The following is a 138,496-nucleotide window of genomic DNA, read 5'->3' as shown; positions in this document are numbered from 1 at the left end:
TTGTTTTATAGATTATAAATATACCTATATAGTGTATGTATAAAGCAAAATGCCTGTCCTTACTGATTATTTTTTGTACCATACTGTAAATTATATTATTTATTCTTTACCAATTTTGGAAAAAGGTGTTTTGGTTATTTAATATAATATACAAAAGCTGTTAAACTTCTTCTGTTTAAATTTCCAATTCAACTTGTAAAGCTGTTTTTATTCTTGTGCATAAATACATACTAATACTTGGTCTAACTTGTGTCCAGTGTGTTCCTTGCTGTTCATGTCCTCTCAAGAGTTTTTTCATTTAAGCTTTATTTACATGATCATGGCCTTGTGGGGGTGGGAGTTAAGATTTTTCCATAAGGCCAAGTCTTTCAGGGTGATTTAATTGCAGTGAAATCAGTTGCCTAACTCCCACTGGCATCTCACATCCCAGAATTTTGATGATTCTCACCATGATCAGAGAAAATTTTGGTAGGGTTGTTTTTTCTTTATAGCTTCCATTCTCAGTAGTGTCTGCTCAGAAATGTGGCAAACCAGAGGGCTGGTTATCATGAATGGCCTGTCTTGGGCCATGGGCACCAGAAACAAGGAGGAGAAAGAGAGAATAACAAAAAGTGTATAATTGATCAGAAATGAAGAATGTTCTAAAAAGCTCAACATAAGTTTTAATAGTATTATTTTGATATTTCCTTCCCATCTAAAAAGTGCATAGTTATCTCTCCTGCTTGTTTACTGAGAAAATTGGGCTATGACCAAGTTTGAGCTCTTTCTGTGCAGCTTCACCCCTCCACTGGTTGTGAGCTTTTGTCAGTATATATAAAAGACCTTTACATCTTTTCCACCTTCTGTCAAAGCTGCAACTGAATCTTTCTCACAATTTAGCTAATTTTGCCCTTAATGACCAAAATTTAAGACTGTAAAAACAAAAGGAATGAGTCTGAAAAATTACTAGCAAAACAAGATACTGCAGTGATAGTACGTATGTTTCATGCTTTTTTGTTAGCTTTATTTGATTTGGTTTTTTCAGTCCTTCAAAACAAAAGCAGCACTGTGCTGCTAAATGTGTGCCTCTAAGTTTAATTCTTGACATATCACAGCTGTAGAGGTGTGAAATAAAACCTTCACCTGAAAATGTTAGCTTGTAACATCATCACAGTCAATGAAAAATGGTTAGAAAGGCCATGTAAATGCTGACTCTGCAGGTGCAGCTACACCATCTCTTTCCAGTGCAGGTTGTCCAGACAGCCAATGGCTTTCATATGGCAGCCATGCCATGCTTCAGCCACAGAGCTGCGAGCAAACCATGGACACGTGCAGGGAGCAGGGTGCAGCACAGCAGCCAGACTCTGCTCAGCACTGTGCTGATAAACCCCTGTGCACACTGACAAGGCCAGACGAGGGCCCAACACACAACAGTCACAGAACTGATCATGTTGGAAGGGCCCCCAGTGGCTCATCTGATCCCATTTCCCTGCTCAAGCAGGGTCATCCCAGAGCACATGGCATAGGTCTGTGTCCAGATGGTTCTGGAAAATCTCCAATGAGGGAGACTCCACACCCTCTCTGGGCACCCTGTTCAGTGCTCAGTCACTGCACAGTGAAGAAGTTCTTCCTCATGTTTGCGTGGAACTTCCTGGGCATCAGTTGGTGCCTTTGCCCCTTGATTGACTAGCTGACACCAAAGAGAAGAGCCTGGTCCATCCTCTCACTACCCACCTTTTAGATGGGTACACATTTCGTACACATTAATATGGTCCCCTCTCAGCCATCTCTTCTCAAGGTCAACAGGTCCAGCTCCCTCAGCCTTTTCTCATTAGAGAGATTCTCCAGACCCTTGACCAACTCAATAGCACTCTGATAGTGCTCAAGGCACTCCATGTCTCACTTGTACTGCGGGGCCCAGATGTGGACACAATGCTCCAAATGTGGCTTCACTAGGAGTTGAGGGGCAGGATCATCTCCCTCAACCTGCTGGCAATACTCTTTCTAAGCCCTGGACAATATTGCCCTTTTTGGCCCCAAGGCACACAGCTGGTCAGGGACAGATAGCTGTGCACCAGGACACCCAGATCCTACTCTGCAGCACTGCTGTCCAGTGGGTTGGCTCCCAGCCTGTACTGGTGACCAGGGCTGTTCCTCCACAGGTGCAAGACCTGCATCCCCGTGCGACCACCACAGCAAACAAGGCGTGCCCAGAAGGGCGTGGATCTGATTACCATGGGAGGCGAGAACAGGCGGGGCCACGGGTTGAATATGTATTGCAAAGTTGTGCAATGTATTGCATATGGAACACCTTTGTGAATAAAGATGTGGGACAGCCCGAGGCTCGGGGCACAAGTTTTCACGACAGCTGTCTCGCTTGTGCCAGGCGCTGACATACATACCCACTTCATAAATACATCGGGTTGTGGAGTTTATTTATTCCGCGTATCGCTTCAATGCAGCCGCCCATCACTGATACAATTCACTGACAGGCTCAGCCATTGGCTACAGCCTGAAGCCTGGTTGGCTATATGGGTTTTTTGCATGTTTTTTTGGGACTTCAGTCTGAGACTGCATCTTTTTTGGTGAGTTTAGGGGACTCAGTTCCCTGCTGAGCAAGCACCATATATTTGAGTTCTCTCAGCAACCGTGACGACCAGAAAACTGAGCAAACAGCCTGCGCTGCAGCGCCCTTCCCGATCCATGTCCTGTTCGCTTGCCCGGGTCGCCCGCGCTCGCTGGAGCGGCTTCGATCTCCCGCACTGAAACGCTCCCTCTGCGCCTGAGGGGCTGCCGGCTGCGGGCGGGGCTCAGGGCGTGCCGCTCGGGTATCCTCGAACTCGGAAACGCTGGGTAGGGCAGCAGGTTACGAAGTCCTCCTTGAGATTATTCCATACGATGATCTTCCTTCTGTTTTCTGCGTTGCACCCCTATTTCGAGTGAAACCCTCACAAAAAGCCTCAACTGGAAGGCCGAAGCACGAACCAGACCTCCCTCCGCCACCACAGCCCACACCCCTAGCCCACCCCGTCGCATTAAATACACTCCCGCCGCTCACCCCGCCCTTCCTTCAGCCAATGGCTATGCAGTTTCCTCTGACGGACGGGCAGAGCAACCAATGGAAGGCATCGGGGATAAGCGCCGACGCGGGTCCCTTTAAGCTTCCCTCCCTCTGCGAGGCTGGCCGAACAGGCAGGATCTCGAGCGAGTTAGCTGCCTTCGATAGGCTGCTCGTCATGATGGGCAGCTAAATCGGCCAATAGCCGGGCAAGGCGGGGAGGCCGGCCTCCCCACGGCGCAGTTGGAGCGGGGCTGCGGAGCGAAGCTGCTGAGTACCACCATGTTCCAGGGCGCTGAGGCCGAGCCGGCCAAGCCTAGCTCCAGGTGGGGCGGTGGAGGACGCTCAGCAGGGCGGGCGGAGGGAAGAGTCGTACGGCGTCGCGGAGCCCTTGGCGGGGCTTTGTTCGAGCGCGGGAGGTGCAGGCTCCAGCTGAGGGCCATAAGGGGCAGAGGGGGTTGGGTCGGGGATGTAGTGTGCTGACCGAGGAGATCGGGCTCCCCCGAGGAACCTCTTGGCCGTGGCGGGAGGAAGTGGAGCCCCCTTCCTGCCGTACCGCCGGATAGAAGCTAGTGCGCGGCTGGCGCCTTCGCCGTCCCTCAGTTTGCTTGTCCCGCGCCCCGGGGGCTAGGCGGGGAGTGGCCGCATTGCGCTCCCGTTGGTGCTGCCCCGGGCGCGCCGGGAGAGCCGCAGGGCCGGGCGGGCTACCCGCGGTGGCCGCTCCCGGCCCGACCCCGGAGCTCCTGCAGGGACTCTGGCGCGGAGGGAAGGGCCTAGCGCTGTGGAGCACCTTCTCCCCCCGTGTTTCTGCTCACGGGGAGCGAGGGGCCCCAGCTACTCTCCGTGCACAAACGCCTACGGATGTCGGCTTGTTTCGCCCTACGAAGTTGAAACATATTGCTTTGTTTGGAGGAGGACAGTTACCCTGAATACTGCAGTGCGTGAGCGCAGTGATTAATCCATGTGCGAGGCTGTCGCGTGGGGAAGGAGGAAGGGTTTCGAAATTGTCCAAGAACGCTGTAAGTTTTCTAGTATTCCAGTAGGTCCAAGCTGTAACATGGTTTTAGAAGACTTTTGAGGATGCTCTGTCCTTAGTGTAGTCTCTGAGGTCTGTTTTCATAATAATTTTGAAACTACGTTTAACGCATAAAGTGGGTTTCCAGGCAGACCACTGCAACGTGTTAGTTAACAGCGAGCAGAGGTGGCCATACAGCTTCCTCCTGTTGCCGTGTCGGGGTGTGTTTGTGGTGCCTGAGAGCAGGCTGGAGCCTGTACCAGAGACTGTGGCAGCGCCGCCGGAGCTTCCTTAGCGGGTTTGCAGCGTGGTCTCTGGGGCATTTACTATATCGACTGTGCCATCAAGGGTAAAGGTATCTGGTTTGAAGACACGGCTGACTCATTCCCTGAACAAAACTTTGTTCAGCGAGAATGCAAATCCTTTTGCAGTTCTTGGTACGTAGAAGTTGCTCTATTTAAATCTGAGCCTTATTCAAGATGCCAGCAGCAACCACCAGCAGCTGTGAAAGTGGGGAAAAAACGTCTTCCTAGTGTGAAAATCATGCCTAGAAAATTATAAACCCGTGTTTGCGTTTTGAGAACTTCGTAGTACAGGGATATTACTGTTAGAAATAAATTATACTAAGAAGATTTTAAGTGAAAGCTTTCACTTAATTGTCCAGTGAAATGTATTTCTAGTGATCCTTTAAATATGTACAGTGAAAGAGCAAGCAACTAGTTTGCTGAATTAACTGCCTAGTTTTATTTTTTCGAACTTCAACAATGACGCTCTGTATTTTTAAGCAAGTTTTGCTGTTTCAAAATAAAACATGGTACTACATGTCGAAGAGCTTCTAAAAGCAAAACAGGACAGAGTTGTCTCATTTTGCTATTGTGCTATGAAGATGCAGCGTATTAATGCACACTCGATTTGTCCTGTGTATGAGCAGTTTCACAACCACTGCAAAGAGCTGACAATGGTAAATTCAGCAGTACTCTTGGGGCTTTCAGCTCAAGATCATGGTTGCATAAAGCAGCTTGCTGTTTGTATGTGTGAGCTGGTTAACGAGCCGTGAGTCTCCATTGATCCCACAGCAGAAGCACCCCAGGACCTCTGGTCTTGTTTTAGGGCCTGCAGTTCCAAACCTCAGCACCTGCTTTCTGCCACTCTCTTATATATAATGCAGCACTTATCTGCTGTATTAAAACAGTCTAAAAACTGGTAAAACTTCAGTGTTTAACTTTCAGGCAGGATTGAAAACAATTATGTAGCGGGTGTCTTGAAGTAATAAATAAACCTTCTATAGGTTGGCTGAAAGGCTTAATGAGGAAAGGGCATTCAAATACAAGTGTTTTAGAACGTAGGGGATATAAAAAATAAAATACCAGAAAAACTAATTAAAATTCTTCAAATCTGCCAGAAGAGAACAAAGCAATTAGTGGGGGCTTTTAAACTTGTAGAATAGGGCTCTTGATTTAGCTGTTTTAGAGAAGTTCACAAACTTCTGGTCTGCTAGAGGGGAGGGAGAGAGAGGCAGATTTAGATTTTGTAGAAGACAAAGGGTTGTTTTTTCATGGTTTGAAAGAATAAAGCAATACCTTCTCAAAGGAATAAAGACCCAACATACCTGGCTACAAGAAACAAAAATGTCTCTGTATAAACTGGCATAATACTGATGTAAACTAAAATGACTATAAAGTATAAACTAAAGTTTTTAAACATTTTAACTGAAGATTTTTAACATAGAATTTAACATATGTTACTGTTCATATGTTAAATTACATGTTAAATTTCTGTGTACTCTGTTGGAGCAGCTCATCTTGGCTGAGTTTAGCATGCTGTTTTCCTTTGGTAGGATTTACAGGTGAAGTCTGATTTTCTCACTGCCTGTCTCACTGCTCTAGAACTGAGTACATGGTAGTGCAGGGAGGCCAGCAGTGCTCTAGAGGCTACACAGAAAGAAAATTGTAGTCTCCCACATATTTGGTTGGAGGAAGCAAGTGCAAAGCCCTCTCCTCTTGTTGGCATCAGCTGACAGACTTTGTTGCTGTACTTCAAGGTTACTTCTGGTAACTCCTGTCAATGATGTAGTTATCTGACTTTGTATTAGTTCAAATTTTATTAACCTGGTGACACTGAAAGTTTATGTAATGCTTGGAAGGAAGGTTCCCAGCATTACGAAGTTCTTGAAATTGAGATGGTAAATCCACTTTGTGTGTAGAGTCAGGCCATAATTTTGTGTGGTGCTGGCAGAAAAGGTACTTGTGCTGATTTCAACCTTGCAAGTACCACCAGGGATGCCTCTGGTCAATTATTCAACAGTAGGGTTTTCATAGTGTGGCTACTAAGCTGAAAATGAAAGGACAGTATAAGATTAATTGGTGGATTTATTTTGATGAAGTTTCTTTACTGAGTTATCAAGACTTTTAATCTTAAAATGGATTTTCTCTAGAATTTCTTTCTGCAATAGCTCTTAAAACCCATTATAAGGATGAGAAGTAATTTGATTCTTATGATTGGCTATTTTTGTTGTAAAGAATCTGAATGTAGTTATTTTATTATTCCCTCCTATGCTTGTAGGCATGTGTTAAGCAAACAGTGTGGTAAATTGAATGAATCTGGGCTGTAAGAGACTCCAGCTGTATAAACAGCTTTTTACTTCCTTTCAGTCTCTTTGCTGGTATACTTAGTGTAGTTGGAATGCAAGAAGGACGAAATGCAGTTTAAAAATAGCTGGAAAGAGTAGGTAAAGTAAAAAATAATTTAAATTATGTGAGAGGAGTCCACTTTAACAGAGACTCCTTCCCAAACTACTTATTTGTAGAGTTCCCTTTCCTATGTCTCCCTGCTTTAAGTACTTAAACTGCCTCATGGTGAGGCATTGTGAATGTTTGAAATACATGATTTACCTATACAATGTCTGCTTTAATTGTGGGTTTAAGTCTTCTAAAATATGTGGAGAGCACAGAGGCTAGTTGGGTCTGTAGTCTATTGGACACTAAATTGTAAATAAATAAGCTTTGTGTAATCTAACCTGTGCTTTGGACAAGGAGTTGTCCTGTCTGCTGCAATTCTAGTTACTCCTTAAGCTAAAAGTGTGTATTAAATCCATAGTTGTACTAAGAATTAAAGTATTGAAATTGGCCAGCAGAGACAGCCCCTCCGAGGCTAGTGCTGCGCATATAAACTGTTTCCAGACTAAAAGAAGAACTTTTTTCTCCTCCCTAAAAGGCCTAAAACTGCATTCTGCATCTTGAGATCTGAAATGCACACTAACCTCATTTTCTGACAGAGCAGCCAAATATCTCTACTTTTCTGAAATTAAATCTTAAACTGGAGTAGATCTTGGCACCAAGAGGTTCCTCATTTTATACTTGATGTAGCTCGCCTGTGATGACATTTTGCTGTCACAGGGCTAGGGAGAAGAGGGGTTGTAATAATTTACTTATATGTGAATTGTTCAAGTAGAGTGGGATCAAGATCTTGCAATTTATAACTGTTCTCTTGGTTTAAAAGCAAAGGTTACTTTAGGTTCTAGAGCAAGGGTTAAGATTACAAGTAGTATAATTGAGCTGCTACCTTTGTTCAGCTGCTAACACTGTGGGTAATTGGTAGATGTAACTGTAAAAATTATTTTTAATACAGAATCCCAGAATCATTAAGGTTGGATAAGGCCTCTGAGATCATGGAGTTCAACCTTTGATTACTTGTCAACTAGACCAGAGCATTAAGTGCCATATTGAGTCATTTTGTGAGCACCTTCAGGGATGGTGACTGTCACTGCCCAGGGCAGCCCATTCCAATGTTCAACATCCCTTCCTGTGAAGAAATTCCTCCTGATGTCCGGTATGCCCTCTCCTGGCACAACCTGGGCCTGTTCCTTACTCCCTGGCGTCAGTGCCCAAACCCCACTGGCTGCAGTCTCCCATCAGTTGTGGGAGTTGAGCACAGCCAGTACGTTCTCCTCAGCTGCTCCTCATCCAGAGCTGCCCCCAGCTCCATTCTCTTTTATGGATATGCTCCAGCCACTTCAAGTCTTTATTGTCACAGTGGCCCCAAAACTGCCCCCACGGTTTGAGGTGCCTCCCCAGTGCCCAGCAGAGGTTGCTGTCCTGGTCCTGGTACAGGCCAAGATGTCATTGGCCTTCCTGCCCACCTGGGCACACTCAGCTCATGTTCAGCCATTGTCCACCAGCACTCCTAGGCCTTTTTGTTTTGCTGAACTTCTTTCAGCCATATTTAGGTATTAATCTCTTTCCTGTGCTCTTTCTGTTAATTTTCCAATTGATTTCCACTGATTCTACTCCCAATAGTAATTTGGTTCCTTTTTGGGGAGGGACCTGTAATCTGTTGAACAAGACTTAGGCATTAACTATGGAATTACTACTGAAGGACAAGCAAATGTTGAACAAGACTTAGGCATTAACTATGGAATTACTACTGAAGGACAAGCAAATTACTTTTGGTAAGTTTTCAAGAAGTCAGATGATTTCTGCTGTAAGCTCAATTTTTTCTGCAGATCCATTTGATATCCTCTGGTGCAAAGCTTTAGTTTTAACTGCTAAATAATTGACTTTTTGGTATTCTGTCTCTCCATTCTAAACTACAGCAGCTATTATGATAACTGATGGTTGAGACTAGCAATTTTTTTAGTAGTTATGAAATGTCTGCCTTTATTTAAAAGTCAGTGGGTATGAATTGTATCACAGATTCAAAGTTGGTATATGCAGTTTAACACAAAGTCTGATTCTCTAATGGTTATTTTTAAAATCCTAGCCATCATAATCTCTGTTACTTCTGGAACACCACAGATAGTGTAGCCATTTGTGTAGGTGGCAGTGTTAGGATCATTCCACCTAATCATAGATACCTTAATGATCAAGTTGATTGACCAGGAGGTTGGCATTATTTGTGCTGAACTTAAGAATATTAAAACAGTTCTTGAAAAGTAGATACTTCATGGATATAGTAGAATTACCTAAAGTAAATTAAAATCAGGATAGTTACATACAAGGAGAGAATGGGAAGGGGATATCAAATATTTTGAATGCTATAAATTTTAAATGAACTTTCATATCTTGTTTCTTATTTGGTGATAAAGGGTACTGAAACCCCCAGGGGGAGATTCTAGTAATCTCTTTGGGAGTACAGAAGAAGTGTCTTCTTCAAGCAGGCCACACCGGATGGCATCCGATATCTTTGGAGCATCAGAAAAACCTCAGAACATTCCAAAAAGAACAAACCCTCCAGGTAAAAGCTGCCCCCTCTTTCTCTGTGACTGGCCTCTGAATTGCAGCATAGAATGGTTTTGTGCTCCTAAACTGGAGCGCTGGGATCTGTCTTTTTATGTTACATACTCAGTAGGTTTGAACAACAAATCTCTTCAAACTTCTGGATATGTTAATATTTCAGTGATTTGCATGTTCACAGACTTTTTAGCACTTTATTCAAGTCTTAATTCTTTCCAAATTGAGATTCTAAGAAATGATGAAAGGAAATCGTTTCATATTGTAGAGTTGTCAGCAGTTAGCCCAATTTGAGACCTGCCAGTGAATTGTAACAAAGGATTTCAACCAGGCAAATAGGACTAAGTCCCTAGGCAGCAGGGTTGTACAAGTCCTTCAATTTTTATTTATTTTTTTTAATATAATGTGATAAAATTAATCTAGAAAAAAAGTCTTAACAACTGCCTTGCAGGAGGAAAAGAAAGTGGCATTTTTGAGGACTCTAGTTCTGCTCAGCCTCGTCCACGCTTGAATCCACCTGGTGGGAAGACAAGCGACATCTTTGGGTCTCCTGTCTCTCCTGGCATTGTGCGAGCACACCCGAACAAACCCAAGGTATTTCTACTTCTGTTGCTGTCAGATCAAGCAGCTCCAGGGTCCTGTTGTGCTCTGTCATATGCCTGTGCTCTCCCTAAGAACAGAACTGAATGTGCATGGAGTGACTTTGAGTTAGACCGTTATTCCCAAAGTCTTTTTGATAACTTGTTATTTTGGGTGTATCAGATCTCTGCAGTTTGTTGTGAAAGTATTAATTAGACTATGGATGTGCATTCAAAAAAAAAAAAAAAGAAAAGGAAAAAGCCTTTGATCTTTCTTGTAAGTGAGGTACAACTGGAGCTCTTGACAGAGCCAAGAGGCATTTAAACTGGATAGGGAGAAAATATTTCTCCTTATTTTTTTTTTATTTTATTATTTTAGCAGATGTGATCTTGATGCAGACTTGGGAAGTTGGTGAGCTACAGTCATAAACCTTTGTGAGGCCTGGCTATGCACTTCAGCTCTCTTAAATACATGTATCTGCTGTCACTTTAAAAGCACTTCAGCAGAGTAGGCTTGCCGTGATCAACAGTAAAAAACTGAACTTCAAGATCAGTGGTGTTAGGCCCAGCAGGTACTTGATTTGTACAAGATAGACAAAAGTGTCTCTTATTATAGTGTTAGAGTTGTTATACATAGATTATACAGTTGAGTTTTGATCTTAAAGCTTGGATGTGTAATAGTTACTTGTAGTTATGACCACATCTGTGTTTGGAAAAAGCAGGATATGTTACCAGTTACTGTATTTAAGTGCCCTATATGCAGATTTACAACCTGCTGCCCCTACTCTAAGTACCAATAAGTGAGTAGGTATTGGGGTGATAATGTTTCTGGCACATCAAATAACATGGAAATTTAACATTCTATGAAACTGCTGTGGTTTAGGAATGGTATTCCCCAGTTTAGTGTTCCCACTGAAAACACTCTGAAACGTGCACCACTCATGCTCCCCTCCTCCTTCCCCCACCCCCCAGGGGGGAAATGGGAGGTAGAAGGTGAAATCATGGGTTGCTATATGAACAATTTACTGGAAATAGCAATGAGATAAGAAAAGAACAGTAACAGCAACAAAATTACTAATGGAGTGTACAGGAAGGATGAACAGTTCACACGCGGGGGCTTGCCACATGGAACACGGCTCTACCCCAGCTGCTCAGCCACCACTGCCCACCCCACAGCCTGCACATGATGTGGTCTAGAATAAGCTTCAGGTGCCTGCCATGCCCTCAGTGGCTGCTGCAAAAATTAACCCTGTACTGACTGGAACCAGGACAGAAATTGTCATTGTGCTGAAAACACAATGTGTCTAGTTTTTCCTGAAGCTTAGGAAAAGGGGATCAGTCCAATTTACCTTTCTTGCCTTTGTTTTTTTCCCCTTAAATTTAAGCTGTTGGTAGAGTGCTTTCTTTTTTTGCATGTTTAGAGTAATATCTGGGGCCATATGAAAAGATGAGGAGGAAATTTGGGATCTAGGTTTTGACAGGAGTAGTGCTGTTGGTGTAGGAGAGGGCTTTGCTTTGCTTCTCTGTACCCCTTTATTGGGATGGTTGCACTTTCTTTTTAGCTACATTTTTTAGAAATGTAACTTTAATTCCCATTAATTCCTGACTAAATGGAAGACACCATTGTGGAATTTATGTTATTAATTAGAGCATTGGAATTGTGGGAGGTAGTGAGCTGGAAAGAAGACGTTGAGTTTCATGTGTGGGAAAACAGTTTTCTGAAGTGTGGCTGTGTATTTCCAACAGTCAGTTCAGATTGTTGGGGAAATGGTCTTAAAAAGTTTTGAGTATTACCTGACTGTTGGGATACTTGGTGAAGACAGGAATTGCTGCATACAAATAGGGTCTTCCAGGGCTGTTTGTATTATAGTTGTGTGTATCAACTTGTCCTGTGTGATAGCAGGTACTTGACAAAAAGGGTAATTCCTGATCTTGAAATCAGTGAATCCTTAAGGTTGGGGAAGGCCTCTAAAATTGTCTGGCAGTTAACCCACCACTGCTGTGCTTACATTTTGATGATTTAATGTAGCCTCTTCACCTATGTTTCAATGAATTGTCTGAGATGTGCATCTTGCCATAACATAGAATCCCCTGCTTTTGGGGTTCTGTAGAAGTGGAAGGGATGAAGGGCTGCACACAGCTTGCTTTTATTTGATCAGTGATCTATAAACTTAAAAATGAAGCAAAATTTCCAGAAGGATTTGGTGGCAGACTTGCTGTTTGATAACAATAATACACTAAGATAGTTTTTGATTTCTTTGCAGGATCACATTGTCTTAAAAGAAGAGGAAATACCAAAGAAGCTAGAAGGTCAGCAAGAGAAATTCTTTTCTTTGTTCTCCTTGGGAAGATAAGCTATGAGGAAGGTTCTTGTCCTTCTGCTTAAACATTAGCCTAGTCTCATGTTTTTAGGACAATATGACTGAAAAGTTTAGTCAGAAATCTAATTGTTTGTCTCAGAGAAATGGTTCTCTTCCTCTTATTGAGGAGAGGACAGGCGTGAGTTGTGATACTCTGTGTCTCTGTGTTTAGATTTGCTTGATACCATGTGTGTGTATATACAAATACGTATGGAATCTGTATATGGCAAAACATCAGATTACCACTTCCTCTCTTGCTATCTCCTTCAAATGACTAATTTTGGCTTTCTGTAGTTGTAAATAATAAACAGCTGATTGACAAAATTTATTATTGCTCAACTAACTGTTAAAGAATTATGGGATCCCTGCTTTCAAGCTCAGTATGAAAAGATTGTTTGGTACGTTGTATCTCTTAGTTGCCTGCAACTGCCAAAATAATTCTGAAGGTGTATTGCTCAGTCTTTATATCCTTAAAAGGATATGAAATACTAGAAAGATTGCTGAAAGAAAAGAGGAATAATTGTGAAAAGTGAAATTCTTTTCTTACTACATGTTTCCTTCAGGAAAAATGACCAGGTAATGAGAAACCTTGGTGTGCTGTGGATGGGAGATGTGGGGAAAAATGCAATGACAGAGGATGAGGCACTTTGTGCACTACAGAATAGTGAGTGATCTGATGATCTATTATGTTTTCTTTAATGTAGCTACAGAAAATACCAAACCACACCTGGAAGACGGAGGCGAGAATAAAGCTCTGGGCAAAGAGGAGCAATGCAAGGAGCCAGAACCCAAGATGGACAATCACGAGCCCCGACTAGGACCAAGGCCACGCTCACACAACAAAGTCCTCAATCCACCAGGGGGGAAATCCAGCATTGCATTCTATTAGGGTCATCATGTCACTGTCACTAACGGAGAAGCTCTTGTCTGTGGCGGTGAGGTCAGTTAATACACTATTGCTTGTGAATAGATTCTTAGGCAGATGAATGAGGGTTATGTTAGAGCACGTAGGAAGGATAATCTGGAGATTTGGGAGGAAAGGCTGGGGAGGGAATGGGTGCTTTGTGGGAGATGTGAGTACTGGCCTGCCTGGGTGGGTGGCAGAGCCAGACATTAGTGTAGCTTTGTGAAAAATTAGTGCTACTAAGTGGTGAGTTCCTCAGATTGTTAGGTAAGAACATAACTAGCTAGCTTGTGCCTCAGGACGCTCTTGTAGAATCAGGCTTCCATACAGTCAACACATCAAACACTGTGAATGGGAAGGGGCCTGAAGGTCACATTTGAAGATTCTAGAGTACTGCAGGTAGGCTGGGCTTTCCCCTGGGCAGTGGGATGCAGCTTCCAGTGTGAGCTGACTTGCAGTCGTGTGACTGTAAATGTGCTCCGCTGGAACAAGTAGTGCTGACATGGTTAAGAGTGTCTTCAGTTATTGCTTCTTTTTCTCCTTTCTTGCTTGCAGCACATGATTGCTGATACAAGGACAAAATATGTTGAAAGTTTCTTTTATACTCCTAAACAATCATATATTTGTAAAGATTGTGGTCTTCCCCTGCCTAGGTATTCAGGTCTTTTGGATGCTTTTAGTAATTTGCTGATTACTGTAACTAGTTCTTCACATGTGGCGGTCCAACTTGCTGTTTTGTGTAGGTGCTTCCAGTTGAGTGCTTGTATGTTTTCTGGTAAAAATGTGGATGCAAACAATAGCTTTATGGTACTCTTTGAACAGAGGCAACTTGGAAGTTTACCATGGAGCATATGCTGAGGTGTCAGCCAGGTCTCTCTGACCCAGCCTTTGTAGAAAGGGCTTTCACAGGTTTTCACTTGGCTCCTTGTGGAAACCAGGACAGTTCTCCTGTCTCCACCACAGTGAATTTCCTGTTGGTTTTGCCTGTGCTGAGTCTGTTAGTGAATTCTTCTGTCTTGCATCAGCCTTATCTTTGCCTTTGACTGTCTCAGATTTTTGTTGGGAAAACTATGTGAGTTCTCCCCAACTATGTGAGTTGCATTTGATTTTGATGTAGATTACCTTAGTTGGAAAATCAAAGCCAGCACAAACAGAAGGTTTGTATTACTAAAATCTGTCATAAATCATGTTTGGAAGATGTGCATGTTTTGCACAGATGTTTCTGGGGGAGGATTTGTTCTCTGAATGGATTTTATTATCATATCCAGAGCTTTGATATATGAATGTTATCTCTAGGTGCTTTCTGTTAAATATATTGAATACTGATCTTTTAAATCTGACATATCAAAACAGGCGTTGTTCAGGTACACCAAAGAACAAGTGGCCTTATTGTGTATATCCACTGCTGTTCTAGCCCACATTCCCTGAGAACTGCTGCCATTGAGATGGGATGCTGGGCCAGGTGCTAAACCTTTCTGTGATTGTAATGCTTCCTAAGCTGCTCAGCTCCCTTGTGCCAGCAGCTGTGGGTGACTGCTTTAAGATTTAGCTGCCTTTTCAAATAGTGAAACGTTCTGTCCCAGCAGTGCTGGGATAGAAACAGCCATGGCAAGTAGGGATTCAAATGCCTTTGTACCTTTCAGATTGGTTTGGAGCTGCCTGTTAATTTTCCCCCAGGAAAACAAGGCAGTAGTTCAAACTGCAGCCCTGGAATGAACTTATGTTACTTCCCAATATGTATTTCTTAGCCCCTCTTCCTGAGTCTGTGCTCTCCAGCCTCTGTCTGAGTCTCAGACACATTAGCCATTTCAGTTCCTTGTTCCAGTACTTGACAGGAAGCTGTCACATAGAAAAGCAACCAGAGGCTGCTTCCTACACCAGAGCAAACTGGTGTAGGAAATATTTAGTACCTAATGTGCATTGGCTTCAGTGCCTGTCCTTTAAAGAGCAAATTTTAACTAGGCCTTAAAATAGTTAAACTATGTTAAATTTCTTGTATTTCTTTCTTTGAAATGGAAACAATGTTTTCAGTTCTTCATGTAAGATTGATTTTAGCATTTCTCTGGGACAGAATGGGATTGGAAATCAAATGACAGAACGTGCAGTTACCAATAAACAAGTATTTTGTTACTTTATTGTGTGCTACAGATGCCTGCTTTTATAAATTGGTCAGTACTGTATTTCACCATAGATGCACTGGTGAATTTTATGGTCTGAAATGGGAAAAATTGCACGTATGTTTTCAGGCCTTCTGTACATGGACTGTGCTCAGGAGCTGTGACATCCAGCCCAAGGCTGCCCATGAGACAGACACCTCTTATCCCTGGGGAGGGGGTAGTACAGTAGCAAGAGTTTAGCTTAATGCCTTTTTGTGGGCATCATTCCATGATGTTCTGTTCCATGCTGGGCTTCTGTTATGTTCTTCAGCAATATTGTAAATAGAATAAATACTCAAATATTTTAAATAGTAAAGGCTATTTGTAGAAAAACATAGTAATTCCCCTTGAGCCAGGGATATTCTTTATGTGGAGAAGTCATACCCTCACTTGTGTGTTTCTAGTGAGTGCATAAAACACCCTTCATGTGCCAGACTGCCTTGGCTGACAGAGGAGGGAACTCCAGCTACTGATATTGTAATTCTGGGTGAGCTGGACCCAGTGGCCTCTCAGCTGGGATGTTGTGTCTGTGGCATTCATCCCTGAGCTTCCAGGCTGTGATGCTCTCACAGCCTCTGGGCCAGCCCTCACTCCTGCAGTGACTTCTGTGTTTGGCCATTTACAGTTCAGAACTCTCCTCCGAAGCTTGTACAGTTTGGGTGGGTATTGGTATTTTTACCAATATTGCTGAATGGGCCATTCCTTAGCTTGTCTGCCATTGCTGCTGAACCAAATAGCGGCACCTGTGGTGTTTCAGCCCAGAGACACTTTTGGCTAGCTGGGTGTTACGCCTGGGCGCGTGGAGACATGTCCAGGCATGCCAGGGCTCTGGTGGCTGCGGGTTGAGCTTCCTCCCATAAGAGATCTGCTCTTTAGTGTTACCTCTGATGGAGAAGCTTTAAGGTGATGGTGAAGGAAAAGAGTCGGTTCTGATGGAGGTTTTCAATCCCGAGTGTTTTTTCTGGCCCACAGGCCTCTGAATGCAGCAACAGCTCCAACAGAACTCCCAGAGTGCATGGTTGCCTGCCCTTTTACCCGGGGGGAGGGAAGGGGTAGGAAGCCACCAACCAGGTATGTGTGAGGAGGTCTTAAGGGACAAAGGACCCCTGGATGGCCCAATGCCCCCCCAGGGGTACAGGGCATGCTTTGAATCTGCCAATCACTCGAGGCCCCTGTGGAATTGCAGGATTGAGAGACAGTCCTTGGCAGGGGTCAGGGTGGGGAAAGGAAGGATGATTGACACACCTGGCAGGGAATCTTCAGGGGACGGACCCGGGTTTCTGAGGTAAACCCTGAAATCACACTGCAACAGGTGGGATCTGCATAGCATGGGAATGTGGCAATGTCCTCACTAGATAGCACATTAGCAATTAAGTACTTTTTCCTTTGAGCTGCAGCCAACAGTAGACTGCAGTATAGCTCCAGTTTGCAGCTGTGTGTGTTACCTCATGGCTTTGCCCAAAACTACTGGTTTGTAACTTGGGACAGAATGTTATCAGAGTTGCTGCTTCAGTCTGGGAAGGAAAAGTATGGTGTCCATAGTGAGCTTAGCCCTAGGAAGTGGTTAAAGGATGGCTTGCATGCTTTCATGAGTAGTGTGTGGTTCTAGGCATATGTGTTGCTTAGTCCCTAAATATGTCACCATGTCCGTCCTGTACAAGACCTCAGGCTCTAGTGAACTGCCCAGCTGCAGTGTGTCATCACTCCTGATCCCCATGTGTGCCAGTTAACCCAGATCATGCATGTTTTTCCCTGTGAAGACTTCTGACTACGGTACAAAACCTTTTAAGCAAGCATGGTCTGATACTGTCCCTCTGTTGCATCACATCCTGCATTGCACTCTCAGTGAGGAAGATTAATGTCCTCTCTGTTGGTGTTTTAAGCAGCATTACTGTGAGTTTTTTGAATTATTTATACTGGCTAATCAGACTTGGAATATCCAAAGTTCGTTCTTGGGGCTTGTCTAGTGAGAGAAGATAGATAAAGTAGTGATGTGTGGAGATAGTTATTTGAGCACTAAATGAGTAACTGCTGTAGTATGTTCCCTGGAAGGCTGTCAGAGTTGCTTATGTACAATATGATCACAGTGGTGTATGGATGTCCAAGTGTCTTGGCTATCTGGGTGACTTTGTGGTGGTGATGGATTAAATGTTATTGAGGCTGGAATTTTCCATTGTTTCTTAAGGAGCAAAGACAGTCACAGCATCCTGACCGGGAGGAGATTTGGTCATAATGTTTCTGTCATTACTGCTTATCAGCTGTTCAAGAAGTGGACTGGGTAACAATTCATTGCTGGCCAAAAACTGATGCTAGAAGCCTCCCAGCAGGCTAAGCTGGCTTCCTAGGCTATGCCCAGTCACCACTTCTCCCTTTGAAAGTAGTTGGTGAGCAGGAATAGGCAGATTTAAATTATTGGGCTAAATTAGTAATCCTGATCACTTTTGTAGTTTCATCTTGCTTCTGGGAATTAAGACAGTCTCATCTTGAATTGATTTTCCCTTTCTTTCAAGTTCTTTGTATTGCTAACAGGACAACCTCTTCTTCCTCAAGCAGATCAAAATACTCTCCATAGCCAGCAAGAATGCAGGAATTTGCTTTACTTATCAGCCTCTCCAGCTGCCTTCTGATTCTTACCCAATGCTTTCCTCCTCCCCCTTACATATATGGATATTTGAAATAGTATCTGTGCTGCCTTTGGCTTCTCTGTGACCCCTCCTCTGCTGCTGCTTGGGTGTGTGCTGTGTGCCACTTAAGCCAAAACCACAGCTCACTCTGTGTCCAGGTGTATCCAAAGCACAGGGGCCTGTGGAGGTAATGGGAACTTATCATTATGCCAGGTTCTTCATGAATATCATAAAAATGATGGCTTTTTCTCCACTGTCTTGTCCCACAGACTTACATAAATGTGTGCTCTACTGTATTAATGTTTAACCTCCTGGCTGCTGGGAGCATGCCCTTGGGCATGAAGGGCAGCACACGTCCAAGTGTGAACTACCTGAACTAATGTCCACTTTCAGGCTTCAGTCTATATTTTATGAGTCTCAATCCACTGTGTCTTTGGCAAGAAGAATGTTCTGCCAGAGAATATGTGCAGCTTAAATGTTAAGGCCCAGCTTGTCTAAGGTTTGGGACAGTGTAAGGGGGTTTCAGTTACCCATAATTATGATCAGTGTGACACTACAAATGTTAAACAAAAAAAACCCCTGATTGTTTCCTTCCATTTCTTGCAGCATGTTGACCTCTATGCATGCCACCCTTTCATTTCCATGACAAGCTCAATCAAAGTATGAGAGCCTTGCAATTGCCTTTTTGAAAGCTTAGAGCTGAGCTCTGGTATCCCAGCTGCAGGTGTCCAGCAAAAATGGGGAAGACCAGCAAAGTGAAGGTGGCTTCCTGGTCATCAGCTTAGTAAGATTAAGCAGTCAGTGTGCCCAGTAGAGGTGAGCAGGTGCTGTTCCAGGAAGGGTCATCATCTCCCTCCCTACTCTTATGTCAGCTTTGAGCTTTATCCATCTGAGCTGAAAGACAGGAACAGTCTGTCCAGAAGAACTCTGCCTGTGAGAGGCTCCAGTAGAGTTGTCCCACCTTGAAGATGGTCTTTGTGCAAGAGATCCAAAGGTCACCAAGATGTCCCTACATCTTCAGATTCTGTGACTGGGCTTTTGTAAGCAAGTGCAAGGATCTTTGCTCGATGGTTTCTATAAAACCCTCTCTAGCCAACAGAAGTTCTCTATATAGGCAGTGAACACAGGAGAGGGACGGGAATGCTTCCCAGCAGAGCAGGCACTGAGGTTTTGGTGCCACACCAATGAGAATCTTGTTAACCATTGGCAGACTTTAAGGAAAGTATGTCAACTCTTCTTCAAAACAGAAGACTGGAGTTTCTTTTCTAGTAATTTGGAGGTAGATGTGGGATATCAAACAGGAGTGGCTGGCTTTTGAGTGAGCTTCTCCCATGAAAGAGTAAGTACAGGACTTTGAGTGGTTATCCCAGCACTTGTCACAGCATGAACCCCCTTTGCATTTAGCTGCTGCATCACATGGCATAAACTAAGAAATTTGATGACTTCAGCAGACCAGGTTGAAGTCACTGCTTTTAAGCCAAGATATTAACATGCAAATCAGTTCTAAACACACATTTTCTTCTGTTTGCAAGTCCCCAATGTTTGTTTACAGCCCTGCTGCATGTGGTTTTTCATAGTTACAGCTGGAAATTCATCATGAGATTTTTCCTCTGAAAAAATGCAAGTGCAGGATTTCAGCACTGAAGAGTAGTGCAGGCCAAGTGGAGGCCTAAGGATATTTTGAAGCCACCATCTAGCAGGAGTCTGACTTGCCAGCTGTGTTAAAATACTGATGAGGCCCTACATGGAGCACTGTGTGCACCTTTGGCCTCCCTAGTACAAGACAGATGTGATTTAGGGAGTGCAGTGATGGGCCACAAAGGTGATAAAGGGACTGAAGCATCTGTCACAGAAGGAGGAGCCGAGAGGGCTGGGCTGCTCAAGAAGATTCTGGGAGATCTGACCAGTGTGCTCAAGTACCTGCTGGGAGGAAGAAAGGATGAGGGGGCCAGACTCTGCTCTGGACAGGAGGCAATGGGCACAAGGGAAACCACACAGAATTCCATCTGAACACAAGGACATACATTTTTCCTGCAAGGGGTCAGACACTGGGACAGGTGGCCCAGAGAGGCTACAGTCTCCATCCATTGAGATGTTCAAACTCTGTTTGCTCTGTGCTCTGCCTTCTGCTCCATGTTGGTTCTTTAGGGTTATTTGTTTATTAAGCAAAGATGTCTTAGCAAGGCTTGCGGAGTCAGTAACTTCAAACTGTGGCTGTGAAACCTGCTCAGCAGGAAACCAGGGCAGCAGTAATATGCCATCCAGGTGTAGGAGTGTTGACCTAGCTACAGCTGGGAACTCCCAGTAGCAAAGGACTAAGTGATCCCCAGCCAGATAGTAGAGACCAGTAGGGGCACAGATGTGAATGCCAGGAGAGCAAAGACTGGCAGAGTCAGCATGGCAGGGACAACAGCAAGGACACCTCTCAGTCCAGCATAGTCCTGGTGAAGGGAATGAACAGAGAGCCCCTTCCAGGGGACCCTGTTTCCCATAGGTCCCAGTGGCAGAGGGGCTGTGCAGAGTGGGCTGGCAGGAATGGCAGTGACATGGCATTTCCTGGCTGTTGGCAGTGTAGCAGAGCAGCTGTTCTACCTCTTGCACACCTCTGAACTGAGACTGAAGTGTCACTAGGTGTCTGGTCTCAAGCGAAACCCCAGGTTTTAACAAAGGGGAAGGGAAAACATACCATGATAATTATGGAAATTAGGAATGGAAGCTATGACAAATCAGGGCCTGATTGCATGCAAATTGTCCTTTCCCATCTACTTGCAGAGCTTATCCCAGTCCTTTCTGTTTCCATCTCAGACTTCCCAAAACATACAGCCCAATACCATGGGTTGATGCTACCATAGCACAATTACAGGACAGAGGTAAAAATTTCCAAATGTTACTTCTTGTAATTTAAGTCAGGTTAAGGTGCGTCTTGCAGTTTGCAAGGATATAAAGGACTCCTTGTCTAGCCCCAACAGGTGAAATTCTGTTTGAGGGGGCTGTAGTGGACATTTCAAAAAATCAGGAACAAGTTATCAGTGAGTGCTTCATGTTTTGGGTACTCACAATTAATACGGCAACTGCTGGAGAGAGAATGAGGGAGCTTTCATATACTGCCCCAAAAATATAAGCAGCTGCCTGCTGATTTTAACCAGAATATTTATCCTGGATAAACTTGCTAAAAATAAAATGAAGCCAAGAAAATAAAATAATTAGTAGTCTTGATCTGGTTATTTTCTGATGGAAAGTAAGTTTGAGCACAAGCATATGGGCAGGAAGGGTTTGAATGAGAGGACTTGTAAACAAGCTTGATTCTGTCTGGTTTGTAGTGCCAAGCCTTTGATGGTTTACTTTCTTTTTAATTAATACACACCACAGAGGAGCTGGTATTTTCAGACACTTTCAAGACACTTCTGCAAGTGCAGAGTGAAACCGCTGGTGAAAGTGGAGCATGTGTTTCCTATTTCAGCACAGCTCACAGCAGCAGTGTGCCATTGCTTGTCCATGATACATGAAGTTTTGACATCCTCTTTTAAGAGGCTAAAAGCCTTATCAGTTCAAGGGGGTGAATGCTGAGGGGCAGGACCATGGTTTAAAAATAATCTAGCAGCAAGAAAAAATATTGAACATCTGCATTCAAGAAATACTAGGAATTGCACAGGAAATTCCTTTAAGAAGACCTGGTTACAGAAAAAAAAAAAAACAACAAAAAACTGCCAAAAGCAGCCTTTCAGTTTTGTTAGAGACATGCAGAAATTTCATTAAACTTCCTCAAATTCTTTATAGAATTTACAGTCACTCACAGAGGTTTATTTAAACATCTTGTATCTACTTTAATTTGATTTGGCTATCTATATGGCTGCTTCCCATCAGTTGTCATGCTGATGACATTTCTTCCCTCCTGATTTCACAGTGACATTTTTCAAATCACTAATGAAATACTACCAAAATAATTATACTTTTTTACTTCAGGCCTTACCTAATACAAAAGTTCATCCTCACAATGTGACAGAAGCTGCTACATCATCCACAAAGGGCAACAAAGCAGCAAAACAAGTCTGTGGCAGAGCCCCAGGACAGAAGCAGGAGTCTTAATTTAGGTATCCAGGTTGCTGCTTTCTTTTAAGCAAAGGCAGGCGTTAAAAAGGAAGTGTGAAGCTTTCACCAGATACAGAGGCTTCCTCTTGTACAAACCCAGGCTGAGCAAGCCCAGTTATATTCCAGACATAGCAGAGTGCAGCAGCTGCAGGGCAGAGCTGCCCCAGGCCTGTGATGTTGACACCCCACCCAGCTCAAGAGAACCCACTTTGCTGGTCTATCACAAAGGTGAAATGTCTATGGGCTGATTTTTAAATTGAGTATTTCCTTCCCCTTCTCCCAAATCCTTCTGATCCTCCTTTGGCAGTGTTAGAAGCTTTAAATATTGGGTGAATCATTTTTCTTTAAGGTATTTTTGCAGTCTTTCAGAAGCTTGTCTCATCTATGAAGGGAAAGAAAGGTCAAAGAACCCTCAAACCTTTAGGTGTCAAAGGCATGTTTCTCCACATTTCATGAGTGGAAGGAACAAGCCTATTACCCCTATATTTCCTAGTCCCTCCAAAACTGAGGTTTGCAAAGCTCTGTTGGCTCATGTCAGTCAGTGGGCCACAGCCATGGAACAGTACCTGGTGTCTGCCACAAAGGGGAAGATGCAGTTTTAGAAGAACACAATGGTGAGGGCCAGGAGCTGGTAGGGAAGGGGAAGGTGCTGTATGTCCTGAATCTGCTGCAAAGACAATATGTGCCCTCACTCCCCAAGAAAATAGCCCAGCTTCACACCCTTGCCACTTTCTGCAAGCCACTGAAGGGCACAAGAGATTAAGTAACAACAGGTTAAAGGGAAATAAAAGGCAGCTCGTATACCTCTAAGTGAAATTTGTGATGTACTGGCTCTAAAACATTCCTTATGTAACACTGTCCAGTAAAGAAAACAAAAAGGCTTTCTTATTTTTATGAAGGTTCTGGCAGCAAGAGACTGTTTTGAGCAGGATCTGTTAAGAGTCCACTGTACACCCTTAAGAGAAACACAGCAGAAAGGTACAGTATGAACAGGAGTCACAACACAACTACAGAAACCAGTTGAGAGTACTGTCATGAGAGGGAAGCCATCTAATAGATCAAAGTGCATAAAAATTGCAGACCGAAGTTGCTTGTAATGCTTGTTCCTAGACAGAATGCAAGGAGGAATTGAAGATAAGGGCTGGCAAGGGACCAGTACTGCCCAGATTAGCTATTTGCTGTCCTGGATCCTGTGAGCCAGAAAGCAGTTCAGAGAGAGGCCAGCAGAACGCTCCTCTGAGCCACCTGCAATCGGAATGTAAGTGGGTCAGAAAGCTGCTGCCATTCTGAGCACTCCCTGAGCTCTGGAAGGCTCTAGGCAGGGAGCTCTGGGCTGGTGGCTCACAGATGCGCTCTCAGCACTGCTCAGCAGGGTTGAACCGAGGGGTACGAATGCCCTCTCCTGGTCAGGACTGGCTCCTGTTGCTGCAGCCTTCCCTACACTCCGGTGGCAGTGCTCCTATACCTGGGATTTCCAGGATAGAGATGGAAAAAAACCACCTACCACTTTTTTGGGTTCTTGCTGGATAACACCATCCAAGCCCAGCTACCCACTTTATCAAGTACACTGACTGTGAGGGCTGAAACAAGCCCCAGCACACAGAGGAGGCTCCCTGGGAAAACAAGAGGTGTTGGAAATTCCTGGGAGTGGAGAACACTGAATGACAAAACCCACTGCATGTAAAATGCGGAATTCTCCATAACTGCTAAGCCTGGATTCTCTTAAAACAGAGTAGGACCCTTCACCTTGTACCACCCTGTGACAATCCCTGAGCTCTGGCCACTGAGCTCCCATGGCTGCAGGACTGCCTGAGGCCAGTGAGGCTAAAGCCACCAGTCTCTCAGACAGAGCTCAGCTGGCCTATGGCTAGAATGCTCCTGACCTGCAGCAGAACTATGCAATAAAGCCAAGATAAAAGCATTGGGAAACTTCTCTGGTCCCCAGAGCAGGGGAGGCATATCATGGCTGTACAGGAAGCCAGGCTGTACCTCTTGGTTTGACCTGCAGTTGCCCCAGCAGTCTGGTCTGTGAGCACAGGCAGCTCCAGAGTAGTGAGTCTGGTTATGCTGCCTACACCAAAGCAAGTTTTACAATGGTCATCTGCTGCAGATGTCCTTCTCAGAAGGAGTTCTGTACACATTTTGTTTTCTGAAACAGCTTCTGAGATGAATGCACACTTTATCTGATGTATTGACCCCTTTACTGACAGAAATATTGACACAGAAGTATTGACAGAAGTACTGTGCTGTGCTTGCAAATGCTGCCTGAGCACAAAACTAAATGTCAGACAAGATGTGACATCCCGTGACCACCACAGCTTTCTCAGAGAGCTGGAATCAGAGGACACTAATCAGTTTCAACTTCTGCAAGAGATTCATCTCTTTTCTGTGGATGGTGGCTTATACTGCCTTGTTTTGTAAATAACACTTTTCAATTATCACACTTCTCTATAATCACTGAAGCAAGTCTCCCTAACATCACCATTACAGTAGACTACTCATGTGCTGTTTAACCCTTCCACTTGAGACAGATCTCATCTCACTGCACCAAAAGAAGGAGAGAAGCTCAATCTTTTAAAGATACAAGCCCTAGAACAGATTCACACGAAGAAATATGCAATTCAGGGTCTTCTCACAGTAATTTAAACATGTGGTTTCAATCAGCCATGTGCAAGACATCTTTTGCTGGGACCAGTACAGACACTGCTGCAGAATCAGCAGGTTCTGCTGGGCACAGTACAGAAGAACAAACACATTTCATTCCTGTCTCTTTCACTCTGAAGTTTCTATTCCATGGGAGTACTCCTATATTAAGTACTGACTATCTGTGACTGCAGATGTTAAAATATGTCAAGAAAATAAAACTGTCAGGCTGACACTAGAGAGTTAGAGCGGGTTTTCTGGCATCAGTGCAGAAAACACCACTCATTGCACATAGGAAGCAACAGGAAAAACTGGAAAATCATGTGCCACTTCCGGTTTACATCACTACTTCTTTCAGGTTCTTTTAATCATTGGACAAAGCAAGCTGGCCTGGGTCTAGAAAACACTAAAGGAGTGTCCACTGCATTCCAAATTTTGTCTCAAAATTCTGGGTGAAGAAATTGAAGACACTCCCAAGACTGGAGAGAGATTCAATCCAAATGCCAGTGCCAGCTCCTTCCCCTTGAACCAGAAAGTTGTGGTAACAATTCTGTGCAACTTACATAAGAGAAAAATCCTCTCTTGAACAGACAGGCTTGACCAACAGCATGGCACAGAAGCAAGAGCTCTCTCAAGCTGGAGAGCTCATGCTGAAAGCTGGTCTGCACATGCCAAGAGGAGGCATGTGCCAGAGAAGGTATGTGCTTGCCTCACAGTCCATTTGTACTAAATCATGCAGGGGCATGGGAGGTGAACTTATCCATCCTATAAAGGCAAGCAAAACTAATTTCAAAGGCAGAGAAATCACATGTCAGTGCCCACCCTTGAGAGAAGGACAAACTTGTTAGATGGGAAGAATTAAACATTTCAGCACTCATTAAATCAAGGAGCAGTGGTCTGCCAACAACAAAAGTCACTGGGGAAGAGGAAGTGAAGCCGACTGGTAGGACAAGGGTCTAGAAGGCAAAAATGTATCATGACCCTTTCATAAGATGTATTATAAATGATCAGCCAGAAATCCAAATTAATAAATGTGAAAGATTTTTATCTTCGCAACCAAAATACGGTCCTCAAAAACCACAGCCAAAGAGAGGGTGTTGAGCCTCAAAAACCACAGCCAAAGAGAGAGCGTTGAGCCCGGGATCGGTGCTGGGTGTACCTGGATCTGACCTCCATCCCATCAGATATCCCTCTGTTCATGAATGCTGTTTCCAGCGGGGCTGTTTTATACAGTTTTTTATGCCTGAGGCAGATGTGGCCTGATTTCTTTTGTAACCCCACATATGTATGAAGGTTTCTTGCACTGTGCAGGGCCAGACAATTGCTGTTTCCTCAGTAGTGGCAGGCGCTGATCATGTCAGGGAAAGTTGTGTATTCAGAGGTATGTTCCTTGGCGACTTTGGTTATCTTGATTGATGATATCTACCAAGCAATGCTCACCCTTGGGTGTTCCCTGATGGCTCCAGAGAAAGTCCATCTCCATGCTGGCCAGTTCTTTCATTAGTAGACAAAGCATTGTTCTCCTGCTGCCTCCAGGAGTTTCATAATTCCAATGTAGTTATCTGTCTCCAGGCTGCTCGTGGTCAGAGGCTCGTCAGAGTATTTTACAATTTTTATTATATATACATTCTCCCCTTAAGCATGAATTCTTTTATAACATATATTACAAAATGTAAATATGAAAATATGTATATGTGAATTCCTTACTACTAAGCGACCCATTCCCGAACCAAAGAGCCATGAACATCATTGGGAGGATGTATGGCAAGCCCTTGAAGTGCAAGCCTAAAGCAAACATGAGGGATCCCAGCACAGTGAGAAAAGAGAAAGTAACATCTAGGAAGAAAGTAAAATCTAGGAAGAAACAGAAAAAATGCACAAACCTCAACAGAAATGTGTAAGTCAGGACAAAGGCATTCTGTGTCAAAAAGCTAAAGAACCTCAAAACACAGCAATAAACCTGATAAGTTTACTCTCCACTTTCAATTTTGTAAAGACTGGTCTCTTTATTAAATGAGTTGGCAATCATCAAAATAATGATATTTTCAGTGGTGGGACCTTAGGCAGGGGACTCTTAAGAGAACTCTGAACTCTGTAGGCTCTGACTCTGCCCTGAGCTCCATTGCAAGCTATGACCTAGAGAACACGATCTCCTCTGTGCCTCTCTCCCCTAAGACATTTACCTCTGTGATACCGAGTGAGAGGGACTAATGTGGTTTTTATTTATGCCTCAACAAATGTTGCACACATGGAAGATTCCTGTGAGGGCTGTAGGTGTGCAGGCTTTGCCCGGCCAATCGGGGCAGGGGAGGCTTCCACGACCGGGCTGGGAGCGACATCGCCCTCCCCGGTGGGAGAAATGCCCGGATGCCTGGGAAGAATGCCCAGGAAATCGGGCTATGGGGAGGAGCTTTAGCGAATAAAAGCAGTTAACGGCGACACAACGAGAGCCATCATTCTGTGGGTTTCTTGGAGGAAGTGGGGGCTCGCCTGTACTGTTGGTTTGGCCATTCCCCCCTCAGTTTTTCATCCTGCTTCCCTGCCCACACCTGCTTTGCCTTGCTTCACCATTTCCGCGCACCAGCTCATCCCCACGCTGACCTCTCCGCCGCTCCCGCTGTGTTTCCTGGGCGTTGCCGCGGCCTGCGCCCAGCTGCGGCCACGTCCACCGCAACACCGACCCGCAGCGAGCTGCAGGAGCCGGTTTGCGCCCGGCCTCTCACAGGAGCCAGGCGAGGCTCGCTGTGCTTGCACCCGATGCCGGAGGCACGCTGCCGCTTTGGAAGCTGTGCCAAGCCGCCACTAGAGCCACGCAGCTCGCTATGGCTTGCGACACGCAGCGCCATTTGCCATGCTGGTGCTGACAGAGCGCTGAGGTTCCTACGGTAACACTGTCCCTGTCTTCTGGTTCTCTCTCCGTCTCTCTTTTTCCCTCTCTGCTCGCGTTTCTATCCCCTTCAGTAGGAACACTCCTTTACCAATAAACGGTTCTCAGATAAAATATTGTCCCATTTGCTCTTTATTTTCGTCTCAGAAATCTATCCAAAAAAATCATCCCCGACTCCCTCTTTAACAGCATGTCTTGGTTTGAAAAGACAGGTGTCTGCTAAGGAAGGCAGGAGCCTCTCTTGAAATGGAAAATGTCAACCACCTCCCTCTGAATTGTTATAATTTTGAAACTAAGGGGCTCTCAGTCAAAGATATGGGAGTAGGAATAACAGTTCTGTATTAGGGAAAATAAAAATAAAAATGCAGTAATACAGAACAACACTGACAAGAGTCAGAACAGGACCTGGCACCCTGTGGTGTTGACACCACCCCGGGTGGTGGCACAGTCCCATTCAGTGGTGGCTGCAGCCCTCCTGCAGTGCCAGCTGTGGTTCTGTTGGAGCAGGGATCCTGCACAAGGGGGGAGTTTTCCTCTGAAGGTCCAGGGATGCTGTAGACGACCCTGGTCTTCCTCTGGGAATCCAGTGGGAAAAGGCTGCTGTGGTTTTCCAAATGTCAGATTCTATCCAGGTGTGAATGCTTGGCTCCTCCCCCTGGGAGGAGCGTCTCCCAATGGGATGATGGAATCATTTTATCAGCCATGCAGTGAGACTCAGTGGCCCATTAACAGAAGATATCTCCTGGAGGCAGGGTGGGTCTGGAAGAGGTAAAGAAAACTGCCCCACCTGTTAAAACCAGGTGGCCCAATTAACAGAAGATAACTGCCCCACCTCTGACAGATGGCAATAAAATACACACCCCCAGCCAAATCTTGCATTTGCAACTTAAGACACAGCAGAATGAGACATAAAAAGTGTGACTGCATCTGCTGGAAGTGCTTGGTCTTACCTTTCATCAAACACCAGAGCAAATGCCAGAGCTGGGAGCAGAATCCTGCTTTATCAGTTTGTCCCATCCAAAACATGTAATACTAGTCTCTGTCACATCTGTGTCAGCAAAAAGTGTGGTTACTGCCATGCTGTGTCAGTTCAGCTTAAGTCAGTGGTCAAAGGATGAATGTCTCAGTTGCTTAGCTGACCATCTCACCTACACACAAAGCTATCCTTACCCTTCACACCTCTGTGGTGTTAGTACAGTGGAAACTTTAATCATCCCTTTGAATTATTTGAACGCATTGAAAGGGCAGCATGACATTCCACTTCAGTACAAGAATAAATTAATTGAATCCCAGAATTGACAGCAATTTCCCACTTTATCAATCAGGTATCCAGCCAGAATAACCATCACTGCATTTCTAGGAGAAAACCATAACAGAAATGTACGTCTCACTGCCTGGAAGCAACTATCAAAACACCCACTCCCAAAGCTAGAGCAAAGTGACTCACATCCAAGCATAGATTGCCCATGGCAGGTTTTACTGAGCTGGAGTCATTCACAAGCCTTCCACACAGCCCACTGTGCAATTACACCTGATGCTGTCATGGTAAGTTCCACTGAGGTCAGGTTCTGCGCAAATCACAAAGCATTTGTGAGGTGCAGATACAGACAAAAACTCATGTTTGTTTTTAAAAATGAAGTTCTTCCCTGCTAGATTTCTATTTCGTCTGCTCAGTTCCCGCTTCCATGACCAATCAGCCATTAGGGGGCTTGTGTCTTCTCCCTGAAAGCCAGCCCTTGTCAAATGGGAAGTGACTGGCCAATGGCACCGCGCAGCTTCCCTTTCCCTTCTTGTGGCAGTGGCAGCAGTAGCTCAGCACTTTTATGCACATTTCAGTCCGGAAGCAAAGCCAGAAAACTCCACCATCGGCTTTATCTGATCCCTTAGTTTCTTGGCTATAGTTCGCCTTGATCTGACTCCTTGTTACATAGTATAAAGTTTTAAGCAACATGTAAATATGAAACACAGTGTTGGTCTGCATTAATTCATGGTTCTAAAGCATTTGCTGAAGAGTAGGAAACTGGTAGACTTGGCATGATTTAATAGCGTTAACTACTGTTGTTGTTTGACGCTGGCCAAATGCCAGGCACCCACCAAAGTCGCTCACTCACCCTCCCCTGCCCCAGCTGGGCAGAGGAGAGAAAAATGTAATGAAGGCTTCATGAGTTAAGGACTGGGGAAAAAAACACTCCAAAGGCAAAACAGGCTCAGCTTAGAGGTACAAATTGAATTTATTACTAACAAAATCAGATGAGGAGAATAAGAAGTAAATTAAGCCCTTAAAAACACCTTTTCCCCCCTAACCCTTCCCTCCTTCCCACCAACAGTGCAACAAGACAGGGCCTGGAGGGTTTGGTCAGTTCATCACCCCAGGTTTTCTTCCACTGCTCAGGGAGAGGGGTCCTTCCCCTGCAATGCTGTGGGGTCCCTCCCACATGGGTCAGTTCTCCACAAACTTCTGCAGTGTGGTTCCAATCTCTGTGGTTCCAAGCAGCAGCTCCCTGTGACCTGCTGCAACATCAGCCCTCCCACAGACACACAGTGCTCCCCAAACTGCTGCAGCGTGGGTCACTCTTCCACGGGGTGCACTCCTCCAAGGACAGGCTGCTCCAGCCTGGAAGGAAGGGCCCCCTCTCTCCACCAGGTCTGCAAGGGGCTCACAGCCTGCACCAGTACCCACCTGCTCTGGCCTGGGCACCTCCCACACAGGCTGTGGGTGGATCTGTATCCCCACGGACCCCACAGGCTGCGGGTGGATCTGCATCCCCACAGATCCCCACAGGCTGCGGGTGGATCTGCATCCCCACGGACCCCCACAGGCTGTGGGTGGATCTGCATCCCCACAGACCCCCACAGGCTGTGGGTGAATCTGCATCCCCATGGACCCCACAGGCTGTGGGTGGATCTCTGCATCCCCATGGACCCCACAGGCGTGGGTGGATCTGCATCCCCATGGACCCCCACAGGCTGTGGATGGATCTGCATCCCCACCGACCCCCACAGGCTGTGGGTGGATCTGCATCCCCATGGACCTCACGGGCTGTGGGTGGATCTGCATCCCCATGGACCCCCATGGGCTGTGGGTGGATCTCTGCATCCCCATGGACCCCCATGGGCTGTGGGTGGATCTGCATCCCCATGGACCCCACAGGCTGTGGGTGGATCTCTGCATCCCCATGGACCCCCACAGGCTGTGGGTGGATCTCTGCATCCCCACCGACCCCCACAGGCTGTGGGTGGATCTGCATCCCCATGGACCCCCACAGGCTGTGGGTGGATCTGCATCCCCATGGACCCCACGGCTGTGGGTGGATCTCTGCATCCCCATGGACCCCACAGGCTGTGGGTGGATCTGCATCCCCATGGATCCCCACAGGCTGCGGGTGGATCTGCATCCCCATGGACCCCACGGCTGTGGGTGGATCTCTGCATCCCCATGGACCCCACAGGCTGTGGGTGGATCTCTGCATCCCCACGGACCCCACAGGCTGTGGGTGGATCTCTGCATCCCCATGGACCCCACGGGCTGTGGGTGGATCTGCATCCCCATGGACCCCCACAGGCTGTGGGTGGATCTGCATCCCCATGGACCCCCACAGGCTGCAGGGGGAACAATCTGCTTCACCACGGCCTGCAGAGGAATCTCAGCTCCAGCACCTGGAGCGCCTCCTTCCCCCTCCTTCTCAACTGACCTTGGTGTTGCCCTCACATGTTCTCACCTCCTCCTCTTCTCTGGCTAGAAAACTGTGCCCCACTTTGTTTTGATTTTTTTTCCTAAATATTTGTTATCACAGAGCCATTATCATCATCTCGCATTGGCCCAGCCTTGGCCAGCAGCATGTCCATCTTCAGAGCCATCAGGGCTTGGCTCTGCCAGGCATGGTGGAAACTTCCAGCAGAAGCCACCTCTGTGCCCCCCTCCCGCCCCCCCCCAAAAAAACTACCAAAAAATCTTTCTGTTCCAAACCAATACAACTAATGAAAAGCAACATCTCCTCAACACCATATGATCAGGAAAACCCCCGCTATGATCTTCCAGCTACTGAAAATCCATCTGCATTAAAAGATGAGCTCTGAGTCTTCATACCAGCAGGCACAAGCTAAACATCTCAAGCACAAGAGAAATATGATTTTAATTAGGTGTTTTTTTATATGGCCATTGTATTCATAACCCTTCAGATCTGCTGCTGCGGAAATATCTGAGGATGCAAGGAAGCAGCTCTCTAGAATGAAGTATTTCACTGCAAGTCTTCATCTCATCTGCTCCAGCTACTGTGGTACCACTGGTGTGTGACAGGGAGAGGCTAAACTCACTAGAGTAAAAATATGTCAAAAGCATCAACAGATAAAAATTCTGTTTGCACAGTACAAGTAACAGAAAAATATGGCTTTGTTTTACTACCCCATAAACTTACCTAGGTTACAAAATGTGACATAATACTGACCTATTTTTCAGGGGTCAAGCTCATGTTTGCAATAACAAACTGCACCTAATTTAGCCTGGAGTTCACTGTCTGAATATTAAGGATTGACTGCATTTAAATTAAAAAGAAAAAACAACCAACTTGCAAGCTGTAGTTATTTTGCCCTGGCTACTGAGACACACAGAGAATAGGATGGTGACTCTCCATCTACAGACACTGACCTGCCAGAAGACAGCACATGTGAGGCAAATCCTCTCAGCAGACATGGAACTAAATGCAGACATGACAGGAAAATGAGTCAAATAAGAATTTGTCAGGCGTTCAGAAACTAAGCTTTGGCACTCTGGCATCTCTGCAGAAATCCCAACAATCTGCTAGAATGTGGGTTTGAACCTTGAACAATAGCATTTTCCATCATCTGAGGCTGTAACTAGTTTTTACAAGATAGAGTCATCCTCCAACCCCCCTGCACATCTCTGTCTCTGGGTCAGCAAATGTGAAGTGATGCCTTGCAGTACCAGGAGGTTTGTATCTGGAGACTGAGGAAAGCTTTTCTTGTGCCCTACCTCCAGTGCCTCTTCTTGACCACTGTCTCCCAGCCCAGGGCAGGTAATTTTGGTCAATGCTATGGGTCTCCCACATGCAGTGGCATGATTGGCATTTTTTAGTGTGGAGATGGGGAGCTGACAAGCAAGGGCAGGTGTTACATTCCCAGTTATCCTGGCAGCAGAGAAAGCTCAAACCCCTCCCAGCTTGCCGCGGCTCATGCATCTCCACAGTGGATATGCCTGTAACAACCACTCACCCCCAGAATCTGGGAGGTAAAACCCTGGAACGTGACTCTGGTAGCGACACCACAGGAAAAGGTTTGGAAACTTTGCTGCCAATGCCTCTGTTTTGCTGGTTCAGCCCTTTTCACATGGCCTGGACAGAGGCCAAACACGTTCCCCCAAAACCAACCCTTGGCATTCATGCCCTGGAACTGCTGCTGTAGGACACTGGGGATGTCAAAGCAGGAGCCGAAGGTGAGAAGGTGGTTGAAGAGCAGTATGGCAAACCTGTAAGAGGCTGAGGCAGAGGGGATCCTCCTCACCCTCCCATCACGTCCCTCCTGTGGGTCTCACCGAGCCCCAGTCGGGCCCTGGGTGCAGGGGGCCCAGCTTGACCAGCAGCCTCCCACCACCTTATTTAAGACACAGAGAAGAGCTCTCTGAAGGAATAGCACGAATTAATTGATAGAAACCAGCCAAGTGTTAATTAGAGGTTCTTCATTATCACAGGAGCATGCCAATGACAAGGGGAAACAACGTATTCCACACTCCAAGCCCATATATGATTGAAAGGGCAAGTATATTTCTCTTTCCATTTGAAGAGGATTTCCTAGCCAAATGAGGCATAAAGAGCCATCAATAAGAAAAACCCTCAATGACATCTTTGCAGACCAGTGCATTACCTGGTCTTAAACAGACCTTGGGAAATACATGAGCAAGATTATGACATGGCAGTCTGTCCCTCATGGCTGGCAGCAGGTTTGTGAACTCAGGAGTTTCTTCCCACTCACTTGTGTCAGTGGATCAAAGATTCACACACAGAAGGAAATGTTATGTTAAACAAAAGTTTTTCAATAATATCTACTGAAAATAGTTCAAGAATAATATTAGGAGTAACTGACTTGTGAAGAGTCAATCTACAAGGAATCCTAAAAGTCTATTTTTATAAATGCTGTTGCTTCAGACATCAGTTCTGCAGTCATGTAGTTTTTATTTTGCCTTACCCTATGATTTGTCCCCCTTCCTTGATCTGCAGTTGTGGAGGATGCAGAAACAGCCTTCTTGTCTTATGTGAGGAGGATGCTTCATGCTGCCAACCCATGTCCTTACCCAGCTGTGCTGGGCAGACAGAGTCCCTGACATGCAGTCACCCGCTCATGCATCCCAGTGGGATGGAGATGAGAACTGGAAGGGTGTCTTAAGTTGCAAATGCAAGATTTGGCTGGGGGTGTGTATTTTATTGCCATCTGTCAGAGGTGGGGCAGTTATCTTCTGTTAATTGGGCCACCTGGTTTTAACAGGTGGGGCAGTTTTCTTTACCTCTTCCAGACCCACCCTGCCTCCAGGAGATATCTTCTGTTAATGGGCCACTGAGTCTCACTGCATGGCTGATAAAATGATTCCATCATCCCATTGGGAGACGCTCCTCCCAGGGGGAGGAGCCAAGCATTCACACCTGGATAGAATCTGACATTTGGAAAACCACAGCAGCCTTTTCCCACTGGATTCCCAGAGGAAGACCAGGGTCGTCTACAGCATCCCTGGACCTTCAGAGGAAAACTCCCCCCTTGTGCAGGATCCCTGCTCCAACAGAACCACAGCTGGCACTGCAGGAGGGCTGCAGCCACCACTGAATGGGACTGTGCCACCACCCTGGGTGGTGTCAACACCACAGGGTGCCAGGTCCTGTTCTGACTCTTGTCAGTGTTGTTCTGTATTACTGCATTTTTATTTTTATTTTCCCTAATACAGAACTGTTATTCCTACTCCCATATCTTTGACTGAGAGTCCTTAATTTCAAAATTATAACAATTCAGAGGGAGGTGGTTGACATTTTCCATTTCAAGAGAGGCTCCTGCCTTCCTTAGCAGACACCTGTCTTTTCAAACCAAGACAAAGGGCAAGAGGGCAAAAGTGAGGAAAAAAACCTACAAAACTTGTAGGTTGCGATGCAGAATATAAATAAGTGAAAGGGAACAAAAATGAAGGGAAAACCCACACCAAGTGGTGCACAAGCAATCACTGACCATCAACAGACTTATGTCCACCTGGTCCCAGGCAATGATCACCATGGATACCTTGGAAAAACCTCCTCCCCAGCTTACTTGCTGAACATGATGCGAGATGATCACATCTCACAGCAGGCACCAGGAAGCATATATTTTCATGGGGAAACTGGCATTGTACCAGCGTCCAACCACGACATTTTTGGTTCCCCTGACCAGGAATTGAATTTTGGGGAAGTGATAAGATACAACTGTGAGATGGGATCAAAGAGGAATAAGAGCAAAGCATGTATTAGTTTAAGGTGGATTGATAGTAAAAATCTAGCGATATTGTTTTATTAAGTAGAAGTGTGTTTCATGTAATTTTGATAATAATTTTGGAATTGTGTGTTCTCAGAGGAGAAGGGTGGGGTGTCCTGGTTTGAAAAGGAAGTGAGTTTTTGGGATGCTGTGGTCAAAGCAATAGGTGCTCAGATTTGAATATTGGCACCTGGTGTGGCCACTGAGGACATGGATACGCCTCTGAGAGCACAGGGAGTTAAAGCAGAGAATGCCCAGGAGAAGCTCTCTTGGTTCAGGTGGTGAAAGGTTCAGAGCTGCCCTGCCCGGCTGCGGGCTGGGTGGGGCAGGGGAAGCCATGCGGCCGGGTGAGGGGAGCCGGGCCTTGGACAGAGAGGGGAGGTGAAGGGATGGAAGGGTGGAGGAGCACTGAGAGGCATTGGGCAGCCCCCCCAGAGAGAGAGAGAGAGAGCCTGTGCCTGTGCTTGTGCCACCTTAAAATTTGATATCTTGTGCAGGCAGCAGGGCTGAGAAAGAGAAGGGGGGGTGCGGTGAGAAGGTGCCCGGCAGGGCAGCGTGGGAGCTCTGGACAGGCAGAGACTGAGATTTTAACCCTTTTCTTGTGTTGCAGTGTGTTGCAATTTCCTGCTTTAACTTCCCAGTCCCTTCCCAGGTATGGCAATACTTCTCTCCCTTCCCCCTCGCCCCCTTGCTGAGTGAGTTCTGTCAATCAGTTTTAACATTCCAGCAAGGCCATCGTGTGATTGGTAAAGTTCAAAGGATGCAATTCAGGCCTGGGGTCATTGGCCTGTCTATGTGTCCCTTGTCCCCTGAGACCCTCATCCTCCCACCTGGTTGGTGGCTCACCTGTCCCTTCCCTCCCCCTGTCCCTGAGCTTAAAAAGTCACTCAGGCCATGTGCTCGCGATTCTGTTGGAGCTGTTACCTAAGGATTCGGATGTCTGTGACCATGGAATAAAACTCTGGATGTAAACCCTCCAACAGAATCCCCTCTCTTTTCCTCTTCACCATCGCCTCAAGCCTTCCACCTGAGGTAAACTGAGTTTCTACAAGCCTGGACTTGTTTCAGCTCCCAGCTGCAACCTCCAGCCAGCCAAAGGTGTCTCTGAGGTGAAACACCACAGTTGCCACCTTTGGCCCAGCAGCAAGGGTCAGACAAGCTCAGGCACAATGTACCTGGTAATATTGGGATCATATTCCCATATTCTTGGATGATGGAAACCTTACAAAACGCTGATCCTCTTAGAGCTGAATGAGAAGATAAAGATGAAATAGGAGGAAATGGGCTAGTGTGATGCCTGTTTGTGGAAGTGAAAGATGTCTGAGAGAAGTTGAGAAGAATCCTAGGTGGAAGGAGGTGATGGAGTGGCCTTTGACTGGACGTTTCTTGTATAGCCATGGACAGAAACATTTTTTCCTGTGACACAGAGACTGCAGTTAGGCAGAGGGAATGGCTTGGAGCCAAGAGAGTGCAGTGATGTGATGTGAAGGAGTGTGTGAACAGAGACAATGGGTGAGCAGGGTGGTGGTGCCTTCCATCTTCAGGGAAAAAGATCTCTGTTCTTGAGACTCCTCGGCCCCAGGGGGTGACATTTGGGGGAGACAGGTGTCCCAAAAATGAGAGACTCTGCTTTTTTTGGAACTGGGCAAATCATCCTTCAAAAGGGAAACCCTAGAAGCAGCCCTGGTCCATGTGCAATGGTGAGAGCATTGGGCATGGAAGGAAGATGTCACGATGGCAAATGATCTCCAGGTGGTGCCATGTGTGACATGGAAGCACAAGAGGTCAACTGTGTTTCCTGAGGAAGCCTATGGCACAAGAGGGACTCCTCTCTTCTTGATGAACTGAGAATTGATTATCTGAAGGGTGGAGATGGACTGAGTTGGTGATCTGAGGAGTGGTAACTGAATTGAGAATCCAAGGTTTTGTCCTATTGTGATGTACTGGAAATTTGGTTGGGGAGGAGGAATGTTTTTAGAAGGTTTTCATTCTGAGTTCTGTGTGTGTTTCTTTTTACATGTAGTTGTAGGTTAATAAAGTTTTTTTTTTTCTTTATTCCTAAGTTGGAGCCTGTTTTGCTCTATTTCTGGTCACATCTCACAGCAGACACCAGGCAGCATATATTTTCATGGGGGCAGTGGCATTGTGCCAGCTTCAAACCATGACAATCATCTATAGATATAGCTATATCTATCAATGTCATCTGTATCTATATCTACATTTTAGAAATATTTTCTGTATATATTGTATGTGTATATGGGAGTATCTATCATTATATATATTGCATAATGTTCCATGTTATATCTATGTAAATATTATATTTTTTTTCACATTTATGACATATTGCCCCCTCCCTCCTTTCAATCCTTGGATAACAGGCTGCGTGAATTTCTTGTGTAGAATTAACTCAATTTTTTAATTTTACTATTTTTCCTCCTTTTTAGCACCAGCTCCTAAGTGACCTGGAATATAGATTGGTAGTGGGTTTGCTTTCTAAGCCCTTAGTGAGGATGAGGATATAGGATATATATAGGAATAGTGATGGAGAGGTCAGATACTCATGAGAGATTTGTAATGGTTGCATCAATGTTTGTACAGATTCAGGCTACCCTGTGTCTAGAAGAATCCCTAGGCTGTTTTTAGTGAGGAAAGGGACACGCATAAAAATATTTCAGGTGCTTAATCCATTAATTTTCTCAACATGGCCAGGTTTAATACTTCTTCCTGAATCCGCACGTCAGCAACTCTGGTGTCTGTGCTGTTGTGAGAACTTCCCAAGAGATAATCAGATCTATTAGACATGACTGATTAAAAACCTATGATCCAGACACCATTTGGGATGTCACTCTGAACCTTGAACAATAGTATTTTCCATCAGTGTTGCTATTTCCATCCTCTATCTAGTAACAAGCCCTTATGGAGGGGATGAGGTGTGGGCTTTTACAAGGGAAATAGAGGAAGGAGAGCAAAAAAATTAAAACCTAAGAACCAACAGCACATCAGAAACCTCATCTACTCACAGCAATTAAGGCACAAGAACCAGACCAAACCAGATAGAGACTAGCATTCTTCTTCCATTATTGCTTCAAGGAAGAAGACTAATATTTGTTAAGAAAAATAAATTAGCTGACAAGTAAGACGGAGATTTTGAACATAATCTATGGAAATCATCCTTGAAGAAACCCTTTGAGGAGGAGGATCCATATGGCTTGTAAATCCAGGAGCATGTTTGTCAGAAGCTGGTTTACTCAAGATTTACCTTAGGTTCTACCTTGTAAGGGTATATACGAGTTTAGTATTGTCTCCTGGTTATTGGGCCTCTTATGCTCTGTCAAATCCCAATCATCTTAATAATTCACTTGAATTTATAGATGTTCAGTCCTTCTGATTTTCATTTGAACTATTACCTTGTTCCTTCACTTGTGCATTTATTAATATATCATAATAACATTTTGCCTTGGCTGCAAATTTATTGCAAAACGGTAGCACTTTTTTTATTTTCTAGAGCTCTTGGAAGTCCTGGTTTTAGTCCTCTCATAACAACCTATGCAGAGAATTGTAATTTTAATGTAAGTTTTACAGAAAAGTCCCTGGAAGTAGTATCAAGTCATCCTCCTGCCCCTGATCCTCTTGTGCCAGTTTTTTTCTGATTTAATATATTTAATTTTCTATCTGAAAACAGGCAATCTCTCCTGGTATATGCTTCCTCTTGTTTATCTGGATTTTCTATCAACAAACTCTCAGTCTCAGGGATTCCTCAAGTGTTATAAACTGTCCTTTAACATTTAACTTATTGAAGCATATGTCATTATTTGCATTCTGTTTCCAAGTGATTACTTTACATGAGAGAAAACAGCAAGATTTGGTTTGTGACATGTATTAAACCTTTTTGAAAAGAAAAATTCTCTTCGGTCATGAATAGTCAGGTTAAAGTACAGTTGTAGTATAGATAACATTTTCAGATAGAAGAGGAATTTTATTTTTTCAGGTGTTATACTTAATTTTGCAATAAAATGTGTGTTTCCTCTGAAAACAGAGGCAGCAGGAGGGTTATTATGTAGTAGTTCAACATATTTTGCCGTGTCCTTCTAATGGCTGTGTGTTGTTCTCACTGACCAGCCCATGTCTCCTCTCAGGCTCGCAGGGTCCCCAGGGGATATTCTGCTGCCAGATCTCCCTTCACTGCTGCTGCTGTCAGAGGCTTGTCAGTGATATGTGCTGCTGACGTAAGGGCTGAAAGGGAGGAGAATCGCAAAGCATGGAACAAATAGCAGGAAGGAGAAGTGTTCACAGTGGCAGGAAACCCCATGTTGGTGTGTGCTTGTGCACTTCAGGGTCTGAGTGTTGGTGTGTGTTTGTGAGCTTCGGTGCATTTTTTCCTGTGATATCCTGCTGCTGAAAGAGCTCTCTTTCATGTAATTAATAAATCCCCTTCCCTGGCATTGCTGCTCCACTTGCTGTAGTTCATCCCAACTAGCTGAGAGACCATCCCTTCCACAGGTTCAGCACAGACACAAACTTACTATGGATTTACTATGGCACCGAGTTAAGCAGACCTGTTAGTTAATTATATTCTTTGTTCTTGTCACATTTCCCTTTTTGCTGAGTGTCTAATAAAGGCAACTTGACTCTTTGGTACTTGTCCTACACCCTTTATTGCCATATGTGGATGCCAGCTGGTCAGGGAGAGAGAAATGACAATCGTTTCTCACAGTGGCTTGTGAGAATTTTTAGGAAGCTGCAAGAATGTGATAACTTGTTAGTATAAACAATCTGCAGATGGTGTTTTTCCACCTTGTTTTCCTGTTCTTCTCAAGAACGGTGTGTGAGAAAAATTTTTTTTATTAATTGGCCAATCAAGTGGAATATATCATATCAGCTCTTTTTGTTGCTTAGTAGCTTGGTCAGCTTGTTTTTTTTTTTTTTTTTTTTGTTAGCCTAGGCAGAAAAGTTTTTCCCTTGCCCTGGCCTTGGAGACTGTGGCAACAATCCCTTGGCGGCCTTTATTTTTCTCCTGACCTGTTCGGTTTGGTTTGGTCAGAGAGGACTACCAACGAGAGAAGCGGGCGAGCCGAGTGGCCAGTCCGTCCCGGCCCAGACCTCAGGAAAGCCGACCCAGCGGACGAAAGGACCCGAAATCTGCCAGCTTCACGTGCTGGAAAGAGGAGACCAGAGATGCACCAGGTTCCCAAATGTTTTTTCCCGAACTGCTGTGTGAACTCGGTTTTTTTCTTCCCTGAGACAAAAACCATTTTTCGCCATTTTTCTCCCTCTTCCCCACCATGTGATCAGCCATGGCTTATTTCTTGGGTTTTTTTTTTGTTTGTTTGTTTTTGTGGCTTTTTTTTTTTAAGTGTTGGGCTTTTTTTTCCTTTTTTCCCCCTGGTGTGGGTGTGGTATGGTTCTGACAATTCAATATCTAGTATTTATTCACTTTTTTCCCTGTGCCATGTGGACACTTGGTTTGTCAGTAAATGGCTGTCTTTTCCCGCTTTCATCCATTAACATTAATTTCTTATTTGTGGGAAGAAATTGCTGAAACCATTTTCTTCAGAGGAAACACTGAAGAAAGCACTTCAACCTTCATCAATTCCAGAGCGTTTTCTCTTAAACTTGTCTCTAATCTGAGATATATTGCTTTGTACAAAGCAATAAAATACATGGGGATGTTGCTGTAAATTTTTGAGCCACTGGTGTGTGAAGGTGTGTGCCAGCTGCACCTTCCTGCTTGAAGAAATTGTCCTCAGCCAGGCCTGTCTGCCCCTGCAGCTTGTCAGCTGAGAGTACAGCAGGAAAAGTGGGGCAGGGGTTGGAGTCCAGGACAGGGGAAAGAAAGCAGCGTGTGGGTACTGAATATATACACAACAGTAATACTGGCAAATTATCAAAAATGCGAAAAGATTTATTTATCTTTTCTGCGACCAAAATACGGTCCTCAAATCCACCACAGCCAAAGAGACGGCGTCGAGCCTGGGTTCAGCGCTGGGTGAACCTGGATCCCCCCTCTATTGCATGGGACCCTTCCCCGTTCACAAGAGCCGCTTTCTAGCGGGGATGTTTTGTACAGTTTATTGTGCCCGAGGCGGAGGAGTCCCAGTTTCTTTTGTAACTCTGCAGTTGGTTCTTTCACTGTGCAGAGCTGGACAATCGCCATTTCCTGGTTGATAGCCAGCGTTGATCGAATCCCGGGAAGTCACGTATTCACATGTATCTTTCTGAGGACTTTGGCTATCCTGATCGATTAGCAACAGGGCGATGATCGCTCTTAGGCATCTTCCGATGGCTCTCGGGATAACAGTGATCATCGGCTGGGTGCATCTATTAATAAATTAACTGCCGATTGTTCTCCTGTCCTTCAGGAATTTTGGAATTTGAATAGACGTCTGCCTCTTGGGCTGCTTGTGGTCAGAGACTTGTTTGGATTTCACAATCTTTATAAAATACTTTCTTTTATAGCATGAATTATTTCCCAGCATACATTACAGCCTCATTCAGGAAATCTTGTTTACCTTCAGTTCAAGGTCTACTCATTGTTTTAATATGCATGAAAAAACTAATAAAGCTTGCATGCAAGTTAATAGAAAGAAACCAACTCTGAACTTACACTTTTGTATGCACTTGTGATGTTTATATCCACTGTGAATGTTATTATCACCTTCCCTGCAAAGCACACTTTGATATCAATAACACAGCAATGAGAATTAGTGGAATACAGGGCTGGAACACAGGACCTCTCTGTCCTACACTTCCTCGGAGTAGATCCCACTTCACTTAAGGTTTGGCAATTAGCACAATGCTGTACCACTCAACCATCATTTCCTGATAGATGACAGAGCTCTCAGGGGACCTTCAGCTGTGAGTGTTGGGGACAAGGTAGGTAGTGCACAAGTCCAGCAGTTTATTGTTACAGATCAAAAGGTAACTGGATATGTGCTAATTTGGGGGACTGTGGCAAAAGGCATTTGTTTTAGGCAAAGATGCCATTTTTAACATTGTCCAGAAGGCAGGGGAGAAAAAAACTTTTCTGTTGCCAAACCACCTCCGCACAGAAATGAGCAGGGTACTTCAACCTTCATCAAATCAGATGCTTAAAAACAGCAAAGTTTATAAATCTGTGTTTTGATCAAAATATTGTAAAAAATATAGCCATCTGAAGCATTTCAAATACAGAATCACACTGCTTATAGTGAATTCACCTCTGCTTTCTTATGTTCTTTAATGAAGTTAAATAAAATAGAGTATGAAGAAAGAGTTGGAGTTGCTTTCAGGGATGCAGAAATCCATGTTTGTGGATCTTGGGGCCTTCACCCAGAATGAAAGTTGCTTTCATTAATGTTTTGTGAACACTAAACAAAACCTCTCCTGAGCCTTCCCTACAAGGCCTGACTTCCCCTTCTGCTTCCCTTCCCCTTCCCCTTTCCCTTCCCCTTTCCCTTCCCCATCCTCTGCACACTGAAGCATTGGGTACAGTGCTATCAGAAACTTCCAAACACCTCCTTGATGTAACATTAGTGTTGAACAGGGAGCAGCAGCCTGAGATCCTGCTTGGTATTTTCACAGTCTTGCCTGGTTGAATATGTTTTTATTTTGTTTTTTGTGCACACTTATTCCAGTGCCACTTGCTACACTGAAGCAATATAAGGGATTAGAGGGAACACACCAGCATATTCACCTGTTTCTCTGTTGGTTACAGAAAGCAAAATGCTACACTTTAGCCAATAATTACATTTTGATTAACAAGAGTATTGTTTGCCAAGTGATGATAGAGTGCTTAGATGGACACAGCTAGTCTATACAAAAATTTCCTGGTTGTGAATGTTTCCAACCCATAGTTTTATCTTTTTTTTTTCAGCCCATTTAATTAATAGAACTCTATAAAAATGTAGACAACTACACGGAGTCTGCAGTCAGACAAGAACAGAACAAACAGTAATAGTAGAGTCTGTGGTCTCTAAGTACCTAACACGGATGATGTCTGATTTGAGATAGCTCCTGATTCACTCCAATGCTGAGCTAAGAGTCACCTCAGAGACTGACTCAGTGAGGTGAGTATGTGGGGGATCGCTCCTCCTAACATGCTAACCCAGCACTTTTACACAGCATAATATATGGTTAAATGTCATGCATATTCATTACATTCCTTGCAATAGGAGTGGTTATACAAATCTATTGGAATATGAATCCCAATATTACCAGGTAGATTGTGCCTGGGCCAGTCTGACCCTTGCTGCTGGGCCAAAGGCGGCAGCTGTGGTGTATCACCCCAGAGACACCTTTAGCTTGCTGGTGGTTGCAGCTGGGCAGCTGAACAAGTCCAGGCTTGGTAGGAACTCTGTTTACCTCAGGAGGAAAGCTTCAGACGAATGGTGAAGACAAAGGAGATGGATTCTGCTGGAGGGTTAATATCCAGAGCTTTATTCCATGGTCACACAGGTCTGAATCTTGGCAACAGCTCCAACAGAATAACGACCGCATGGTCTGACTACCTTTTTAAGCTCCAGGAGCGGAGGGGGAGGGAAGGGGCAGGTGAGCCACCAACCAGGTGGAAGAGGCGGGGTCTCAGGGGAGGATGACACCCAGACAGGCCAATGACCTCTGGGCCCGAGGGGCATCCTTTGAAAGTGATGAACCACACGACTCCTTGCTGGAATGTTAAAACTGATTGACAGCCCAGCAGGGGGCGAGGGGGGAAGGGGAAGAGGGGTATTGGCACACCTGGGGAAGGGACCCAGAAGTTTAAAACAGGCTATTACAGCACACTGCAAAATCAATTCTCAGAAGTTATTAGTGTCATTTGCATATGTGACACAGAAGCACAGTGTACTCTGGTGGTTGCAGTGAAGAAGGCTCTGGGTCTTCCTCAGGGGTTGTTCTGCCAAAGACTGGCAGTCTTCCTCACGTTGTGCTCTTCACCTTTCTGAAGCACCCCCCGTCCTTTGCTGGCTGGTTACACGTTTTCTATGCCAGTTTCAACAGGTTTTGTTCCTTTTATCTTGAAAAGGTACATTTTGTTTCTCTTATCTTAACAAAGCTAAGGTGCATCCTGCTTCTTAGGCTTGTGATTAATATTTGCTGACTCACTAGTTTACTCATGGTTACATGAGTTAACTGTTGGTCAACTGCTTACACCCTGTGGCTGTAAACTAAAAATTAAAACTTTAAAGGTGGACATACTGGTAAAGGTTTCCAAGATACATGGCAGGTTGTCTATTTAAAAATAAAGGCTGACAATCTGTATAACACACATTCCCTGGCCAAAGCACCAGTCACCACCAGTCACAGTTCAGAAATTACTTGACAAATGAGGTTTTGTAAAACTACCACAATGGGTATTCCTGACCTTAACAAATATGGAATAAGCTTCTGAACTTCATTAAACTATTTCAAAGGAATGAGGGACTTGTCTTTACAAACAAAATGTAGATCTGCTGGTAAATAAAGCTAGATACTGAGAGATAAAAGAAACAATGGGAAGAATTCCACTGATTCATAAATGAAATGAGAGATTTGTCTTTACAAACAAACTGCAGGTCTGCTGATAAATCAAATTGAATACTGAGAGATGAAAGAAACAATGCGAAGAACCATAAATTCTGTAAAGAATTCCACTGAGTGACACAAGAAAAAGACAAAGGGGGGAGGTTGTACATTAGAAGAGGATCTTATGTATTAAGTGTTCCAGGTATTGGGCGTTTCAGAAAGTCTGTACCTGTGAAGTACTTCAGCCAATGGGGAAAGAAAGAGTGACACACGGCCAGGAAATTAGGATAAAAAGGAGGCTGTGTCCTCCAAACTGAGAAACCCCAGGGGAAATGCCCCATAAGCTCTCCCTTTACTCAAATAAAGTTACAGGACTCCTCTGTCTCCTTTTTGGACATAAACCTCTGGTGTTTGTGCATGAATTTTCCTGACAATTTGAAGCCAAATCACAAACTCCTTTTAAAATTTTAAATAGGAATGCCACTACCCAGTTCTTATTCTAGACAGAAATAAACCTTTTAAAAAAGGTTTTATACACTCCTATCCTAGGAGCTAAAGCTTGTCAGTCACCCCTCCAGATACTACTGCCTTATTGAAAGAAAGCACAAGTAGTTCCTGCTGTCCATGTATTTTTAAACAAGAATAATTACTTGTAAATATTATAGATGATAATATAATATTAGTTTTCCCATTCATAGATTAGCTTTTTGTATCACAAGTATTTTGATACAGTACAACTTATACTTACTTTTAACTACTTTAAATAGTAGTAGTTAAATAGTACAATCTGTCAGTTTATGCATGTGTCAAAAATAGGTTAAAAACTGTTGTAAAATAGTTTATAATTGTTAAGTATGTACTGTTAGTTTGGTTGTGGTAAAAGGGGTTAAAAGGGTAGTTATAAGAAATATGCTACTCAATGTACCATAATACACCTAAGTAAAGTGCATCACCTCCCAAGTGAAACAAGGCAGCCTGGACAGAACTGTAATGGGCCAATCAAGTGCCTTCAAACTTCATGCAAATGAAGGATCCAAAAAGAAACCAATCCAAAGGGACAAAAACCAGGATAAGAAGGGGCTTCTGACCCACTGAATCTGTGCCGCTTCACCTGGAACATGGGGGACATCACTGCTCAAGGAGCCCCAGCGCCGGCGCTGCAGCATCCTCGATGGGAACACTCCTGCTCGGCCTGCAGGCCCCTTGCTTTAAGCCTTTTTATTATAATAAATGCTGAAATCACTTTTAGTACTGGGAACATGGTCCTGTTTCTAACATATACACTGTATAGTTCATATGAATAGTGGTGTGATAAATATATTGTAGGCTTTAGCAAAATGTTAAAATAAAGACTAAAATAGTTTTATGTAACTAAGTCAGAGAAAGGTATAAATCAATTCTTACATCTGTTTCTTACATCTGCGGACTGGCCTCTTCAAATGATAACAGTTACAAAAAACAGAGCATAAGCATCCAGGAAAGATTTATTGACTCTGTGCTATCAGGGAGTGTGAAACAACAGGAAAGAACTACAGGAAGAAATAAAATATACAGACCTCATCTACAGAATATCCTGCAGACAAGTCAGAGGTTAAAACAAAACAAGAGTTCCTGGAACATAAAAAACTCAAAGGAATGTTTAATAATGTATAAACTAATTGTGAGAAACAACTGCTCACTTTAAAATTTTTAAAATGTTTATTCAACCTTAGGAAAAATGCAACAAAAGGACTAAATAAAGAAAACCAGCATATCCTAGGTTACAATATTAAGATGTATTCTATTCCCATCCTCAAGAGCTGTTGAAACCAGGAGGGGCATTGTTTTTTTCCTTATCTGTTGTTAATGGGCCTATCAATGCCTTTCTCCATGACTCAGAGATAACTCTCTCCAGGAGCCATTCCTGTTTAATGGACCCACCACGACTCAGAGAATTATAACAGCCCATTGTGAGATGCTCCATCCAGGGATAAGCATCCCCACCTGGATATAATCTGGGATTTGGGACAGAACAGTCAGTCTCTCCACTGGATTCCCAGAGGAACAGCCATCTTTCCTACTGGATCTTCAGAGGAAGACTACACCCTTTCTACAGGATCAGTGCTCCAACATAACCGCATCTGCCATTCCAGGAGGACTGCAGCCACCAATCCGACTGGACTGCTGCCAACACCCTGACCAACAGGATTGTATTCTGTGAGACCGTGGCTCAGATGGGCTGTGTGGGTCCACTCTGACTAGCTATTGACTGTAGCCCACACGATCTTACACAGATGAAAGCAAAAGACGGGAAGGGCTCTTCTCCCCGCGGGGACGGACATCCTCTGTTTAGTGACTTGCTAGGAGACACCTCAGGCTCTGGTGAGTCCCCAGATGAGAAAGAGGGCGTGGCCTGACGACTGGAGACTTTTATACCTGGGGGAATGGGGTTTAGAGGAGGAGGTCCATGGCCAATGGGATGCCAGTGAGGAGTGGCGAGGGGAAGGTAACTCAGGAAGAGACCTCCGGGGGGATACTGGGGTGGGTGAGGGAAAGACCATGGATGAACAAACCATGTGATATAATATCAACTATTCAGTGCAATATAAGGACCACTCAGTGCAAAAACTCTAATCACCCAGTACAAAACAACAACTAAATAAACTGGTTAGTACAATACAACAGTATTCTGACTTTGTCAGTGGTTTTTCTTTTGTATTATTGCATGCATTTTGGTTTTCTTTTTCTCTTTTACTAATAAATTATATTTCTGATTTGGAGTCTCTCACTGGTTTTGCTTTCAAACCAGAACACAGCATTGGAAGCCTCCCATGGCTGCCTACCACGTGGCCGGCTCGACTTCAAGATGGATAATTTGTCTTTATTTTTGCTAGCCTCTCCTAGATCCTTGTCAGTCAACTCCTACCTTGCTGTCCAGTGGTAGAGGTTGCTTTCTTACATTCTGATTGGAGGTCAGGTGCTGCCATAGTAACAAGCCAAGCCTCCCAAACCCCTAGATTACCAAGACCATCCCATGATAACACATAGTGGGGGGAGGGAGCACATTGCAGTAACATAACTATACATTTATAAAACTTCTTTTAACATACATATAATGTTTGCTGAAATAAACAGGGCCAGGAGACTTCTTCTCCTTTTTAATGCCTTTATTAAAAGTGATCAGCTCAGGATTGGGCAGCTCGGCAGGGCTGCAGTCCCCGTCACATCTCCCAGGACGACTCAGAGGAGGAGGATATGCGCAGCTCCGTCCGCTAGGGGCAGAGCCGGGGATGCAGTCCTCATGGGAGCCTTAGGGCGTGATGTCCCCGTCAGGTGTTGATCCTGTGAGCTTCCCAGATGGCTAGTCCCGGCGTTGGGACCACTCCCTGCTCAGGGCGAGAGGGACTCCGCATCTCTGCAGGCTCAGCCATCGGCTCCTCATGTCCAGACATCATTTTAGTCTCTCAATTCTTATTTGGCTCGTTGTTTTGGGGGTTTTCTCGTTGCATTTCGAGTCGGGGTCCCACAAAGCATTCTGGACTTTGGAGTCACTTTGCATAACCCCCCCCACCCTCTCAGATGTCTTCCCTATGCTGGAACATTCACCCCTTAATTGTGAGAGTCAACTGTTATGAACAAAAATTCGGTTAATATTTTTTTTGTGAGAAAGAGTTATAGGGAGGCAGCTGGGTCTCTGTTTCTGCCAGGGTTCTTCATGCTTTGTTATTGTAATCACGGGTCGTTGTAGTTTATCTCCTCTTTTGTATTAGTAAAAGCCCTGGCTGGGTGGAGTGATGACCCTTCCCGGAGGCTGTGCTCTCTTACAGTGAAGAGAAGAGACCTGGAGGGCGGGGATTATGCAAAGTGACTCCAAAGACCAGAATGCTTTGTGGGACCTCGACTCCAAACCCACAGAGAAAACCCCAAAAACAACGAGCCAAATAAGAATTGAGAGACTAAAGTGATGTCTGGACATGAGGAGCCGATTGCTGAGCCTGCAGAGATGTAGAGCCCCTCTCGCCCTGAGCAAGAGTCGTCCTGACGCCAGGACCAAGCTGGACAGACTCAGAGAAACTAAGATCTGACGGGGACATCACGCCCTAAAGGGTCCCACGAGGACTGCATCCCCCGGCTCTGCTCCTAGTGGACAGAGCTGCGCATATCCTCCTCCTCTGAGTTGCCCTGGGAGACGTGACGGGGACTGCAGCCCTGCCGAGCCGCCCAATCCTGAGCTGATCACTTTTAATAAAGGCATTAAAAAGGAGAAGAAGTCTCCTGGCCCTTGTTTATTTCATCAACCATTCACTCATCTATAACATAATGAATATACATGTAACCCCAGCAATGTAACTGTATATAGAGAACATGATTTTAAGCTACAAGTGTGGTCTTTGGCCAAAAGCACCCCAGCACTGAATTCTTCTTTTATCTTGTATTAAACTTAAAAAAATTTTAGAAAGTGAACTCTGTTTCTCACATAAAACCCAGTTTACATAAATTTTTCCTCTACCACAACTGTCCTATGGTACTGTGGTCCATCTTTTGCTGTTGAAACAACACCTTGAATTTCAGCTCAGTACTAATTGATGGTGAATTCTAGGTACTAAAAACAAGATCATAGTTTCCTTGGTTGTGTGCCATCAAAGTAGCAACCTAATGTTAGGATTTTTTTCCCCCCTCAGGGAATTTTCTCCCATCTGTTGCCTAAGAGATAATAATGACCAGCACTTAAGAGAGACAAAAGAAGTGCCCAAGGTGGGGGGAAGGGTTGCAGCTGGCTGCAGACTTAGCCGAGGGCTTTTGTCTTGGGAAGGGCAAAGATAGCTGGAGACATTTTACTTGGGGGGTCAGGGGGCTGGGCTTGGCTTTTTTTTCTGCTCTAGGGATCAGAGAGGAACAGTTGAGCTGCTGCTACCACAGGGTAATTTGCTGCCACTGTGGAGTCCATCCCATTACTGCTTTCTTCCTTACTGAGGTGAGCCTCTGCTCCAAAGAGCAGCCATTGAACTGGGACCTTAGTAATACCTGATCTGACTGGAAAGGACCATTACCATCTACTTGGGTGCTGCCAGGGAAAACCCAGAACCCCAAACCCTTCCCTCTTCCCCAAGGGTGTGTCTCCTGGGTGTGTGCGGCCGCTGCTACAGAGAAGCCCAGCTGCTGCTGCCCAGCCCACTGCTGTCTGCCGCTGCCTTGGGCTTTCTTGCTGCACCCTAACCCAACAAGCCGCGTCCATCCAATGCATGCAGCTCCTGCTTAAGCTAAGGTTTTCTGCTACATTTTGTTGGTCAGCCTGGGCGCCCACCTCTGCTGCTGCAGCCAGTGCTCCGAGATTCCCGCTGCAGCCCATTTCTCCACCTGGAGGGGCACTGGGACTGGCTGCCCCTGTGGGTTTGTAAACAAAGCCCCCTTTCTCTCTGCCCCACCAGCTGAGTTGCCATCACCGCGTGGAGAAGCCGCTGAGCTCACGCCACAGCCCCCCCTGCAGCCGCGGGGGAATTACCGCACTCGCCCTGCCAGGCCAGGAGCCACCAGTGCCCCTGCTGGCTGTGACCAGAACTGCACCAAAGGGGGAAGGCGCCTGCAGCTGAGACAAGGCTGTGGGTGGGTTTCTGGTTTGTTGTTGCTGCCATTGTAGATATTTGTTTGCCTTGTTATACATACATATGTATATCTACTAGTAAATTCCTTTTATCATACCTTTTCCTGAAAGCCCCTTTCAGGGAGCTTTTCAGAGTTATAATAATTTGGAGGGAAGGGAGTCACATTTTCTATTCCAAGGGAGGTTCCCACCTTCCTTGGCAGACACCTGTCTTTCAAACCAAGATGAGGCTGTTGAGTCAGGGATGGAAAGAAAACTCCAGTCTTCAGGTGGATCAGAAGGCAAAAGCGATTAATGAAAGTAGCGTGTCTTTTTTATAATGTGACTCACTAACGTGGTACTTGATTGGTCTAAAGTAGGAACACCTCACACTACTGGTGAACTATGAATAGCACACTATGGAGAATATCTATAAACAATGGCTACAGAAAGAGAAATAATAATTGTTTAAATTTTTTCCACTAAGATTAACAGGCTCAGTCTGGGAGAAGTTCTCTCTGTTCTTTCTATCAGGGTAACAGGGTAGCTATAGATCCAATGGTGTCAGGAACCCACGTCTTAAGAGAGGAACCCACTTGCCGCAGCAAAAAGTCCAAATATGGACAACACTGGACAAATCCAGACCAGCCTTTTTTTATTGTGAGCACATCAGTCTCAGAACATTGTTACAATGGAATTAGATGTTAACAGCTCGCTGGCCTACCAGGAAATGACACAGGAGGTGGGGTAATACGGAATGACATAAAATCATCTCAGTTTAGATTTCAGCCAATCACACAAAAACAAGACATATTGACAAGCTTTCCATCCAACCTTATAAAACATACATAATGGTAGTTAAAGCAAAGACTATTTCATAAGAAACAAAGAACAGAGTTCTATTCATGCTAACCTTCTAAAGATATACATTAAATAAACTTGTTGCCATCTTAAAGCCAAATCTACAAAGTCCTATTGTTATTTGTCATGTCTACTGCTTGGGAAACTTTTCTGCTTGCTTGGGAAACTTTCCTGCTGTAACAGAACTTCGGGCCACAGGCTGAGGCCTACATACTCTTTTTTAACCATTTCCTAAAAACCCTCTGACTTCATGGATTCCAACATTTCCCCCTCTCTGTTTGACCCAGAATCTTTCATTTTCTTGTCGCTTACTACTTGCGTTTCATAGTTCTATTGCAAAATTTCTGCTTATTATCTGTTGGAGACCTATTTGCACTAAAGCATTGCTATATTACGGCACAGCAACTTAATGCTGTGATGGCCCTATCCTTGAAAGAGATACGAATCACGTTTGGTAATAGTTACAAGTCATTGTTCAAAAAACTCTGGTCGATTCCAAGGTCTTAATTCAAAACCTTCGTTCACGTCTATACCTTCATCTACTGCTTTCATGAGATTTCGAACACTCTCTGTGCTTCTACTTCCTAACTCTCCTGCTTGTATGACAAAAACTTCTCAGACTGTTTTGTTCATCATTCACCGAACACAACAAAGTACACAAGGTACCACTACAACTATCAGCATTAGAACACCTAGTACATAAAGACCTATCTTGCAAAGAGTCCTTAGCCAAGGTGCAAAACTCCATTTTTGAAACAAATCATTCAACCAGGAACCTCCATCTTCTTTAATTTGGGCTCTCAGATCCTTCAATTTTTGAATGCTTTTGTGAATGGATTCAGAATGGTCAGACAAATTCATACAACACAATCCTTCAAATTCCTCACAACCATGCCCTTGTGCCAGTAAAAGAAAATCAATGGCTGCTCTGTTTTGAAGAGTAGCATGTCTAATACTATCAACATCAGTCAACATATCACTGATTGCAGAGGATGTGGCATTAGCTTGTTTGCTCAGCCAGCATCCAACTCTATCTAATTGTCTCAATGCCACTGCTGAAGCCAATTGGGGTAAAAATATACCTGCTGAAACCCTTCTGGCGGCATTCCAAGGCATAAAATCACTCTGACAGTTCTCATCATAATGAGGAACAGCTCTCGTTCTCCTTTGTTTCTTTTTCATCACTGCTTTGGCAGTGGGGGCAATTATAGTGAGCATACCAATGCTACAAGGGCCACCTTCAAGGTGAGCTGGAATGCCTTGCCAAGCCCTGTCTCCACAAATGAACCAATACCCTTTCGGCAATTGCCGTGAATATCGATCCGTCTCCGGAAACACATCCCAACTGTTTGAAACATTATACCAAAAACTCAAATTTTTATATGCAAAATAATGAGGAGTAACACTAAACTTTGGGGGGTCATCTTTTCTCCAGGCACGAGTCATAAAAGTAAAACAAAAATCCATGGTCAAAGAACCAAGGATTTTCAATTCTCGAGGCTCAGATGCTGCCGTGAGAAGTTTTTTGGACCAAATGTTCCAATTGAAGGAGGGATTGTTTCCATTGTCAATTCCATCTGGCCTACCATTGGATTGTTTTTTGACCAAAGGCAACTCTTTCACTGGCACACCAACCAAACAGGTTGAAAAAGGCTTTTCTGGTTCCGAATTAGACAGACATATAATATCCGATCTGGCAGCCTTGGCTAAGGTCACCCAAACATTCGTTTTCGGTTGATCCACAGGCAAATCTGCACGACAAAAAACAATTAAAATCAAGCAAAACTAGTATACTATTTGAATTTGCCCCATCTCTTTCATGAACCAAGTTTTGGCAGAATTCTCTCTATACAAAAACAATGACCTAAATTTTTGCCAAAAATTAGCTCTGTTAAACATTCAGCACTCACTTAGCATACTCATAAATAACATTGACACAAAATCAGAGTTCATGGGTTCCACCGATGCACAAAGAACGTCAGGCACAAGAGGCGTCAGGCAAGACCCGGGATCCTTCGATTCGGTTCACGTCTGCGTACTTGCTTCCTTGGTTCTGGGCTCGACTGCAGGTTCTGAAGTGCGATATGGTTTGACGTTTTTGGCAGGAACCCATTTAATTCCAGCACTTGTGGAGACAAAAGCATACCCTTTCCCCAAATTATTAATCAAAACGGACCTTCACTTGAACTGTTTAGAACATTAAAAACATACAGAGACTTGTTCAGTCTCATCGGTGGGGTGATCTCCATTCCCCCTCTCTGTTGATCTAATATGCGTTTTAGGGTTTGATGTGTTCTTTCAATAATTGCTTGGCTTGTGGGAGAATGGGGAATGCCAAAAATGTGCCGAACACCCCATTCATTTAAAAACGTGGCCAATTTTTGAGATATGTATGCAGGACCATTGTCAGTCTTCACTTTTTGGGGTACACCCAATGAAGCAAAAGCTTGCAGGAAATGATGACAGGCATGATTGCCAGTTTCACCTGTGTGAAGGAAAGCACCAGAGAATGTGTCCACGGAAACATGAATACCCTAATGTGAGAAACAAAACATGGATTAGTTCTATATTGCAAAGTTGTAAAAAGACATGAAAGCCAATGATGTAAAGTTTCATTGGGAACATCCTTTAAAATTGAATCTTCTATTCATTAAATTAAATTGAAAGATTGAGGGAAAAGCTGAAAACCTCGAACCACAGTCAGAGTCCAGTGATGAGGTTGTCTTCTTTGAAGAATTGATGTTCTTCTTTGAAGAGTTGATGTCTCAGCCTTGGGTCTTTGTTGCATCCTTGGAGTTTGGTTGTAGAAATGTCAAGTCCAGCCTTTTGGATTTCAGTCCCAACACCAGCACAGGTTTGCTGCATCTCTGTCTGCGTTGAGGCTGTGATGAGCAGATCATCCATATAGTAGTAGAATCTTGAATCCTGGAAAATTCTGTGAACTGAGGACAAAACTTGTACAACAAGACATTATCAGATCATATATATCATAACAATCACATTTTATGACGGGTAAAAAGTCACTTTGATTAGAACCTTTACATATGACAATCCTTTTGTGACTTGACCAGCCCAGTGGGAATATTCACCCGTTGCCAGTGGGTACCACAATTTGTGTCTGAGCACGGTGGAACACGCTGTTTTTGAAGTTTAAAGACAGTGGGTTGCAATTGATGTCAAATAGTGAATGACAGTATTTAGCAAGATACCTTCCTTTTCGGCATTGAGGGCAAATAGAAATTTGATTTGCTGTCCCACGACAATCCTTTTTGAAGTGCCTTAGTTTACCACAAGCAAAGCATACAGGCTTTTTATTAGGATCTACTTGTACAGCATTAACAGAGTTTTCCCAACGTTTTTCTTGTTTTTCTAAAAGCTTTTCAATTTTATCCATTCGTTGTGTCAAATTGTGTTCCAGTGTTTTTAAATTCCTAAAAACCCTCTGACTTTATGGATTCCAACACTTTCTTTGACTGAACTGAGAATTTCCACACCAAGACACCTAAAAACACTTACTCTTTCACAAAGCAAAGTTCCACCTGTCTAAGGGAAAAAACCCCCAGTAGTTAATTGGAGATCATATGGTTATTACAAAAGAATCCTGATTTTCCTTGCATAGTCTCTGTTTCTATCCATTTCTCACTCCTTGTGCCTTTACTTTGCCTACTTGGAAATGTAAGCTCTTCAGCAAAGCACCCTTACAGCCATAACACAATTGCATATGTATAGCACAGTCAGTTTTTAGTTTGCTTTTAGTGCTAAGCAACTAACAACTTGAATCTTAGATAAACTCCTATGCTAGATGCAATAAAACCCCAAAAGGGTAGAATAAGCAAATATTTTGCTTGCCAACTTTAAACTGGAAGTGGTATTTTAATTTTTTCTCATGCATGGCAGCACCTAGCAGTCCTGCCATTTCTTGACTGATCTATAAACTTGTTATTTATGAATTTATAAATATAGGAATGTATATTTTAATGTACAATTTAAGTTAAGGCTCCTGTTTTTCAGCAGGAGCTTTAACAATGTCATTGGACCTGGACCAGGATTCTGTTGTAGAAAGGAGGATGCACCTCAGCTGATATCCCCTCCCCTCAGGGATGCCTGCTAGATCTGTTGGGATTACAGTCAGAAGAGTAGGGCTCATCAGTCTCTGTGGTTCAACAGACTTTAGTTTGTGTCACATCCATTGTTTCAGTTTCTTATGTATGTGGACAAAATGCAAGAAAACTTTATAAATGTTTTTTCATGCTGTCTAGATTACAGGAGATTAGAAATTCAGTGTCATATGGAATTAGTGAACAAATCTTACCTTTCTCTTTGCCTGCCTTGCTTCTCTGCCTGTTCACCTGTACATTTTTATTCATAATATGTTAAATGCAATCTTGCATTTAATAAAGCACACTCTTATGTTTGTTGTGAATAACAGTACAACTCTTGGTCTGAAAAGTTTCCCATACAAGACAGAGTGAATCAAGGCCCAACATGGGTGACCTACTGCGTTTTAAATTTTTGAGCAGGAGTTTTTTCACATTTGTTTCTTGTATCTATGTAACCAGTGCCTTTGATGCACTTGGCTGGGTCTGCTCTGTGTGGAAACATTTGAAAATTTGGTTGTTACATTCAGCTGTCTCATAATCTACTGGTGATCCATCCCATAACTAATTACACCTCAGCCTCAATTATTGTAGGACCCGTCCAAGTGAGCTACACTTATTTAATTCAGTATTATTCTATTCCTTTCCATTCTGTTCCCTTCCATTCCTTCAATTCTCCTTTTTTAAGAGACAAATAGGTTTTTGCTATAAAAGTAGCTGTCTAAAAGCTGCTATGCTCTGAATCTATCGGTATGTAATCAGCTATGATAACGTAACATAGAACAAAACAGTTATAAAACTTAAAATTCTTAATAACCACTGAGGTGTGATATTCCCATTGCAATTAGGCTTTCTGGGTAGGGTTAAAGTTCTTTCCTTTTGTGCAACAGCATCTACCGATATGAAGCTTTCAGGGTGATTGCTAGTCACGACCTTGGATTTACACTCTTCTTCAAAGCTCTAAGGCAAATGAAGGTGTGGGGAGCCTTTTCTGAAATCGACCCCTTATTTCTCTCTGCTGCCAGGCTGTTCTCAGTACAGAGCAGAATGATTCCTGCTGTCTTCCAGCTTACAGCCCAAACTCAGCTTAGGCCAGGATGTGGCAGACTGACTTCTGTGACACCTGCTGAGGGTGCTAGAGGCTGCCGCCCGTAATTTGCTGGAGCTTCTGCCCGTAATGTGGCGTGTGCTGCTGTTGCTTTGGGAAATCTACTGATTAAATTCGGGATTATGCTGAATTTTCTTTGAAGACTTGAGATGGCCAATTTGGCCCTCTGGCTTTCAGTTCATCCCTGACTGAACAGGTCCTTGTCTGCTGCCTCTGTAGTAACTACGGCTGCCTGATCTTGGAAGCACAACTACCGCGGCTGTGACGGGTCTGTAACGCGCCTCCCGGAGCCAGTGCGTGTCCGAGATGCGGCGCGACCCGGGCATGCGCCGCCTTTGTCTGCCGCGGGGCCCGGCACCGGCCGCGGGCGGTCTCGCTCCCGGCGCGGTTTGCTGCGCGGGCGGCTCGCCGTCACCGCTGCCGCTCCTGTCTCCGGTGCCAGATGCACTGCGGCGCTGGGCCTGCTCTCAGCACGGGTAACCCGCACCCCCGATCGAGCAGCTCTGGGCGGTGCCGCCGAGCTCCGCCCCGACCGGTGCCCGCGGACCGTGACGCCGCGTGCGGGGCGGGGCGGGGCAGCGCCCGGTGGCGGCGGCGTCGTCAGCGGGGCCTGAAGCAGAGGCGAGCGGAGCGGGGTGGAGAGCTGTCGGCCGGCAGGATGCTGGAGATCCAGCTAGACGATGGCGGCGTGGGGGGGTACCCGGGCGATGATTATTGCTCGGGGTCGGTGATGTCGGAGCGGGTCTCGGGCCTTGCCAACAGCATCTACCGCGAGTTCGAGCGACTGATCCACTGCTACGACGAGGAGGTGGTGAAGGAGCTGATGCCGCTGGTGGTGACGGTGCTGGAGAACCTGGACTCGGTGCTCACCGACAACCAGGAGCACGAGGTGGAGCTGGAGCTGCTGCGGGAGGACAACGAGCAGCTGCTCACGCAGTACGAGCGGGAGAAGGCGCTGCGCAAGCAGGCCGAGGAGGTGAGTGCCGCCGCCCCGCGACTATTTTGGCCACGGCCGGGCGGGGGCCCCAGTGCAGGGGAGCGGGAGGGCCGAGTGGGTGGCGGGGGCGGCTCACGGATGCGGCCTCGGCCACCTCTCACAGACCTTCGCTCCGTCGCCCCGATCGCCGCCACTGGCGGGTGCCTGCTGCCCGCGCCCCCGCGGTGGGCCCGGTTCGAGGGGAGGCGGTGTGGGGGGCGGCCGCCCCGGGGCAGCGACCGCCGGTACCTTCTAGAACGGAGTGCGGGGGCGGGCCCGGGTGAGGCGAGGCGCATCCCCTCCCGCGAGGACCCGGGACTCCCCCGACCCCGACAGGCCTGGCCCGGCCCGGCTCCTCTGCCGCACCGCGGGGCCTCGGCCACTGCGGCTGAGCTGCACCGTGATAGCGGGAGGGAAAAAAACCGAACCACAATAGCTGCAATCCTGTGGAATTCCTGAGGAATTAGAAATCGGTTTGCAATGCTAACAGCATCCGGAGGGGTCAGCATAATTTGTGGTGTAAAAAATAGTTTTTAAAATGGGTAATTTGTGCAGTCATCCAGCATTCGCAATGTCAGCTGTAAGCTGTTTCATTGGAGCAAGGAATTGCCTTTAGAGTATAACGTCTTATTTTTGAAACTTACTGTATCAAAACTATGCATTGAGTTTTAATAAAATTGTTCCCAAATCAGCACCTGCCGTTTCCTGGAGCGTGGATGCGCTTTCGGGAGAGCGGGGACACGGTTGCCCAGCTGATGGGGTTGTTTGGAAGTGGCTCAGGAGAAATCTGACCCCTCTGATGGAGAGGAAGAAGAATGCTCCGATTACAGGGGCTCGGATGTAGACAAGACAGAGGGGAGGTGATCTGCACTCTGTCATCTTGCTGCATCTGCGCCTGTCCCTGCTGAAATAAAGAGCATCCTTTCAGCCTTGAAGGCTGGGAGCCATAGGGATTGCTGTTCAGCCTCTTGGAGTGACAATCTGTGAGCTGGAATAGAGCTTTGGTGCTGAAAACAGTCCATCCTCACCACATCATCCCCACCACATCATCTCTCCTTTAAACTTCTTAAAAAGTGGGGTTTTTCTGTCTTTAGACTAAGGAAGAGCAGATTTAAGATTCAGTTGCTTTCCTCGGAGTCAAGTTCTGATTTGATATGGGGTAATCAATAAAATAAAAGAAATGGTAGTAATGAAATAGTTGTTGAACTGGAGAATGGTGTAAAGCAGATGCTTGATTTTCATAGACATGTTTGTGTTGCTTAATAATCATGGGCAAGAAGCTTGGTAACTCAGTGGGGAGGACACTTGTGGTCCATTACTGATACTGAAAGCAAGAGCCAGTCAGTTAAAAGTTTTAGTCCCAAGTTCTAATTATGTATTAATGGACTAATAAATGATCCTGAAGTTCTTTTGAATGCTTATAGAGATCAAAAATTATTCTGAGTACATGATGTTTATTTAGGTTGTGTAGAGACAGCATTTTGCAGCTTCAGAGAAATAATTTTTAAAGTGCACTATTTTTGGGAAAAAAATGATACTGCCAATGGGGGTTGGACCGGTCCATTTGGAATCATCTTGCATCTTTGGACTGGGGTGGATTTCTCTTCTGGGCTTACTAGATACAGGATGTGTTTTCTGGAAGCAGATGTACTGATGGCAGTTACATTCCCTGCAAGGAAATTTCAGAACTGTGGCAGAATACCATTTGCCAATGATATTTTTAGAAAGTGAGATTTAAAAAGTGCCAGTGATGATGATGATGAAGGAGATATTCTTGTCATCCTTACACACAGTAAGTGGGGGAAGTGTCTGCAAGAAGACTTGTTATCAAAAAGGAATAGATAATGTGTTTCTTATGACAATAAGTGAGCATTGTGCCTCTACAAGCCCCTTATACAAGGCCATGCATGGAATACACAGCTGCTTGTTTTTTTCCCTCAGTATGTAACAAAGTACATTATTTATCTGTGCCTGTTTCCCATGCACTGCTTACTCTGCAGTAAATTGTATGGTATGGGGGTGAAAGTCCGTATATGACAAGGACTTCTGCTGGCTACCAGGTAATTGTACACAATCAAAAACCAGAAAACTATTTTCTTCCCAGAACGTGCATTGCTGCTCTGAAACAGTGCCAAAGAGACAGGGACTGTCCATCCCACCTCTCCCAACAGCATCAGTTTCCTGGGCTGTGCCTCAAGTCTTGGGTGGGATCTTCTCTTCTAACTGGGAAGATCCTCCCCTGGAAACAGGATTTGACCTCAGTCTTGATTCCTCTCTGTGTATGGGTTCCAATTACTATAATCAAATCAACACTGAGAGGTTGGAGATGAAAAACGTATCTGTTCTTTTGCAATATCCTGTCAAAGGACCCTGAGTTACAGTTACTTTATATTAATTTATGAAATTCAAAGAAACAGAAACCACAGGTGAGCATTGTTCTGGCATTAAAATGTGCATTGTATTGGCTGATTATCACTGTGCAGAGCCATCACACCTTGGTGTTCATCTTTATGCAGCAGTTGTGCACGAACAGACTGTATAGGTATGGTTTGTTAAATTAGGGTTAATTGTAGCATCATAGAAACATGAAATAGTTTGCGTTGGAAGGGACCTTAAAGGTCATCTAGTTCCCACACCTGTGCCGCAGGCAGAGAAACAACTTCCTTTTCATTAAGGCCATAAGGAATATTTCCTTGTCAAAATTATGTCTTAAGACAATTCTCTATATTGTCTTTTAAATCAATCTTTGCCAAAAGCAAATTAATGCTTTACTTTCTAAATGCTTAGGTTGTAGAGACTCCATGTTTTTGTCCTAAAATAGGGCAGCAGAAACATCCGGGCAAGTGGATTTAGAATAGAAGTTTCTTGGTATGAGGCAGTGCTGTCAGTTGCTGTCATTACAGAGCTTAGTACAGAATTTTGCAATTTTCCATGACCTCCCAGCTACTGAAGATACAGGATTCTACCAGATTTTTGGTGGTTTTGTTTTCTTCCATCTGTTTCATACGAACATAGAATACATATGTGTGAACATAGGGTCATTATTGCTTGTGCGGTGTGGTCGTCTGTGGAATCACAGACTCCTCTAGTGTGTCTTTGATCACCTGAGATTGAGTCCCACACCCATGCTCAGTCAGGGGCAGCTGGAGCAGGTTGTCCAGGACCTGCTTAGAGTTTAAACATCTCCATGGATGGAGACTCTCTGTCTGTAGCCTCTCTGGGCCACCTGTCCCAGTGTCTGACCCCTTGCAGGAAAAATGTATGTCCTTGTGTTCAGATGGAATTCTGTGTGGTTTCCCTTGTGCCCATTGCCTCCTGTCCAGAGCAGAGTCTGGCCCCCTCATCCTTTCTTCCTCCCAGCAGGTACTTGAGCACACTGGTCAGATCTCCCAGAATCTTCTTGAGCAGCCCAGCCCTCTCGGCTCCTCCTCCTGTGCAAGATACTCCAGTTCCTTAACCACCTTTGTGGCCCTGGTATTTGCACTGGTGCATAGGACATTACTTATTTTTACTGGCTAAAGTATTTGGTTTAGCTTGATGTCTTAAGGAAATAAAGCTGTTGGTGATTGCTGTCTTAGGAGCTGCCCCAAATAACTTAGGAAACTAGTGGCTGCTTTCAGATGTATTTGTTAAATAAAAAGGTTACTTAAAATTTTTGGGGTGTCTTTTTGGTGAATAGTGAAAGAGAAAGGTTAATTGAAGGTCTTGCATGTTGAGGGGGTAGACAGAGTTGCCAGCGTGCCGGTGATTGGTGGCAGCAGGACAGTTGGCAGGTGGGTCTGGGGCAGGTGGGTCCAGCATGTTCCTTTTCTTTGTGGGGTCTGCTCAGGGAGCATGTAGGTGTAGAGCTGGGATGAGGAAAGGGCTAGGGACACCTGCAGAAATCCTCAGGGAAAGTAGGCCTTAATTGGGTCCACTCTTAATGAGACATTTTGATTTATGCCAGCTGCTTTCCTAATGTTCTCTATTCTTTCTCTCTTGAAAACAGGCATCACTTGTGTGCCCTAAATGCTGATTTCTGCAGTGATTGTTCATCACACTGGGCACTGATGCCAAGATGAATGTGCATGTGTGAATGCACATAAAAGCTTTGCAGGGATGTTTGGGGTATGTTAGCATGGCTTCTTGGAGTTAGGAAAGCCAGATGGGCCTCTGCCATGTGGGAGGTGCCTTCAGACCTCTTGTTGCATGAAAACTGCTTCTAGGGAAATTTACATCCCAAGGGAATAGTGGTGGCTGTCCATAGAACACAAAGTGCCTTAGTAGCAAAGTAAGAGTGTTGTGTGATTTGCAGCATAAGTTCATGCTCATTAGAATGTTTGAAACAGTGATAATTGAAGATGACTCGGTGCTGATCAGGAGGTCTGATCCCTCCTGAAGGCTTTTTGTAGCTGGGAGCAGCTTCCATTGGAATGTCGCTGGGAAAACCAGTGGCTGTTCCCATACACTGACTGCTGGGGTGGTCGGTGTGTTTCCAGGCTGCAGGTGTTGGAGGGCAGGTGCTGTTGCCATGTAAGTGTCATGGGCCTCTGCTGGGCTCTGGGAGAAAGGAGTCTGCATGTAAATATGTGGGTTGATGTTGGACTTGGCTGGGAGATGGGCGGTGCTGCCTCGAGCTGCCTGGGGTGCAGTGTGGGGTTCAGCAGCACAGTAAGCCCTTGAAGCAGTGTGTCCTGCCTCTTGTGACATGCCCAGTGGGCTCTCTTCAGCATTATTGTCTTGTGGGCTTCTCCATGGGTCTTTTGGCAGAATCACAGTCTGGCTGAGGTTGGAGCCTTTGAGCTCATTTGCTTTAACCCATTGCTCAAGCAGAATCACCCAGAGCAGGGTGCCCATGAGTGTGTCCAAGCAGTGTTTGAGTATCTCCAAGATGATGGGAGACTACAAGACCTCCTTGGGCAACCTGTGCCAGTGCTGACAGGGAAAACTGGTTTTCTTATATTTAAAGGGAACCTTCTGTGTTCCAGTTTGTGCCCATTTCTTCATGTTCTGTCACTGGGCACCACTGGAGAGAGACTGGCTCCTTCATCTCTGCACTTCCACTTCAGGTATTTACATACACCTCCCCCCCCGCCTCCCCAAGCCTGCTCTTTCCAGGTACTCCAGTCCTTTTATCCTTGGGGCCCTTCACAGGGCTCTCTTCAGTCTGTCCCTGTCTCCCTTTTGCTGGAGAGTCCCATCCCTGGGCACAGCACTCTTGACCTGCTGGCTGTAGCCTAGGACGCTATTTGCTTCAAGGTCACATCACTGGCTCATCTTTAACCTGGTGTCCAAGAGCAACCCCAGTTTTCTGCCAAGCTTAGTGGCCCCAGCAGGTGCCTGTGTTCCCCAGGGGCAGGGTGTTAACTGTGAAAGCCCTTTGCTGGCATTGCCAAGTGTAGGACTTTTACTTGAAAGGCACCTGGGTGTTTTCATCCTTTCCCACAAGAAGCAGTATCCCCATCTCCTGCTGTCATGTCTCTGTGGCCATCACTCCTCATTACATCTTGCTGTTTGCATTGTTATCTGCCTTATAAGCACATTCAATTATCAGTAAATAATTTTTATTTAATAAGAGGGCTCTGGTGTCTTATTTGAAGATCAGTGGCAGTATTTTGGAAGAGCTGGTCCTTTGTGAGGGGCGCTGTGGCTGCCACATGTACCTGAAGAGCTTTCCGACTGAGTGGCAATACGGTGAGCTTGCTGGCTTCTGTCTGCATCTCAAACAGCACAAGAGCTTGTAAAAATTCTCTCCTTTGTTAAGGGATGCCTTAAATATTGTCCCGCCTCATACCCTCCTTCACTTTAGGAAGGTGGGGAGGAAGGATGACAAAAGTCATAGTTGTGGGCTCCAGCCCCTGATGTTCACTATAAGTCCTTTCTTTTGTCCTGCCTTAAATCTGCTTTCTTTGTGGAATGACTTGCACCTTGGGAAGATGTTTTGTTTCCCCACCCTGAAAACAGATCTTACAAATAGCTGATTAATGGGAATTTCTGCAGCCTGATGGTGACCTCATACCATCCAAAGAGGAAAACTTTGTGGAATGTGGGAGACCAGATACTTTTACCTGAATCCTTTGCAGTATAGGCTGGTGAAAATAACTGACAAGCATGAAGTGCAGGTTCACTTGGTACCAGATCTGTCTCCATATCCTTTAGGCCCTCTTGATCCATTCCTGGAGCCTGCAGGTACTGCCAGATTTCACCCATGGAACAAGTATGAAAATCTTTGTGGTTATTAGAGGGTTATTCCAATTAACCTTGAATTCTTCTCTGCAGTTGTCTTGATTTACAAATGCTGTTGGTCCTGGAGAAACCAGATTCTTTATTTTCATCAGAACTACTATGATACTTGTGAAGATAATTTTCTGCTGAGCAGGCAGATGTTTGCTTATATATTTATGTTACTTTTTTCCTTTTTTCCAAAATACATCCATTTAGTTGCTCAGAAGTAGAAAGCAACACAAGTGAAAGAATTTGTGGTGATCCCATTGGGTCTTCTGGATGAGGTAAAGCTCACATTTTGGGGTGTTAACCATTGTGTCTCAGTTTTCTCTCATGCCTTTTTTTTCAGTGATTTCATTTGACCATGATTCAGAATTGATCATAGTCAAATGATCAATTGACAATACAATTACACAATATTGTACATTATGATTAAAACTCAGCAACTGAAGATAGTAAAATTAACCAACAACATAAAATTGTTTCTGGAGATACCTGAATTTGAAATTTATATCTAAGCAGGTTAGTTATTTTAGATGAAGATTCTAATGTTCCCTCTGAACTGGTAAAAGAAACTCACTGGCCATTCTTACAGCCTCCTCAGGATATCTTCACACTGAATTATCTCTCCCCAGGCTGAATTTTCTCACCTTTGTAAACATGTTGTTTGACAACTTCTGCAATAGAAATTGCTTAATAAGGAAAAATAACTTTGTGTTTCAGGCATTATTTAAAATTGTCATACAAATAAATATGCGTTAGGTAGACGTGGATGTGTATTAGAGAGGCTTATACTGTATAAAAGACGTAACTTTTTACCCCAGTGTGCTTGATTTGTGGAAACCTACACCTTGCAACCTGCACAGAATAAACGTCTCATTTCTAAAATCAGACTCTGTGTCTTTGTTTGGAGAGCTCCTAAAATTGACAGCGGCTCACTGCATTGGCAGTGGCAATCGACACATACCCCATGTGAAAGGTTGGCATGTTGGGATGCTGGACATGCCTTGCCTTACAAAACCTGTAGCAATATAACTGAATAGGACTGTAAGCTAAAAATTTACTATCCCATCATGTGTCTTCTGATGCAGGACTGGGATTGATGTTAATACATATAACTGTAAGGAAATAATTCCTTTCTTCCCCTGAAGGTGGACTGGGGGGGCATTTGTTGAGGCATAACTTTTTGATGCCTTTTCTCTGCTCAAAGAGATGTTAGAGAGCTGGCTCTGCCAGCAACTGGAGTGTTGCTTGCCATTCTGGATCAGGTGCTGCCTCCCTTGCTCCTGCCCACAGGACACCAGGGCAGGAACCACTCTCTTCCCTTTCCTGGTATCATGGTAGTGTTGTGGCAGTCTGCCCTTTTCTCTTTGTCTCATCCTTTGTGCATTGCTCTACAGGAGAAGGGCGATACAGGCATGGTTGGCTGTGAGGTGGGGTGACAGCACAGGTGGAACCTGGGCTGGCAGCAGGGAGACATCCTGAAGGATGTAGAATGTGCTGTGCTGTTCTGGAGATGTCAGCTCATCAGCCAGTGCTGGCTTTGAGCTGTGGAGTGAGGTGTGTCCTGCTGCTGGCTTCTCCCCAGCTGGTCTGATGGAGGATACCCAATGCAGACTGAGAGCTGAAGTACAAATGCTTTGGGTTTATGCTCCAAGAGATGCAGAAGCAGCTTGTCCTTCCCTTGCCTCTTTTGATCTTCTCCCCATCGAAAGTTTGTGTGCAGAATAAATTTTTTTGTGAAAACTATACATGTTTCTACCTTATTAGAGGTGATGTTATAGGACATCAGCTGTTGGAAAGCCACTTGCTATAAACACATGATTAGTTATTACAATTTTTCCAACAAATTGTATGAATTCTACACTGATGGGATGAAATGCATTTAGAGATTCTTCTGTTTACAAGTTCTGTTAATTTAAAGGAATGTAACAGTCAGTTTGTGATTCTGTTTTGCAATAGAGACTGCCCATATGATGCATATTTTTAAATCACTTCTCTATGAGGAATTAGGCTTTCCACATGTAATGCCAGTCAGTCCTTGCCATTTGGTAACTTTTATTCTCGCTAATCTTGAGTGAAAAAATCTGTATCCGTACACAGATCCTTCATACAAATCCTCACTCAAGCTCATGGCAATTACTAATATTCATAAATATCAGTGTTACTAAAAATTGCCTTGAAAGCAAAATAGTGAGCAAGCACTGTGAGCTGTGTTTTATTTAAAAAGCAGTTCAGGATAATCTGAATATCAGTTGATAATGATGATCAGAGGCAATGGCTAGGTTTCTCCTCAACAGGGTTAACTGCATAAGTCAAATTGTGATCCCCAAGTGAGCTTTTATGAGAAACTTTTTTCCCTCTGGTGCAATGGAGCAACTGCTGCCTGGTCCCTTTCTGTTCACGGCTCTGCAGATTGATTTGTCAGTAATGCTTTTGGGATTTCCCCAGGTATATGTAGGCAGAAGTTACTACTGGAGTTTCAGCAAGCAACTGTAAGAGAAAAGCCAAGAAGTCTGAGAGGATTTGGCTTTACTGCCATTGCAGATGGATTTAAATCATAGAATCACAGATGGTTTGTATTGGAACGGACCTTCAAACTCATCTCCTTTCACCCCCTGCTATGGGCAGGGAGATCTCCCCCTAGACCAGGTTGATCCCAGCCTCATCCAAACCCTGGCCTTGGACACTTCCAGGGATGGGGCCGCCACAGCCTCTCTGGGCAACCTGTGCCAGGGCCTCCCCACCCTCACAGGGAATAATTTATTTGTAATATCTAACCTCCTTTAGTTTAAAGCCATGCCCCTTATTCTATCAAGTCTGGAGAGAAATTGCAATAACTGAATTTTCAAGAAAAATCCACAGTCAGTCTTCATTTATCTGAAAACAATACAGTCTTCCATCTAACAAAGGCATCTTGGCCACCTTCATTCTTTCTCTTGTCCTCTGGTGAGGATGGAGATGGGCCCACATATCCCCATCATCACTGGTTGTCTTATTGCCTCTGACCAGCTGTAGCTGGCTGGATCCTTTAATGCCATTGAGGAGGAAGCAAGGGGTGTCCCAGGTGAGAGAAGCTGTATCTTGCCTGGCAGAACAGGTGGCTTTAGTTCAGGATTCAGTGGGAAGCACCAAACCTTTTGCTCCTGAGCTGATTGTGACATGGCCTCTTCTGTTCATGAACACCTGCTAGTGTCTGTCTTCTGTCCCAATGTCCTGCTTGAAAGGGACGTGCTCAAAGCAGGACATTATCAGCTGAGTCTGATAAAAACAGTTTCAGGCTCTTATTTATCTTTCCTTTTCTAACTGGATCATGGCCATCCCACTTGGTGGTACGAAGGTGAGTTGCTCCTCAGTTCCAGAGCAGACCTGCTTGTCCCCCTCAAGACAGGAAGCATCAACAGAGAATTGCCTGCCCATTCACCTGCAAGGTTTTGTGGAAAGGTATTCCCACTGGACGTGTGCCAGGTTTCTCCCAAAACATAATTGTACATAATAATACTAATTGAAAACAGGAAAATTTGCTGATCTGTTAATGGTTGGGTATTTTCAAGGCATATGGCCCAAAAGCACATTAGCTTTTTGCCGTTTTTGGGTTTGGGATTCTGTGCTTCCAGAAGGACTGAAAGACACCACTGGCAATACATTTACGAACAGCACATATGGGAGAAGTGTACAGTATGACCTATCATACATCTTGAAAAATGTGGGTATGGAGAAGTACCTTCCCTTCCCCACAATGAAGAGAGGTGTCATTTCAGTGTATTTTGTAATTTTCTTTCACCAGTCAGTGATAGCTTTGGAAGAGAGCCCAAATACATGTTTTGGTTGAGCTAAATCAGTAATCTCTATTTATTAGCAAAACTGGAGAATTCTACTTTGGAGGGGAGAACAGTGTCTTGGCAAGGACATCACAAAATCATTTAGGTTAGAAAAGACCTTCAAGATCATCAAGTCCAACGTTTGACCCATTACCACCTTGTCAACCAGACCAGAGCACTGAATGCCATGTCCTGTCATTTCTTGAACACCTCCAGGGACAGTGACTCCATCATCTCCACAGGCTGCCCTGCTGCTCCTGTCCGTCCTTCCTTCCTTCCTTCCTTCCTTCCTTCCTTCCTTCCTTCCTTCCTTCCTTCCTTCCTTCCTTCCTTCCGCCTTCCTTCCGCACTTCCGCCCTTTCCATTCCTTCCCACTTCCTCCTTCCTTCCGCTTCCTTCCCCACTTCCTTCCGCCACTTCCTTCCGCCACTTCCTTCCCTTCCTTCGCCACTTCCTTCCGCCACTTCCTTCCGCCCTTCCTTCCTTCCGCCACTTCCTTCCGCCACTTCCTTCCCTTCCTTCCGCACCCTTCGCACTTCCTTCCGCATTTCTTCCGCCACTCCTCCTATCCTTCCCCATTCCTTCCGCCACTTCCTTCCTTCCATTCCTTCCGCCACTTCCTTCCTTCCTTCGCCATTCCTTCCGCCATCTTCCTTCCTTCCCTTCCTTCCGCCATTCCTTCCTTCCTTCCCCCTTCCTTCCCTTCCTTCCTTCTCCCTTCCGCCACTTCCTTCCTTCCCTTCCTTCCTTTCCCGCCACTTCCTTCCGCATTCCTTCCTTCCTTCCGCATCTTCGCCTTCCTTCCTTCCCACTTCCTTCCTTCCTTCCTTCCTTCCTTCCTTCCACTTCCTTCCGCCCCTTCCTTCCTTCTTCCTTCCTTCCTTCCTCCCTTCCTCTTCCTTTCCCGCATTTCCTTCCTTCCCTTCCTTCCCACTTCCTTCCCCACTTCCCTTCCTTCCACTTCCTTCCGCCACTTCCTTCCGCACTTCCTTCCGCCCTTCCTTCCTCCTTCCTTCCTCCCTTCCTTCCTTCCCCTTCCTTCCCTTCCTTCCTCCTTCCTTCCTTCCTTCCTTCCTTCCTTCCGCCACTTCCTTCCGCCACTTCCTTCCGCCACTTCCTTCCGCCATTCCTTCCTTCCTTCCTCCTTCCTTCCGCCCTTCCTTCCGCCTCTTCCTTCCGCCACTCCTTCCGCACTTCCTTCGCCCTTCCTTCGCCACTTCCTTCCGTCCTTCCTTCCCTTCACTTCCTTCCTTCCTTCCTTCCTTCCTTCCTTCCTTCCTTCCTTCCTTCCTTCCTTCCTTCCTTCTCCTTCCGCCTTCCTTCCTTCCTTCGCTTCCTCTTCCTTCCTTCCTCCTTCCTCTCCTTCCTTCCTTCTCCTTCCTTCCCTTCTCCGCCTTCCTTCCTTCCCTTCCTTCCGCCACTTCCTTCCCCCTTCCTTCCGCCACTTCCTTCCGCCACTTCCTTCCTTCCTTCCTTCCTTCCGCCACTTCCTTCCTCCCTTCCTTCCTTCCTTCCCCTTCCTTCCTTCCTTCCTTCCTTCCTTCCTTCCTTCCTTCCTTCGCACTTCCTTCCTTCCTTCCTTCCCACTTCTTCCTTCCGCCACTTTCCTTCTTCCGCCACTTCCTTCCGCCACTTCCTTCCTTCCTTCCTTCCGCCACTTCCTTCCGCCACTTCCTTCCTTCCTTCCTTTCGCCACTTCCTTCCTTTCGCCACTTCCTTCCTTCCTTTCGCCACTTCTGCCCTCCACTCCCTCCCTCCCTTACTCTGGCTTCAGAGGTAGGTTGCTTCCCCATTCTGGAGCCCTGCCATCCCACCAGCCTGCTCCCCTTCAGCTGAAGTGCCCATGGCTGCTCTGCTTCTCACCTGTACATGGTCTTTGATCTTCTGCGCACTTTGTTACAAACTTGTAAATTAAGGATGTAACACCTCTTGGGATAGTTTTGTGGTTTAACAGAGTTTTTCATCACAGCCACTTTTGTATCAGTGCTAAATGCAACTGCAGCATCTTTCTAAATTCCATTTATTTGAACCACTGCCCACACTTCAGTAGCCCCAGCTTTGTCCTGCCTCCCCGGTTGTATGCCTTGTCATCCCTTCAGCTGAGTGGTTTTTGTGGTGGACTTAAGTTCAGTCAAAATCACCACATAATTTGCACCACAATTCCAGATAACAAAAATACCTACAAATATATCCTTTCCCTCATGAAGACAAGTTAACACTACCAGCTTGTGTAATTTTAATTTTTTTCCTTTTTATATTGTTAATTCCATTAATATTTGTTTCACTGTCTATTGTTATCCATGCTCTCTCTCTGCTCAGCATTTAAAACCAGTGCACCAGTGTCTTTTATCTCCCTGGGTGGAGGCATATGCAGGAGCCAACTGTGACTTCAATAATGCAATGTCATACATGAAAAAAAAAATATTTTGGAAGAAATTAAAAACAGGCAGGCCAAAGTCTGGACAATGGTTGTTGGATGCTTTAAACTTGCTGTACTTGGGGTATGATGAACTCTCTGATTTGGAAGAAGATTCACATCTATGCTCTTGAAATAAGGAAACTCATCTATACTAGTACTTACCAGGGAATTTTACTGGGAATGCCTCTGTCCAAGTGCCCAGCTTTCATAGAGCAGTCTGCTGTGTGAAGAAGCAATGTGTGAAGCAGGAGTTCGGTCGTGCATGTTACAAGGTGATGGATGTCTGACAGCTGCTCAGCCTGTTAATAGTATATACTATGTGTTTATACACACACATTAAGGTGATATTAGCATTAAAAATGTGTGTAGCTGTAATAGGTAGTAGATATATATCACTGGACACTGTCTTGGTTTGAGTTGAATTACTTCAGACTTGAGCCCTAGGGACTTCTACTGCATAGTAATTTTTGCCCCAGTTTCAAAGCTGTTTTGCCACCAGCATTCTCAAAAACACCCACTCTTCCTTAAGAACTCAGGGCAGCAGCACTGGAAGGGACTTCCTGAGTCAGCATGTCCAGTCGCTGAGTATTGCAGGAACTTGAGTCACATAATCAGTTTCATAAATATGTACCAAGCTTGGTTAAACCTCATGCCTCTATTCCTCCCTTCCTCAAAATTGCAGTGGAATTCTTTTTTGGATTTTAATTCATGGCCTGGTTTTCCTGGTTTGTTATTGTGCTATCATTGTCTTTTACTATTAGTGAGTTTTTGCCCTATCAGGTATTTATTTCTTTGAGAGAAACTGGTCCTGTCCTATCTGGTCTCTGCAGGGTCCTGGAGCCAAACTCTGTTCCTTTGCCAAAGAAGGCAGATTTGCTGGCCTGTGGCATGTGTCACCTTGCCAGCCTAATCTTGTTTTATAGATTCCCTCATATTTTCCTTGAGTGACCTGTAGCCACATCTGATGCTTGGGCTGATCCTCTCTGAAAGGCAGAAGGAATAACGTGATTTTCCAGAGAAAACTTACCTGTGCCTTACAGCATGTGAATGCTCTCTGTGAGTGTCCCATGGCCTTTTTCAAAGTGTTAATAATAAGGTTTATGTGAGGGCTTTCACCTTCATTAGCAAGTCTGATGTGGCCTATACAACATGGAATGACTGAGATGGAAACATGTCCATCTCCTCTCTGCCCTCCTTGGCTGCAGTTGCACCTGGCCCACAGCATGTCACTGTGAGGCCAATTAGCTGATGGTTCCATCATCAGCTTCCTCTCCACCCTTCTCACAACACAACTGGTGGTTCTCATGTGCATGCCCATGCACTCAAGTGCTGTTCAGCCCTGCATTGCTCTGGTCTCCAGAATAATTCAGTTTTTCTCTCCAATAGTTTGTTCTCTTTAGTGCTGGTGACACCTCCTGGTGTAGTGTCATCTTCAGGACTTCACAGTCATACCTTCTTTCTTGTTGGCCATCCTGGTGGAAATAAGATCAAGGCTGTTTTCAAGGCCACCTGCTCTGCCAGAAGCCCATCTCTTCTGTGTGCCCCCCTTTCTTCTCATGCATCTTCTGTCCCAATTAACCTTGTCATTAGTCCCACCCAGAGATGAGAGAAGCTGGATGTGTGAACGCTGTCTGAGGCAGAGCCTGGAGCAGGGTCCAAGATGTGGGAGGGTCCCTCTGTATCTTCTGGCTGTGCTGGAAGACCAGGCCTACTTCATGGAGAGCATCATAAAGGAAAAATAATTCTCCATTGGAAAAAGGCTCAGGTCCCTCTGAGCAGGAATATGGGAGATGGTAATCTTTGCATACATCAACAAAAAAAAAGATATTTATTTAATGGAAGACACTCAAACTCCCATCTATGGTTATTAAATATCTCCTAGATAAAAGATGTCATTTTGACTTCTTGGAGTTAGCGTCAGGAACAGAAATCTTTTATCTCCAAGCTCTGCAGATATAAAGGTAATGTTATTTCACTGTGCTTCCATGGAGATTGGAATGTTCTTTCAGGAGTGCATTTGTCTTTGAGGATAGCAAAGATTCCAACGCAGGGCATAGCTCAGAGCATCTTTCTACTGATGCCAAATTGATTTTTGCCTTTTTTGCTTTTATATATTCTCAAGGTCCTTTACACATATATTTGTAGCTCTGTAGCCTATTATTGAAGCTATGTACTGCGTGTCCTTCTGGGCTAATAAATTCTAAAAGCTAGGTTAAAAATACAGTTAAAATGACATTATATTCTGTTCTCTTTTATTATGTCTTGGCCATTTTGCTAATAATTGGCCATGTTTACAGTCAGCTTTATTTGCCGGCAGAGACCTTACCTGAGGAAGGCTGTATTTTTCCATATGCAATGCTTGTATGTGTGTCTTCATGTGATTCAGGGTTATATACATCTTAATTATTCAGTATGAAAAGGTTATTGTAATAATGCATTTCTAATATAAAATTCCTCCAGGGCTGGTATGTAATGTGTGCTATACTGGGAATATGGTTTGAACTTCAGGCCAAGCTCTGCAATGAAAACATAAGAGTTTTCACATCTGCCCCAGCTGTGATGGCACAAATACACTCAAAATGAGGAAACCACAGTAAGCAGAACAGGGGACACTGGAGAACACGCAGAGCAGAGCAAGGGACATTAGAGAACACAGCTGGAATTTGCTGAGTTTTGTGACAAGTACAGGGTAAGATTTTGAACAACTATGAAATTTGAGTTGGTAAATCAGTTGTGAATTTTAAGAAGTGTGCTCTAGTTGCAGTTTTAAATTGTTGGTTCTTCATGACAGAACTGCAGCTCTGTTCAGCTCATGGCCTCTGTCAGTGCAGTGTGGGAGGGTGAGAGTTTGGCCTTTTGGGCTGTGCCTTGTAACACAGTGCTGTCAGTGACTTCTGTTTGCTGTAACCCTTCGGAGATGGAGAAGATACAGTCTGTTACCAGAATTTACTCCTACCACTGGTGTGCTTTCTCATAGCATCGGGATCAGGTGTTTGCTGTACAGGTACCATGACTGTGATCACTTGGAACAGGGTCTGCTGAAGGCAAGTGCTGTCCAGGAGAAAGGGTGGCATTGCTTGGAGCATCCCCAGACCATGGGTCTGTCACATCAAGGCACTGAGTGAGGAGCAAGATGAGTGATAATCAGGTGAGATGCAGGGAGCTCTTTTTTACCTGTAGATGATGCTGCTTTCAAGGAGCCAAAACATTTCTAAAATTCATGTTAGGTACAGCATGATGGAAATGCAGGAATGTTTTTATCATGGGGGGAGACGACTAATGACCATTTTTCTGTTTTCTGAGGGTCCATTTCAGCTCTTGAGACCAGCAAGTGAGTGTAGCTTTTTAATATTTTTAAACTATTTCTTTTCCCAAGAGAAACACTAAATATGTCTGTACTGCCTTTCTTCTGGGAATGTTCTCATGCAATGAGGTGAAGTTAATGTTGGTGTAGACAACTAAATTCCTTAATCTTCTACTTCATCTTTGCTAAATAAATGCTTATAGGGATAAAAAGCTGAACATAGAATCACTGAATGGTTTGGGTTGGAAGACACCTCAAAGCCCATCTTGTCCTACTTGCTGCCATGGGCAGGGACCCCTTCTACTAGCCCAGGTTGCTTCAAGTCCCACCCAGCCTGGCCTTGGACACTTGCAGGGATGGGTCAACCACAGCTTCTCTGGGCAACCTGTGCCAGGGCCTCCCCACCCTCCACAGGGAACAATTTCATCCTAATATCACATTTAACCCTGCCCTCTGGCAGTGGGAAGCTGTCTGAGCGTGTCTGTGGCCTCCTCTGGACTCACTCCAGCAGCTCTACCATCCCTCTGGTGAAGACCCCTGAACTGGAGGCAGCACTGCAGATGGGGTCCCACCTGAATGAAGTCAGGGCAAGAATACCATCCCTCACCCTGCTTCCCACGCTAAAATGAAACCACAGCTGCCTCAAGTGAGGGGTTTTCTCCCAACACAACTTTCACCCACAGCCCTGCACCCTCACTCAAGTCTGGACTGAACCCCAGCACTCCCTTTGCTGGGCCCCCACTGAATACACTGTCCGCCACCACAAATTAAGGCCACATAATGAGATTCCTGCATCTCTGTGCATCTCTCTCTCTGTTTGGTTTCTCACTGATATGATGTGATGATTTCTGATTATATGTTACTATTTTTAGTCATTTTCTTCCTTTGCAAGAGACAAGAAAGCAGAAGCCAAGCAATTCACAATGTACCACTGCTCTTCAGAGGCATAGTCATTATTTGGCCTTGGGATGATTTTGTGCTAGTTATTTTCCCTCTAAAGAATAGTGTGTGAGCCATTGTTGTTTGCCATAATCCTGGATTATTTTTACAGATCAATGATCCTACTTAAAATCTGGGGATAGACCCTGGCAGAAAAAAAAATCCATGTGACATTTATAAATACATATATATATATATATATATATATATGTATACCAGTTCCCCAGTTCCACATTCCAGTTCTCTTCGGTGACTGAGGTGATTAACTGTTTAATTGTTCATATTCAGAAATTATTCTTTGAAATTAGGTGTAGAGGCTCTGGAAAAAAAAAGAGAAAAAGTAATAAAATATTAATGATTTGGTCAGCCTTGCTGTTCAGAGCTCCTGGGGCTGGGGACTCTTTCTGCTTCCAGTGCACCCACTGCTTTGTCATGATGAGAGACCAAAAAAAAAGTACCTAATTTCTTTACCAACAGTAGAATTCTCGTGTCCTTTTTATTTCTCTTTTCTGAAGGTCTTTATTGCATCTCCATAAAGCTGGAGTTGGAAGCTGTGAATTCTTGAGGTGAGGGTGTGAGCTGAGCTCTGAGCAGTGAAGCCATCAGGGAAAAGCAGTGATAGCACGTGGCCATGGGAATGAGAAACCTTTGAAATCAAGGGCAGCTGCAGTAGCAGGCTCAACGTGGTATGCTACACCACACACCATCTTGCCTCTTGGCAGCACTAAAGTAGAAGAATGCAGTCAACAAATTTGTGATGCAGTGTAGCTTGGACATTGGAGTTGTGGCAGAGTGCTTTGCAAAGAGTTTATTGGGTTATTTTAAGATGTATTTAAAAAGTCTATGAGGCTATGCTGTTTGGTTGTTTCTTTGGAGTTTTTTCATTCCCTACTTGGATTCAAAGTGACAGAGAGCAGGGTTAGATTGGCTGTTGGGAAGAAATTGTTCCCTGTGAGGGTGGGGAGGCCCTGGCACAGGTTGCCCAGAGAAGCTGTGGTTGACCCATCCCTGCAAGTGTTCAAGGATAGGTTTGGATGAGGCTTGGGGCAGCCTGGGCTAGTGGAAGGTGTCCCTGCCCATGGCAGGGTGCTGGGACAAGATGGTCTTAAAGGTCCCTTACAAACCAAACCAGTTGTAATAGGAGCTCCTATTATACGTTTATAATGAAAGAGCAGTGTTTGTAGTGTGTGCTTTCAGAAGTCATTGGGATTGTACTGTTCTGAGGCCAGAACTGTGGATTTGATTCCTCTGAATATTCCCTGCCCTTAGGAAGGTTTGCTGGTTAGCATGAGTTAGCATCCACAGAACTTTGGAATTTCATCTTTGGGCATCAGACATCTGTGCAGCATTTAGGGAGGATTGTCTGGGCATAGACTTAAGATAAAAAACACAAAAAACAGGAGAACAAATAATAAAGTTTCTTTTTCTGTTATAACTGGGTTTGATGCTTTTTGTAAATATTACAGAAAATGTTCTGATGGGAAAGAGACTTACAAATTAGTGTTCCTTCTGCCTAGTTATTTTTAGAAGGTTTAAAGAGTTGGGGTAATGTACTGGATCCTCTTCAAGTTACTGAGAAATTCCCACAGCTTCAACAGGGCCAGGATTGTATGGTCTTTCTGAAAGAAATGGAAAAAGTGAAATGCCAATGGATATTTGTTTACTGAGTTTTATTCACTCAATAACATGTACATGTAGTATGACTGCCTCTGGGAGCCTGGTTAATCAAAAAAGTTAAAAAAAAACCAAAAACCCTTTATGCAGTTTGTGTTCTCTGTTTCTGCTGCCTTGTTGCAAATTTTCAGCACCATGGGGAGGCAGAGTGGCATAGAGAGCACTGAGGATTTCTTGTGTGCTGGGGATACACTTGGTAGATTTGAGTTTGGCCAGGAGAGATGCTGGAGCCAGTCAGGCTGCTTATCTGGGCCACCTGCAGCCTCATGCCTTGGGCTGTGAGCCACAGCTTGAGGGCTGTGGTCTGGCATCCTGCTGGAGATGAAGTGCTGCCTCTGCTGGTTGTCTCTGGAGGCTCTCGTTCACAAGAGTAACTCATCTGAATGTCAAGTGCCTGTTTTCTCCGAACTTCTGATGCAGCTTAGTTGTACTTGTGGGTGTGCTCACATCTCCGGCTAAAGTTAGTTAAATCTCTGCTGTTTCTAGTGGCTAGTGAGGTGTTTCCCTGGATGTTGTGGCTTACTGGGGAAAACTAAAGCCTGCCTGGATACCGTGGTAAGAGTTCACTTGTGCCATGAAGGATGAGCAGCAGTGATATCTGGACATTAGGAACATCTTCCTTTGGCAAAGCCGTGGGATTATTGCGGGTAAATCAGGACTCCTGATTGACTGACCGATATGATCAAGCAGAAGCTGTTTATTGTTTACGTTACACGCACTTCTATGGATTCTACAAACGACTAAGATCACACTTCTTGATTGGTACCTTTGTCGTGTTCCCTTGTTCTCAGCTTCCATGATTGGTAACCGTGCAGGCGTTCTACAGTCCTCTGTTATCTAGTTCTTGCCATCCTGGTATGCAGTCTCTCAGCTTCTTCATTCTTATATTAGCACAGTTTATGTCTTAGTAACCTTGATGAATTTCACGGTGCTTTGAGAAAATTCTGATAAGAACAGTTACAGATGATTTGCTGGTGCACACTGAGATCCAAGTTGTTCAGATACATTGCTACAAGGAATCTTTTCCTTGTTCTGCTGTGTTAGCTGCTCACTTCACTCTGGATTTGGGACTTTTCCTGCTGTCAGAGCTTGTGATGAGCATGGAGAAACTTAAATTAAATGAATTCTGATGTCAGAGCAGGTACAAGGTGCTGCACAGCCAGGAACTGGGTCAAGCCCTTGGGCCCCTGCACACAAATGCCATCATTTGATCTCCTCAGCACCAGGATAGGCCATCCTGCCGTGCATTTATGAAGAGTGCTGTTCTGCCCTACAAAAACTTAGGGCAATATTAATTTTTAATATAGTTGTCTTCATGTCTCTTTTCCAGGTGCTTAATTGATTTCTAGTTTTATGTTTCTTTGATTACTTTTAGGTTGCAAAATAGACAGGTATGAGGAAAAAGACTGAGCCATATTTGTAGAAGAGTTAAAGTTAAGAGCAGAGAGGAGAGGGTGTTGCGTGTTCCTGCGTGGAGAAATGGGAGCAGGAAAGTGATGAAAGCTGAGCCACTGCAATGTGATGGGGATTTAGCCCTTGGCTGTGATTAAAAGGGTTCATCAGTAAAGCTTTAGCACAGAGTGCTTCCAGCAAAATCCTATGAGATACAGATTATACCAGGAAAACACTCTCTTGGAATAATTTCCATCAGCCTCTAGATGGAGCAAGTGAAACTGCTCATTGTCAGTGTCTGTTAGGACTTCTTTTCCTGTTTTATTAATTCTGAAATTATATTGTTGTTCTGAAAAAGCATTCAAAAATGAATCCACAAATTTACACAGCATGTTGTTTTATAAAGTTCTCAGAATCTATAAAACAGGTTGCTGGCTGAGTGACTAAGGGATTTCAGTGTTTGATATCTAAGGAAGAAACACATTTAAAAATCTAAACCCTTGAACAATCTTAAAATATAATTAATAAGTAAATTTTTAGCCTCTGAGATTACTTCTTTATAACGGAAGAAAGGTGTTGGTATTTTTGCTGTTTCTAGAAAGTTCTGTGCGAAACAGCCATCAGTGGGAAAAACCCCCAAGCACTTACTACAGTAAATTTGGACAAGAAGAGGAATAAAGTTAAAAGCCTAGTTAGAGGTTAAAGGCACTGCAGAACACTGAGTGCAGGGAAGCAAGAAATGGCTAAAGTGTGTTTGATTGTTTCTATAAATACAGATGTGTAGGAATGCAAACTGATTCACTGCTCCAGGAATTTACTGAGCAATTTTAAAAGTTTGCAAGAATCATAAATAATGTGGCTTTCAGTCATCTGCAGAGAGGATCCAGTTTATAATGATGGTTCCAGTGTCCCTGCTAATAATTCCAGTAAAAGCGGTAGGGAATGGGCAGAGCTTTACCCTGAGAGTGCAGCAGTGCGGACTGGTTCATCTGCAGAATTTAACAAAATAATCTTACTGAGCATTTAAATGTGTTAGTTTCCCTGAGAGTCTTTGCCAAAAAAAGATTCTTACCGGTATCTGTCTCTTTTGAAGTAAAACAAGACTTTAATTTGTTAAATTGAAATTCTCATGCCTCTGAGTTTGTGAGAGAACCCTTCCCCCATGCAGAGGGCAAAAGGAGAGAGTGGAGAGAGTTTTTCCTCCCCATTATTCATGCTTTTAGACAGAGGAGGTTTCTCCAGCCAGTGTGCATGTGCTGGTGAATCTAACGGGCCTGGACCTCAGGAGGATTTGGCAAACAGATGGAGAGAGAGAGGCAGGGTCAGAAGCAAAGCCCTGTGAGCTCTTCACAGGCTCCTCTTAATTCCTGTGGGCTCCTCTTGGCCCATAAACATTTTTAAGGGTGGATTAAAGCCTGCATAGCTTAATTTCCTTCTCACTGTCATCCTCAGCAGCTCCAGATCCAGGGCTGCTCCCAACTATGCTCATGCAGCTCAGCTAGGTGTTCTAGTTACTGGACTGGGTGGTGCAAATAGTGCTGTACTTTTGGCTTTGTTGGGTGGAACTATTCAGGAGTAATGTAACGAGACTTGAATTTTTAGGTGTATTAGCCAGGCCAGGATGTGTACTGCAGCTGGTGGGATAGCTTTGCAGTACTGTGGCCCTGTGAGCCTGGTGGTAACATTCAGGCTTGGTTTGCTGGAGAGAGGCATGTATTCTCTGAGCCTTAGAGACTTTCCCAACCATTTGTGTCTGGGATGGTACTAGAAGCAGCTGTTTCTAAACCTAGATGTGTGGGCTATGGGTCATTATTACATTAGTGTATTCTGCAGAAGACCTCTGATAACCATGTATGACACAAGAACCAGGCTGGTCCTGCAGAGATGTGGAGTTGCATTGACTTCCCAGGGATCCTGCTTAGTTTAAATATTTCATGATGCTTTATTATATGATACAATATATGATACTTTATTATATGATATAATGCTTTATTATATATTATATTATTAAATGGTATTATACAATACCTGATATGTATATCTGTGATATTTCATTATATGGAGCCCCTGTGGTTCCAGTTCCTACCATGAGTTGTGTAATATCCCACAGTGGAGCTGAACAGAATGTTCCACATGTTTTACTCTACTCTTGTGTGCTGGTGTCCACAGCAGGGAGTGACTAAAGCTTGCAGGCAAGAAGTGACAGTTTACAGAAAAAACACCCTGAAATCAGGTATTTTCCTGTTGTGTTTTCATTGTGAAATGAGTGTATCTCTAAAAGTTTTCTTTTGGTCCAGTGTCCTGCGCCGGGGTCACACTGCTGCGTGCAGCTGCCTCTGTGTTGGTGATAATGGGAGTGAGCAGCACCAGAGTTGGAGCTTAGTTTTCCAAAAGACTTGCACATTTCTGCGAGACTTGTCTCCCCACAGGAATTTTGGATGGAGCTCTCTACATTTGCATCATTAAAAGAGTTAGTCTGAAAGTTTCTGACATAGCTATTTTTAAATACATGATTGTAAATAAAACTTTTCTTCTGTGACATCAAATTAACAGGAATTAAAATTCAGCCTGCCACAAAGAAGACCAACATTGCTGAAGATGATAAAGTTGTGCTGGTTTGCAGAACTTATGTTGGACCATAGTTTCTATGTTTATTATACATTAAAAATAACAATAAGTTTCTAATATAAAATAGATTCTTCACCTTGGTAAAGTGCTGTTGTGCTACCTACAGTACTTAAAAATTCTTATTTCTGATTTTGTAATTTATATTCCCTCACTTTATATTCTCTCAAATTTCTATTTTTTGAGGAGAGGAAGGGTCATGGTAGGGCAAACCCTTTTTGCATGTAATCCTCATCTGTGCCTTCTTCTCCACTTCTTCCCTATGCAGAAGTTCATAGAGTTTGAAGATGCACTGGAACAGGAGAAGAAAGAACTACAAATCCAAGTGGAACACCTTGAATTTCAGACTCGACAGCTGGAGCTGAAGACCAAAAACTATGCAGACCAGAGTAAGCATAGCTGTGCACCAGACACCATTATACACATGCCTTCCACACACATACAATACTACTTTAAAAATAATCTTCATACTTTTTTTTTGGTTTAGTGTAATTTGTGCAAAGCCCAAAATATCTGGTTATCACTTACTTTGATGTAAAATTCTGGGCTTTCCCAAGGGTGGGATGTACCCACACTAATTCAGTAAAGGCTACATTTCTTCTCTTTTGTGGTCTGTCTCTCCAGATGCAAGGTGTAAGATTTGGGCCTTTGAAACCTGGTTTCCAGTTTCTGTAGAATCTTCCATTCTTATAAAAATCATCACATTAATTATTTAGTTAGTTAGTTACTTAGTTTATGTATTTGTTTTACAAATACTTCCTTAATAAGTGCAGGCATTGAAGTTCCCCTCAGAATTTGTTGGTGTTTCGTCCAGTACTCCTGCTCCTCAAGTAGCCAGAAGAGCCAGTCCCAGAGGACAACAAACTGTTGCCAAACTAAGATGCTTACAGGGCACCAGGCTACTGCTGAAAAACTTCTGTGGTTTTATTGCATTTATAGTGCAAAATCACTGGTTTGGGAACATGCAGGTACCCATGAACTAAGAGTGTAACAGACCAAATCCCACAATTCTGTTTGTTTTATTCAGTAGGTATAAATTAATTTCTAAAAAAAATAGGCTTTGTTTCTCAAATAGTTCATTTTGTGTGCCAGGCATGTTAGCTGATAGTTGGGAATCTTCTCTTGGCAGTTTCTCGGCTGGAAGAACGTGAATCGGAAATGAAGAAGGAGTATAATGCTCTGCATCAGCGTCACACAGAGGTAAGATATTATCTTTCTAAATAAATAAGTTCTTTGTCTATATCTACATGACTATATCATGTCAAAGAACTCAGCTTTACAATCCTAGTGATGACTAGTGCTTCTGAAGTTGGGAACATCAGAAGTACCTGACTGGAGGTTGTAAACAGGATGGAGACAGGCTGTGTTCACTGGTACCCAGTGGAGACAGCTGGCACAAACTATGACACAGAAAATTCACTCTGAACAAAGTAGTAAAAACTGCTTTCTTGCAAGGGCAATTAGCTCTGGCACAGGTTGTTCAGAGGAGTGTTGGAGTTTCCTTGGAGATATTCATAAGCCACCTGGATGCGGTCCTGTGGCCGTTCTGTGTGACCCTGTTTCAGCAGGGGGTGGACTAACGGACCGTCAGACATTCCTTCCAATCTGAGCTGTTCTGTGATGCTGTGCATAGTGCCCTGCTACCTCATCTCCCATTGCCAATGAGCCTCTAGACTTACGTTGTTTTTTCAAGGCTCTTTGGTTGTGAGATTCAGCTGAAGTGATTTCGAACACTATTTGCTGACAAGTTTTCTATCAGATTAGACCATTCACTTACATCATCAGCTTAGAAGGCAACAGTAAACACAAGGAAATCTGCAGAAAAACCCAGGGGACTGGAAGTGGATACCACAGAAAATTAAACAAAAGCAGAAAATGAGCCTTTCCTTCTCATCTCTTTGCCTCATGGATTTTTCTCTCCTCACAGATGATCCAGACCTATGTGGAACACATTGAGCGATCTAAGATGCAGCAAGTTGGAGGAAATAACCAAACTGAGGGCAGTGTACCTGGGAGAAGGTAGGGCCATGACCTTTCCATGTGACACGTGCCACCTGGGAACTTACACACTGAGTGTGTGCATTTGAGAGAGAAAACAGAGCAGGACCTTTCCCTGGGGACATGGATTGTAGCTGAAGCTCTGTGTTAATGGGTTCTGGGTGAGTTGTGGGTACTTGATGGTGAGGAGCTTTCTCTGTTGTTTTACAAAGGTGAGGCTTTATCATGCTGCTATTGACGGGGCCTCTGGAAAACACGTTCATGTTCTTAAGTAGTCTGTAAAAGTTTATCCATAGAATAGATGGTGTCAAATAAAATGTTTGTCTGCTTGCATGTCTTTGTATGTGGGATAGGCAGCAAAACCATAGCAATTAAATGCATTACAGGATTTTTTCATGTTGTTCTTTCAAAGGAAGCTTTCTGTCAGTCACCAAAAATCCCACTTATGTCCAAGAAAGGGATTTTCCTCCCTTCTTGCAGTGTTTGGGTTCTGAGTAGAAATAAATTGTCTAAAATATAGGAATCAATTGAGAAAAACAAAAAAAAAAAAAGCTAGATGTCAGCTTTCCTGGGCAGATAAGGGATGTAGAGAGCTTGAGAGGACATGGTCTAAAAAGAACCAGTAGCTTGTAAGTGCTCATCTGTTCATAAAATTTCCCTTACCAGACTGTTTTTCTTCCTTCTTTTCTATCCCTCAGTCTGGAAATCTAGAGTGAGTTCCCAGAACATGATCTGATCCTAATCTTAGAGATGGAATGGGATAAGTGTGTTAGGCTTGTTTCTCTCCCAACTTACACTTCTGGAAGTAAGAATATATCTGTGGAAGTGCTTACAGTGAAATCTAAACCATAGGCAAAAGCAAACTTAGAACATCTCTCTTTTAAAGAGTGAATCCTGTGTGCACCTGCCAGCTTTGAGTCATAGAGTCATAGAATATCCTGAGTTGAAAGGGAGCCACAGGTATCATTGAAATCCAATTCTGAGTTGGACTGCATAGTAGAAATCAGTTTTAACTTCTTCCTTTCTAAAAAGCTTAAAAGCTTTTACTTCCCTAACTCTTGAATAAGCTGATATTAATTGTAGCTTTATGTTAACATTCCATGAAAGAGTGGCCCAGTGAAAAGTGTTGCTGGTAGTATCTACAACACTGCCAATCTCAGCTGGTGAAGGGCAAAATTTTCATCAAGAATTACCTTTTCATGTCTGTTTTGCGGAGAAAAGAAGAAACTTCACAACTTGTAAAAGTTGTAAAGCCCGGTATGTTTTTATTACGACGCGCGCCGGACGCAAGACTCTCCAAAAGGGCATGCGTACTCCTGAAGATTTCAGACTTCTTTTTATCTTCCTTCTAAATGCATATGCATACAGTTTCACAATAAGTTCATACATATTCATCTTGCATGACACTTAGCACTAATTCTTCTTTATCGGAGGAATTCTTAGGTCGGGGGCAGATTGACCTCGTGGTTTTTCTGTTTTTCTTTCTCTGTCTCCTCGCTGTCTCTGGAACGCGGCCTCTCCTTCAGCTTTAGCTCCACAGACTTTTCACCTCTCTCAGACACTTCACCTACTCTGTCTCATTCCCCCCTTTCCTAGGAAATAAGTAAATTCTTTTACTTAAGGAAAATTTCTACGACAATAAGTGTCTTTTAGCGCTTTACTATGTACATTCGACAAAGAGGTTAGTACAGCTATTCGTTGTAGCATCTTACAGTTCTAAATTAACAATATAATAGACAATCTTAAGCTTATCTTAACTAATATTAGTAAAACTACAATGGGGTGACACAACTTATCAAAGATTCTATTTTGCAGTTGGTGATTACTCAAAGATCACATCTCACTAGTGATTATCCGTATTTTATTCTTTGTAGAACTCTGGTTATTTCTTTTGTACCATGTTGGACAGTAATTAAGGTTTTTTTTCTACTTTCTCGGATTTCTTTCAAGACTTCTAATAGGTCTTGGTGCTTAATTAATTGTTTTATTAATGTAAGGTTCACCTCGATAGGGGTAGGTGGTAGTCTGTGATACATTGTGTAATTGGCTGTAATCAGCTGGTGGGATGTTACTGGTACCAAATACGAAAAATCACACTCAGTAATCTTAACAAAATTACAAATACAAATACAGAGATTAGAATGGTTTCTACTAGACAGAATAACATCATTGCTATTAATTTGTACAGCAGCACAAGCAGTTCTCAAACATACACCCTTTTCTAGTATATACGAGCACAGTTTTCTGGTCAGTGACTGGATGAATTTCAAAGTGACAAATACTCTGTTCAATGTCTAAACACATCTTGGGCATTAGCAGTATTGCTTTCACAAATGAATCTCATTTGTTCTCTAGTAATGCAGGATTCTAAGTTTACTACTTGCCACTTTTCATTCATCTTTTTGTGCTCACACTCTATGTTCTGAAGGATAGAGTGTTGTTTCTTCATGGTTTAATCTTAGGGCAATGATGGGATGGATAACATAAACAGTGGCATTACATATGGTAAGCACAAAGGCAGTGGCCACATTAGAAATAGGATCATAGGTGAAATTCACTATAATTTACCAGGATTAAAACTTCTTTTCAAAATCAATTGCATTATTTCATTCAATTTTCTGAATTTCAGCTGGAAAATTACTTTCACCCCTTTCCTATATGATCAGAGCTGCTGTTGCTTGTATCTATAACTGTGCTTGTATACAACTGAAAGCTAAAGACACATTATCTTGAACTATACTAAGTGCTTCTACTATCAATTTGTGGTCTTGGTCTCTGGCCTGTTCATACTTCTTTACTTTGGCAGTACTTTTGAAATCTGTCACTGGCTAGTTCTTAATGCTAGTAGAGATTACTATAAAGGCTGCTTCAATTTTGTTAGGCTACTTGCTGCAGCAGCCAGTTTATTCATCAGTATTTCTGAATCAATTCTATTTAAAACTCCTAATCTTGTTCTTAATATGCCAGTTAGATGTTTGTTATGGGGAACAGGAACTGCTTTCTGTCCATGATCATCTCTCCCTGCCAGAGGGATGTGCTGGGCTCTTACTACAAATTCAGACACACTTCACAAGTGTATCTGACAGAGGTTTAGGTCATACTTGAGACAGATGTTTGTTCTGAAATGTAGAGACTTCAGGGAATCTTAACTTCTCTCTCTCTCTCTAAAGCACTTGATTTCTCAGATGTGTGGCAAGCAGGAATGTCTCTCTTGCTCACTCACTTTGCTCTTAGCTAAGATCAAGCTGTGGACTGTGTTCAGGGCAGAAGATAATGGAGGGGAAATCTTGAGAGAAAAGCCTAAATTCATTGCAGTGCCTCAGAAGAAACTGGGATCAGGTTTCTGCTATTTGAAACACTCAGCACAAAAGTGATGCTCAAAATCTTACAGCTTGCTGCTGAGCTCTGAGGGGGTCTCTCTCTCTCTACCTCTTTTAAGCAGAATCTAACTACTTCAGACTGGGACAATCACTGATCTAAATCTCAGTAGGAAAAGGGATAGCTATAAATAAGGAAAATCACTTTATAAGGCCCTGCTGTGGTAAAAAGTGCAGTGTCTACTTTGAATTCAAATGAAAATCTGACAGTAACTTGAGCTCAAAGGCAGGTCACTTCTACAGGCTGTGTCAGGGTGAAATTACACTAACAGTCTGATTCACTTAGGTCATCACAGACTTTCTGGTGCTCATATACACCAGGGGAGGTTCAGACACTAATTACATCTGGTCTCTCATAAGCTATCCTATTGATGACTAAGCTCTTTACTTTGATTTCTTCTCTTCAGATTCTTTGAAGTGTTTACAGCTCTTGTTCTTGCTATTTTTACTGCTCACATACTTGATTCTCGTGGATTACTACAGTAGATATGTTTAATATAAACTTTCTTTATCTCAAAAGGTTTTCTTATGGATCTAGTATACTGATTAAATGCTAGGGACCAAGGCCATTCAGCATTGCTTTGGGTAGAGGTACTCTCTAGTTCTAAAACTTCAGTTATAATTCTATACAAAACAATTCTGTACACTAAAGTATGAGCTACTCTCGACTGCAATATACTCATTTTGCCCGAATAAGTTTTAGTCTCAGTTCATTGTCTCCTGGTGTCACTCTTGAAGGGGCTTCTGGGCCTTCTTCACTCGAGAGTGATGGATCTAGCATTCTGCTCCTTGATTTTGATTGCAGTGAAGGTGGTGAGAGGTACTTGCAGTGGTCTCTCCCACTGTGGTTCCGAAGTCTTCTCTGTAAGAGACTTAACATATACATCAACTCCAGGCTATCTAACTCCCTGCTCTGAGTTCCAGCCACAAGTTTCTCAATTACTCTGAGCTGTTTGCTTAATGCCACTATGTAAGTGGACATTCTGGACATTCTCCTTGTATTCTATTGTTTTCTATAAGGCATTCTAAAAGGATTCAGCATTCCTTTAGCTCAAAAGGTTTAGTTTGAATTTGCAATAGTGCTAGTGGAAGAGCTTCTTGCCCTAGTCTTACGATTTGCTGCTTAATCAAATGATTCATTCTCTCCCCCTGGCCGCTTGATTGGGGGCAGTATGGGGTGTGAAGTTCTTAATCTATGCCCAGATGGCTACTAATCTGTTGCACTATTTTGGAAATGAAAGGTGATTCTTTATCTGAGGATATTGTGGCTGGAACTCTGAAGCGTGGTATTATCTCTTGTAAAAATGATCTGGTCACCTCTTGAGCTTTGACAGTTCTGGTGGGGAATGTTTCTGGCCACTCTGAAAATGTATCTATTAATACCAGTAAATACTGATACCCCCCTTTCCTTGGGAGTTCTGAAAAGTTGATTTGCCACTGCTATACAGGCTCATGGCCTCTTCTAGTCTGACTAAGTTTTGGCCCGGGGGTATTTTGAGGTTAGTCTGGAGGCAAGGATCACATTATCAGCTCACCTGAGTGATAGTGGCATATAGATTCTTGACAATGATACAACAGTCCTTTCAATCAGATGTGTGTTGTAGAAAGCCTGTGGGAATTACTACTTCAAGGTCAACACTTCATTCTAGTGCACTCTGTATCACTCGCAGCCTCGGTCATTTCGAGAAAGGAGCTACACTCTATAAAAGGCTTTAAGTAATTAGGCTCTAGTGTGTTTTCTAGTGCCCTTCTTTTACTAGTAACTACGAAAATGGGAAGGGATTACTAGCTCTCTTTCAATGGTAGCCCACCCCTTGCAGTTGTACGTCTCTTTTGATTAGTATTATTGTATTATGGCTTACTTTCGAAGAAAATCTGTACTTCACCTTTTGCTGCTTTCTTTGCCTCTCCATCTGCCAGCTCATTTTTTTCTTCTAATTTTAAGCTCACTCTCTGGTGTGCCTTAATATGCTTTTTCAGGTAGCTGAACTGCTTCTAGCAGCTGGATTGTCTCTTCTTTCTCTGTGAGGTCAGCAGTCCCCTCTTCTTCTAGATGGCTCTATGTGCATGCACAACTCCGAATGCCTTTTGCTGTTTCTAAGGCATGGGTCCATGCATTTATCTCAGCATCCTGTGCAGAGGTACCTGTTGGTAAGGGTCCACACTCTATTACCTCTCTGCAGGTAGTCACTGTGAACTTTGCAATGTCGCTTTCTTGTCAGTGAACTAGGTCTCTGCATCGTCCGGAGGAGTGTCTTTTAAGTCTGGGCGGCTGGAGTAGGTAGCTTCAGTGGTCTCTAGGCAATCATGGTGTACTGCTTCTCTTTGATTCCACTGAGAAAAGAAGCTGGGTTGACAATATTAGTCACTACTATCTCTCTATCATCTTGCTCTACCATGATGGCCTGGTATTTCAGAAACTTCTCTGGTGAAAAGCCAGTGGCCACTCTTTACTTCTAGTACTGCAGACACTGTGTGGGACACTAGCACAGTCATTTTTGTCTCAGGATAAACTTGTGTGCCTCTTGAATGTTCAGCACAACTGCTGCTACAGCTCTGAGGCAACTTGGCTATCCTTTGGCTGTTGCATCTAGTTGCTTAGAGAGGTAAGCAACTGCCCTCCGGTATGGACTCAAGTCCTGAGCCAATATTTCCAGAGCAATTCCTTGCATGGAAATATAGAAAGAATGCTTTACTTACATCTGGAAGTTTCAAAGCTGGAGCCGACATGAGGGGACTCTCTAGCTGGCGAAAGGCCCGTGTGGTGTCTCTTGTCTACTGGAGATCTCAGTTCTCATTGGCAATAAGAGCATAGAGGGGTCTGGAGAACAGTCTACAATCATGAACCTACAGCTGGCACTACACTGCCATGCCTAAGAAGGTTTGGAGTTCTTTCGTTGTCTGGCGTTCAGGGTTTGGCATAGGGCTTCTCTGCCTTAAAGTCTGCTGCTCAGCACTCACTTCTTACTCTAGGTAGATTACTTTCTGTTTCACTACTTGTGCCTTTTTCTTTGAGACTCTGCATCCTTGGAGTCTTAGGAAATTCAAAAGGCTTACCGTCCAGGCTTCTCTTGCTTCTCTCGTCCGAGTGGCTACTAGAAGACCATCTATGTACTGCAACAGCCTCCTTTCTTCTTGTGGAGCTTCCTGGGACTCTGGGTCCTTGCAAGCTGTTCTCCAATCGGAGTGGAGAATTTTGAAGCTTTCAGGCACATGGACTGTGTGAGCTTGTGTTTGAATGCAAAAATGTTCTGGCTGGCTTCATGGATAGGGAGGCAAAAGAAGGCATCTCTTAGGCCTAAAACAGTGAACCAGGTTAGCTCAGGTGTTAAACAAGTTAGTAAGGTCTATGGATTTGCTACTACAGGGTACAAATTCTGTGTTATCTTATTGACAGCTCTTAATCCAGTACTACTAGTTATTGGACTGATTCTTTCTTTACTTTCTTTTTGAGGGTACTACTCAGTTCTCACTGGTTGTGTTCTTTCATTAAGCTTGATGGGGGAGCATCTCATGGGGGAGCATCTTTCACTCTCCCTGGTGCAGCAGAGGCTCATACCCTTGAAAACACTTATTTACTTATTCTAATATCTCTTTACTAATGTCTTTCTTAATTTCAGTGTCTGTTAATATTAAGCTTAACATCTTTATATTATTTGCCTCCAGAGTAACCTTTCTCATTTGAGAATGTTTAGCAAATTGAGCGAATTGTACAAAAGCTTTTAGGTACACATAGTACACATGTTACTTTAAAGGTTTGCAAAAGTATGCCTTTTCAGACTGGCCAGTTGTTCATTCTCCACACTACAACATAAACATTCTCCACAGGTACTAAAGCTTTATTTAAAACTGAACACATGACTCTTGTGCTGACAAAAATTCTTCTCTTTTGGGAAGGTTACTTTTACTCCTCCTCCCTTACTTTGGGAGGAAGCCTTTACAAATCATATGTACTCATTTTGCGAACTGTGATTGCTTCGCATTTCAGCGTGATAACTCTTGCCTGATTTCATACGTTGCTATCTTATGCTGCATGCTGAACAACATGTTTGATTTGCTTTCTCTTTGCCTTGTTTTCCTTTTCAGGGGCCAAGACCAGAGAGCAGTCCGATCTCACAGTCTCTTTGTTATTCTGGGTGATTTCTTAAAACAAAAGACATTTCAGCATACAAAAACTATTTCATTTATCTTCTTATTATAAAACAGTACTAACAGCAATGAAGCACTATAAATCTTTTTATTATCTGAGCTGCTCTTACTGGCAACTTCTTCTCAATGAGCCCCTCCCAAAAGGGGCTAATTTAGGAACCTGTTTGCTCTGGTCAGTTCTTATTATTTATTTCTCTTTGCCTTATCTCGTTTCTATTCAAACCTTTTTACAGACCTTCACAGTAGTTTCTCAGTTTTCTTCTTATACACACAGCTCTAGGTGGCAGGTATCAGATGTGATTCTCACACACAAGCTCTAAGACTTTAGGTTCTGAATCCGCTTGACCAGAAACTTTTAATTTACACTCGGGGCGTGTACCCTGACACTTATTGGAACAGCAAAACAGCAATACTAGTGTTTCTCATAAACACTGCACTGCAATAATACCTGCACATCCAGCTTTTGCCCACAGGCCATTCCCGTGTTTCTTGGGGAGACAGGGCAGCCAGAGCTGTCCCTGTGCTCAGGGCGCAGCCACTGTCACCTCACACAGCCTGCTAGCCTCTTGATGTACTAAAGGCTCTCCGAAATTGCTCACAAAGGCAGGCTATTCTGTTTATTACAGAGAACTTTAAATCTTTTCAGCAGATTGTTTCCAGTAAAGACTTACTGCAGTACCAACTGAAGTCTCATAAATCTCATAAGTCTCATTAACTAATTTATCTCATTCATCTCTTCTATATAAACTCTATTTTACAAAATATCAGTCTTTTCTAGTTCTCTTCTTGCACAATCTAATTAAGCATTGTGTCTACTTACACTTGTTTTGCTGCTTTGCAAAAGGGCTGTGCTAGTCACAGCTAAAACTCTGATATACCTGCAGACACAGACACACGCACTCACTCTCTCCCCCCCCGCCTTATCTCAAATTCACTAGAGCCAAGGCTTGAATTGCTGTGAGGGGGAGAATTCTTGGAATTCTTTTAACTCACTTTATCGAAGTTAAACATAAATCACCGTACTATAGCTCTCCTATGTAAAATTCTACTCTTGTTGCAACAAAATCTTAAAATCTCTACAAACACCACTATACAATCTGAGAATCAAATTACCACAATGCAGCGGAAGAAAATCACTACACAAAATCACTGGGGAAGGGCATATTTCTCAAAGTGCTCACTTTTCTCAACACAACACAGCACACCATAATTCGGCATTTACTCAAATCAATTTTTCCTGGACACAATCAAAATAACAGCACACAGTCTAGAGATCAAGTCTAAACATCTAAGGCAAAGGAACTCTCTGAGCTCATACTCACGGTTAAAATGTACTAAATCTACACAAATCACTACATTCAAACACGATAAATACTATCACTGACATTCTTCCACTCACTTCTCTGCGGGGCGCTTCTCTCCCTGCCCCCGCAGCCTGCTGCAGCCAGCGCCTCTGGCCTCACTCGGCTGCTTCAAACACGGGGAGTACTGACCCCCCCGCACTGTAGGGCACTGTAGATTTACTCTCTTTTATACACCATACACATATCACCTGCACGATCACAAACACAGTGCACTGGCCACACACATTAACTATACAGCAACACAGTGTCCGGACATCACACACACACACAAACAAAACACACGGGCTCACCAGTTCTGCTCTATTAGAACTATGAATCTTCAATACACACATACACGGGTTCACCCGGCTTACCTTCAAAGCCGCTAGCGGTCTGCTCCATCAGAACGACGAACTCGGCCTCTAATACAGCTGCTCTATCAGCTGAACCCCGTTTCTAATACAGCTGCTCTATCAGCTGAACCCCATCTCTAATACAGCTGCTCTATCAGCTGAACCCATGAACTCAGACGTCTCTGGGTGGTTTACTCCCTTTCTCTCCTTCCTCCCCCCCCTGGGGCCCCATACATACCGTATTTTCCTCCGCAGGCTAGCGGGTCGTTGTCTGTCCTCGCAGGTGGCAAGTTGAGACAAGCGGAGCCTCACCAGGAAAAAATCCTGGGGCGCGCCATGGAGGTCTGTCTATCCCCCCTGCCCCGCGGGGACAGAGAACTCCTACCTGGCTCGCCAAAATGTTTTGCGGAGAAAAGAAGAAACCTCACAACTTGTAAAAGTTGTAAAGCCCGGTATGTTTTTATTACGACGCGCGCCGGACGCAAGACTCCCCAAAAGGGCATGCGTACTCCTGAAGATTTCAGACTTCTTTTTATCTTCCTTCTAAATGCATATGCATACAGTTTCACAATAAGTTCATACATATTCATCTTGCATGACACTTAGCACTAATTCTTCTTTATCGGAGGAATTCTTAGGTCGGGGGCAGATTGACCTCGTGGTTTTTCTGTTTTTCTTTCTCTGTCTCCTCGCTGTCTCTGGAACGCGGCCTCTCCTTCAGCTTTAGCTCCACAGACTTTTCACCTCTCTCAGACACTTCACCTACTCTGTCTCATGTCAGAGAAGTTTGTCTTTTAAGTGTGGCACATTGCTAGTGTCCTTGGAGAGAAACACTATATGTCTGTGAAAAGCCCATGATGGGACTGTGATCCAAGTCTAGGAGCTACCAGTGGGAAATGGGAGTTTTTAGTTAATTTTCAGCTTTGCATGTGTGTGTGTGTGTGTTTTTGGGGGTGTGTGTGTAGCTCTGTTTGTTGTGCTTGTGCACAGCACCTGGGTCCGGTGTGTTTTGATGTAATTGCACAGCTGGAGGGAGGAACACCAGTGTTTGTGGATCTTAGTGCACTGGGTGGGGGGATAGGCATAATTTCTCATGACCTGCAAAACAAATTTGGGTGCATTTATTTAAAATAAATGGGGTAGGGAGAAGTTTTTGCTGCAACTTTTGTGGGGATGGTGTGTATCAATGGCCGTCCAAGAGGTGTAATGAGTTTGTACCTGTCACTATTGAGTAAGAAACGACACAGACTCTCCAGAAGGCTGGTTTGCATAAAGCTCACCTCTTTACTTTAGATCCTGTTTTATACATTGTTTTGATACAGATAGACCTGGTTGATCAATTAATCAATACATTTCACCTAATTGGCTAATTAACAAGATGCCCTTCTTATAAGCAATATTTGAAGAAATCAAGAAAACAGAGAGTAGGAAAACACCACCTGCAGGTTGTTTATGAAAATAAGCTATCATTGTTTATCTTCAACTCCCTAAAGTCTGTCAGATCAATTCTGGGAAAACTTATTAAGTTTTCTCGTTCTCTGACCAGGCTGTCACATCCACAGTACCTACTTCCATGTGGCATGGGGGTTGCAGTGCACGTGTACCTTGTGTCTGTGTTAGGTTGCATGTTTGCATGACATTTGCTCTCTAATGGTTGTTCTTTTTGTCTTGCTTTTTGTGGAATTGCTGCTGTTTGGCTGTTATGTTTGTCACTGCAGTCATCGCCAGTCCTGGAGGAAAAGGTAAATCCTATTGCTGCATCTGAACTTCATTAATCCAGGTGTTGTAGGTTGCTGTGGAGTGGTGACAGTGTGATGCTGGGAATGTATTGTACTGGCATATTTGCTCTCTGTGTCCACTGGCACCTGTGCTGGACTTGCTGGTTCAGGGGCGCTGAGGGAGCCATGGAGCTGGGATAACACAGCAGGGAGAAGCTTGTGCGTGCAAATGCAGAAGACACGCAAAGTTTGTTCCCAAAACAGGATCAGATGTCTGGGATGGGATGTTTACACTTCACATCCCCTAATGTTTTAAAAGTCATAGAATCATAGATCCGTAGAATCGTAGAATATCCTGATTTGGGAGGGGCCCATAAGGATTATCAAATCCAGCTCCTGCCCCTCCACAGACACCCCAACAATCCCATCCTGTGCCTCAGAGCGTTGTCCAAATGCTTCTGGAGTTCTGGCAGCCTTGGGGTTGTGACCGTTCCCTGGGGAGCCTGTTCATTGCCCACCACCATCTGGGGGAAGAGCCTTTTCCTGAAATTCAGCCTAAAACTCCCCTGGCACAGCTTCATGCAATTCCCTCAGGTTCCAATAAATTTCTTCTCTCTTATTTTACACTAGAGAGCAAGCCATGCCTGATTTTTGAGTGGAAGTAGAACAAATGTCTGTGTCAGTAAGTTTCCAATGGCACTTTTGGCTGATGATTGGGCAGGGAGTGCTGTGCACAGAGCCTTCAAAAAGACTAGTTCTCCTCTTTAAATGCTGGCAAACAAACTGTAGTTTTGTTATGTTTTGTAAACTTTAGGATGTTGCTTGTAGAACATCCTAATTCGGGTTTTGGCTACTGCAAGCCTTTATTGGAGAGTGTGCTGTTCACCTTGTAACTCAAGGTGGAACTATCAAGTGTTAAGACTCACCCTGGCTGATCCTGGAAAGATTTGGGTATGTGAGAGCAACTGCAGCACTTGAAGTTTAGACCGGGATGAGTCTAAATCAGGATACTTTAAATTTATTTGCATTTAAATTTGGTAGCCAACTTTGGGACGTCAAAACTAGAGCTAGCTCTTCCTTCCCCCTTCCTGGGAGGTTTTGGAGAGGCTTGAAGGTGTTTCCAAAGAAACTCATCAAGGAAATTTCCTAACAGTCTGTGCTAAAATTCTTTCCTGAAGATTCTACAGCTTCTGATGCTACAGAGACCCTGTGCCTCTTTAACAGGGACTGTGAAATTCACACATTTCCTCTCCATTTGGTGGCTCCTGTATTTCCTTGTGTGTTAAGTATGTATGTGTTTACATATCAACAAAAAAGAAAACATATAATTTAATGTCTGTCAGCATACTTTGGGGGCAGCTTTTATGTCTCAGTGCTGTCAATGAGTTATGTCAAGTCATTGCAGCGTAGTCACTAGGATATTCTGGCTGCACCACTGGTTTGACAAGGACTGTCCTATGAACGTTATAGGAAACTTTCTTCTGCTCCATAGACCTGTGAAAGCCAGACTCTCTTAAAACTGTAATTTGTTCCTGAAGAAAAGGAAAGATATAAACCTAATGGTTAAAGCATCTCAAAAAATGGCCCAAGTTTTTTGTTTTCTGCATAAAAAGAGAGATTTTTTTGGAAGTAGACTCTTAGAGATCCTTGGGTTATTTCTTAAACTGTATAACTAAGAATTTTCTGATATTGTAGCATAAAGTGGTTCTGATTTCCAGTTTTGAATGCCTTTATGATCTCTTCCACATAATTAACTCTACTTTCTGTGGTGCTTGTATCAGCACCAGGGTGAAGATTTCCTAGGAGGGGAAACATTTAGGCAAATGTAAGCTTTTGTAGAAACTTGAAATCCAGCTGTTAGAAGCTTTCAGGTCCTTGGAATGATAGCAGTGGGATAAAGAGAAGTACCTACAGCAGACAGGCAAAGGTAATTGTGCTTTGGCATCCATGACCTAGTAGGAGCAGATGTAAGTGGCAAGTTACAGTCATAAACTGGGACAAACAGCAGTAGAATGTTTTCACTAAACCTTCAGCGGTTATTTAAGTCACAAATAGCGAGATGCCTTTGGTAGCGGAAAGGAAAAGTTACAAGGAAACTGACAATTCCTATCACATAGAAGTGTGGGTTTGAATCTGTGGAGAGTGATAGAATCATTATGGTTGGAAAAGACCTCCAAGGTCATCAAATCTGACCTTCAACTGGATGCCCTCACACCCAGTAAATCATATTGCAAAGTGCCACATCCACACGCCTTTTTTATGCTTCTGGGATATTGTGACTCCATTACTGCCCTGAGCAACAGGTTTCCATGCTTAACCAGTCTTTGAGTGAAAAAAATTTCTGCAATATCCAACCTGAATCTACCCTAGTACAACTTGAGGACATTTTCTCTTGTTCTATTGCTTGTTACCTGTGAGAAGGTTAATGATGTTTTGTCAGTGATTTGTGTTCCTCCAAAATCCAGTTACATGCCTCCTCTCTGAGAGGGTTGGTGTATGAAACTTCCATGTATGAGTCTAGCATCTTCAGGAGAGGATTTTAGTGCAGATTCCTAGGAAAAGTGCATGCGAAGCAGGCCATGCTGGAAATACCTTTCTGCCCCATCTTGCCTATCCAGGACAGGCCACAGGAGGCCTTTTTGCTTATTTGAGGTAGGCACTGATGCAGCAGTTCTTCATGCTGTGGTGGCTGGGCAGTGCTTATAGTGAGAAGGTTGGGCACTGTGGTTTCTCTCAGCAAACATTGTCTCCTCTGCTGGACACTCCATCTCTGTCCTTCCTAAAAGAGCTGGCTGGTCTACCACTCCCTGTGTTAGTGTGTTTGCTCTGTCCCAGGGGCCCTGTAGCAGTTGTTTGCTGTGGTCACAGGTGAGGTGGCTGCCCTTGTTTCCCAGCCTGGGCATGACACCCAATGCTGATGATCATTACAGAAAGGCAGGTGGAGGTCTGCTGTTTCTAACAGCGTGCTACAGAAGAGCAGGTGTCATCACACTCCCAAGATTAAGCAGAAGCCCTGTGCAGGAATAGGTGAAATAGGATTGAGTCCAAGTATGGATGCACATCACACAGAGAATCATTTTAGTTCAGTTTGGCAGGGGCTGGGTTTGGCAAGCTGGTCCCACAGCCTTTCCACCTCCTCTGCTTTCTCTAGATTTTCTCCCACTGAAGCATGGTCTCAAAATCTGTGCCAGCTTTTTTGTTCAGAATCAGACCTGCACTAGTGAGTCCCTGCAGTTGCCAGAAAGGAGAGGATGAACAGAACACACTTAGAGACACCTAGCAATATGCATATTGCATTTATTTATATCTTTGTTTAGTTTTTGAATTGTGAGTGCATTGTAATATGGGTATCAAGGGGGATCAATGAATACAAGTACTCTCTTCCTTGCTTAGAATTGGAAGTGATCCAATCCCTCTGGTTCCTGTTGTTGAAGCTCACCTGATTTGGGGTGGAATGTGATAAGTTTCATGTAGATGACACTTAAAAGCCTTATTCCTCTCCCTGTGGTGACATCTCTAGTAGCTATGGAGCTTTTATTTTCTTGCTGTGAGAGTTGTTTGCCGTGGCTTATTTTCCTCCAGTACTTTTGTTTCTCAGAAGCACTGACTTAAATTGGCTGCACTTTCATGTTTCTCCAAATTTCTCATACTGATTGAGCAGTCAGTTGTACCTGTTAATGGCCACTGACCCTCTCTATCTTAGAGTTTCCCCAGGAGAAGGTATTACTCTAGCAGTAACACCATGGGACTGAGAGCCAGCACCAAGGAAGTGTGGGAGTTCAGAGTTCAGACAGCTGCCATGTGAGGGTAACAGTTGCAGTCCAGTTTCTAGTAACTAGTATTTCATATACACTAGTGGGCTGTTTGTTTTCTATCAGAACCATGTATACAGCTAACACATTTTCCTCTCTCTCCCTGTTTGTCTCTTTAGCAGGAAGGAACGTCCCAACTCCCTGAATGTCTTCCCCCTCGCTGATGGCATGGTACGTGGACAGATAGGGGCCAAGATCGTCCCAACACTAGACCACTGGCACCTGAGTGACCTCGGCCAGCTGCAGTCCAACTCCAGCTACAAGGTTTTCTAGACCATCACAGAGCAAGGGTTTCCCACTCCTTCACTGTTGCTAACATCTCACATTTTCATTAAGCTAGAGACAATCTGTGTCCGTAACCCTTTGCAGCCTCTCCCTTTGTGTTTGCTCCCATAGTAGCGCTGCTAGATGTGGGAGGGTATTCTTCTTCAGATCTGGCATATGATGCAGGAAGGATTTGACACAGCTCCTCATGCTGCTTTGTCTCAGGGTTAATCTCCTTTACTTGGCTGGCCCCAAGTTGAGAGGGATGTATGTGGAGGCAGTTAGGGATTGAGTGAAGAGAAATCCTTCACTTCTTAATAGCTTATTTCAGAGAGGACATGGTGGAACCTGCCCCTTCTCTCCACTTTGATAAGAGCAATGGTTCTGCAACTCAGGTGGGGCCAGGCATTGGGTTGCACTTGCCCTTAAAGTGTTTGTCATTTTTTTCTGATCTCCTGGCCTTCCTGTGTTCACTAAAAAGGGCTCCTTATCCTGTCTGAATGCCCAATTCTTGCACTGTGCTTAAAGGTCTTACATTCCTCTTATGCCTAGTCACTGCTCTAGACTTGCACTGTCTACCTTCAGTACATCTGTCACCATTACTGCTCTGCCTTCTGCACCAGGTCTTCCAAAATCCTCACAGTGTTGCACCTGCACTGCAGCAGCTCATGGGTCTGCCTGGTGCATCTTGAGCTCTGCTCTGCCATTCAGGGGTCTCCTCTCCGCTATTCAGAGATTGGTCTGACAGATTAGGCTATGCATGGTCCATGCATTTCCCATGAGCCTCTTCTTCAAAGGTCTGATATTTTGCTGGCATCACTCACACATGACTCACCTTCCCAGTATGTACCTGACAATTCTCACTATCTTTTCTTCTTCATGAGGCCATGCTGTACTTACATTTTAAGTGTCCTTGTTTACTTTTTATTACTATATTCTATTTTAGTTGCTGTCATTATTTTATTTTTGCACTCAGCTTTACATTTATTTTATACAGTGTTTTGGAGATTTAAAGTCCTTAACGTTTTTGTTTTTATGTACTATGCTTTCAGTGTTATAACCATACAATTGTGGCTTCTCATGGTGACATATGACTGCTATGAATGTTGGGCCTTTACAATGCATTTTGGAGGTCACTACTACACAGTTGATGTTTAGGAGGTTTACAGGTATGGCCGTAGGTAAGTGGTGGCTGTGGAGATTATTCTTTGGGTGAGCTGTGGGTTTTGGAGAATGCCTCCTGTGCTGGAGAGAAGAGCTGTACTCTTAGCACGATATTTAGCATTAACAGAGCACTCAGACAATAGGAGGAAGATACCTGCTTCTGGGCTCTGAAGAGGAGCACGTTGGTAGTACATACATTTGGGAGGAATTTCTCCAATGCAGGTTGGAAGGTTGATAAAGTGTGTTTTCTAGGGAAGTACAAAACTCACATCTGTAACCAAAGAGTAGTGAAAGACTGGTGTAATTACTTATTCAGATGTTCAGGGTAAGGGGCAGGTTATGTCAATAAACAAGAAGTTACAGGATATTGCTGGTACAGATATTACCCTATAGACACTGATGATCCAGGGCTTTTGAATGACATCTGGTTCATAAGAACAAGGAATGACAAGTGGAGCGGACCCACCTAGGTGTCTCTTACACAGCTAAGATGTTTCTGAACTTTGCTTATTCTCATAGACTTAGAGTGGGTCCAAGAACATCCCTGAAATCTTTCATCCAACAGCAGTTTTGTTTGAGGAAAGAGGTTTTATGGTTGCACTTCACACCTGATAATCTTTGTCCCTTTGCACATCTGAAAGCACAGAAGGCAAACTGCAGTTGAGGTAGTCCAAAGCTTACTGGGGCCTATTTATTATCAAAAATCCTTTTTGACTCTTTTTTTTCTTTACATACTGGGAAAGTAGCTCCTAAATCAGGAAATTGAAGTAGAGGTGGGAAGTGTGGTTTTCACATGTAGCAGCCTAAGTGCAAAGTTCTCATCTCAGTCTTGATGCTGAAACTAGGATAATTGAAGGGAGATGGTTTGGATATTCATGTGGGGATGTGTGTGCTATTTAGACTAACAATGCTGAAAATACACAAAATGTGGATTGCATTTAATGGCAGGGCCATTGTAAAAAACCTGAGTTTCCAGTATAAGTGTGCAGGTGCAGTGTAAACCTTTAGACTTCTGTAGTGCAGTGTGCAGCAGAGCATTTTAAGATAAGCATACAGAGGCCAGTCTAATTAAAGGAAGATCTTAATAAAATTCCAGATTAAACAAAAATAAGGCTGCAAAGGGTTAAATCACCATTTCTTTCAATCTTCTCACTCATCCCATATTGGATTTTTTTGTCATGTTGTGAAGCTGTTATTAGTACAAGAGAACGAAACTTCCAGATGAGAAAAGTGAAACCCTGTCACAGCTTTGAGGTTTGGGGGCTCAGAGCAGCCTCTGAGCAGAACCAGGATCACTCTAGTACTTGCACAGGAGGAGAGAGGCCAGTGGTGAAGATGAAAGATGGGTCTGGATGTGCAGGTGAATGCCACTGCACCCAGTCGCAACTCACTGTCGCATATAACTCTCAGCATTAACTATGTCACCTCCCTGCAGGGAGTAATTAGAGCAGGCTGCCCTTAAGAGTGGGGAAATCTCCTTTGAGTCTGAGAGGTCATGGTGCTAGTCAGGGCATTCCTTGTCTAACTGAAGCATTGTGCTTTAATTTACAAACACAGCTTACAATGTAAAATCCTGACAAAGCCTTGAAGACTCCCTGTTCCTCAAGAGGCGATGGTACAAGAAGTGGGGCCATAATGTCTGTTTAAGAGCCATTTTGCACATTCCATACTGAGAATCCATCTCCTGTGTTCATTTCTCACCTTTCTGAATTCTTGGGTATTGTCATCCTGCCATTTGGAAGTGTGAGACCACACCTGTTTATGCTGTGTTCTCAAGCTGGACCCATGCCTGCCTAGCTATGTATAAGGTGGTTTGGGGGACATAGGTCTCCTGTGTCAGACAAGCCACAGTATCCCAGATCAGTGTCCACTCTGCTTCTGCAGTTTAGTGGCAAAACCAGTTTGCTGTTTTCTCATCTAGGTGTATTGGTGGCTTACAGTAATGACATCAGTCAAGACTTCTAAGAGGCCACTTCAGATCCTTCCCGAGCAATATCCATATTGCCTTCCAGCCTTGGGAAACACTGGCCTAGTTTGCTGCAGGTGCCAAAGCCCTTCAGCTTTCACTGTACTCAGTGTGAGCTACAGGTGCTTTTCTCCTGTGATAAGGCCACCTTTCTTGAGATCACATACCAATGTGATTTGTGAAGACCAGTATTCAGTATTGAAGGAGTTATCAGCCTTATTGAAGAAGGTTATCAGCCCTTTCTACAGGTGGGATTTGCTTGTTGAGCTCAGCACGAGAACTTGCTGCTTCACTGTGGTGGTAGTGCCCTGTGTCACCAGCAAACAATGGGACATGTAACTGGTACAATGAGCAAGAACCATGCTTATAATGCTTTAAGGCAGCCATACACCAGCAAATGGGACTTACTGAAATGTATAATTGTGCTTTTCCCATTCTGTTCTGCTGCCCTGGAATTGCCACAGTGCCCCCAAGATGAAATGTCTGAATCTGGGCAGTCCTCAGCAGCTGCCACACCGAGCACCACGGGAACCAAGTCCAACACTCCCACATCATCTGTGCCCTCTGCTGCTGTCACCCCTCTGAATGAGAGCATCCAGCCCATCAGCGAGTACACCAATGGCACCACCAAGAGCAGTAAGAGGGCACGAGAAAAGCGTAACAGCCGGAACATGGAAGTCCAGGTCACACAGGAAATGAGGAACGTCAGCATAGGTATGGCAGCTGGAGCTCAGGTACTTGGTCACTAACATAATCAACTTAGCAGTGCTTGTGTCTCTCTGTTACAGGGAGAGGCTGGGAGATTGCACTGTATGTATAGAATTTGAGGAAGCCTGACTTGGAAAGGTACATGAATGAGACAGGGTTAATTGGATGTTAGCAGTTTTCTGCGTAGTAAATTTTTGAAAACATCAGTTATATGAGTAATTTCACAAATTCATAGAATGGGAACAGGTTACTGAGTTCAGTTCCCTGCAGTGATATGCATTCATGTCTTGGAACCTCTTTCATGAGCACTCAAGTCACGTCTTCGGCTGAGCTTTTGGGAAGCTGTTCCTGGATCTCATCAATATGAAAGTTAAGAGCTTATATTTAGTTTTCTGTCTTTATTTATTTGTAAGTATTTTATATCCAGTTGTTCAAATGCCAAATTTGTCTGTGAGATTAAATAATTATTTTCCCTCAGTGCTCTTATCCCACACTCTGATTTGCTTAAAATAATTGTACCCAGCTGTTTTTCTCAGCTAAATTAGCTGATTTTTTTTAGTCTCTTTCTCATACAAGATCTCCCACACCTGTGGAAGCTACAGTTGTTGTCTCTCAATTTTCCAGAGTACTTTAGTAATTTGAATTAGTTATTTTGTGTCAGGAAAGCCATTCTCTAAGCTTTAGCACCAGGCTGTTAAATAAATAAATGATTTAATAACATTATAAAAGCCCTTCAGCTGTGCCCATGTAGTGTCTGAGCAGGTCTACCCTGGATTGTGAGACTTGCAGTGGCCATCAGAAATGAGAAGTGATCTGTTTTACATGTCATGAACTTAAACTACTTAAAGTACTTAAAAGGACTGTGAGATTTATCAAAGGTCATCAGGTTAATATGCGGGAGCACAGGGGTAAACATAGGTCTATGAGGTTGACATCTGAACCAGCTGATAATCTTCTTATGCAAGTTATTCATTGGGAAGCAGAAGTTATAACTAAGTTACTACTGAAGTAGAAATTACCATTCACAAGCTGGTTCCTAATGAAGTAAGACCATAAACCAACATATAACATCTTTTGCTGTAGCACTGAAGGAGAACTGAGAGAGGAGAGGAGACTGAGTCCCAGTCTGTATTATCCTGAGGGCGCCCTCAGGGTCCCAGATGTCCATCTGTCAGAGGCTAGGAGAGTTGTCCATGGAAGCATATGGGTTCTGAACAGCCTGCTGTTAGATTGTGGTCTGGCTGTGACCCTGAAACACTTGTATCAGGAAAGCTAAGCATGGATGTCAGTAGTTTGAATGCCCTATAAATACCCTGATTTTTACAGTTCCTGCTTTACAAGCTCATTTACTATCAACAGTTTTCATGGGTCAAAATAATCTCTTTTTTGTATGTGTGCAATTGTGAAGTGGAACCATTTTTTCCCCCACTTTCTCGCTGGAAGTGTGATATTGTGCAATTTGCTCAAAGCAGATAGTTATGGCTTCCTTATGTGGTCTTCATATTCAACCTTTCAGCTATTTCTCACCCCTAATAAGAAATCAGTTCTCCATGGTTAGAAGTGATGCACATACTTGAATTTTAATAATGTATTTTATGAATCTGTAATTAAAATGTCTGTCAGTGATGCATGTGCCTTAGAGCTGAACTACCAAAAATGCTACTTAAAGGTATTTGCAGAAAAACTTCCCAGCTTGGTAAAATAAAGCTGAGGAAGGCTGTGCTTGTGTTAGACCTGCTGGGTGTGGATGCCTGCTTTGGCAACAGATCCACATCACACTTCCAGCCTGGGTTTGCTGCCAGCTGGCACAATGAAAAGAAATTAACACTTCAGTTGTCATGGACTTTGTATATTTGGCTACTGAGATTGTCTGGAAAGGTCAAAAATGTCACATCTAAGTTCATTGAGGGACTAATGTAATTCACAAATTAGGTCATTAATCTTTCAGAAATTCTTTGTGTGAACAGACACAGTGTTCATGTTGCTTGTTCAGAACAGGTTAAAGTCTGGGCTTTTGAAGAGTTTGGTATTCAGTAAACAGGACTTGACAAGAGGAAGGAATTCCTTATTCTTTAAATATTGGCTTCAGGTTGCAGATTACACACAAACCACATTTCATTTATTGATTTTAAAGTCAAGTTTCACTGTAATGGGTATCTAAACCAGTGCAGACTTGAAAATTTGTATTGAAAACCTGTTTCTGTTGAAACTAAATAGTGCCAGTTCCTAACAACAGCAATTTCTATGAAGCTGTACAGAAAATCACTGTGTTGCCTTCAAACTCAGCTAATGCTGTCTGAGGATGGAGGAGTTTTTTATTGGCAGATAAAAAAGGAGTTTTAGAATTTACTTCAACGGATAAAATATTTCTGCTGATCCCATTTTAGTGAGTATTCAGGGCAATGAGTTTAGTGATGCTTTGGAATGGGGGTGGGAAGGGGAATGCTTATAGTGTACCTGCTCTGGAATTGAGAGACCACCTTCAACCACTTTCTGTTCTGATTTTAAGACTTTGAACATGGCACCACGAAATTTTCAAATCTCAATATTCAAAGCTGTAAAAGTCCCTTCAAGAAATACCATTCTCTGGAAGTCCTGATCCTCTATGTGATCTGTACTGTCTTACCTAGGGATGGGCAGCAGCGATGAGTGGTCCGATGTCCAGGACATCATTGATTCCACCCCAGAGCTGGATATGTGTCAGGATCCCCGCCTGGAACGCACGGGTAGCAGGTACTGATTGTGACTTTACCCTGTGTGCTCTGTCACTTGGCTTCATGAGTAGTGACAAATGGATGCTCTGGCTCATAGTGAGCTCACAATGCAGCTATTTGAGACAGTCCATATATTCTGCCTAATATCAGACATCCTGACCTGCTTTGGGTTCTCCAAAAGGCAGATGCCTGCTGGTGATCTCCAGGAGGATCTGTACAGCTGACCCAGGAGTGGACTCATTTACCTTACTGGTCTGGGGGTTTAGAGAGATGATAGAGCAGCAGAAGTTTTAAGACAAGAAAAGAGAATATGGGCTTAAGCTGTTAGGAATAGGGAAAAGGTGCATTTGTCCAGTAAAACCTCAGTTCTGAATTCCATTTTAAAACCTCAAGTTTCTTTCAGTTCTAATTTTGTCAAGTATTTGAGGAGGCAGGGCTGCCCCCACAAAGGGAGAACAAACAGAGGTAACCTCTGCAATCCGAATCCCACAGGCTCTGAGCAGGGAGGCTCAGATCACTGGTAGTGAGCCCTGTCAGCAGCCCCAGACAAAGCAAGGGTGTGAATTCGGTCCCAGTGCTACCCATGAACAGCAGGAGACAGGACTGAAGACAGGTGCATCTTAGCAAAGAACTGAAGGCATAGGCCTGAGGTCAAAGGGAGCCCTGGGACCAGTGGGTAGGTGCAGTTCCTAGGTGAGGCTGGTCAGAGCATTTATGACCCATCAGTGCGCTGAGGAGTGGTTACGAATCCTCAACACAGTTTTCAGAAGAATCATCGGACTTTTACTAAACAATTCTGCTGCTCTGATCCCTACCCATCACCCATTTTGTTCTAAATAGGAGGCTTCCTAAAGGCTATTAATTTTGGCACCACATTGTTGTGAGGTATAGGTACCTTGATTTGTTTTTACTAAAGTTTACCTTTTACCCTTGTCCAGTGGATAATTTGGCACTGTATCAGCAAAAAACCTCCCCAAAATCTTACAGATATGCAGAAAATACAGTACCCTGGCAGAGTGAAAGCAAGAGTATCTAATGGTCCCAGTCTGGACTGGATTTGCCCACCCTGTTGAGCACCCCCATTGAGAAGGGTATGAGCAGCAATAACAGCTGCATTTCTCATCTGGGAAGGCACACACAATTAAGCTCCCCTTGGGACATGTAGGATACCTGGACTATTTTTAGGGTCAAGAGGAATCCAGGGAGTTGAAACTGCTCAGTGTGGAGAAGACAAAAGTGACTGATGAGATCAGATAAAAAATTGGTCAAATCCAGGGGAAAGAAGGAAGGAAACAGAGAGGATAGATGCACCAGAGCTCTTCAGGCAGGAATCTCTACTCCAGGTGGTAAGACTTGAGAGCTACAGGAGACACCGCCTGACTTGGACTGCTGACAGTGTGTGTGTTGCTCTGAAAGCAGAGTGCTTTCATGATACATATACCTCTGAAAGCTGAATGTTGAACAGGAAAGTTCAATCTGACTTAAGTCTCCAGGTCAGACTGAGTGCTGGTTTCTCTTTCATTTGTGCTGACTGTTGGATTGTGTGAACTGATTAATTGCAGTGCCATCACAGCACAATTTGTACTTCCTCAGTGCTCTCAGATGTCTGGGTGGCTGGAATTTTTCTGTAATTGAAAAACCCACTTTTTTTTCCTCTTCTTTGCAGTGTGCTATGGCTGCAATATCAGAAGCAGCTACTACACTCCATTTATAATCACTAGGATTGTTTATGTGATAATGAAGCCATAAAACTTGAGATCATCTGTGTTGGTGCTGACCTTCTGATAGATTGTTGGAGAAATTGCACACCTGCTGCTCATGCTGGTTGATGTTACTCATACAAGGAAAAGCACTGCAAAGTGTTTATAACCCACATTAAGGCAATTTTTTAGAGCAGACAGCCACAATCCCAGAAGTTGCCTCACCTGCACATTCATTCACATTCACAACTCTTTGCTGCTTTGAGCCATGAGGCTGTCAGGAAATACAAGAAGATTCTTTATGGTATCAAAGACACTGAGAGGTGGAAATGTACTGTTATCTGATCAGACTAAAAACTATTAACTTTGATTTACCTTTAATTAAATACATTTGAGGACATGTGAAGAAATGCTTTTCAATACATAGCCTTACCCAAAAGAAAAATGGACCCTTCAGACTGATTGTACTTATTGGCTGGCCAAGTAAAATGGCTGTTGCTGTTTTCAGCATTGAATTTCTTCTTTGGTCTTACTGCTGTCTGAGGTTTCTATCTAGATTGATCGGAGCATGGGAATCTTTGCAGAATCTGACAGGTCAAAGCTGAGCTCTTCTGCGATGTGAAATTTTTCTGTGAAATACTGAATCAACCTTAACTTGTGTGACTTCAGAGTAAATCATCTGGGTGAGCTTTGAGGTTGTGGATGATAGATGTGTCCTCAGCATAAGAAGGACATGAAGCTGTTGGAGCAAGTCCAGAGGAGGCCATAGACATGCTCCAAGGACTGGAGCCCCTCTGCTCTGGAGCCAGGCTTAGAGAGCTGGGGGGAGTCCACCTGGAGAAGAGAAGGCTCCAGAGAGACCTCAGAGCCCCTTCCAGGGCCTAAAGGGGCTCCAGGACAGCTGGACTTTGGACAAGGGCCTGGAGGGACAGGACAATAGGGAATGGTTTCCCACTGCCAGAGAACAGGGTTAGATGAGATATTGGGAAAAAATTCTTGTCCATGAGGGTGGGGAGGCCCTGACACCAGTTGCCCAGAGCAGCTTTGGCTGGAAGTGTCCAAGGCCAGGTTGGATGGGGCTTGGAGCAACTTGTGATAGTGGAAGGTGTCCCTACCCATGGCAGGGGGTTGAAACCAGGTGGTCTTTAAGGTCCCTTCCAACCCACATAATTTCATAAGTCTATGATATGGAGAATAACACATGCTATTTTCTTTACTCAGTGTGCTTCCTGATTCATTCAGTGGGTGAACAGATGGGTTTTGATTGCAATAGTCTGAGATGCTCAGTATTTCAAAGATAAGTATTTGAGCTTAAATGTTGCCAAGTAACAAGATTCCTTCTGTTTTTTTTTCTTCCAACAACAGCCCAACACAGGGGATTGTGAACAAAGCATTTGGCATCAACACAGACTCTCTGTACCATGAACTTTCCACAGCAGGATCTGAGGTCATTGGAGATGTTGATGAAGGAGCAGATCTGCTAGGTAAAACCTTGTTATTTTCTCTGGTACAATGACTCCATATTAAACTTCTAGAAACATTTAAATTCTCTTTTTCTTTCAGAACTTGGATGTTTCTCTTTTTTAAGAATGCATGGAAATTGAGATACATGTGATAGAAGCATGTACCTTCAGTACAGTCATGATTATTTAGAAAATAATCTCAGCTGTTAGATAACTTTTATTTGGGTTGTCTTTAGTGCATAAGTTATTTTTCTACAGGATTCTCCACACAAATAATTTGAAGACAAAATTTGTTTCTTCTGCATCTGGCTGAAAATTCCTCCTCCAGTAATTTTATACTGAGAGAAACAGTTGTTTGAAATTTGTAAGAAAGTAACTAATTTGGTTAAGTTTTTGATGTTTAAATTATGTGGAAAACTTATGGTGTGTAATGCAGTATTTACTGTTTTGCAGTCAGCCTAAGAGATGTAATAATTAACTTTTTAAGCTGATTTTGAAGATGTTTGTAATACCTGTAGCCAGGCTGTGTTTTGTGTTCCTGGCTGGGACCCTGCAGCAGTCAGAGAAGCCGCTTTGCCTCAGAGAGCACTCTGAGCCGTCTCTATACTTTTTCTATTGGATTCCTGAGTATCTAGATCTTGTTTTTTGACAGAATTTAAGCATGTTTTTAATTTATGCTGTTTTCCTGCATCAGTACAAGTGGTCTTTGCATACTCAGGTGACAAGGGTACCTGATTGAGTTTATAACAGTGAAGCTCATTTTCCATGTTACTGCTTGGTTTAAGGAGCCCTAGAACACATGAGGACTCCAGAAACAAGGCATTATGTGTACTTAGTGGCAAGAGATCTGATCTGAAAGCGAACATTTCCTTTCTGTGATTACTGATATAGATCTGCTTATGGATAATCTTGTAAGTTTAGTTCTGTGTATGTGTCCAGAATAGAATGAGCTAAAATGTGTCATACAGACTTACAGCAGCTCACCTTTGCCCAAATTACAAAGGTGCTTGTATCAGCTTTGATATGTCTTGTATCAGGACCTTTAAAAAGCATATGTTTCTGCAGGGGAGATAGATTTTGCCCTATTAAACAAAATCTTAACCTTGAAGATGTGTACTGAAGACTGGAAAGGAGTTAAATTACTTCTTGTTTGATGAAGGACAAGTATCTGTAACCGTACTATTATAGTCAATAGTGTGACTGGAATTAAGAACATGAATCAGACCATCATGAGAATGCTCGCAATAGCCTTTTGATATGAATAGGTTTGGGTTGGTTTTTTGAAAAATCATACAGCAGGTATGAGAGCCCTCATGCCATTGCCTAAAGCACAAAACCATTATTGTTTCACCTTCAACTCAAGATTGCCAGAATAAAAAAAAATCTGCAGAAGCCTCAGGATGAGCACACAGGCTTACTCTGCCTGCAATGGGAGCCAATCTGTACAGATATTTACAAGATTAAGAATTTTGAAGGAAAAGCAAGATTTCCAGGTTTGACAATCCCCTGGATGCTAGTAGCCATTTGCAGAAGGGCTGGGGCTCCTGCTTAAAGGGAAGCTTAATAGTAGGAACTACATGTGATGGTTAAAGCTGTGGAATGAATTAGCCAGCTTCATACATTATCAGCAGCTGTCTTCCTAGCAGAATCAAAGCACTAAAACCATGGATAATCTTGCTGTTGAATATCTGCTTTATCTTGGTCCTCCTGTCCACTCCTTCCTCATCAAGGAGTGTTCAGTTGATTCTGCGGCTCTGTCTGCTAATCACTGTGCCAACTGCTTTTTTCTTTCTCCCCCCAAAATGACCGGGGTATCAGATATTATTGGCTTGGAAGAGTTACTGTTCTGGAAAATTACTTACTCGGTGTATGAGCAGCTTCAGACAATGTGCTTCCCACTTTGGAAGCCTGCCTTCTGGAAATCCACTTCCTCTTGGGATTACCCTGTCGCCTGACCCAGTGATCAGCAAGAAATGCAGATTGTTGTTTTCAAAGGACCAAAGGTTTTTTTTGCCCAAATCTTGCATGGTTGTTCACTGCAGTCTTGGATGAAGTCAAAGGTGCTTCACCTCTGAGATGTCTGTTGCTTGGGAGTTACCACTTGCAATAAAATGTACAAAGACTTTGTTGAACAGTGCCCTTGTAAGCATGGGCCCTGAAGATCACAGTGTGGTTTCTGAAGACTGCAGCATGGCTTACAATGAGGACATTTCTGTACTGGGACCATTTTCTAGCCTGAGCAGAGATGCAGAACCCTTTCAGGTGATCCCATGGCAGGCCAGCAAAATAGAAAGACTGGTTCCTTTTCAAATCTGGGAAATGGACTGTGCCTTGTTCTGTGATCAACATTGATCTAATTAATAATTTTGCTGAGTTCTGGCCACTGACTTTGGTACATAAAGATGTTTTTAAAATGAACACAAACATTGCTGGTTGTACAAAGAGAGGAAGCACGGAGAGATCTCAGAGATTGTGTCTCTCAACAACAAATGAGATTGGTACTTTTTTTGTCTTTGCACAATAGAAAGCACAAAAGAAAGTCTGGTAAAGATAGAAGCAAAGGGCTAGATCTTAGGGCTGACAAAAATCTGTCAGCATAATCCAAAATTTTGCCTTTTTTGTTCAGTAGAATGTTCTCTCTTTGTGCTGTACTTTTGAGTCTGCGGAGACAAAGAGGAAATGGTGCTTTATGAACATGATATAGGGAACAAAATCCACAAGCTGAAAGAGTCCTCTAGGTCATGTTTGGAGCTCGCTTCTTTCTGTAAATCAAATTCATTAATGACTCTAAGCTCACTTAAGTGAAGACTTATTGCTTCCTCCAGTCTCTCAAAACTTGGCAGTCAATCTGTAAAGAATATTCTCTTTTTTTTTGTGTCAATTCCTTAAAGAAAGAGAAATTTAATTAGAGATGACTTTAAGAACAGGACTTATAGAAATTACCCTTGAGCACTGGCTGGCAGTCAAGTCTGATTCTGAAATGGAAAATCCCGTTTATTCCTGGTACATAATTGGCACTCTTCATGTTTTATTATTTTGAATAAAACCCACAAAACATATGGATTTCCTCCTGCCTCTAATACTGCTTTACATACATGGGATATAGGAAGTATTCTGGAGGAAAATGTGGAGTGAGAACACTTGTTTACTAATGAGCATTGAGAACCAAATTCCCTTATTTCTCCTACAGACTTGGGAGCACTAGTTGGCAGTTTTCCTGCATATACACTTGTTAATCACAAGTGATCCTGGGTAGGTTCCTGTTCTCCCATCTCCCCTTTTCTCAGCTTCCCCTTCTACCAGATCCCCCTTCCTGCTCTTTCCTATCCCAGGTGTTTCCAGACACAAACGATCACAGCAGCAGTTTGGGTGTGCTCAGTGGACAGGCCCTTTTACTGAGGGTGGTGACAGTGGTGAGCTGATTGCCCAGAGAAGCTGTGGTTGCCTTATCCCTGGAAGTATCCAAGGCCAGGTTAGAGGAGACTTGGAGCACCTGGGATAGTGGAAAGTGTCCCTGCCCATGGCAGGGGGTAGAACTGGATGATCATTCAAACCCAAACCGTTCTGTGATTCACGTTTAGGATAACCAACTATATTTGCTTTGGAAATTAAAGAGCAGAGGGTCTGTAGTAAAGACAGAAATGCATTGTTATTAGTGGTTAGTTTATATACAGTGTTGTGTACAGAAGTTGAAATGAGATTATCAAACTAAGTCCCAGTGCTACATTATACAAAAAAAAGGTTTTAAATGCAATCAGTTGTCTTTTGCAAGCTTGAAGTGTCACTGAAGAGCACAGTTATGGTCAGAAGATACAGTTGTTAAAATTGCAGGGTGTGGGGAAGTGAGAGTTAGTGGGAATGAGCTGTTCTGCATTTAGTGGTAGATGACTAAATAAAGACATAATGAAGGTTTACCCAGTCCAGGAAGATCTGATATTCTCAGATCCAAATCTGGAAATCTGGGGATAGCTGAGGTAGGTGGTTGCAGTTGTACCATGGGTTACCTCTCCTTGGGGTTTTTTTCTGTCCTGTATGTAGAATCATGCCATCAACAGCTATGGCAGGTCCTGTCCTTACTATTTCATGCCTTTTGACATTGAAATGGCTGAATCATTGTTAATTTTTTTTGGACAAAATTTTGATTTTGTTTGTTTTAGTCACTGATGGATCCTTTTTCACTTCCTTTTTCCCTTGTCTCTCTGTGCTTCGCTGGACATGGCGCATAGGGGAGTTCTCAGGTGTGTATCTCCTGCTCAGTTCTCCTTGTTTCTTTTTTTCTGGTTGAGGTTGGATATTGTGGTATACACGTGTGATACTCCCCTGCTCTTGTCCAAACACGGTTGGCTTTGCAGACTTCTCCCACCTCACTTTGCTTGATTGCCTCACACTGGTGGCTCCCTGCAGCAGGAGGTCCCTGCTGTGCTCACGTTCCTGCCACCTTTCAACCCGCTTTCTTTTCTGTGGCTGTGGGCAGGTTTGCTCCACAGTGTTGCACTAGCCTGTCACTCAAGGTCTTGGGGCTCAAAGGGCTTTTTTTCTGCCAAGAAGGGTACTTGTAGCAGAGATCGAGTGGGCACAGACTGAGTGAGGTTCCCACTGTAATCTCCATGGCCTGTGCTGTGAGGAGTCTCTCATCTGCCACTGGCTGTGGGGGGTTACCTGGTGCAAAACAACCCCCTTTGGGTATTGTAGTGACATCAAAGACACTTTTGTGATGGGTTAGAGTGGCAAAGCCTCTGTCTTTGGTGAAAACTTTGCCTTTCTGTCTCAGGAGATGGGTGATGGCTCTGTCCTTTGCTGGGGGAGGCTGCTCACTGCCCTAGGGCCATACTCTGCCATCAGGTTTGCACCTGCTTGAAAAATACACTTGGGCCCTGATGCAATTTCAGTTGAAGTCAAGGGAATCTCTCTTGATTACAGTGCAGACTGGATAAAATTTGCCCTGTAGTAAAGGTGGTGACCTGGCAGCTGCGATAGCGTCATGTGCCAACAAGCTCTGCCATGTCCCTGTGCCCGGCATTGCTCAGTGTGGGCTCTGTGATGATACCAGGAAAGGGACGGCATCATCCCTTCTTCTCATTCAAACTGGCTTTACTATAAGCCACATTTTGTGTGAACATTTCTCAGAAAACCTCCCACTGAAGTTGGGTTGGAGTTTGTTGCAGTGTGGAGGTGGATTTGGGCCTTTTTAGGTCAGATGAAAGCTTTGATACTCAGCCTCACTTTTGTGTTTTTCCCCCTGCTACTGTCCTTTCTTCACCCTCTTCACAATGTCTGTTGACCTGCCTTTGTTGTGACGATGGGAAACTCAAGGATGTATCATACAGGGAAAATGATGAAGGAAGCAGATGAGGTCATCACAAGCTTATCCTGACATCTGTTATGATAGGACAAGGGGTGGTGGTTTAAACAAAAGAAGGAAGATTTTGATTAGATGTAAGAAATTTTTTTTTTTGCAATTGGAGTGGTAAGGCCCTGGCCCAGGTTGCCCAGAGAAACTGGGACTGCTTCATCCCTAGGCGTGTTCAAGGCCAGGTTGGGTGGGGCTTAGAGAAGCATGGTCTAGTGGGAGATGTCCCTGCCCATGGCAGGGGACTGGAAATGGATGTGAATTTTAAAGGTCTCTTTCAACCCAAACCATTCTGTGACACTCTAAAGTTAAGTCCCTGTTAGGTCAGGCTGCAGCAGAACAAGATAACTTTCTACCAAGCATCATGTGTACTGGCACCACACACTATACATGTGCTGACAAGCTGCTCTGTTTGCTGTTTACAGACTGGTACTTAATGGCTGCTGTTTTTCTCTTCCTTTCTTCCCCCTTGTCCCCATCTCTTTCTGTTCCCTTTCTCGTATGGGATGGCTCTCATAGTACGGGATGATTTCTTTGGTAAGGCAAAGGCCTTTTTCTTTTTTCTTTTCTTTTCTTTTCTTTTCTTTTCTTTTCTTTTCTTTTCTTTTCTTTTCTTTTCTTTTCTTTTCTTTTCTTTTCTTTTCTTTTCTTTTCTTTTCTTCTCTTCTCTTCTCTTCTCTTCTCTTCTCTTCTCTTCTCTTCTCTTCTCTTCTCTTCTCTTCTCTTCTCTTCTCTTTTTTGTGCATTTTTTTCTACATTCCTTTTATCCACTCATCATCCATCCATATGTCTTGCATCACCTTGGTTTGGTTTTTTGTGGTGGTGGCAGCACCTCTCCAAGAAGCAGGATGCAGCTGCTCTGTAGAGGTGGTTTGGGGATTCTGGTCTGTTTCATTGTAGTTGATTATCCGCTTTGATGCTTCACACTTTGCCTGGCTGTGAGAGGAATATGGTGTAGGTGCTCTGCTGGACAGGGCTGTGCCCAGACCTCACCTCCCTTTGCTCCATGCCCCAAAGGGTTGAAAACTGAAAGTTTTCTTCCCATGAGCAGAGCTGTCCCATTACAGCCTGTGCAAGATGATCTTGTGGGGTGCCATTCCATGGCTCTAGGAGACTTCCTCTTTTTCTTTATTGCCAGAGGAGCCTTTCTGACCTCTAGATGGTTAAGGCATTAGGCTGTCACTGCATCACACACAAGCAGAAGCTGTGGTGAAGGATACTGATGGAATGCTGTGTGGCCTTTAGTTCTGGCATGATAGCTCACCCTCTTCCCCAGAATTTTTCTCTCCCAAAAACAGCTGCAGAGAGGGATGACTCAAGAATATGAAGGAAAAAGATTTAATCCAAAAAAGATGCGGGTGAGCTCTTCCCTTGATGTTCTTCAGTTCCTTTAATGTTCTTGTGCCAATGTAATGCCTTACAGGCTAAATATTTAATTGACTATTTGTAAAATCACTAAAAATAAGCAAGAAAAAAATTCAATAAACTGAAGACTTCTGAGTCTTCTGACTGATACGCGGCATGTCACCAAAGAAAAAGGGCTATAGATCCTTTACCTTACCAACCCAAAACATGCTGTAGTTTGCACTGATATTAGTGTTTCCCACTGTTGTATGTTGGAATATTCTCTGACACACATTGGCCTGAAACATCAAAGTGATTAATTGTCTGCCGCTGATTTTTCAAAAGTTATTTGAAAATGCTGCTTCTTACTCATTTTTGCTGGGAATTTGCTTTTGTCATCATAAATTCATCCCATTTAACTGTGGGAAGAGGATCTGTGTGTTGGAGTGTTTTGGTGTGTTCTCACTTTTCATGCCCTGCCATGTTCCTCTAACTTCTGTTTAATTCAAGTTTGTGTTGTTTTTATTTTATGCAAATACTAATTTATCAGCAAATGATGTATCATGAAGACTGTTGATGTCTTTGCTATGAAAGAAGAGAGAGTTCAGAGGGCAGGACAGATACTGATTGTGGGGAGACTTCTTCATGCTCTGGGACCTGTGGTGAGATATGAGCTGCACCCCTTAGCACTGTCCTCCAACAGGGAGAGGCGTCTCTGCCTTCAGCTCTCAGGTGGCCTCTGTTCCTCACTATAAGACAGAGACCCTGGAACTCAGCAAGTCCTTGACAGTGGGAAACAATCCAGATGTGCTTTTGGTCCCTAAATTTCATTGATTTTATGAAATACTGAATTCAGCCTTCACTCTTAGCCCCAGATGTGTCAGTGTTCTTGTAAACCAGTCTGCAGACTGCAGCTGTACATGGATGCCCAAGTGCAAGTGCAGAGTGTCTGCTGTAATGTTGACTATGAGTCTGAAGTGGTGAAACCGAGACTTCACATTTTAAACATCTGTGAGAAAGCTGTTAGAGCTAGGTGTAGCAAGGGATAATCTGAAGTCCTATTGAAATTGCTCTAGCAGGAGGTCGATAATGGGGAAGCCTTTCATGTGCATGAAACTCATCACAACCATGATCCTAAATCATGCAAACAGAAAATTTGGCTTATACTAAGAAAGGAGGAAAATCACTAGTGTGCAGGACAGCAATTTGGACAGTGTTCTGCTATCCTCTGTGAAAAACCCATAAACTCTACCTTCGTTCTGTGTGAGGAATGATAAAAACTGTTTGCAATAGCTCATGGCTGAACCAGGAGTTACTGCCTTGACTTCCCTGATTGGTATTAGTGAAGCTCTCCCCTCTGTCCCTCCCAAAGAGGTTTGTGTAGACTGGAGTGAGAAGCTAGATCTGAGTTTGGATTATCTACAGGACACATGGGTGTCTTTGCTGGTGCTGTTTGGTCATTCAGGTAGAGACACTCCACTCTACACACAGGACGCAGGAATCTAGGGAAGCCTAACAAAAGTGATTTCTTTTCCTAGGGCATAAGTTAGGCAGTGCCACAAAAGCTGCATGTTTCTAGGAGAGCAGGTGAAAACTGCCTGGCCTTTCTTTTCAGGAATGGGCAAAGAAGTGGGCAATCTGCTGTTGGAGAACTCTCAGCTGCTGGAGACCAAGTAAGGAACTGTCGCATGCTCTGACCTACCTGCCTGGTTATAAACAAGATGTCACCTTGGAGTAGGTCTTGGCCAAAACTCCTTCCTCACTTGCTTATCTAACTGGTTGTCCTGAATACTTGTTCCTTCACTTGTAGAAGAAGAATTGCTCTCCTAAGCTATTTCCTAGCTGTTTCCTTTCCGCAGACGCTTGGATAAAGCCTCTAGGCATGTGCTGGTAGGGCCTGATGCCATCTGAGATAAGTTTCAGGCTTTAAATTCAGTGGCAATCCATGTGTTGGTCTGAGTCTCTGTGAGGATGTTGCTGATAGTAAGGTTTTATTTGCAAGGTTTGTCATTAGGAAAAAAAAGAATTGTCATTGTTGAGTTCTTAAATATTTCGTAGTTGATGGAGGAGAAGCAGACAACGTAATAAAGTTGGTTTTTGAGAAAAGCTGGCAAACCAGCTATTAAAATTGAGGAAATGGGAAGAGGAAGGCCAAGTACTCCCAGGGGAGAGCTGGAGAACCTACTGTGATGGGAAGGTACCGATTTTATAAATATAAGATGTTTTGGAGCTGATTGGAAATGCATATTTCTGTAACCATGACCTGCAGTTATCCTCAATTGCAGATGACAGCAATTCTGAAGGGTGTATTTCAGACTTTCATTCTGCCAAAAATAGATAGGTTGCTCTACACATGCCTTCTTCAGTGTTCTGTCATCTTCCAAAGGAGAGGTTGATTTGTTAGTCAGGATACATAATTGTCCTGAACAATTATGGCGACTTTTCTGTTCTTCTGGAGCTCCATCTTCCCAAAGTTTAATTTCCCTTGAGTCATAGTTGAACTGAATTGTTAAACACACTTGTTTCAACTTTCCTAGTAGCATCTGTGACTTTAGTTAAAGATCTCTTTTATGGACAACTGCTACTTTGGGGCACTTTTGCTTATTGTCCCTTTCACACCTTTAAGAAATGCTTTGAACGTTGTGAAGAATGATTTGATTGCCAAGGTGGACCAGCTGTCTGGTGAGCAGGAGGTTCTGAAGGGAGAACTGGAAGCAACAAAGCAGGCCAAAGCCAAAATAGAAACCAGAGTCAAGGAGCTGGAGGAGGAGCTGAAGAGGTGAGTGATTACTCCCCTGCTCCAAGGAACTGGGAGTAAAGAATGGTAAACCCACCTCCTCTGTTTTACGCTGGCTGTTTCATTCGTGGGATTAGCATTGGCATTTAAAGGTACTTTAGGGAGCACAAGAAGGCAGGATGAGGAATTCTGAAGGAGCAGCTCCAAACCTAGGCTCCCTGGAGTGGAGCATTTAGGGTGTAAATTTGCAATTAAAAGCCAACCAATCAACAACAACCAAAACCACCCAAAGAAGGGGAGTTTCAAGACCAGTATTTTTGAAGGAAACTGCCAAGAACTTGATCCTCCTAGCAGCCAGGTTAGCTGTGAGAGAAGTGAATGCCCGTTCATTTACTGAAAGAGCTCATACAGAGTTGCACAAGAAATATTTAAATGCCTATATCAATAATTGTTTCATTGCTCATGTTAAGACTGAGAAGAGGCAGAAGAGATTCTAAATTCTGATACATTAATATGTATCAGAATTAAAATATTTTTATCTTCCTTTCAAACTAGAGAAACTAAAGCCCAACTGCCCAGCAAAGCCTGGGATGGTTTCACATCCATACACACAAAGCTGCCTCCTCCTGGAGCTCAGAGCAGAACAGTTCCATTGTGGCTGGCTGTGCATGACTGCAGGTGCTCAGGGCAGAGGACAGGGTTTGTTCTCCAGCTGGAATCTAGAAGGTTCTGTAGTCTGAGCTCAGAATCACCAAGAATAACACAGACTGGTCTCTTTATTGTTCAGAATGCATGAAATGAAAGTAGTCTTGCAAGCAGGGAGATTTTTAAAATGCCTTTTGTAATGCCTCATAAAGTAGGAGTTCAAAGAAACTGAAAGCACTCAAATACTTTCAGTATTTTTTATCAGCGTTAGGTGTTCTTTACCATTCTGGGAAACTGTTCTTCATGTTAGGGGCTTTTTTCACTGTATTGAATCCTAAAGAATCAGAGAATCTACTGAAACCAGAAGCAGTCCAGCAGAAGCATTTAAGCTAGAATTTTCCCTATCGAAAATGGCTCAGTACTCATAAAATATTTGAATGTAGATGCTGGTTCAGAAACAGAAACTGGCTGAATTCTTCCAGTGGTCAGTATTTTGGTGCTCACAACAAATGTTTGAAGAGTAAGGCACTGGAAGAGGTAGGGAAAATGCCAAAGAAGCATCTCATCTCAGAATTTGTACACTTGGTACACATGGTGATGGATGCAGCCAGACTTCCCATAGCTGGTTCTCTTCCCAGACCCAGCCATGGTGTCACTTGCTGTTTTGATCACTTTCTTCCTGTTTCCTAGAGTGAAATCTGAAGCAATTGTTGCCCGACGAGAGCCCAAAGAGGAGGTGGAGGATGTAAGCAGCTATCTCTGTACAGAATTGGTATATGACATTACTAAAATGCCTGCGGGGAAAGGGGGTTGATTTACTTACCTGTATTGCGTCATGTATATGAGTCCTGAGATGCAGATTGATAGCAATGAGGGCAAGGGTGGTGAATGGGTTGTGGCTGATGAGCATGAAATCCCTTCATACAACTTTCAAACCAGAATCTGGCACAAAGGAGCAGCCAACCTGGTGGCAGTATGACTGTGCAGGATGTAGTTTCTGTGGCTGAGTGCTAGAGCACTGCCCTGCTCAATACCATCCTAATTTAGAATCAAAATCTAGTGTGCAGTGTGGATTCTCTCAGGGTGTTACGACTGTCAGGCTTCTCCAGAAGAGCCTGTCCCCATGTAGGCAGTGAAGATGTAGCTGTGTGCACATCATGCTCTGAAATCCAGCTTACACAGTCAGCTTTGCAAGAGTGACTACCGCCATGTCTTAGTGCTGCGTTTTTCTTGTTAGTTCTTTTCAATAAGCCAGTATTGCCTGTTACAGCGTACAGGCAGAGAAGGCTCGTGGGCTGTTCTTCTAGGACAGCTCTTGAAACTGTTTTGACTGGGATAGAGGCTATTCAACAAAGACCAACTGTAGCTGGAAAAAAAATGGCAAATCAAGCAGTAACAAGATTTTCCTTGTAAATGGCCCTGCTAGGACAAGGGATTCAATACATTTACTTATGTCATGTTCCTGTTTCTTTCTTACACAAGGTATCAGACAGGTTCAGTTTTAGCCTAGATCTCTTGACTAATTTGGAGTGAACTTGGTTGTTGAGAATGTAGGTAGATGGGAACATTTTCACGTTGTGCTCATGAGCTGCTGAAGAGAGTTGGATTTGTTTTCAGTTGAACAGACAGGAGGTCTGGTTCTTTTTATAATTTTAAAAAAAAATTGATAAATTCCTTTTTGTTTATACAGTTCTTGTTCTGACTAGTCATACAGATTTGATTCAAAGTCCAGGGCGGCCAGAGAGGGACTTGGTTAATTTGTGCTGTTCCAGCTCTCAGCAGCGCTTACCAACCAGGCTGAGCTTAGGAATTGCCACAGTCTAGCACAACCACTTACCACCTCTAGTAATGAGTTCCCGAAACCCTTGCAGTCTTTATTTTGGGCAGATATTTTTTAGTCATGTTGTTCTCATTTTCCACTTTTCAAAAGAGACAAAACAGACTTTTACTCATTTTGTTCTCAACCCAAAGCTGCCTCTGCCCTCATTGGAAGGTCAATTTTTGTCACCAAAGAGGAAAAGGTGTTTCCTTAGTTTCCTGTATCCTACCTTTATCCATCTGTACTAGCAGAAAACATCCTTGCAGTCCTCCTGAGAGGGCAGGTGGCATTATGTGGTGCTCCCTGCTGCTTGTGACTGGCTTTGCTATGAGTTGAATCTTTGGTTTCCAAATTTCTGGACCAACAGACCACTGTCAATTCTTACCATTCCTTGCAGACTGTCAAAGCACCTTGCTGGCAATAGTCCCACATTGGGGTCTGTGTATGCGAGGGCTATGTGTTCAAGTTGGTGGCGATTCTCATTCTAGTTTCCATGGGTTTGCTGAACCCACGGAGGTCCATGGCCATAGTTTGGAGCTCACTGTCTGAATTATCTCCTCATATGGGGAAATGGGGGTGAAATTAAACAGGGCAGGAGAAGAACTAACAAATATGTGTCTGTCCCTGACGTGCCCGGTACTAACCTCAATCCCATTCCATCTTTTGTTGGCTGAAGCAGTGCTCCTCCCCTCTGCAGGACAACATTCCCATTGCCCAGCGCCGGCGCTTCACCCGTGTGGAGATGGCCCGGGTCCTGATGGAGCGCAACCAGTACAAGGAGAGGTTGATGGAGCTTCAGGAGGCTGTCAGGTGGACAGAGATGATCAGGTGAGCCTGGGTGTTGGATAACATTCCTGTTTAGGACAGGACCTGTTCATGTTTTAGCTTATGGTCAATGCATCCCCTACTGACACATGGTTGAGAAGTACTGGAAGTTTTCCAGACTGTAGATGCTTTTCTCCTAACACCAATTCTTTCTCTCCTGTTCCTGAACCTGGGCTGCAAATCTCATGTTACCACCGTTATTTGGGGACAGTGGACAGTTGTTTGTCTTGCTTGTTTCTTGTGTGCTTATTAATCTGGGAGAAGCTCTAGGGAGGAGTATTGCTTCTGAATGATGAGTTCTAAAGGCTACGGCTTGAAATGACTCCAATGCTAGGTTCTGTAGTTCCCACACTGTCTGTGGCAGACAGTTTTACAGGGAGTTGATAATCATGTTAAACACACTTGCCTTTCACATGAGCCTTGTTACTTAAAGTGGTTGGGTGAGCTTGCATTGAAGACCAGGGCATGTGCCATTCCCTGGTGTCTTTTGATATGTTAGAATGAATTCTGACTTTCGGCATGGCTTCCTTGATGGAAATGACCTGATGCTTGGCAGAGATGCAGAAATTAACTTGGTTCTGCTGTGTTTGTCCATAGAGCTTCCCGTGAGCACCCATCTGTGCAGGAGAAGAAGAAATCCACCATTTGGCAGTTGTAAGTTCTTCAGTGGTTCGTGCAAGATTAAGAAAACGGGGAGTGTTGTCATTTCTACTTCAGACAATTTAATAGACTCTGACATTAATGTCAGATAGAAGTTGGCTTAACCTTTTTGCCTTCAAGGGCTTCCTTTGTCCTTAGTGAAGGTAAAATCAGATCTGACCATGCACATTGACTTTGTTTCACAAGCTGAAAAAGTTCATGAGTATCCTGGAATGGAAACTTTCATACTCTGTCCTGGTTTATGAGGACATACTCACAGTCAGTTGTAATAAAGGGCTGTTTTTAGAAGGTACCTATTTCTGGAAGCTAAAAACACCTTATGCCAATCAATCCAAGGATGTAGGTCTGAGTTTAAAGTAGAGCAGTTTTTGTGACAGGCTTGCAGCCTTTGATCCAAACCTCTTGCTTCTCTTTTTGTGTATCTATGGTGCTTGTCTCCCCAGGAACCTTTTCTCTTACTTGTTGGCCCTTTTCTGTCACTAGCTTCAGCCGTCTGTTCAGCTCTTCCTCCAGTCCTCCCCCAGCAAAGAGGACCTACCCCTCTGTGAATATCCACTACAAGTCTCCCACCACGGCGGGGTTCAGCCAGCGGCGCAGCCACACCATGTGTCAGATCTCCTCCGGCAGCCGTACCCTCGAGTTCTTCCCTGACGAGTGAGTTACAGGGCTGTGTGCCAAGCGCTCCCCTGCAGCGCTCCCAAAGAACAGCAGTGTTTGAAATAAGCTGTTTTCCACTTTGGAAACAGTCTGTGTGATGTTAGTATGTCTCTGTTCTCTGTGGCTTACCTCCCTGAACTTTTACTCATCAGATACTATATGGATGGGTTCAGCAAACCTTGTCCTCCCAAACATACAGTATCCATGGCTTTTCAGGCCATGATGGATCATCTCAGCTGGGACCATGGGAGCTCCGTGTGGCCCCACTCTAGTTCTGCACTTGTATTTTCAGACTGGGATGGAATGAAGGAGGGTTTTTGTGGTGGAGTGTGATGGCAGCATCAAGACAAAGGGATGAAATGTCTGCACAACCCTCTTGACAAGGGGTTTAAGAAAAGATAAAAGTTCTCTCCACAGCACATTAAAGTTCCAGTAGTTGATTTTAATTTAAACCATGCTAAAAATGAGCCTCTGGGTATCGCTACTACAGTCTTACCCAAATTCTTTGTGTTGCTCAGATGAAGGGAGAAAACTCTTCAGTGCTTTACATGACTTCACAATGTGTTCTGCCATTGCAAAGGTTACTTGGTTCCACATGGGGTGTGTTTTTATGGAAGGACTGTGGAGAATGTGGTGGTAAAGTAGGATAACTTCTACAATAAAAAGAATTTGTTGAAAAGATACTGCATCTTGTAGAAGGGTAAATTTAAACTTTTTAGATACCCATTGCCCTTATTCCATCTTTTTCTCTTATGACATCTCACAGTCATGCTGCGTCATCCTTCTCTAAAACCTGTTTTTGAAGGGCTCTTGGAACATCATAAGAGGTGATGACAATGACTTGGCTTGCCACATTGCTCAGGTGATGGGTCAGAACTGCCTGTGTCTGTTTCTCAACAGTTTTTCTGTCTCTGACTCCCTACATCTCTTTTCACAGTTGGATCTGGTTTGCTGTGTGTACCCTCCCTGATACTGGCCACACACTCCCTTCACCCTCAGCTCCTCTCTTTAACGATCAGCTGGGTGATGCTGTGCTTCTCTCCTCAGCGACTGCACATCCTCAGCACGCCGTGAGCAGAAGCGAGAGCAGTACCGGCAGGTTCGGGAGCACGTGCGGAACGATGATGGGCGGTTGCAGGCCTGTGGCTGGAGCCTCCCAGCCAAGTACAAGCAGGTAGGGACCATGCTCTGGACAGGCTGAGTGGAAGGTGACTTTAGTCATTAACTAGGGACCTTAGTTATTAACTATTTAATTTAGACGTACCATGTGCATATTTTGTTTGTGTGATAATTGTAGGCCATCATAGACCAAAGTGATATTCTGTATATCTCCACCAAAGTCAATGGAGGGACTTTGATTCCTCTGCATGAAAGTACTGAAACCGAAAAGTACCCTAAACCAAAAGTGCCCTAAACCAGAATCCAGTTAGTTTTAAACTAAATTTCCTTTGTTATAATTGGGCTGGAACATTAGTTATTTCATTTATACTCTGAGAACTTTAACAGTCATTTAGTATGAAAACCAAATGCAGTTTATGCCCACTTTTTCCTATCAGTAACACAAAATCAAACAACATCCGCCTCAATTGTTGACTTGTGACACATTTAACTGGTCAGAGACCTCCTGAAAGGAAGGAGCCTGGCAGCATGGCTTGGAGGTTTCAGGCCATAGAGGCATTAAGTTTGGAAAAGACTTCTAAGATCAAGTCCAGCTGTAATGAAGGGAATGCTAGTTGTCCTGATTCTTTGCAGGGAGCATCCTTTCTCTATCAGCAGGTCAATGTGTAGCCTCTGTGGGCCATCACTGGGGCACTGATGATTGTGAGATGGTCTCTTGGGTGTGCTGCTCCTCTCCCCTTAAGGACTCTTGTTTCACACAAGATGTGATAGGAAGCCTCAGCAGCAGCCACCTCTGATTGGTTGTGTTACACTGGTTCCATCTCTCTTGATGTATCCTGGTGTTTGCAGCTTTATACTGTCTTTTTTGTCTTCTCTCCCCCTAGCTGAGCCCCAATGGTGGTCAGGAGGACACTCGCATGAAAAATGTCCCTGTGCCTGTATATTGTCGCCCATTAGTAGAGAAGGACCCAACTATGAAGGTATGTTGTTTCTGCTTACCGTGCAGTCCAGAAAGGGGACATGAAATAAGCAAGGGATTTGGGTCACTAAACCTGCCATTTTTACAGCAATCTATTATTTAGACATTATATATTCCAAATTCTATCTTCCGCTTCCTTTTTTTGAATGGTGGTTTGTAGTGAATGTAGGAAAAAGTATTTTAGGACAAAATTCTCAGCTGTTCTGGTTGCTAGGTTCCCTGCTGCTCCCTGATATCTTTTGCTTCTTTTGAGACAATTCATCAACAGCAGCAACGTTTTATGCTTCTAATGCTTTTGCTAAGACTCCTCAAGGTGTAATGGAAACTAATATAAAAATTCATGAAAATGACCAAGTGAAAGTAAAAACACATTTCATCACTCCTTAGATTTTACTGTTGACCAGAATTCATTGGAACCAGGCAAGTGTTATCTGGAGTAGATTTTTGTGAAGCCATATCTATTAATACTAGAATGTTTTGAGTAGAATTGCTGCTGGGTATAAGCGGTCATCTGTGGCAGACTTACCTGCTGTAGCTGGTTGTTTTGAAATAGTCAGTTTGTCATTACTTCATTCAGAGATGATTTTTAGAAGTCATCCTGATGGTTACATTGTAAGAAAATTTTTTTGCTGTTGTTTCTAGAAGGCTCTAGGTGTGATCTTTAGATAAAGTTCTGTGTAGCATCTTTTCTTTAAGGTTTTGGGTAAATCTAGTATTTCTGTAGTCCTCTTCCTCTTCCAGGTATTCTCTTAAAAAGCTCTCTGGAAATAATTCATAGGAGGTTAGCTGGATTTCATTTCAGAAAACTGCTTTTTTGGGAGCTAAACCAGCAGACTGTTTTTCCACACTCCCAGAGATGGGGCAGCCACAGGCTTCTCTCTGGGTAACCTCACACCCTCACAGGGAAGAATCTCTTTCTAATACCTCATTTAACCTGTCTTCTGTCAGTTTGAACACATTAAACATCTGTCATGTCCTGGCTTGCATTGCTGCAGTGACTAAAAAGCAGTGATGTTGCTGGGTAGAGATCCTCTGGCTTACCTCTATCAATCCGGATATCTTCTAGTAGAAATCATCAAGATCTGGTGTTTCCAACTAAATGTTTTAGATATTTGACATTTGGCAGTTCTCCACAAAGGTGCCTAAATTCAAAGAGACCACGGAGCCTGCAGAATTCTTAGTTCAGATTCCTGCTTCTGTTTCTTAGCTGTGGTGTGCAGCTGGAGTAAATCTCTCAGGATGGAGACCTTTGGAACAGGAGCCTGGAAATGGGCAGAAACTAGATCCTGGGCACGATCCTCTCACCTGTGACAGGGAAGTGGAAGGTGACAACAACAAAAGTAACCATACATCTCCTGAGAAAAAAAAGGTCAGAAAATAAAGTGGATTTTTTTCCCTCCAATGTTTTTTCTCATTTCATCCCTACCACACCCCCTCTCTCAGTATCTTTGTACTATGCTATAAAATGTTCTTGTCCTTGTGGGACTGTGCTGTGGTGTGCTGGCTCTTCTGTAACTTTAGGTGTGATCTGGGACAAATCATCCAGTGTAAAGTTTTCCAACTTTAGCTTTTGAAATGTTTGGAATTTTGAATAAAATCCTAATAATAAGGGCAACAAAATGCTTGACTGAGGTTGCTAGGGAGATTTTATAGCCCTCATCATTGTAAATTAATAAATACATTAATGGAAAGCTTTGTTAAAAGAACATGGTCTGTGAGTCCATTTGGGCCTCTTGAGATTTAATCCATTCTGGTTTTTGGTAGCCTTAAGTGATTTTTTGGGTTTTTTTCCTGTTTAAAGAACCAAGCTGTAATTTGCAGATAATCATACAATATTTTATGCTGTCTGGTTTGTAGGGTTTTTCTCCACATGTGTCTTATATTGCTGCCTTATACTCTCCCAAGACCAGCTTGCTTAAGCTGATCAGTTGGGGCATCCCAGACTCACAGCATTCTGGATGACTGAATATTCAGTGATACATTTGTCAGACATCTCAACAGAAAAATTAGTGGCCACATTGCTCTTGCCCTAAGGAGTCAGACAGGCTCTTTGGCCAGTGCTCTGGATACTAGTGCAGTAACATGAATGGAATCAAATTAATAAAAATAAAAATATAACTGATTAGACAACAATATAAAAAAGAAAATTTTTTTCTATAGTTCTACTGTAGAATAGAATATATAATTTAAAATAAATTACACCATGTCAAAGTGTTGCCAAGCACTGTAAAGCTCAGGTTGATCCAAAAGAAGTGCTGATCACACCCATGTGTGTCTGCTCTCCCAAAGGCAAAGGAGCTCCATGAGATGGATGCCACATCCAGCCGTGTCTGGATCCTCACTAGCACGCTGTCAACCAGTAAAGTCGTGATAATTGATGCCAACCAGCCTGGCACAGTGGTGGACCAATTCACTGTCTGCAACGCTCACGTACTCTGCATCTCCAGCATCCCCGGTGAGTGAAGCCCAGGCTGTGGTCTTGACAGGGTCCCTGCCCCACTGAGGAGTAATGGACATCCTCACTTGGTAGCTAACCCCTGGGCTGTGTTGTGTTCTGTAATTGTTCCCCAAAATCATAACCCAGATCTTGCCTTCCTGGAGGACCTTTCTGTGGAGATCCCTCCCTGTTCTTCAGTGTTCAGTAAGTCTTTCCTTTGGTATACAGCAGGTGTTTTTTGGAAGCAGGAGTGAGCCTTGTTGGGCATAGAAGGGCTCTGTACCTGTGTTGGATACTCATACTAGGGATGAGGGGATCTGCTGTGGATCAGGCTGCTGATGGATGGTGTGGTGCTTCCCCAAGGTGGTGAACCTGGAAGGATCAGAATCTCCCATCATTAGGGTGACCTCAGGAGTACATTAAATTAGCGGTAATTGCTTGATTTAATGAGAACCTGTTCTTTGCCTTCAGCGGCCAGTGAGAGTGACTATCCCCCAGGCGAGATCTTCCTGGAGGGGGATGTGAATCCCGAAGACTCAGGTGGAGCAGATGGTGTCTTGGCAGGGATCACGCTGGTGGGTTGTGCAACCCGCTGCAATGTGCCACGAAGCAACTGTTCCTCGCGTGGAGACACACCTGTTCTGGACAAGGGACAGAGTAAGTTTTGGGATGTAAAACTTAGTGACATATCAATTACACCTGTATGAGCTCATGGTGTTACAGCCATATCCTCCTGTCCCCAAGTTAAGCACTTCAGAGGCCTCCATAATTTTGTTACTGTGATACAGGACTACCAAAGGCCCTTTTGGTATATTTCTTCTTAGAGCCCTACTTTCTTCTCTGATTCACATGCTGCAGCCTGGTTGCAGGAGTCATACAGCGGAGTATTTTGGGCATGTGAGATGTTTGCCCTTCAGGTACTGCTGTTCTGATTGCTTTCTTCCCTGAGTATTGGGAAGCCAATTAAGCTCACATGCAAATCATACTGCTGCCCTTGCTGACTCCATACTGTAGTGACAGCCTTGGAGCCCTTGCAATGCTGTCCTGTGCTAGTCATAGATTATGTTTCACTTTAAAATAGTGTCTGTTTCCCATCCAGGGAGAAGATACCTGATTGAGCTGCTGTGTCTGTGGCACAGGCTCAGCTCTTGACTGAGTTTGGCAAGGAAAGATACATTAAAGAATTGACAGCCTGATATCTATATAGATTCTTCAGCATGTTTCACATTGTTCATTGTTCTCCAGGTGAGGTGGCTCCTGTCTGCAATGGGAAGATCAACCAGTCTCAGTCTACTGAGGAGGCAACAGAGGCTACAGAGGTACCAGAAAGCAGTGCCAGTGAGGCAGAGCTGACACAGGCCCGGCCTGGGCCCCTCACCGAGCATGTGTTCACAGACCCTGTCCCAGCCCAAGCACTCAGGCAGAATGGGTAGGTGAGCTGGGGTCAGAATAATGGTTCTGTTCTATTACTGATCTGTTTTCATAAGGTTTGTGACAAGAGAAGCAGCCTAAGCTTCTGATAAAGTTCAGACTTCTATCAGTTTTGCGCCCAAGCAATTTTATAGATGGGATAACAGGGAAGGAAAAGAATGTCATGAAAACAGGCATGGCTCAGCCTGCAACTGACTGGGTCAGCTGTTACAATGTAAATATTTGATCTCTCACTATGAACTTAGACTTGTGGTTAAGGCAGATCTCCTGAAGTACATGTACACTTCATGTTCTTACTGATGGAGCTTACTGAAATGTGTGTAGAAATTATGATTGATTTACTTGGTTACTTTTACAGCACATCAGAGTACCTCTGATGTGCTGTAAAAGTAACCAAGAAAATGTATTCACCACTCAAAAAGTTCTTAAGACAAACAATGCTGATGTGATGGCCTTAAGAATAGGGTAGAAGTCTTGGATGCAGATTGTTCCTGAATGCCAATGTTGTTCTAAGTTGCTTCTATTGAAGCTGCAAATGAACAGAGAAAATATTGTTTGTGTAATAGTCTTGCTAAACTCAGTTGGGGTCTGTAGATTTGAAGTACTTGTTGTTTGTAAGGGGAGGAGAAAGGAAATACTGTAAATTGCAGATTTGCAGTTGAAAACTACTAGAGAAGGAAGCGATTTGTGTCTTCAAGGGCCCATACCGGTCTGGAAGTGCCAGGCTGTGGGCCTAGGTGGGTATTCTGTGCACTGCTGCTGCTAAATCTCTAACACTGTTCTTTTGCCTCTTCAGGGAGAATGGGCAGCTGAAGATGGAGCCCAGCACAACACTGCCAGATCAGGAGTCAACCAAGGATGCTGGGACCTGCACCAGTGCTGCCCCCACCATGTGGCTGGGAGCTCAAAATGGCTGGTGTGTTCCCTTTGGGCTGGCAATTCTCTGTGTCACATCCCTGCTCTGGGCTCTATTTTTCAAGTCCACACACCTTTTGTTCATTGCTTGTTTCTGAAGAAGGTTTCTATTCCTCATTTCATTGCTCAACTCACCATAGTCTCAGGGATTTAACATCACTTTCTTACCTCACCTCCACCTTTCCTACCAGAAGGGAAAACTCAAACCTGAGCAGGCTGAAGATGTGGGGCTCTGCTGCTAACCCTCCCCAATTTGTCCTCTCTCACAGGCTTTACGTGCACTCGGCTGTGTCCAACTGGAAGAAATGTCTGCACTCAATAAAGCTGAAGGACTCTGTGCTGAGCCTGGTGTAAGTGTGTGTTGCAAGGGACCCGAAGGAGAAGGTTTTGGGCCTGAGTGATGCTTTAGAGGGTATTATCAGCTCTTGGTTGTAGATTTACAGAATCAGAGAATGGTTTTGGTTGGAACAGACCTTAAAGATTCTCTTGTTTCAACTCCCTGCCATGAACAAGGATACCTTCCACCTAGACCAGGTTGCTCCAAGCCCCATCCACATTCCCAGCCTTGAATACTTCCAAGGGATGTGGCAGCCCCAACTTTTTCTTTGCTTTCCTAAGTGTGTTGTTTTGTGAGAGAAGTTTCCCAAGGTTTTTGTAACGGGAAAGCCTCATATCAACCCATTTTTCTGCTCAGTTGTGGTCCTGACCTGATTCAGTGAATACATGTCTAGCAATATCAAGAGGAAGTAAATGGGGAGGAGAAAGGCAAAATTTCACTGAGGGGTAAATTAGGGGGAATTTGTTGAAATTGATGGTGTTTGTATTGTGAAGGAGAAGAATTCCCTCAACAGAAAACTCACAGATGTGATGATCTTACTGCACTGAAGGTAAGAGGATGTTCCTGCAATGCTAAAACTGGCTGGGAATTCTGGAGACTATGTAAAGATGGTGTGTATGGATGGCAGGAAGAGTTTTGGAGTCCCTCATTTCTACTGCATTTTTTATGTATTTACTATTCTGTTATTTCAGGCATGTGAAAGGGAGGGTCCTGGTTGCTCTGGCAGATGGAACACTAGCCATATTCCATCGCGGAGAAGGTAAGAATCAATGTAATAGAGAAAACAAAGTTTGGCTGAAAGTGTAGCAGTGGATTAAACGCTCTTCCAAGGTGAGAAAGTTGCTGGCTGCTGGGGTACAAACACTGAGTTAAAATGCATGGCTGTTATACACATCATTGATATCCTAAACCATCACTATATTCTAACACCACTTCTTGAGCTTTTCTGAACAAAAGTGTGTGTACTGTGTAGTACATGTGGAGTAAATGTGACACTTTCAGAAATACATATGCTGTGCAGTTGTTTGAGGTACACTTAGTAAATTCAATTTCTGGTCCTCTTCACTGCTGTGGAGTTTGTTTCCCTATGGCTTGAACAGTCTTAGCTATGTTCATATCTGACAGCACATGGGGATTTGCTAACTATGACTAAAGAACTTAGTTATTCATTGAGTAGCAGTTCATTCAGCAAGCAGAAATATAGAGATTTCTGGGCTTGTGCAATTCAAATTTTGATTCAGCCTTTGTCATGAGCTCAAGCCTGACCATTGACACATCAAAATTGTTCCCATCAGAAATAAGATAAAGCTTCATGACATGGAGGCTTCCTGCCTGTGAAGGACACAATATCTGCCTGGTTATTAAAAATAAGAGTGAAGAAGGGAGATCTGATGACTTTTCCTGGATTTAACAGTTTGGGGGAATTATGTTGAAGGTCTGTGATGTGAGGAAGCCCCACCACAAGGACTGTATGGCCCATTTCCTTTTAAGTTTCCGCATAGTCTTGTTCAGCTGTCTTCCCTCTTCTCTCACTGCTTTTGTTGTACTTGTTAGAGAAGCCTGTTCACTTCATTGCAATAAAGGATGTTAAAATTGGCCTGATTTGAGTGCTGTTGGACATCAAACTAAACTTTATTGTTACGTTTCATAAGTGTAAGGCTGAAACAGGAGTCTCAGGAAGGTCACAGACATAAGCAAACTGAGCATTTGAGTATCAGCTAAGCCTGTATACCAACATATATATAGAAAAGTAGAGGATTCTATTGTATGGAATGTCCTTACATGTCATGGAGGAGATACACCTTTCTACACTTGTTTTTTAACTCAGATGGTCAGTGGGATCTCAGTAATTACCACCTGATGGATCTTGGCCACACTCACCACTCCATCCGTTGCATGGCTGTGGTCTACGATAGAGTCTGGTGTGGCTACAAGAACAAAATCCATGTTATCCAGCCGAAGACAATGCAGATTGAGGTAAGAGAGCACAAACGTGTCTATGCGTGCACACACACTTGTGTTGTATTTATTCTTAATAGCTCTTGACCAAGATTGTCAGTCTGGGTCATATTATGATCAAATCTGCCAGGGGTTATTTGTTCCTTCCTCCTTTTGCAGAGCAAATTCTATCAGAAAGTATAAACTGACAATTTTCTTTGCCTTTACTAGGGAGTCTGTGGGGCCATGTACTGTCCAAACATAGGTGTTTGTTTTACAGTGACTCTTCACATATAATCTAAGGCTTCTCCATCTTTAGGCATTATGGCACCAAGGAACAGAACAGTTAGCCCCTGGGATCCCATTAAGAGAAAACAATGTTTAGAGCCTTTTGGGTGAAAATCAGTACAGTGGTCTTGGTACAAATCTGAGAATGCTTGAAGTAATTCTGATTGAGGAGAGAAGAAGTGCTGGATCTGAAGTTCACATTAGTGAGCCAAAGCAGTTTGGTCTTTGGAATTTATCCTGGAGTTGTGTGTTTTCCTTTTCTATCAAGTACATTGAAAGCTCTTGGCGTCTATACATTCTTGCTCCTGAAGTGGTCTGAAAAGACCATAAATTCTAATTGCAAACCTGCCAGACAGCTGCTCAAGCAAAGAATTTTTTGTGTACAGTAATGAACTGCTGGGATCAGCTGGCATTAACACAGCTTCTCCAAGATCTTTGGAACCCAAACAAGTGATCTCAGTTGAAAATTGAGTATGCGTATATGTGGAGTATAGATAATGGCAAAACTTCTGTGAACTCACATTGGTATTTTAGAAATCCTTTGATGCCCATCCTCGTCGGGAGAGCCAGGTACGACAGCTGGCATGGATTGGAGATGGCGTCTGGGTTTCCATCCGCCTGGACTCCACGCTGAGGCTCTACCATGCCCACAGCCATCAACATCTGCAGGATGTCGACATTGAGCCTTATGTCAGCAAGATGCTAGGTGAGGGTCTGTTGCTTACTGAGCTCAAGGCAGAATTTGCCCAAAGCAGACCTTGCCCAAAGTCACCACTGACTACCCAACTCTCATTCGTGCTTCCTAGGCACTGGAAAGCTGGGCTTCTCCTTTGTGCGGATCACAGCCTTACTCATTGCTGGCAACCGCCTTTGGGTGGGCACCGGGAACGGTGTTGTCATCTCCATTCCCCTGACTGAGAGTAAGTGACGTTTATTCAAAGTACTCCTGCATCTCTCCTAAAAAAAAAGCAGCTTTTAGGTGTTATTTGTGCAGCATGGCAGGTGGTTCAGGCAGGCTGATGCTTTCCTGACATTTGACACCCTTTAATCATAGCCATTTCAGGGAGAAGAGCCCAGAGTATGAGCAGCCCTGGACCTTGACAGAGCAGAGTGATGTGAACTGATTCTGTAGCTACTGTGAAACAGGAGAAACAAAGCTTTGGGAATTGTAGTAAGTCACCAAAAGGAGGTCATGGGATGAAAAGTCACCAGGAAGATCTCCTTGGAAATTCAACTTTGGCCTAGTCATCTAAATGTCTCCGTAGCAGTATTTTCCAAAAACTGAGCTTAGAAAAGCTCCATTTACTCAGATTAGGGCTCAGCTTTATCAATCAAGTAGAAGTAGGTATCCTACACCAAATCCAGTCTGGTGAGGGGACCCAGCAGTAAGAGTAAATAGGTGAATCTCTGGAGCTGGAAGTTTAATTGAAGCTCTTACTAGTCCTGTTCTGAACCTGCCTGTCAGCATCTTATTTTGAAGGTCTTATCCAGATCACCATGAGGAAGTAGGATTTGAGACTGATTGCAATTGCTCTCAACAGAAAGCAGCCAAATGTGTGTTTTCTCACCAATGCTCACAGGAAAGCTGAGAAACAAATACCCCTTGTGTAAAAACAGCAAACCTCTTGTAATCCTCCTGGAAGTCAGACTTGGGATGGTCTCCTCTGAGGGCAATGAAGTTGGATGTGTCTGGAGTCCACATAAGGAGGGCAGTGACACAGTCCTGTTTATGCATTTTGGTCATTGCAATTTTGGTCTTGTTTCTGAGTTCCTTTTGAAGCCCATTCTGTCTTAAGGCTGCTGTCCTTGTTCTGAGTTAAACTTTTTCCCTGCTGTAAACCAATTGCTTTATCTTTGTGTGTTCCTGTAAAAATGTGGTAAGCAAGAAAATCTCACTAAAAATATAGCAGTGGATCCTTATGACACAGTTCCTCTCCCACCTCAGATACCACGTCTGTCCCTGCATGGTAAGAGCAAAGTGAGCAAGAACAGAGTTAGTATCAACTAATAGGAGCTTCTGTAGTGGTTTCTCTAGGCTTTATACTATTTTTGTTGCCCTCCAATTATCTCCCAGTAATCACCTTTTTCTTCTCTCCCATCCTGCCCGTCACTTCCCATGCCCCTCTGTGTTCCCACTCCCTGCCTGTGCCTAGCTGTAGTCCTCCACCGCGGCCAACTCCTTGGGCTCCGGGGTAAGTCCACTGCCTCCCCTCCACAGCTGTCATTCCTTTTGCACCCATCCTCCTATGTAGTCATTCTCCCACCTTCCATTCTGCCATTCAACTTCTCTCCATCCATTTTTCCTCATCACTATTTTGTTTTAAGTTGCATTAGAGAAAAGCAACCAGAGACAGTCATGTAAATAACTTTATTTCCCACAGCTATAAACAATGTTTTCCATCTCATTGTTGATCCTTCTGGTTTTTTGTGTTAAGGATAATTATTCTTCAACAGTGGTTCCCTTTCTGTGGTTGACCAGTTTGAGATGGGGACAGGAAAGGTTCATTCAGTCAGAAGCAGGAACTAGGAGTAGAGTGTTCTTCCAAGGTCTCCCTGGGTCATCCGTTATTTTCCACTGATGCTCCTTCCATCAGTTTCAGGCCAATGGCAGGTGGTGCTGTGGCACCTGTCAGCTGTAAGTTATCAAAAAAGAGATTGAACCCAAGGGGACTTGATTAGCATGAAGACTTGTTTAGGTTTGTGCCAGTTAAGGCAGGATCTCAGTTCAAATTCATGCCTTTCCAGGGTCAGAAATTAAAGGCTCTTTTTTCTCACTCAAAGACATTCATGTATCTGTCCAGATGCATTATCAACATGTGTCTCCTCCTTTTAAAGCATCTGATATTAATTGCAGAAAAAAAGCCAGATATTGTACACACATTGACTCTCATTCCTCCATCAAAGTATTTGTACTTGTCCCACTGTCCTGGCTTGAGCCTGATAGGGAAAAGTCTCTTCTGTCCAAGTCATGTAACTGAAATTGACCCAAAGTTAAAACACAGAACTACAGATAATGAATGAATTCACAGAACTACAAATAATGAATGAATTCACTTTTTTAGAGAAAAGTGAAAGCTGCCTAGTTTAATATTGTTCCTGTTGTACTGATGTGGGTGCATGCAGAAGGAAAGCATCTCCCACCCTGAGCTGAGAGCACTGGTCTCTGTTGCTTCGTTAGTGGAAACTGTCACATTCTTGGAGCCTGGTCAGGAAGGATACAGGGCCCTGAGCTCTCCTTGGAAGCTGTGGATGGTGAGCATCTGAAAAATGTTCATGGCTGGACTAGCTGACAATCTGGTGTCATGGTTTAATCAAGAAATGAGGAAGGACATCCACTTCTATGATGACTCTGAGAGGCTGAGAGGCTTCACCAGACCCAGAGACTGCTTTCAGCAGCATGTGTGCTCATTACTGGGCATGAGCAAAGGACTTGACTTGGAAGTTGAGCAATGCCACTAATCCAGAGCAGTAATTCTCCTCCAGCTGCCTTCTGGGGACAGTGGACACTTTGGGTATCCTGCCAGCTACAAAAGACCAAGGTTGATCCCAGGACAGTGGGTTATTTCTGGAGGCTGGACAGGATTACTGCTGGTTGGTGACACCAATCTAGCTTGCCTCAGGCTAAAAGAGAGGGACTGTGTAATCTGCTGTGGTCTCCTCCATCACATCATTTATAAAAGACCTTTAAAGAGACCTGCACCTTTAAAGGTTTTTCTTCACAGCTCATGCGTTTTCTCTCTGATTGAGTCCATTTTGTAAAGGGGACTCATAGCTATCACTGATGGTGTTCTTGCTCTGTCTCCAGCCAACAAGACTTCACCAACCTCTGGAGAGGGCAGTCGCTCTGGTGGGGTCATCCATGTGTATGGTGATGACAACAGTGACAAATCTGCCAGCAGCTTCATTCCCTATTGCTCCATGGCTCAGGCACAGCTCTGCTTCCATGGCCACCGTGATGCAGTCAAGTTCTTTGTCTCTGTGCCAGGTAAGCACAACTCACCCTCAGCAGATGCTTATCCCTCCATCCCTTTTGTAGCAGGGGCTGAAGCTGTTCTGCAGCAGATTAGAGTCCAGGCCATGGCTGACACTTCCTGTGGTCCCCACATCTGTATTTATACTGGAGTGACTGCCAGATTTGACTAGCAGAAAGAATTGGTCTGCACAATGTGTTTGTGTGCATGTGAACTGTGTGGGGGCTGAGCAGAGGCGTGCACAGCACCTCTGTCCTCTCCTAGGCAATGTCCTTGCGACCCTGAATGGGAGTGTGTTGGACAGCCCTTCGGAGAACCCCAGCACCGCAGCCACTGAGACGGAGGGTCAGAAGCTAAAGAATGTCTTGGTGCTGAGTGGAGGAGAAGGGTATATCGATTTCCGGATTGGTAAGTCCCCTTGGTGGGAGGCATCTGGAAAGGTAGTGGGTGCATAGTGGTGGTTATGGAGTGAGGCATCACTGTTGTGGAGAACCAAAGCAGAAAAGCCCCACACTGCTTCTCCTGCATCTGGCTGTGAGGGCAAATAAGGATGTTCCTTGCACAGCACAAGGCTGTTGACCTGTGCCCTGTGGCTGCAGTGCCACACAGCTGTAGTGATGCCTACAAAATCGAGAGCAAAACAACACAGTTTTGAGATGATGTTAATATAGGAAGTAATATAAAAGCAGGTCTTTAACTGGAGGCCTCCAGGTGCAATATACACACATGATACAGGACTTCTACCCTTTTGTAAGTTAAACAAATTAGCATATTTAACATATATTGTCCAATTAGAAGAGCAGTTGGTTAGGTAATTTTCCCCAGGTTCTGCCCCACTGGAGTTGGTCCAAGAGCTTTGCCCCACATTTATTACGTCTATGATGCATGGTAAAAGGCAAGATGTTCTTGGCTGACTAAAGAAGCAAGACTAAATATAAATAGTATTTCAGGAATATGTTAGAAGGTTAGTTTACTGTTCTAAAATGTAGGGGAAAAGGATAGAAAAAGTGCTGGGAGATACAGCCATGCATTAGCAATCTACAAAGCTACAAATATATTAAAACTATCATAAAATAGCATCAGTATGAATGGCTTTGGAAAGAACAAATGCATCTGTGCCACTGGGTCCAAACATTGCTGCCCCACTATGATTACCCTTGCTGCTGAGAGTGCTCTGTGTGTAAAATCAGCTTCCCTGAAGGGTGGAAGGGTGGTTTTTGTTGCTGCTGAAGCTAGTTTGTCCCATCCATGCAGTCTAGCTTCAGAAAAGAATGGGGTTGCTGTAAATGTTCTCCAGGCACAGAGAAAGATCTCAGTTCACAGTGTCTGTTATCAGACTGCTGGGACTCTAAAAGGGGTATTGGCCTCTTCAGAGTATTCCAGAGCATTTTCTTTCCTGCCGTTTTTACTCTCTGTGTTGTCTCTTCAGGGGATGGAGAAGATGATGAGACAGAAGAAAATGTGGGAGATGCCACCCAGGTGAAGCCAGTACTTTCCAAGGCTGAACGGAGCCACATAATTGTGTGGCAGGTATCATACATCCCTGAGTGAGAATTCCTCTTTTCCCACAATGTAAGTGTCCCTCCTCCCGCCTGAATGCCACGATGTACATACAAAATGCCTGCATTATAACTCCTGCTGGAAACTGACCCTGGACAACTGCAACGGTTCCTGCCTTGGACTGTGACCCCCTTGAACCTCTGAACTCGCAGCTTTCAACTCGGGCCCGTATGCTTTTGGCGTGGTTAGGTTCTTGTTCTGCTCTGGAGCTGGCATCTGAAAGGAGAGACATGGCAGTACACCATGGAGGGAGCTTGGAGCCAGGACTGTGGAAGACCTTTGCCCAGTGTCAGGAGGGGCAGCTGGAGGAGGGGGGTGGCTCAGGTTCTTGGGCAGGTTGCCTCATTCCCACCTGCATGAGAAAGAAGTGTGTCCCCAGGCATTCCCTGCCAAAGCAGCAATGGTGAATCACTTCTGCAGCACCCCAGCAGAAATCCTTCTAGTTCACCAGTATCATCATCTTATCCTTATTCACCCTTAAGCACAGAATAACATTCTCTGGACTTAGAGCAACGAAGATGCTCCAAAGAGCATCATAGTTTCAGCAGCACTTCAGCTGTGGGGCTGGAGAAGGCAGCAGCAGTCTTAATGTGGGGATCACATCTTCGTCTTTGCAGGGGGAAAGTCCCTTCCTCTGCTGCTGCTGTTGCTTCATCAGTCATGTGCTGGGTGCCTGCCTGTATGTGTCCCAAGAGAATTGGTTGGTGGGCTCAGATAGAAGATAGGTGTTTGATTGTCAAGGCCAAACAGCTGTAGTAGCAAAAGGGTACCAGAATGCTGTTTTTTTAAGAAAAGGCAAGGATTTTCTTGCCTCTCCCTTCCAAAACAGCCATACAGAAAAGAATTCCTAAGTTCATTCTGAAAGGTTCATGTGGTGGTTATCTCTGCATTGCATTTGGTGGCTTTTAAAAGACAGGTGGGGGCAGATGGTGTTGATCTGCTGTGTGTTCTGCATTAACACTTAGAGATTGCCTCATCTCAAGGCTGTGTCTCCTTTTTAGGACCTGCTGGAAGGAGATCTTTTTTCACAGAGACTTGGAAAACAGAGACTTGGCAGGTGGTTAGGACAAGTGCAGTCAAGGCTATGTCTCACCTGATGTCACACACAAAAAGAATTGAGGCTAGATTCCTGACATCTTTTACCTAATATCACAAGTACTAACTGTGCTAGTAAGAAGATTGAAAAGCTGGAAATTTCTGACTCCTGGAAAAAATTGAGAGCCCCCAAGAAAAGTGGTGATAGCCCTTTCTGTCTAAGCAATGCAGAATCCTGCTTACAAAAGAAGCATATGAATTCTGCTTACAAAAGAAGCAGCAAAAATTGGGGCCAGGGAAAGTGGTTTTGAGCTCAAGATGCAGAATATGAAAGTTCCAAGTGTAGAGGCAATGGTGTGTTCTCCCTTTCTTACACTGTCCCAAAATGACAAATTCTGTGTCCCTTGAAACATTCTTTTCTGGGTGTGCCGAAGTAGGGCGAGTTGCATTTGTTAGTGATGAATTTGGAAGCTTCTGGTGGTCCTCTTGTTTTTTTGCCTGACCTGTACAGCACTCCAGGGTTCACAGAGATATCCTTGTGACAGTATGGGGACAACTGGGCAAGCCTCCATCTCCTAGAAAGCTCCCTGCTGTGTCCTGTGCTCGCTGCCATGGACCAGGCTTGCAGATCACGGTGTGCTGCAGGGATGCCATATTCCCAGGGGATGCTCTTAACATGTGGCATCTCTCCTGACACAGCAGCACCTAAACAATTTTTGTATCCACAGTTCAGGAAAGGTCATGGCATACATTTTCCCTGTAAGAAGGCAAGAGACATCTCTGGTGAACAGAGGTCTCATCCAGCCACAGCGGTGCCCATGCTACGTGTGAGCAGTGCTGGTGACATGCACCCATCACACCACTCCTCCCCAAGGTAGGAATCCAGCCGGAGGGCATCTTCCAGGCATAGACATACTGGAGTCTGTGACTGGCACAAGGTTAAGGAATACATGGAGACACCACCTGCATGCTGGGGGACCTTTCACCAGGGCTATTTTGCTGAGATGCTGACCATGCCAGGCTTCTCATTCACTTTTGCCATATGCTTTCTGCTAGAAAGACCTCTGGATCCCTCCCAACACAGGGTGAAGTAAACAATATAACATACAGAGCACAGATTCCACTGTCATGTAATAGTTCATCAGTTAGGGCCAGGCAAATTTCAGAATTTGGGCTAGTTGAAGGGAAAAAGAAGCCCTGGTAGGGTTCAGTTCCTTAACTCTGTCAGTTCTTTTATAGGAAAGTTAGAATTGCAACATTTGTACCACCAAATGTTCTGTATCTGATGGGAGAAGTTGAAGGGACAGCACTTGATCTCCTGTCACCCACTGGGCCCTAACAACACACGGGAATCTCCCATCAGATTCCTTTCCAGCTCAATGCCATGTTCTCCTCCAAGAGAAGCACATGGCCCAGAGGGGCAGCTGTAGGGGGGAGACCCAGCCTCTGCTGATAGCTCCTGTGTCCTTGGATCGCTGCTGGGCATCAAGGTGAGAACTAACTGGCTTCAGTATGCTTCTCTGTCATATCTCCACTGTGATGTATGTAATTTATCTTGTATGTTACAAAATGATTTTTAAAAGTGTCTTAAGGCCTGTAAACTCCGCTGTTTGGTATGAAGATGGCATTCTGTAAAGAGCCTGCTGTATGAATATGTTCCCATGCTTTGTCCCCTATGCTGTCAACAATAAACCATATCTGTTCTGTATGTAATAAACATGTTAACATCACCGTGGGCACCATGCTGTGTTCCTGTGAAGGCACTGGGACTGCTGCTCAGTCTTTAAAAGGACACTTGCAAGGGTGGGAATGCAGCTCCAGTGTTCCCTGATGAGCATTTCAGTGGCAGGAAATGAAATGTTGCTGGTTCACAGGGTCAGAGCAGAAGGGCTGGTCTACCAAGCAACAGTGCAATCTGTAGCTTGTACCAGCAGCAGAAATAAAAGGTGGATATATAAGGTGGCACAACTTCAGAAATAGAAGCTGGAGCAGGGAAGCATTCACCTGCTGGCTTGCTGGAACTTTAGTCAGGGTGGCCCTTTCAGGTGAACTGCCAGGGATAACACATCAGGTCAGTTTTCAACACAGTACAGGGTGGCACTTCACAGTCCCATAGGCACTGGTGAAATCAGCGTCATTCCACTGCAGGGAGCCTTTCAGTCCCAGCAGCATTTGGACACCTTCATAGTTATTTTGTAGAATTGCATGATTCAAGGGCTACACATGGCAATGAACCATG

General features: G+C 44.0%; 3 protein-coding genes, 1 long non-coding RNA gene and 1 pseudogene across 31 annotated transcripts in view; 3 read left to right on the top strand and 2 right to left on the bottom strand.

The window, feature by feature from the left end:
* The window catches only part of CRAMP1 (cramped chromatin regulator homolog 1), a 50,233-nt gene extending 50,014 nt beyond the window's left edge, over positions 1-219 (top strand). The window contains exon 22 of the transcript XR_010442016.1: positions 1-219. This exon is cut by the window's left edge and continues 1,774 nt beyond it. The gene's annotated coding sequence lies outside the window, so the exon portion shown is untranslated.
* A 2,561-nt stretch (positions 220-2,780) lies between these two features.
* Positions 2,781-3,276, bottom strand: LOC135454283 (uncharacterized). Its single transcript, XR_010442058.1, has 2 exons — positions 3,038-3,276; positions 2,781-2,909 (listed from the first exon to the last, which is right to left on the bottom strand). It is a non-coding gene; the product is annotated as an uncharacterized LOC135454283 (long non-coding RNA).
* On the top strand, positions 3,206-15,257 carry JPT2 (Jupiter microtubule associated homolog 2). 2 transcript variants are annotated; one of them, XM_064726256.1, is made up of 5 exons: positions 3,206-3,363; positions 9,136-9,284; positions 9,732-9,874; positions 12,123-12,168; positions 12,923-15,257. In XM_064726256.1, the coding sequence occupies exons 1-5, from the start codon at positions 3,320-3,322 to the stop codon at positions 13,105-13,107; spliced, it is 567 nt and encodes a 188-aa protein (XP_064582326.1). In that variant the 5' UTR covers positions 3,206-3,319; the 3' UTR covers positions 13,108-15,257. The 2 variants fall into 2 exon arrangements, with proteins under 2 accessions (XP_064582326.1, XP_064582327.1); XM_064726257.1 differs by having other exon boundaries at positions 3,231-3,363; positions 9,208-9,284.
* A 4,930-nt stretch (positions 15,258-20,187) lies between these two features.
* Positions 20,188-27,205, bottom strand: LOC135454307 (uncharacterized; annotated as a pseudogene).
* A 29,297-nt stretch (positions 27,206-56,502) lies between these two features.
* Positions 56,503-137,987, top strand: MAPK8IP3 (mitogen-activated protein kinase 8 interacting protein 3). 27 transcript variants are annotated; one of them, XM_064725864.1, is made up of 33 exons: positions 56,503-57,103; positions 79,750-79,870; positions 80,611-80,681; positions 81,409-81,500; positions 92,420-92,443; positions 96,354-96,402; positions 100,090-100,339; positions 102,964-103,066; positions 106,113-106,231; positions 110,437-110,448; positions 112,080-112,097; positions 114,520-114,577; positions 115,531-115,683; positions 116,977-117,058; positions 118,782-118,933; positions 119,528-119,584; positions 120,074-120,244; positions 121,295-121,421; positions 122,251-122,346; positions 123,553-123,714; positions 124,635-124,800; positions 125,254-125,439; positions 126,028-126,211; positions 127,010-127,129; positions 127,398-127,478; positions 128,158-128,225; positions 129,294-129,442; positions 130,226-130,397; positions 130,498-130,611; positions 131,845-131,883; positions 133,497-133,676; positions 133,927-134,070; positions 135,092-137,987. In XM_064725864.1, the coding sequence occupies exons 1-33, from the start codon at positions 56,570-56,572 to the stop codon at positions 135,211-135,213; spliced, it is 4,176 nt and encodes a 1,391-aa protein (XP_064581934.1). In that variant the 5' UTR covers positions 56,503-56,569; the 3' UTR covers positions 135,214-137,987. The 27 variants fall into 27 exon arrangements, with proteins under 27 accessions (XP_064581934.1, XP_064581916.1, XP_064581927.1 ...); XM_064725846.1 differs by having other exon boundaries at positions 96,354-96,495; XM_064725857.1 differs by having other exon boundaries at positions 96,351-96,495; positions 116,977-117,031; positions 118,803-118,933.
* Positions 137,988-138,496: the final 509 nt, after the last annotated feature.

Source organism: Zonotrichia leucophrys, chromosome 14 (assembly GCF_028769735.1).
Source record: "Zonotrichia leucophrys gambelii isolate GWCS_2022_RI chromosome 14, RI_Zleu_2.0, whole genome shotgun sequence".
In the NCBI taxonomy this organism is placed as follows: Eukaryota; Metazoa; Chordata; class Aves; order Passeriformes; family Passerellidae; genus Zonotrichia; species Zonotrichia leucophrys.
The sequence above is the reverse complement of the archived record's forward strand: the minus strand, read 5'-3'. Positions and strand labels throughout refer to the sequence as shown.

What these genes read in the sequence shown, in the direction of transcription:
- JPT2 (XM_064726256.1), top strand. Translation starts at nt 3,320, where the DNA reads ATGTTCCAGGGCGCTGAGGCCGAGCCGGCCAAGCCTAGCTCCAG. An exon ending in AAAAAGAACAAACCCTCCAG is followed by an intron (nt 9,285 to 9,731) that starts GTAAAAGCTGCC and finishes ACTGCCTTGCAG; the next exon opens with GAGGAAAAGAAAGTGGCATT. An exon ending in CACACCCGAACAAACCCAAG is followed by an intron (nt 9,875 to 12,122) that starts GTATTTCTACTT and finishes ATTTCTTTGCAG; the next exon opens with GATCACATTGTCTTAAAAGA.
- MAPK8IP3 (XM_064725844.1), top strand. Translation starts at nt 56,570, where the DNA reads ATGCACTGCGGCGCTGGGCCTGCTCTCAGCACGGGTAACCCGCACCCC. An exon ending in CTCGAGTTCTTCCCTGACGA is followed by an intron (nt 120,245 to 121,294) that starts GTGAGTTACAGG and finishes TTCTCTCCTCAG; the next exon opens with CGACTGCACATCCTCAGCAC. An exon ending in CTGCATCTCCAGCATCCCCG is followed by an intron (nt 124,801 to 125,253) that starts GTGAGTGAAGCC and finishes CTTTGCCTTCAG; the next exon opens with CGGCCAGTGAGAGTGACTAT.